The sequence below is a fragment of the Nilaparvata lugens genome, chromosome 6 (genome assembly GCF_014356525.2).
Source record: "Nilaparvata lugens isolate BPH chromosome 6, ASM1435652v1, whole genome shotgun sequence".
Classification (NCBI taxonomy): Eukaryota; Metazoa; Arthropoda; class Insecta; order Hemiptera; family Delphacidae; genus Nilaparvata; species Nilaparvata lugens.
Window position 1 is genome coordinate 65,624,889 of NC_052509.1, and position 144,179 is coordinate 65,769,067.

Genomic DNA, 144,179 nt, shown 5'->3' on the forward strand with positions numbered 1-144,179 from the left:
GCTTCTATTCCATTTCCGAATCCCACGATCACTTTGCCGGCACCAGAAAATCGATTTCAACTCTAATGACTCGTTATTAATTCGTTTGATTAGGAAACTGAATTTCAGTAAGAAATTGACAAATCCTTATACCCCTTCCACACGAGGTCGCTGGATGAAAAAATATATCAAACTAAAAAAAAAAAAATCAAACTAAACTAGGTAGAGATGTTAAATTCAAGCCTGTACCGAGCACTGCATGATAAAGTAGCCTTTGACATAGAGACGATAGCGTAAGTAGATATCCCATGGTATAGGGCGTTTATGTCGCAACTTTTACTGTTATCCCAAGCCGATAGTCCACGTAGTTCTTTCCTATGCATATGTGTGACGCTGGTAGTCTCTCATATTGTGCCGTTCATACACTATAACCCCAACAAAACAGTGAAAATTGACAATAATCGGCTTGAGATAACAGTAAAAGCTGCGACATAAATTCCCTATACCATGGGATATCTACTTACGCTATTGTTTCTCTATGCCTTTTATCTGATTTTGAATAAAATTGAGCACTGTACCTCATAAGTTGAGTATCTTTCAAATATTGTGGCTACATCATAACAATCTTCATCTTATTACTAAATTCGTAACTGTACATAGGAATCCACATATTAAAATTTCAAGTTTAATCATTCATACATTTTATTTTCTCCAGCAATTAAAACAATCAACAATAGTATTGTCAGTTCAAATATGTTCAGGCACTCAATAATAAAACTAATCTCTTAATAGATTATAGGTCTTCTTAACATTTTAAAGAAAAAAAATGCATCAATATAAAAATGAATGATAGGTGTAAAAATGCAGCACTTGATTCTACGCTTCTACGCCTTCACCGCTATTACTATAGGTGTTGTAATAAATTGTTACTTACAGTCTACACATTTGAAGTTACTGTAACTGGAATTCACGTCAATACTGCGGTAAAAAATGGAAAGTTGGGGCTTTCCGAAACAAAACTATTAAAAACATATTCAAATGACATACTGATACATCTGCACTTTTAGTTCTTCAACTTGCCACACCGAAAATATTGCTTATTCGTCATCTTCATAGATCCAAGACGACGAGTTGGGCTTCCATGAGACCAGCTCCTGTTTGGTGAACCAGAGGTCGATCTCCTTGTTGGCAGATTCAACGCTGTCTGATCCGTGGATTATGTTCCTGTCACATAAAACAATAATAATGTGATCAGGTGAAAGGTTCAATAGTAATAAAAACCAATCATATTAAGATGAAAAGTTAAGTTTCAATAAACAATAATACGACAATAAACAAGATGAATAGTTTAATAATATGACGAAACCCCACCAAGGAAATAAGGGAAATAGTGAATAGACCTCACACAGTATTCTCATCCACAAGTACTTGATTGAAATTATAGACCTTATGGAAATACAGCAATAGACTGGCTTCTCCACACATCTGGGTAATCACTTGTCAACTGATTTATGATGAATAATTCTATAGTCTGATTTTTACTCTAATATTGGCGTATGAAGGAGGCTCCTTTTCCTTTTATATTATCCTTGAAATGAAAAATTTCCAAAAACCTTGTATATACGTCGACGCGCAATTAAAAAAGGATCATGCCTGTCAAATTTCAGGAAAATCTATTACCGCGTTTCGTCGTAAATGCGCAACATATAAACATTCAAACATTAAGAGAAATGCCAAACCGTCGACTTGAATCTTAGACCTCACTTCGCTCGGTCAAAAATCGGCTTTCTAAAACGGGGCGTAGTCGCAGTCCACGTTCAAATTAAATTTCGAAAAACTAGAAAATTGAACACAAAATAAAATAAAGAGAGAATAGTGTCAAGTTTCGGCAATTTCGAAATGTTTCATTTCGTCAAGGAAAAACGTTTCCAATTAAAGAAATGGGAAAATAAAGATTATCATAAAAACTGCGACTACGCCTAGTTTCGGAAAGCCAATTTTCTGACTCCAGCTGTTCTAAGTCTAGAACTTGGCTAAATCCCGAGCTCGGAAACCGGCTCTGAATCTTCTTCATACAAAACTGTTTATAGCAAAATTCTTGTGTAAGAATAAACTTTGCTCATAAACTCTTGAATAGCTACTGGAATCAGAAAATTCCAATCAAAGTCAAAATTTCAGGTCTCATGGAATAAATAATGAATAAGTAGGCCTACTCATTTAAATAGGATAGAATCTTATTTCAAAATTCAACTCATAAGCCTAGTTTTCATTAGTAGAGTTGGTGGTAGAGTTCCCTGGACAAGTATCAACTATCTTGTGAACTCTCCCAATGAAAACGTTCATGGTAGAGTACTAGTTTTTAGTAGAGTAGAGTGGGATAGCACACTACCACTTGCCTTCCCCACCACCGCTTCTCACTCTACTCTACCGCTACTATGCTAATGAAAACGTCTCGAACTATTAGAGTCGTGCCATAGGCTATCAAGTCTAATTTTATTTTCTTCTTCTTCAATAGCCGTAGTTATCTCTGCAAGTGGAAGAGGGGGCTCTTATTGCCTCAACTTCACCCACATAACCTTTTGTAATGTTGTAAAGTGAAAATAAAAGACATTTATCTATCTATCAAGCAAAACATTAGCCGCATATATCAATGCTTTTTGTAAAACTTTTGTGGCTGAACGGCGATGATGAATGTTTTGTATTAACATTTCAAGGTTAGTTCTGTGCACTAGACAACACACTTTACCAATTAATTGTAGTGAAAATTGTTACTCGACCAAGTAAGTAGAGTAGAGTTAGCTCAGTAGAGTTAGTATGCCAGTTACTCGACCATTAACTCTACTAGTGAAAACCAGGCTATAGTGAGCTCAACATTTTCAATTTTTGAGGAAAATTAGGATAATTTTAAATAGGGACTAAGTAAGAGCAACTTCCAAATGATTGAAATACCATAAAACTGTAGTCTAAGCTTTCATAAATGTTAGGGTGTGATGCACGTATGTGAAAGTGCAAGTGCTCCAGACCACGCGTGCAGATGAGAAACAAAATCTGTGAAGAATTCTCATCGGCACGCGTGGTCATGCATGGTTTCTTGCATCCAATGTGATCATACCTAAAGTTAGTAGAAATCAGATCATACGCTTAACTTGAATAGCATTTATTCGACCAATGAGCACAATAATTTGAAACTAAACCGAGCTCAAAACAATAAAATCTTGTTGAATTCAAGCTTCAGAAAAGTAGTCCAAATGAAGGTTTTGCAATGTACAACCTAAAGGTGCGTACAGATTTACGCGCCGCGAACATGAGCAATTCACTTTTAATCAGCTGAGCCCAAGCTCTTTATATCTATATCTTACCGTTTCTGTAAAAATACAGATATAGTCAGCTGATTAAAAGTGAATTGCTCATGTTCGCGGCGCGTATATCTGTACGCACCTTAAGATGTCAAAGTATAATTGTTATTCTTTTCAATATTTAGCCTACCTCGGATATCCGGGTGGAAATATTCGAGTTCAAAAGAAAGGTAGACTACTAGACACTACAGTCGTACCTCCATGAAATAAAATCAATACGTTAACGAATTTTATCACATGACAACTAGAGGTAGGCTACGGTACGTACGGACTTATACACCACGAACACGCGCATCTTGGTTTTTATCAGCTGATGCTGTGCTTATTATAACTGTATCTGCACAAATACAGATATAAACTTAGCATCAGCTCATGAAAAGCAAAATACATGTGTTTGTGGCACTCAAGTCTAAGCAGCTTTAGAATTTTGCCTCTATAGGAAGACTCGCCTCTCTAAAGCAAAAATTTTCTCAGGATAATCATTTCATCATCTTTACACAGACGTTCAACTATAATACGATAGAGCAAAGATTGCATAAGAAGATACCCATAGTATATTATACTATATTAGCCTACTTAAATATTATTTCGTTCATGTCCCAAGTATCAAGCTGATTTTTTTCAACTGAAAAAGATTACTGTCGACTACTGTCTTATTACTGGTTTGGACGTTTGTGAGTGTAAGAACGGCACAGTATGATAGACTACTAGCGTCAGCGTCACATAGCTTTACGAAAAAGAACTACTAAGGTCTGTGTAAAATAAGTTAAGACTTGGCCCTCCATCCGAAGAAATTACAGGGTTGCCAATTCGTGTAAAATTGCAACTTTCTCAAATTTCCAATTCAACGTCAGAATTGGATGTAGAATATCATCCCCGATATCCTAGTAGTGCTAAAAAAGTTTAAGGGTTGAAGAATTAGAAGGGAATCAAACTTTTATGATAAAATTGGAAACATCACAAAGATTTGTTTTTCTTTTAAATGTCACTTCTCTCAGAATCATGGGGCGTCGTAATGCGTAATAATTTTTCATCGAATCAACGGGGAGAATGCCTCCTTTCTATTGGTGTCTGGATCATTTTTATCCGACCTTTAGTTATTTTCTAATTAATGATTTATGTTCTTTTTGTTTCGAAAGATAAGTGGGTGATAATTGGAAAATAACTAAAGGTCGAATAAAAATGATCCAGACACCAATAGAAAGGAGACATTCTCCCCGTTAATTCGATAAAAAATTATTATGCATTACGACGCCCCATGATTCTGAGAGAAGTGATATTCAAAAGAAAAACAAATCTTCGTGATGTTTCCAATTTTATCATAAAAGTTTAATTCCCTTCTAATCCTTCAACCCTGAAACTTTTTTAGCACTACTAGGATATCGGGGATGATATTATACATTCAATTCTGACGTTGAATGGGGAAATTTGTAATTTTACACGATTTGGTAACCCTATAATTTCTTGGGATGAAGGGCCAAGTCTCAACTTTTTTTACACAAACTATAGGACAATCGGCTCGAGTTAACAGTGAAATTTGGAGCATAAATTCCCTATACCATGGGATTTCCACTCAAGCTATCTTTACTCTGATAATACTTATATAGGGTCACGCCAAACAGAGAGTGATCATATATTCTAAAGGTATCTATCTATATCTTAGATTGCTGTATAAGATATACATATAAAAACCCACAGGATCGCAGATATCTCTGTATGGAAGGCCCTAGAAGCATCATGATTGCCGTAAATATTTGACATTGACAATTTTTGGAACTCTAGAAGAATAACATTTCCTTATAGATCTCATACCTTCCAACTTGGACGCAAAGATCACCACGAATTGTTCCAGGGCTGGAATCCTTGGGATCTGTGGCGCCAAGCATAACTCTTCCGGTCTTCACAACGTTCAAACCTTCCCAAACCTGAAAATAATTTCATCAAAATTAGACGAATTTCTTCAATAATATCAGAAGGTTATTCTCAATCATTCCGTGTATTCTTGTTCTATTACGCCATCGATACCACAAGTGTAGGTAATTGTGAAAAAAATGTAATTGACCGAGCGAAGTAAGGTTAAAGTTCAAGTTGACGGTTTGGCATTGCTCTTAATGTTTAAATGTTTATATGTTGCGCATTTACGGCGAAACGCGATAATAGATTTTCATGAAATTTGACAGGTATGATCCTTTTTAAATTGCGCGTCGACGTATATACAAGGTTTTTGGAGATTTTGCATTTCAAGGATAATATAAAAGGAAAAATGAGCCTCCTTCATACGCCAATATTAGAGTAAGAATCAGAATATAGAATTATTCATCATAAATCAGCTGACAAGTGATTACACAGATGTGTGGAGAAGCCAGTCTATTGCTGTATTTCCATAAGGTCTACTATAGTTTCAATCAGGTACTTGTGGATGAGAATACTGCGTGAGGTCTACTGTTCACAGAACTACTAGTTAATAAGAAATAATATTGAGAACTATATTTAGATTAATAAGGAAAAACAAATAGGACTTCGAAAAGAAAACTGGAACAAATAATATTGATTTGAAAATCATATAGCTAATTATCACACCAATCAGTATCAGTGTCCGATTTAGTAAAACTATTAGGCATATTCTCATGAGTTTCAGTATGACTATTATTAATAATAATTATTAGTATAAATTTATATAATTATATTTAAATATTTGTTTTTATTATTATTATTGGACGAATAATTCACTAGCCTATTTAGGCTCGTAGGTCAGATCAAATATTTATGGACTCTCAGGAAAACGTTCAATACAAGACTTGAACGCTAGCGTTAGAACATATAGGCCTACCAATGTATAGTCTTCACACAGACCACATACCACAGACGTATAGTCTTCTTATGGGATTCCACTTTTCAATAATGTTACAATTTTAAACAAAATAGTAAAGTAATTTATCTTTATATTTATTGTTTCATTGTAACTTAACTATATATTGTACAAATTTGTAATATCATGTGAAAATAAATTGTATTGAATAAGCATTTTAAAAGATTTAGGATAGGCTAATAGAAAAATAATGGCTAATAAAAATGGAGGTGGTTGCTGTGATGGTGCCCACCTACCATATAATTGTTGTTTCTCTGTACCACTCGCCTAGTGGTAATTTTGACAGCTTCTGTGATCTTTTTGGACAATGTTGCAGTAAGTTTTCAACAGGATGTCTGTGAGACAAAGGTGATTGACCTACATGGTGATGACCACTCTGCACTGGTGTCAAATTTTTCAATGTCTGGCTCTTCCATGGTGAGTGCTGCAACACCTACTTGGCATGCTAATTATGTTTTCAGTTCAAGGCGTGTGCATGAAACTGCTTTGATTCACTTTAAAAATGACTTGGCGAGAACATCTTGGGATGCAGTATTTCAGAACCCAGGTGACTCTGGTTTACTTGGGAACTTCTTCAAATTCTTCCAGGAGAAATTTGATAAATTTTTTCCAGAAATTCTCAAGACATACAGCTCTCGGCGACCACAGAAGAGACAGGGCCGTATGAAGAGTCATCAGGAGTGGTATAATGATGATCTTGCTGCGATCAAGGAAGTTATGTTGGCTCTAAAAAATAGGTGTGAAGGTGGTGATGATGGTGACAGGAGGAGATATAGACGTGCTAAATCCATCTACAAGAAGCAAGTTGAGTTGGCTAGGAAGGTAGCAACAGCAGCCAAAATTGACAATGCTCCAAACCGCTGTAAGGCAGCCTGGGATGTTATAAATTCTCATCGTTCCTTGCCAGTGAGAAAATTGGAGTTTGCGAGTCCGGATGCATTCAATGATTTCTTCATTGAATCAGTGAATAGCATTGTAGGTGAACTGCCCACTGCTGCTGCAGACCCTGCTGAACTACTGGCTGCACGAGTTCCAGCAGTGCATGCACGCCTCTCTTTCTTCCGCCCCATCACTTCATTGGCCCTGAGGAAGATTGTCAAATCATTCAAGCCATCGAAAAGTCCTGATGTGTATGGAATGTCTGCGTTCATGCTTCGTGAGGTGATTGAGGAAATTGTTGATCCACTTGCTGTGGCAGTTAATGATTGCCTGAGGACTGCCATCTTTCCAGACTTCTTGAAAACATCTAGAACCACTCCGGTTTACAAGAAGGGTGACCACCAGAGCCTAAACAGCTACAGGCCTATATCCATCACTCCAATCTTTGGTAAGGTGGTTGAAGCGGTCATCAAGCCCCAACTTGAGGACTTCTTTGAGAGGAATAACCTTTTTTCAGACATGCAATTCGGTTTTCGCAGAGGGAGGTCTACTTTTGATGCGGTAAATCGGGTTGCTGAACGGATTGGTTCAGCATTTGAGGATGGTGAATCCCTGGCACTGACTCTTTGTGACCTAAGCAGAGCATTTGACTGCGTTGACCATGGAATTTTGTCTGATAAGCTCCATTACTATGGGATTGTGGACTCAGCTTTGTCTTTATTGAATTCCTACCTGACTGGGAGGGCACAAGTGGTGTCTCTTGGAGGAGCTTCTTCCAGCCCACTTCCTGTGAATTTTGGAGTGCCACAGGGTTCAATACTGGGACCAATCCTGTTTATCATAATGATAAATGACTTGGACAACAACGGCTCGACTCTGCTATTTGCTGATGATACGTCCTTATTGTCATCTGGAGTGGACCTACAGCATGTGCTAGAACTGTCAGCAGAGCATCTCCAATCTTCAACCTCATGGTTCCAGGCAAATCGCTTTCAGTTGAATGAGAACAAGACACAAAACATAATCTGCAGTTTGTCTCGCAGCCTGCCAGCTGAACAGGCCCTGTAAAGCTGTTAGGGTTTGTCTTGGACTCAAAACTGAACTGGGCTAGCCACATCCAACAAGTGACCAGGAGGCTGTCGCGAATTTGTTTCTTGTTGCTGAAGCTGAGGGGACATGTGACAGAGGCATATCTGGTAATGACTTACCATGCACTTTTCCACTGCCATATCTCCTATGGTCTGCTCATGTGGGGTCATTCAGCAAGGGTGGTGGAAGTACTTAAGCTGCAGAAACGGGCTGCACGGATTATAACTGCTAGCGAACATCGAGCACACTGCAAGCCCCTTTTTGTAAGACTGGGTATTATGACAGTTGTCAGCCACTTCCTTCTTCTCTGCCTGCTGCATGTCAAGAAGAGTCAGCATGGTTTGTTGACTCGGAATGATGTGCACCATCACAACACTAGGCATCGAGAGCTGCTTGACATCCCGAGGGTACGTCTTCAGAGGTCGCAGGTGTGTTATGGAAGTGCAGCTTTACGCTACTTCAATAGACTGCCTGCAGGAGTGAAGCAGTTGGATTTGCGTGATTTTGAGAGAGTGGTGACCGGATTCATGAGAGTCAGAGCCTACTATGAAGTGCGTGAATACATGAGTGATGATCTGACTCAAATTTTAACTACTTAGTCACTTTCTGCCATCTTGATCTTGACTTGAGTATGAAAGTGTTGTTTTTATTGTATAATGACGCCATCGATCCCACAGATGTGGGTAATGGATGAAGAAGGAGGTATAAGGTATAAGGTAAAGCTCACCATGGGTACAACTGGACCAGAGCCCATGTATTTGATAAGACCGGGGAAGAATGGACGGCCCTTCAGGTCTGCATAGTGGTTTTGAAGAAGGGTCTCATCAGCCTGAAAACATAATCAATGAATAGATTAAAAGTTGATTGTTTTGAACAATTAACATTTTTTTCGTGATTACATCTTGATGGCCAGATTGTAAATATGTAGGCTAGCCTAAATAATCATTTCCAGCTTGGAAGGCATATTATAAACCAATCATAAGTCGATTGATGAATAAACAAAGAAAACAGCCATGAATTTAAAACAAATAAAGCAGCCATCATAAATCGATTGATGAATAAACAAAGAAAGCAGCCATAAATTTATTAAGAAAAATGGTAAAGGGTGGAAGCCATATAATATAATCGATTGTAGATAGACTTCACTTACCTAACCAAACTAGCAAATCCATTTTGATTTTCTAACCTTGCGTCTCAAAAATTCAATAGCCTAATTCAGCCAATGACCAGCAGACAGACTGCGTCAACGTTTAAAACTATTAAAACATATAACTTGAAATGGCTGCAGATAGTTAGTTTTATGTGGCTCTGTAAATCGACTGCAATTTTAAATTATGAAACCCTTTAGGGCTGAAGTGTACGTCCAGTGCCAAAATACCTGTCATCAAAGTTTTGGTTGGGATCGATTTTAGTATGTTATTTTGGGCACAAAATCACAAAAATTAAACGGCGGTCACTATTGTTTTTAAAATAAACTAAGTTTAAAGTAGCACAATTTCACATGCATTTAACCTGCATAGGTAGCAGCCATAAGTAGCTAAGGTTAGGAAAAGCTTTATGTTAGGTAAACTTAGATTAGGAATATCATAATTTGATGATTTCGCTAATCAAAATGGCTGCTACTTATAGGTTAAATGTTCTACTCTGAATTTAGTTCATTTTAAAAACAATAGTGACCGCCGTTTAATTTTTGTGATTTTGTACTCAAAATAACATACTAAATCGATCCCAACCAAAAATTTGATGACAGGTATTTTAGCACTGGACGTAAACTTACACCCAATTTAGTAATTTTAAATAGAAACAACCCGCATTACCCTGAATAACCAGAACCTTATGAATATTCAACAAATCACTTTCTGGACATAGGTGGTTAAAAAAATTAACTCACTTATAGAGCCTACAGTAAAATAGTCGTATTACTTATAGGTACTAATAAAAATTCCAAATATTCTATCTTTCTGGAAAACAAAAACAATACAAAAAATATGAGACATATTGAAGAAAATTTTGGTGGTAACCACTATGAAAATTTGAACAATTTAAAGATGATTATGATTAAAATGAATTAAAAAATAGTTAGATACTTACCCACATGAATTTCAAACCGACTAGTTTGAATCCTTTACTCTCGAATCTCTTGATAATTTTTCCAACAAGGCCACGTTGAACGCCATCAGGCTTCACCATCAAAAAAGTACGTTCTTTGTTAGCAGCCATTGCTTTAGAAAAATAAGAAAATAATGCTAATATTGTGCACAAAACCATGCAGTACAGAAGGCTTCTTCCAAGAGAAAGAGATCGAGCAAGAGCCGGGCCGGTGCGAGGAAAGGAAGTTGGACAAGCTGGCAAATTGACAGTGTGGCAAACTCACTTTTTTCAAGTCAAGACACTTGAATATTATGTGAAATTTTGAAAATCGAATTATTCTCAATATCAAACTTTTTAGATAAACATGGAAATGATGAAATTATTTGCTAAAGAAAAACATGTATATTATATTTTTCAGTTGATGTCAGCTGTGAGTCTGATAGCAGACAGTAGAAGAAGAAGAAGAAAGAAGAAGAAGAAGAAGAGGAAGAAGAAGAGGAAGAAGAAGAAGAAGAAGAAGAAGAAAGAAGAAGAAGAGGAAGAAGAATAAGAAGAAGACGATGAAGAAGAAAAAGAGGAGGATAAATAAGAAGAAAAAGAATATTGACTTTCAACACGCTTCTCCCTTCTGTCTGCCTGGTACCTGAGAGAGTTTGATTTTGATCTTCCTCCTTCCTGGATAGAGCTCGGGAAAATGGATGATAGCGATAATGCTCATGCGCAATTTACTTGTCGTCTATCAGTTTTATTTTTTATCGTGAGAAATTTTCAACAAATTAAATTATAATATTAGCATATTGTCATTTGAGAGCAAAATCTTAAACTTTTTCCCCTTTTTATCTTTGAAAAATCAATCAACACTTTATTTTAGGTTATGTTTGCTTATTGATCCACGTCTATAATCACGAAAAAGCAGAAGAAATAAGGTTATGTTCTTATGTTATCCCTGAAAGTACACTATTGTTAATTTAGCAATAATAATTGACATAGTTATTCGTAGAAATTGCAAAGGTCCATTTGTTTGATTTTCTTCATAACATATTGAATTAATTGGTTAAGTTGCAATTGTATTTTGTCTGATGTTCTACTTCTAGATACTCAGGTAAGATTTGGCTTTTATTTTTATTCAAATTATTTTATAAAATCTCATTTCTCATTAGAATAATAAATAATTACTTAATATGATGATTATATTAATGACCTACGTGAATCCGGGGAGTCCGGTCTCACAAGGTGTCAAACTATCAAAAGATAAATTGAAAATCATTATTGATTCTTGGTCCTCTGTTGTTCCTTGTATTAATAAACGACTTCAGTGTGCATGGAAGAGCATTATTGTTTGCTGATGATACCACCCTACTGGCCCAAGATGAGGACCCCCAAACTGCTGTTGCCCAGTCTAATCTTCTTGTAGAAGAGGCTAGCCAGTGGTTTAAATCAAACAAACTGTGTCTAAATAAGGGGAAAACACAGAACCTGTTGTGCATCTTATTATGGCGTGGTCAGGCTCATGGTGAGGCGGAGGTCAAACTCTTGGGTTTTGTGATGGACCCCACTCTATCGTGGGATCGACATATTGGCATGCTGTGCAATCGACTGGCCAGAGTGACGTTTTTGATGCAAAAGCTGAAGCAACATGTGCCTGCCAACTACTTAATTACAGCCTACCATGGGCTGTTTCATAGTCATATAAGCTACGAAATAGTACTGTGGAAAGTTATTCGTGTCACTGCTTCACCTGGAGCCGGCCAATTTTTAAACGTCTGAAAATACTGACAGAGTACAGTCAGTACATGTATAGCTCCCTTCTGCTCCTAAGGAGTGAGGTTCATGCCTACCAGGAGAGGGGCCAGCTGCACCACCACAATACCAGGAGACGGTGAAACATTGACCTGCCTCACTCCAGACTATCAAAAGCACATGAATGCATATGCATTCCTTACGGACGCTAACATTTTTTAACAGACTGCCGATTTGTGTTCGTGAGCTGGAGTATGGGAAGTTTTGTAGGCTGGTACGTGAAAAACTAATCAACTACCCTCTGTACTCTCTGAGAGATGATGAGACCAGTGAACTTGTGGACCAGTTTGAGATTGTTTCATAATTAAACCTACCGGCAGTCGCGCTGTTGTAAAAATTACAACAGTGTCTGTATTTTTGCTGTACAAAACTATTGAATGGGGCGGTGTCAGTGAATGAGTCACCTATGCATTCCAAAGCTCCCCCATCACTCCACTGAGTTGCAGTATCAACCGAGCAATGGTTCAATCTTTAGGTGCCATTTAGTCGTGACAGTGCATAAGATAGGGAAAGAATGTATACGGGGACTGTAAACGAACCAATAACACAGAATTGATGGCTTTGCTTGATGTACTTTATTGGGCTATGAAATGGTAATCATCCAAAAAAAAATCCAAGCGTAAAATAATCCAAGAAGATGGAAAAAGTAATTATACTAGTAGTTCTGTGAACAGTAGACCTGTAAGTTAGTTACATTGACCTGTTATGTTTTCTCAAAAATTAATAAATAATTTATCAATTTAAATGTCTAAAAAAAATCCTAAATAAACATAGAGCTTTTCTGTCCTATCGTACCGTGACATGTCGTCCCGGAATGTGAGTGTGAGCGCTGTTTTTAGGTCTGGCTGCAACTGTCTACAACGTTGATGGAAAGATACATTTTCAAGATGTTCGATGTTTTTGAACAGGTAGTAGGCCTATTATAATCAACTGTCTACTAACGTTGATGGAAAGATACATTTTCAAGATGTTCGATGTTTTTGAACGGGTAGTATTATAGTCCACTAAACAGCTGATTTATGATGAATAATTCTATAGTTGATTTTTACTCTAATATTGGCGTATGAATGAGACTCCTTTTTCCTTTTATATTATCCTTGAAATGCAAAATTTCCAAAAACCTTGTACATACGTCGACGCGCAGTTGAAAAAGGAACATACCTGTCAAATTTCATGAAAATCTATTACCGCGTTTCGCCGTAAATGCGCAACATATAAACATTAAGAGAAATGCCAAATCGTCGACTTGAATCTTAGACCTCTCTTCGCTCGGTCAATTAATATGTTTGCCAGCAAACAGAGTACATAACACTTGAAAAATTGGATGTTGTAAAAAAAATACAACACACAACTGCTCGTGTGATTGAGTAGAGCGCGACTACCGGAAGGTTAATATTGCAGTCCATCTACAGAGCCACATGAAACCAATCTGCAGCCATCTCTAATTATTTGGGTATTAACTGTTTTATGTTTTAACGAAGTCTGCCTGGCGACTGCCGGTCATGGACTGAATATACTGAATTCGATACACTCAACTGCTAATGACAGTCACTGCAAAGCCAAGTTCTTCCTATAAGTTGAGGAGAACTTTCAGTTTATTATTAAGATTACCTAGTGTAGTAGGTAACACAATGCCAGAGATTAATAAATTAATGTTATCCTTAAAGCTATTTAAAATTGCTTGACTAGCTCAGTCTTGAATTTTTAGGCAGTCAGGACTACTGTTGAACCTGTCCATTCAAAACAGGTAGTGGCCCAAGAAAAATATCCTGCCCAAGCCGGGATTTAACTTGTGTCTCTAGAATCATGAATGAATGAATGAATTAATTTATTTGCCAAAAACAAAATACAAAAAAGCTTTACAAAAAAATAAATATAAGTATATGCTACTGCACTTAAACCAAGATACATACATTTATTTAATTAGATATAATAACGAAATGATATCCTTTACATTACAAACAATAGTTTTAAAATGAAGATTCAATTTAGATCACATGCATAAGTACAGTAGGTGAGGCAAAAAGCTTGTGAGTCGTAAATCAGCTTAATCAGGGATGTAATATATAAACTTGAATCTAGCGTATGAAGTGTTCGAAAATATAATTTATAATATGAAGTTGATTATTGTATAAAAGTCAACGATTGGAAATAATTCAAGTTTATCCATGCCTCTATGGCTCTTTTTCTGTGTTTATTATTTCGGAAATTATTAAGTGGAAATTCACTTTCTAGTATATTTTTGAATTTACTGCTAATGTAGTAAAGTTGCCTTCTAAGAAGAGCTGAGTTGGTGTTATATATTTCATATTTTCTTATTGTATTAGGTCTAAGATTATAATTTATGTCATCGGCTAGAGGGAAATTATGATCGTATTTAAAACTGTAATTTGTTATGCAACTAAGATATAACTGTCGTATAGTTTTAACATCAAATTCACTGAACAAAATCTTACTATCATAAGTTCTAGGATTCTTAAAAATTGTCTTTATGATGAATTTTTGTATTAGAAAAAGGTTTTTAATATGGGTATCGAAAGTCCCACCCCAAACTATTAAACCATATCGCATTAGGGATTTTACTAGTGCCGTATATACCTGTTTGCATTCGGAGAAAGATAGCACTGATAAAATTTATAAGATAGGTATTTTATTCTCTTACATAGGAAGTTAACATGGATGTCCCATTTGAGACACTCATCGATCCATATACCAAGATATTTGAGGTTTGATTTCCTATTAATAAAAGGGCAGGAACATCTATTAATGTTTGGTTGATTTATTGAAGAACAGTTTGAATGGATTTTTAACTTATATTGATTGTTAGGTTTACCCTCTCTATAAAGCCAGCATCTAATAATTTACTAGACTACGCCCTTCCATATTAAATAATCATGATTAAAGATGCTAATTATTATTTTATTGTTGTTTTCAGGAGGTGGAAGTAATTTGAGGTGTTTGTATCGCTCAATCTCCACCATGATCGGTTGGAAGCTACTGCGTTGTTGTGCTTGCAATAGAAGTATCAATGTTTTAAAATCTCAAACTCTTTGGAAACTTCCATCCCTAAACAGGCCAATATCCAGAAATTTATATGAGGGTTTCATAGGGAAAAATGCAAGTAACAAGACTGTAGCCAAACTCAAACTGAAGGACGGTGTACGAAACGAAAGTGAACTTATATATCGGGCAGAATATGACAAGTACTTTCAAGGAGCTTACGTTTGCGTTATGATTTCGTCAATCACGTTTCCAGCCTGGGTCATGTTTTTGGGATTTCGAAGCGACTTCAAACTACCCATCCGAGTTCTCCACGATTTCCAGCTGAGTTCGGTCTTTGAAATAGTTTTGTTAGTTTCTATGTTGGGTGTTCTCGGCATTGCATCGTTCATTATTCTGTCAAGATATGCCCTGCGCATCTATCAAAATCCTGGAGACACTTATACAGCAGTTTTTCACAACGTGGCTTTGCGGACAATCCATCAGCACTTCAAGAGAGGCGAAGTTCATGCCATCCCTGAGCAGGATCTTCTTCCAAATCAGATTTCACGGTACAAGATCAAAGGCCGAAAGACCATAATTCATGAAGACAAATTCAGGAGGCCTAGTGATTTCATTTATATGTTGGGGTTCAAAGTCAATAAGGACGATATTGATGTTCACGATGAAAATTGTTGAGCTATCTTCAGAATGTTGTAATTTTGTTACTTCAACTTAGTCGTTAGCTAAATCAGTCTTTTAGGTCAAAGCCACACGAAGCGTTTTTCAGTCGGCAGGGTAAGAAGCTCTCTGATTCCCAAACGCCAACCTTATCAGTCAATCGGAGCGCTTCCTGCCCAGTCGACACACCTGAAAAACGCCTTATATGGACTCGCCTCATTTGTAAACAAAGTAGAATACATTGATTAATACACTGCACTATCAATAAATGACGTGGATTTCATGATTAATTATTGTTCATTTTCAATTATTACATTCCTGCAATAATACAGATTACATTATAGAAGAAATCTATAATTATACATAAAAGCGAATAGCACTCACTCACTCGCAGAACTAAAAATCTACCGGACCAAAAACGTTCAAATTTGGTAGGTATGTTCAGTTGGACCTTTAGAGATGCACTAAGAACGGATTTGGAAAAATTTCCAAAGATACGCACAAAATCTGTGTTTTCCAGCGTTTTCTCAGCTTTATCGATAACAAATTAACAGAAAATGTTCAAATTTAGTACAGAAGCTCAGCTAGGGTGTAATAATGTTGTGTTCGAAGGAATTTGCAATACTGTCAAAGATACGCCAAAAATTAGCGGTTTTTGCTTTTCTCAGATTTATCGAGAACAAATTAACAGAAGTTGTTCAAATTTAGTACAGAAGCTCAGCTAGGGTGTAATAATGTTGTGTTAGAAGGAATTTGAAATAACGCCAAAGACACGCCTAAAATTAGCGGTTTTTGCGTTTTCTCAGATCTTTCATCAAGTAATGGACAAAAAATGTTAAAATTAGGTACAGAGGTTTAGCTAGGGTCTAAACATTTTGAGATGAGGTGACTTCAATATTTCATCAAAGATACACCCAAAATCAGCGTTTTTCTGCGTTTTCTCAGTACTTAGACTTTCTGATGGGATGAAGCATGCTCAAATGAAATATGCAGGCGAGCGAAGCGAGCCCGCTGATCTCATTTTTGGACGATCCAGTCGGGGGTCCAGGGGGCGGAGCCCCCTGGCTAGACGGATATGGCGAGCGAAGCGAGCCTGACGGCTAGTGTGAATATAATCAAGAAGAGAATTATTTGTGATACAAAGCTGTATTCTCAGCATATCGGTATCAGTGAACGTGACCGGCACAGAGAAAATATAATTCACATGAGTTCTAATGAGTGTATTCACACTCAGTCCGGCCGAGCGAGTATGAATAGTCGCATTACAACTTATGGGAATTATATTCTCACTGTACCTGATGCGTTCATTAATACTGATATGAGGGAATCTGCATTTTTACGAGAGTATGAACTCAAGAAAGCTGATTTTATCAATCATAAATTTCACCAATAATATTGTTACCAAATTTTTCTATACATGAATTCTATAAAATAAATATAAGAATGAAAGTCACTTGCAATTTCTAAACAGCTTTCGTAAATAGAATAAACGCAGATAGACTATTTCGAAAACTTTATTGAAAATTATAACTTACTAAAATGCAAAAATGTTCTTTAAATTGACAAGCCTTTTCTACATACAAATTATCTTACTAAAAACATAAATACATAATATTGTTTATCAAACATTCATTTAAGACATTTATAAAATTGACCTATTTTGTACAATGATGAAACGTACATATTTGATTAAGGTATTTTCACTATCCTACAACATATCTTTGGTTTCATAGTTGTGATACTTCGCCAAACTGAAATAATTAATCAGGTAATTAAGATATTGAAGAACAATTAATTTCTGATAAAACTAGAATATGAAGAGATAACATAATTTCACTATGATTTGATAAATGTTCAAGTGCTCTACAATGTTTATTAATCAGTAAGGAAATATAAATAACATCTTATTCGTACGAAACTTGACTTGGAAAAGTGGATAAAAATATCTACAGAAAATGCAGTAAGGAAACATTTCAGCACCATAATTTCTAAACAAATGCATTAATCAATTAGGTAGTATTCAAACCATCCAGTTATACGAATAAATTATCAATGAAAGAAGATTTGGAAGATAACTTATTATAAAATTCATATGTGATCACCACATTCAACGAAAGGAAGCCAGAATTTTAAGTATGCATATTTTAAAATTTAACAAGACTACTTCTCGATCAAGCTTTTAGATATTTTAATTGACAAGATATAGAAAATTATAATTATCAACGCAATGATGAATTACTAATATCTATTATATAATGCTATAGTGTACGAGAATATTCATTATGGAAATTGACGGAAGACATTAATTATTAATTTAGAAGAAAATAGTAATTGAGTGGAAACTATGATTTCACATTTCTACAATTAGGCTATCCTAATCAACAATTTTATTAAAAAAAATATCAATAGTAATAATTAGTCCAGTACAAAGAGACATGAATATTTTCATCAAATTGTTCAAAATTCAAATGAAAGAGCATAATAAATATCAATAATTCGCCATCTCTAATAGCAAATTAAGTAGATCCTCAGTTATCCGTTATTTAGGGCACCAGAGCTTGGTAGGATCACAAAACGATAATCGGACAGAATGTACATCAAACATTTATAGCTTATATGAAATTAATCCAAGAGCTAGGCCGAGCATATAATATATGTTTAATAACTTGAGGACAGATTAAAAAGATGGAATAATGCTCCAGGTGCCTATTGCATGAGAAAATACAAACTAATAATATTAGTAGTAAGCTGGTTATTAGAATAGGAAATTACTAAAATATTAAGTTGAACTTTCTCATGCAACAGGGCCATGCTAGTTAAAAATAGAAATGATTTATAACGCAATAACAAAGGTCTTACTGCAAAATTTATATAAATATTTTGTTCGGTGCATTGCCAGTACAGTAAGAAATATTAATCTTAACTAATCTAGGAAACAATATTTATACATCGCAATGGAAGACTTTGAACTAAGGAAGCACATAATTCTTAGCAATATAGGTACCTTAATATAATAATATAAATAATATAATTTATAAAAGTATAGTATGATCAGAGATAAATCTCTTGCCATCTTCAAACACTTATAATTAATAAAAATCCTAAGAATATATTGACATGATTCTTATCAACAGTATAAAATTTCAGGTATCAATGGTATGATATGTTACAAAAAGTCAATAAAGTAGTTTTTCAATTTTTCTACCTCAAATTTCTAGATACCATATAATGGAAAATGGACCAAACAGACTACCATTACATTTTCAAGTCAATTAATCCTTATGAAATTTGCTCAATATTCTCCTTAAAAATACATCTTGATAAATTTTCTCATTATAAAATACTTTTCAACTTTACGTATAATCGAACTAGGTAGACTCTCAGAATTTTAAAATGCAAATATTAACATACGATAAAATTTTAACATATAAATATATACAACGGATAATCTATTGATAAAATTTATTAGTGTAGAAAGGCTTTTTCTGATAGAACACCAATAAAATTTTGTTTGAATAACAGCATTATTATTATTTATGCTTTACAGTATAGTAGCTTTCAGTTTGTTTCTAAACTGCATTCATGTAACAAGTCACTAGATTCATATAAACAATGAGAATAAAGTAATATAAAATACAACAATCACAAATAAATCAATACAACTTTTCATCTAGTACCAGAATCGTTCTCAAACCTACCAATAAATCAATAACACTTATCTTCTAGTACCAGAATCGTTCTCAAACCAACCAATAAATCAATAAAACTTTTCATCTAGTACCAGAATCGTTCTCAAACCTACAAATAAATCAATAAACTTATCTTCCAGTACCAGAATCGTTCTCAAACCTAGCAATAAATCAAATCTTCTAGAACCAGAATCGTTCTCAAACATACCAATAAATCAATAAAACTTTTCAACTAGTACCAGAATCGTTCTCAAACCTACCAATAAATCAATAACACTTATCTTCTAGTACCAGAATCGTTCCCAAACTTACCAATAAATCAATAAAACTTTTCATCTAGTACCAGATTCGTTCTCAAACCTACAAATAAATCAATAAACTCATCTTCTAGTACCAGAATCGTTCCAAAACCTACCGACAATTTCTTCATTAAAAATCGAATTCTAATTCATAAAAATAAACATACAATGTTATGAGCCGTCACTCAATACTATATCTAAAATGCTTGCAAAATAAATTTCATTTAATACTAAACAATCACCTATTATTTTTGGAAGGGGAATATTGTGCAGTTTTGGTGAACATAGATAGATAGATACAATATCATTCTCAACAACTATGAATGATAATAATAATGACAAAATGCAAATAATGGAGACAGCAACTGAAAACGTTCAGTCTTGTACAACACTTATCAAGTCAAAATCGTTCAATTAGAACTTTGTAATATTTTACTGTAGTTGGAAAACAATATTATTTGGAACTAATGTCAGCACGAACTGTCGGCAAAGGTGAATTCCGAATGATCAGATGAGAGCGATGACAGTGAGACTGTTTGCAGATGTGTTCTGTTGCTGCTACTGTTACTTCCCAACGTTACTGTGCTGCTAGTACTGTTGCTTCTCAACGACTTCTCATTTCTCCTCTCCTAAACAGTAAAAAAAAATGTTAGAAACTTCAATTAATTACTTATAAATATCGGGGGACCGAGCTTTGCTCTGGAGTGTAAAAGCATAGAAAATTTGTAACGAAAGATTAAATTTATAGTTTATATTTATTTATTCATTTTCTCAGTTGTACAATTATTTTTTCGCCCCACTTGGATGTAATGAGCTGTTTACGTGCGTCATATGGAGGCCGAAAATGATTGTTTTCTGACCAGGCCGGTAAAATTTTTACGGCTGTAAAATAACCTCGAAGTCAGCTGATTCTGATTTGATGTGAACGTGTTTACAAAATGGTTTATGAAACGGAATCAGTTTATGCTTCTAGAATTGAATAAGAGTATTCTGCAATAAGATACTATAATTTTATTTGGATGAATAAAATACAGATAAGATATATTATAAACTATTCAAATTCGATTTTCAGAGTAGGATAGAACTTCTAACCTAAACTTCCGAAGTCAACGACAACAAGCATTGTTGACATTGACATTGAGATTGGCCAAATTTCAAGTGTGCTAAGACACAGCTGATCAGAAAACTTTTCATTATTTGTGTTTATTATTCAAGAATCAAAACATTTATAATATCATCTTATTGTCATTTGGAAAAATAAAAAGTATAAACTCAACCTCTTACATAATTGAACATAATCTTTGAGGTTATTTAGACTAATCAGAATAAAAAATAAAAATACTTGGACAATTTCCTGATATTCAGATTACCTCAGATTTGCTAGAGCTATGACCTTCCTGTTTTGCTTTCGGAAGTGTCTAATAAACAATTATTCTCATATATATATTGTTTATTTTTCTGTATGGCGAAAAATAACGTTCTCACCATGGGCAAAAATGTTTTTCCGGCTCTCAATCTTTTCTAGTCCTCGGCCTGCGGCCTCGGACTTGAAAACCGATTTCGAGCCGGAAAAGTCTCATTTTTGGCCCTAGGTGCGAAATATACTATTACAGTTATATGAGGAGGCTCAACAGGCTTATGCCCAAAACTGTCCCTTTTCAAATTTATACTACAGTCAAAATCAAAATCTAGGTTAAGCTACTATCAAATAACAATCTATTCGCACTTAAAAAAACAAACACTTCATCAATTACAAATAGATATACTATGAATTCGATTTAGAATGATATACTATGTTTGCTACAATATTTGTTGATATACTATGTATCACTAACAGCATCTAGTTACTATTTTGGACTTTCTGAAGTGAACATGTTTTCTAAAGAAGAGAAATAAACGAAATTAAGTTTTGCTTAATTTTTCTTCTCGTGAGATCAGCTGGATGATCCCACACATGCACTCGTTCACTCTCTTCAATTACGGTATCGACAGACGACAAAATTTCCAGCTGTTTTTTCAAGGACGTATTTACCCTTTTAATGTCCTTCAGCAAGTTATCCGAGGGTTGAGACCTAGTGCAATCGAATTTTCATATCATAAACCTACTTTGTTCCAAATTTCGTGAGAATCGTTAGAGCCGTTTTCGTGATCCGGTCATATACAGATATATAAACATCTAAACAGAAATTGCTCGTTTAAAGTATAGGATAAATGCACAGATTGAAGACAATGATTCAAAGAGAATCAGGAGGCTGTAGGAGGACTCCCACATATCAGTATAGCCTGGTTTTCACTAGTGGTCGAGTAACTGGCATACTAACACTCCCGAGCTAACTCCACTCTACTTGGTCGAGTAACTGTTTCCACTACTGAAAACACAAAATTGTGGTACAAAGTACCACAACACAACTGTAATGTTTCCACTACAATTGAAAATAGTTTTAGGTAAAGTATGTTGTCTAGTGAACAGAAATAACCTTAAAATGTCAATAATTTTAAAAAAATCAACACTTAGTTTTAACAGTTAAGTTTTAACTGTGATTAACTTTACGAGAACCAATCAGAGAAGGCGTTTTTGAAAAGAAGGCTTCTCTGATTGGTTAATCACGGTTAAAATTTAACCGGCTTTTGTGCAACCGGCACTTGAATACTTATCAACACATTATAAATTAATACTTTTTTAATAAATAACAATAATTCTTAAACTTGATAGCCTACGACTCTACTCTACTAGCTCGAGACTGTTTTCATTAGCTAAGTAGTGGTAGAGTAGAGTGAGAAGCAGTGGTGGGGGAAGGCAAGTGGTAGAGTACTATCCCACGGTGCTATCCCACTCTACTCTACTATAACTAGTACACTATTCTACCATGAACGTTTTCATTGGGAGAGTCCCCGTTTTCAGGGGACCTTGAAACGTATAGAAATTAGGGTACCTTAATTCTTTCGGAAAGCAATACTTTCCTTACCTATGGTAATTGGGCAAGGAAAGTATAGAGTAATAGACTGTATACAGTAATAGATTGTATCTTAATACAGTCGTCATCCGGCTAGAATCTCAATTGTAGGGAAAACAGTTACTCTACTAGTGAAAATCAGGCTTTAGTGGATATTGCTGTAGGTTATAGTCGACATAATATAGATACAATTATTTTCAGTAATATACTACTTTGTTTTTCAAGATACATTTCAACAATAGACCATTAACATGAATACAGAACCGTGAATCCCATGCTAGGTAAAAAAGTACAAAAATGTTTCAACATCAATCCATCAAAAAATACACGAAAAATCTACAATTAGTTTAATAAAGAGATATTCTAAATTCGAAAAATTAGATGCAATCTTCTATGAAATAAGTAGAATTGATGGTGATGTTGTGAAATCTCTCCATAATAAGAAAACAAGGATATTGTCAAATTTCACTAAAAATTTATTAAAAACTTTAAAACAGAACCATGGTTTCACGTAGTTAACCAACACTACCTGTACAGGATACCTGTATCCTCATTCCTCAGTACAGCTGATGATGCGTTGGTTAACTACGTGAAACCATGGTTCTGTTTTTAATAAATTTTTAGTGAAATTTGACAATATCTTTGTTTTCTTATTCTATGAAATATTTTGTAGACATGACAGCCAAAGCTAACAATCTGCTTCTAGTCAGAACAGCTATAATACACATTGGAGCCCGATTCTAGGACACTTAGTGCCGGTTGCACAACAGCCGGTTAAATTTGAACGGTGATTAATTCCACGAGAACCAATCAGAGAAGCCGTCTTTTCAAAAAGCTTTCTCTGACTGGTGCTCGTGAAGTTAATCACGATTAAAATTTAACCGGCTTTTGTGCAGCCGGACCTTATTGAATCTGATGGACCATTAATCCCATAGATTTAATCTCCAATGACCGTTTTCACACTCATCGATTCCTCGACGGCACGACACGACACGACAGTACTAGCTCTCCGATTGGCTAATTGGATTGACGTATGGAGAATCAGCCAATCGGAGAGCTTCCTGTACAGTCGTGTCGTGCAGTGCCGTCGAGGAATCGGTAGGTGGGAAAAAGGCCATTAGATTTAATAAGTATCCTACGAACCGAGCCTGAATCCATTAGATTCTTATCTGCACATGACAGCCACAAATGATAGTTTTAAGCTAACTACTGGAAAACTAAGTTTCAAGGTAAAAGAAACCTGTAGTAGAGACTCTATGACAGATGAATGCATTCACTATTATCACCATTCATTGATTACAAAGCATAGAAAAGATATGACTATAGACATATAGTGAGAGGTCCTCGTTATAATTGCAGTGTAGGATTGACAATACTGTTGCTGTCCTTTTCTATTACACAACAAAACTGATAGCGCTATCTCTCTCTAGCTTTGCAATGTTGCCTGTTTGCCAGAATATTTTATTTTTACTTTTGACAGTAACTGTACAAAAGTAGGCAAACAATTCTCAGCCGCCATTTTTTTTCTTCATTCTATCAAAATACTCTAGTACACAAGTTGTATAATTGATTTAAAATGCATTTTTGAAACAATTAAATATTTTTTAGACATTACCGTATGAGAAACACACATTAAAATACCTGAATTGACATTTTAAAAGTTGATAACTAACCATCCTAGACTTCATCCATGCTTCAGTTAGCCCAAAGACCTTAAAGAGATATAGACTCACAATGCCTATGCCTTCCCAATGATAGGTCTTACTTGAAATTGAAGGCCGCCATTGGGGTATTTTAGCACGAGATGTTATATAATTATTATTTATTTGTAATACTAAAGATCACAAAGGCGTTGGTGGCATTGGTATGTAATAATCTTGGGTTGCCCCCTCAATGGCGGATTTCAATTCCAAGTACGACACTAGCGCTGCATGTGAGTCTATGCATCTTAAAGGTCTTTGAGTTAGCCTACACGTATAGGTTAGACTTACTTGTACCGGTATAAATAATATTGAAAGGTTATTTCAGAATTATTGAAATTACTTATTTTTAATAGGATTTCTATTTTTCTATTATTTTTAAAAGAAATTGGAATAGAATGCCTACCAAATAACTTAATTTTTGCTGTTTTAAAATTCAAATTGGTATAGGCTATCACAGCTTTTCAAATTAGCCGCCATTTCAGGTTTGTATAAAAATAAAATCTAATCTCAGTTATGGAAGCAAATTTTTTAATCAAATTATGAAAAATATAATATATTCTTGATTAATTTGACATGAAATTGATTATTTTATTAAGAAAATGATAATTATTATTAGATTAATGGGATGAATTGAGTAACAGCTGTGTACAGTCAGTGGCAAAATGGAGAGACTTGGCAACGTTTTTCTCCTATCTTTCTTCACTGCCATTATAACGTGGACCTCACTATAGTAGTTATTTTTCATGAAGCTATGTGACACTGGTAGTCTCTCAATCTGTTGGGCTCTTTCAGGAGCTCACTATAGTATCATATTCAGATACTATCTTCAGAGAAGACAAATTCAAGAAAGCATGAAAGAGCTATCTGTTAGCCAATCCATACTACAATCGATAGAAGAGTATCTACAGAGTGCTGACCACGACGCAGCTGCGTTTCCAGTGGGATAACTACAAGTATCAAGTAAGTAAATAGAAAGAAAAAGAAAAATCTCAGTACCCTTTTTCGAGGGTAAAATCAAGTAAGTAATATAGCAGACAGATCGTAAAAAATCACAGAGATGGCTCATAACAGACAAATAAATAAGCCAGGATTTGACATTACCATGCAACAAAATACTTAAGCAACAAAAAAACTGGGATTCAATCGTTGAACAAATCACTTTTGAACAAAACATTCTGTTAGAGGATCAATATTCATAAGTAATTATTATGAGTACCAAAAATACAGTATACAAAATAATAACTACAAAGCTTACACGGATCTGTTTTTTAGAATTATTTATGACCAACAATAAAATTCTATTACCAATAGGAGACAAACATTCAACCCGCAATACCGTAAAACATAAATCATGTAACTCTTGCCAGCCCGTCTACTTCGATCAATCTACACATTTAAATCTACTAACATTTAAAAATTTCATTCCACATCACTTATGATCTAGCTAAATTACCGTAGATGCAAAACCTGACTGCAGCGCTGAATTTCTCTTACAGATGTCCAAAATATGATAGATTTCAACTGATACCTTACGCCTGCAAAATTGAGAGAGCTTTGAATTATCTACCCAACTATAGAACATTGAAACCTTAGTTTGCAGCACGGGCATTTTTCACTAATGTTATTTCACTATTGCAATAGGAGCACACTGTTGCCGTTTCTATGCTGATTCTATCAAAAAGACCTACACTTTCTTTTTCGCTCATTTTCCCGCACAATTTAGCTCACAGACTCTATGGATTTTGTAAAATCTGACAGTATTGTACTCCATAAGAGAAATACTGCAAACTAAGGTTTGCACAGACTATAAGTAGGGAGGTTAAGCCGGTTCTGGGACCACCAGCAATGAGCAGCCTAATTTAACCTAACCTAACCTAACCTAACCCAACCTAACCTAACCTCCTCCTCCCCCTCCTCCTCTTGTATTATCAACGAGGAGGAGGAGGTTAGGTTAGGTTAGGTTGGGTTAGGTTAGGTTAGGTTAGGTTAGGTTAGGCTGCTCATTGCTGGTGGTCCCAGAACAAGCTTAACCTCCCTACTACTATAGATCCAGCTTACCTTCCAACACTAGAGCACTTTTCGTCATTTTGTTATTTTTGAGTCTCACACAAGTCTATGAATTTTACATAAATAAATCTTAGGCACTCCAGACTCTGTCAAAAGAATATTTTTGTAAATTCTTTGAATCCAACGAACATTTTGAAAATAACGACAATACTTCTAACAAAGGTGATGTAAAACCCAATCTATATATTTATATAAAAGCGAAATGGCACTCACTCACTGACTGACTGACTCACTCACTCACTCACTCGCAGAACTAAAAATCTACTAGACCAAAAACGTTCAAATTTTGTAGGTATGTTCAATTGGCCCTTTAGAGGCGCACTAAGAAATCTTTTGGCAATATTTTAACTCTAAGGGTGGTTTTTAAGGGTTTAAAGTTTGTCTTTTAGCATGTATATTATTCTTATTCTCTTAATTATAATTGAGAAATGTTGACCTCACTATAGAAAAGTCCGTTATTCTCAAAGTCCGTTTTCGTCCTGTTGGTTTCGTTTTTAAAGCAGACGACGTGTTCCTAAAATTGTTTTTGCCCTCTTGGATGTAATGAGCTGGTTTACGTGCGTCATATGGAGGCCGAAAGTGATTGTTTTCTGACCAGGCCGGTAAAATTTTTACGGCCCTAGGGCTGTAAAATAACCTTGAAGTCAGCTGATTCTGATTTGAAGTGAACGTGTTTACTAAATAGTTTATGAAACGGAATCAGTTTATGCTTCTAGAATTGAATAAAGTATTTTGCAATAAGATACTATCATTTTATTTGGATGAATGAAATAGAAATAAGATATTATAAAATATTCAAATTCAATTTTCAGATTATAATAGAATCTAACCTCAAACCTCATAGTAATTGGTTTATCACGAAACCTGGTGGATAATTTTGGAACTACTTGGGCAATATCCATGGTGCTGAACGTTTTTACAAATAGTTTATGAAACGGAATAAGTTAATGCTTCTAGAATTGAATAAAGTATTCTGCAACAATATACAATCATTTTATTTGGATGAATGAAATACAGATAAGATATATATTATGAACTATTCAAATTCGATTTTCAGAGTAGGATAGAACTTCTAACCTAAACTTTCTAAGTCGATGACAACAAGCATTGTTGACGTTGACATTCAGATTGGCCAAATTTCAAGTGTGCTAAAACAGCTGATCAAAAAACTTTTTATTATTGGTGTTTATTATTCAATAATTAAAACATTTATAATAATATAATCTTATTGTCATTTGAAAGAATAGAAAAGTATAAACTCAACCTCCCACATAATTGAACATAATCTTTTAGGTTATTTAGACAAATCAGAATAAAAAAATAAATATACTTGGACAATTTTCTGATATTCAGATAACCTCAAATTTGCTAGAGCTATGACCTTCTTGTTCTGCTTTCGGAAGTGCCTAATCAACAATTATTCTCATATATATATATATATATATTGTTTATTTTTCTGTGTGGCGAAAAATAACGTTCTCACCATGGGCAAAACTGTTTTTCCGGCTCTCAATCTTTTCTAGTCCTCGGCCTACGGCCTCGGACTTGAAAACCAATTTCGAACCGGAAAAGTCTCATTTTCGGCCCTAGGTGCGAAATATACTATTACCCACAACAAGATAGTATTCCTACTGGGAACAGGCGCGTGTCGATTTCAATTATTGAAATGTCTGCGAAATAAATGCTGTGATAGAATAACTGAGTCAATATTTTTAAAATAAACTTCATACAATCGCTGGATGTCCACTTGACCACGACATACTGGCTACTGAAATGGCAAGAATTGACCTGTCGATGTACAACATTCCCGCCTTTTTAATGACAGTGGTGCCAACATAACAATTACTACAAAATCGTCAGGTTAACATGCCGGTCCCTGTATGAGGTAATGAGATACTACTTACAGATAGAGTCCTGATTCTAAGGTGCACCAAAAGAGTAGATAGTTCTATATCTTCGGAGAATCCGTTCTTTAGAGGAACACTCCTATATCCGGTTCTTAACGCCACAATCTGAAAAAAATATCAAATTAAAAGTTAAAATTGTGGTTGATATTGGATTCTACTAAAATAAGAACGGACATTTTTCTAACATTGAAATTCTATCAAAAGCTTTGATTAACTAAACAATGAATGCACTCTGGTGGAGAAGGTATCAAACAGCAAAAATTATGGTTTAATTAATTTTTATTATGGTTTTCTCTAAATAAATTTGTGATATTTGTGTGTTTTCATTACAAGATCAATCATTCAGTGGGCACAGCACCATTATAAGAGTTTATAACAAAAAAGGTTGTTTCAAGTTCTATAGTGAGGTCCACGTTATAATGGCAGTGTTTGATTAGCAATGGTATTGCTATCATTCAACAAAGCGGATAGCACTATCTCTCTCTCGCTTTGCTTTGTTGCCAGATCGGCTTTTAACAATGTAGAATTAATAATTAACTAACAAGATATTTCATCTTTATTATGAAATAATTGAAAAATATAATTTCTTGTTTAATGAAATATAACTGATTATTTTAAACTAGAATGAACAGTTTATACTACATCAATAAACCTGTATCAGCTACCGTCTAAATAGAAGGCATTCATTTTTTTATTGATTGACAAGACAGTCGTTGTTCTGCTATCTTTCTCCACTATAGTGCAATTCACGTTATAATGGCAGTGGAAATGATAGGAATACAGAGTTCCCGATTCTCTGTTACCACCGCCTTCTATATTGGATGGCTGAGATTCTGGTAAATATGTACTGATGATTATTGTTAATAATAATCAATAATATCTCAAATTTGTTTCAGGAATCAGTTTTTTTACTTGAATATGTGTAACGCTAATGCGCCTCCATGGTGCACATTGGGTAACGCTAAATGGACTAGCATAAATATAATGGCGTTCAGACAAACTTATGTTCTCCTGACCGAAAACTATAATATTGGATTTATAATTATAAATCTTCTTTATAACCGAAGACCGACAACAGTAGGTCCCATTAGGTGTAAATGTTACTCTGTATGCCGACTGATGTTTAATGATAAGAGCCTCAATGAACTTGAAATAAATGCCAACACTCTTACAAACCTCATTGTTCAATATTACAACGAGTCGTTTTTGTCAGTCAATCCAAATAAGAGTAAATATATGCAATTTGGTTTTAAAAATTATTTCTTTGAACCGGTCATTAATATTGGAGACTCAAAGGTAGAAAATGTCATAGAAGCAAATCTTCTAGGTCTGGTAATTGACAGAAGCCTTTCTTGGGATGCTCATATTGAAAAACTTGCTATAAGTACTAATTTATTTGTCCTGCGAAACATCATACGCTATGTACCCCTAGACACGGGAAGAGTCCTATATTTTGCATTGATTTATTCACACATTTCTTATGGCATTGAACTTTGGGGAGCTACAACTTTGCAGAACATGAATAAAATAATTTATTTTGCAGAAAAGGGCAATAAGATACTTAGCAGGTTTAGGCTTTAACCGCTTTAACCACACTTGCTAAGATGCATTCAGAAATCTTTCAGTTCTCACAGTTCCTTGTATTTTCATTTATAAAGTGATTATGTTAGTGGTAAAAATATAAACAGCTTCACAACAAATTCAGATGTAGACCATCATAATACTAGGCATAGAAATAATATCAGTGTTCAGTATCATAGACTTTCTCTTTATAAGAAAAAGCCCAGTTATATTGGTGTGAAATTATTGAATAGGCTGCCAACTCATTTAAATCCTAGGACGCATTCCTTTAAAACAGACTTATATAGGTTCTTAGTTGATAAGAGTTACTATAGTATTGACGAATTTTTAAATGGAATTTAGTGTGTTTCAATGTTATTTATGTATGCCAATGTAATTTTAATGTATGATTTACATAATAACTTGCCGTGTGAATTATCTTTTATAAAGTTTTTGACTGTAAATCTTCCTGACGTTATTCAACTGTATGGAAATTTTCTGTATTATTGTTGAATAAAATGAATATTCTATTCTATTCTATTCATCTCAAAGAAATTGAAAATATACAGTGTATAGATAGATAGATAGATAAATGACTTTTATTTATACTTTACAATAAAAGTGATGTGGGCGAAATTGAGGCAATAGAAGCCCCCTCTTCCATTTAACCCACGATGATAAGTTACATAAAAATAATAAATAAATATATATGTAGGCATTTGAGGCTCATGAGCTTTATATGATTGTGTTATGTATCTGCCATACGCCAAATAAATAAATATCTCAAATATATTTTATTATTCATGAAAAATATCTTTCCATAATTAATTAATAAATTTTCATAACTGAGATAAAATATTTTGTGGTTCATTAGTTTCTACATAGTCGGGTTGGCAAAAGTGCGGATGAAGGAGAGGGTAGAGCTATCTGCTTTGTCCAATGACAGACAAAGAATTTGATCAGGTGCAGACTTTATTTATTTATTCATACTGATGTAGGTAGGCTAGCCCTACGTGGATATCATGTGAGCACGGTTGTCAAGGTGACTGTTTTAGCAACAAACTGTTTACAAGTAAATAACTAGTTGACGTTTTATGAGAGATGTTAAAAGATGGTGTTGTATTTTTACTTTCCTTGCCCTACAACTATAGGTAAGGAAAGTATTGCTTTCCAAAAAAATTAAGGTACCCTAATTTCAAGTTTTCTATACGTTTCAAGGTCCCCTGAGTCCAAAAACATGATTTTTGGGTGTTGGTCTGTGTGTGTGTGTGTATGTGTGTGTGTGTGTGTGTGTGTGTGTGTGTGTGTGTGTGTATATGTGTGTATGTCTGTGAACACGATAACTCCATTCCTAATCAACCGATTGACTTGAAATTTTAAGGTCCTTATACCATGAGGATCCGACAATAAGAAATTCAATAAAATTCAATTCAAGATGGCGGAAAAAATGGCGGATAATTACTAAAAAACCATGTTTTTCACGTTTTTCTCAAAAACGGCTTCAACGATTTTCTTCAAATTTATACCATGGATAGCTATTCATAAGCCCTATCAACTGGCATGAGTCTCATTTCTGGGAAAATTTCAGAAGCTCAGTAATATTCATGAGAAAAATGGCGGATAATGACTAAAAAACCATGTTTTTCACGGTTTTCTCGAAAACGGCTTTAACGATTTTCTTCAAATTTATACCATGGATAGCTATTCATAAGCCCTATCAACTGGCATGAGTCTCATTTCTGGGAAAAATTTTAGGAGCACCGTAATATTCTTGAGAAAAATGACAGTTACTAAAAAACCATGTTTTTCAGGATTTTCTCAAAAACGGCTCAAACGATTTTTTTTCAACTCATATCCTGTATAGTTATTTATCAGCTCTATCAACTGGCATGAGTCTTTTCCCTGGGAAACTAATGGGGGGTCCACCCCATCCTTGAGAAATTGACTTTGTAACCTCCTTCTCGTTCATGAGGTAGGTAGAGCAGTTTATAAAAAGAACACCGTCATAGTCAAGATATTTCATCTGTAGAACAGCTGTTTTGACGACTTTTAAAAAAATCTTCGAATTTCACAATAATTTACACAAAGGAGAAAGTAGTTTCTGAAAACAATTATAATATACACATATACAGTAGTCTGATTGTAGTTGCAAATATGTTGCCGCAAATCGTCATTATGTTATTCCCCTAAATTATTCTCATTTGAGAATGAGGCTTGCAGTTCAATGAGCAAGGAAAGTTGTGTGTGTGTACCACACCAGATTTTTATTTTTAATCTTGTTCAATGTAAACTTTTAATGAATAAAGTGTTAATTACAAAAGCACATTTATAACAATACTTTGATACACACAATATCATTCTCAACTAAAAGATTGGAAAATGAACAACAGGCTTTAAGCCCAAAACTGATCCTTTCCCAAATTTAGAAAGAAATTATCCAAAAATAAGTTATCCAAAAGTAAGTTGTCTTCATGATTTTTCTCCAATTTTGAGTCCAAAATATATAAACTAAGAATATAACGTGAATATCACTACAGTGAATATCATTCGACAAAGCAGATAGCGCTATCTTTCTCTAACTCTGCAAAGTTGCCAACTCGTTTTTGAACAATGTAGAAACATAATTAACCAATCACTCAGGCCCGGTTGCACAACAGCTGGTTAAATTTTAACCGTGATTAATTTCGTGAGAACCAATCAGAGAAGACGTTTTTGAAAAGACGGCTTCTCTGATTGGTTCTCGTGGAATTAATCACGTTGAATGAAAAAGACTAAGAAATTGTCAAAAAACCACTGATTTATTGATAATTAGAAAGACCGGTTTCGGTTATTACACCATTGTCAATCTCTGATAAACTAAAACTAAATACAAGAGCAGCAGAATTTAGTTTTAGTTATTATCAGAGATTGACAATGGTGTAATAACCGAAACCGGTCTTTCTAATTATCTAATACAAGAGCAGCAGAATTTAGTTTTAGTTTATCAGAGATTGACAATGGTGTAATAACCGAAACCGGTCTTTCTAATTATCAATAAATCAGTGGTTTTTTGACAATTTCTTAGTCTTTTTCATTCATTTTTTTTTTCTAAATACAAGAGCAGCAGAATTTAGTTTTAGTTTATCAGAGATTGACAATGGTGTAATAACCGAAACCGGTCTTTCTAATTATCAATAAATCAGTGGTTTTTTGACAATTTCTTAGTCTTTTTCATTCAATATGAATAATTACCACAATATCAACTTCTCAACTACACAAAAAAAAAAGAATTAATCACGGTTAAAATTTAATCGGCAAACGGCACTCAATCTCAATCATTAAAATTTATGATTGGATCACTGAAAATAATATCTTCTTGACTATAAAAAATAACTGATTATTTTAAACAAGAATGGACGGTAAATATTACATCAGATATACCGGTATCAGCTATCCTCTATAGAACGCAGTGGCAAGGCAGATAATCGGCAACGCTTTTATCTTATTTCACAGTCATTATAACGTGGATGATTTACATTAATTTACATTCATGAACAAGATAAAAATAAAATACTACATCAATTTGGAACGTTCATCACGAAACTCTTGTGATTGAATGTATATACTTTACTTCATGTGGCCCTACAGTCCATGATGAACTTTAGCCTCCTCAAGATGTCGCCTCCACGTCTCTCTATCTTGTGCTCTCTGCCGCCAGTTTGTTACTCCCAGCACACGTGGATCACCCATCACGTCACTAATCCATCTTCTCCTTGGCCTTCCTCTTCTCCTCGTCACAATCACTATTATATCATCCATTATTCTAACCGGTCCTCTTTCTTCAGCCATTCATACTACATGACCCAGCCATTCGATTCTTCTTGCTTTTATGGTGCGTATATTATTTTCTTCCCCGATTTTTTCATCTATCTCACAATTATATCTGCCTCGCCATATACCTTCGTCACACATTGGACCCCAAATTCTTCTGAACATCTTCCTCTCAAAACATCTCAGTGCTCTTTCATCTTTGCTCAATATCGTCCAAGTTTCAGCCCCATATATTACAACCAGGCTTTACCAATGTTCTATATATTTTTTCTTTTGTTTTACGGGCGATAAGTCTGCTCTTGAAAATTTTTTGGTTGGCAAAATAAGCTCGGTTGCCCATCATGATGCGATTGCATATTTCGTGGCTGGTTTTATTATCATTGGTCAGTGTTAGACCTAAGTATTTAAATTCACCGACGCCTTCCACTTCACAATCATATGATATTTTTAGGTTGATTGTTTGTATATAGATGACTGAATGTTAATTGAGGAAATTTCTTACCGGGTAGGTTGCCTGTCCAATGAAATTCTTGTCGCCAAACATATCTTCATCTTGCACCACGAAACGCAGCATCGCCAACTCCGGCTTGTGGACATCGAAGTCACAGAAATCGTTCCAAACCGGATTCAAACCGTTGTCAGCTACAAAACACAAAACTTTTCATTTACTCAACACATTTTGCAAAAATATTCAAGATTGTCAATCACAATTATTGTTTGCAACAGCTTCCTATAGTGTGGTCCATGTTATAAAGGCGGTGGAGGAAAATACAACGTTGCCGATCCTCTGTCTTGGCTATGCCTTCTATAGACGGTAGCTGATACAAGTTTATTGATTAAATATTAACTGTTCATTCTCGTTTAAAATAATCAATTATATTTTATTGAGCAATAAATTATACTTTTCAATAATTTCATAATGAATTTTTATAATAATTAAGATGAAATATTTTGTCAATTAATTATTAATTTGATATTGTTAAAGGACGATCTGGCAACAGAGCAAAGTGAGAGAGAGATAGTGATATCCGCATTGTTGAATGATAGACAAGGATAGCATAACATTTTTAACTAGAATGAACAGTTGATATTACATTAGATAAGTTATCCTCTAAAGAATGCAGTGACAAGGCAGAGAATCGGAAACGGTGTACTCCTGTACCTATCTTTCTTCACTGCACTATAAAGTTGACCTAGTAACGTTTCTTGTGCCGTTCTAAATGGAATTTGCTTGGACTTTTTGTAATTCAATATTAATATACTAGCTATTCCTCTAGTTTTTAGTGTTTTCTTGCATTCTGACTTCATGCTATGCTGACTATTGCCATAGAGGAAAGACAGCATAAGAAGATATCCCATGGTATATAGGTCGTTTATGTTTCAAAATTCAAGCCGATTACTGTTGACTACTGTCTTGGCTGGGTGAGAGTATAACAACGGTACAGTATGAGAGACTGATTACTGTCAACTACTGTCTAATATTACTGTCCTGGCCGGGTGAGAGTATAAGAACGGCACAGTATGAGAGACTATCAGCGTCACATAGCTTCACGAGAAAAAAAACTTATTGGACTATTTGTTTAGCATATAGAAAAGACAGGATAAGAAGATATCCTATGGTATTAGGTCGATTATGTTTCAAATTTCAATCTCAACTCAACTCGATAGTCCTAGTAACGTTTTTCTTGAAGCTATGTAAAGCTAGCAGTCTCTCATACTGTGCCGCTCTTACACTCTCTCTCACCCGGCCAAAACAGTAATAATATACAGTAGACGACAGTAATCGATTTGATCCAACAAAAAATCTGCTTGAAATTTGGAGCATAATCGAACTACCATGGGATATCTTCGAGGGTTAAGTGTAAGAGAGGGCCGACTGCGCCCTCACTTCGCCCTCCTAGGTCAAAAATTAGGCAGTCATTCTATTCTATTCTTAAGCTATCTCTATGCTACCACTCAACCTTGAAACATGATTACCCTGTAAATCGATTATTTCCGGCTGCGTCACACAATAAAATATTGAGATTATAATAATAGATCGTTTCTGTGACCAACAGTTTCTGTGGTTATTTTAAATGTAATTGCAACTTTATTATTCATTTATTTATTTTTAATGCTTCCCAGAGACTCAAATTAGAGTATAGGAATTGTCAAGATTTATAACACACATACGGTAACACAAAAATGAAAGAATTCACACAAAGGAACCATACCTAAACACAAACTCTTCCGTGTAAATCTTTTCAATTCCTTCTCAAAAACATTGATATCTTCACAATTTATCAAATGAGTAGGAAACCTTCTAATAAATTTAAAGTCCATATATGTTGGTTTTTTCTCAAAAATAGCTGTCCTGTGATACAGTGAAGCCCGGTATTCTTTATTTCGTGTATTGTATCCATGCGAATCAGCATTTCTAGTCTTTCTTTTAACATGCATAATCACCTCCAAGATATAAATAGAGGGAACGGTTAGAATGCCTAGTTCATTAAAGAGGTTCCTACAGGACTCTAAAGGCATAATACCTTTGATTGCTTTAATAATAACAACTTTTATTCACTTCATTGTACAATTTTACAAAGCATAAAACATAAAAAATATCAAGTGCACTCCTCATTAGGCTAGGCCTGCGTCGAGGAATGGTTCGTCTTATGAATTACAGAAAATATATAAGAAAAACGATTCAGCTGCTTCAAGTACTATATAGAGCTACATAAATAGTATTATCTTATGCCATTAAGCAATCTAAACAAAAATAATCATCTTCCACAAAAAGAAACAAATTGATTACAATGCTTAGTTTATATAGCCTAGTTTACAGAATAAAGTTAAACATATTTCAATGAAACAAAACGAAACGAAACAATTTATGAAGCCGATAAATACAGTCTTAACCTTCTACAGAAAATCGATAAGGAGGACTCTCTAGAAATATCGAAAGGTAAAACATTAAATAAACGAGGACCCTGAAAGGCTGCATGACCAGCCGCAGATGCAGTTACACATCTCGGCTCATACAGTTTCTCTCTGGCTTGACCACGAGTTGTATATCCATGTTCAGGAGTCACTGGAAAATTTAATGGTCTTTCAAATACATATTTTAATAAGTTCAATTTATATAGATCCTCAGGGCTTAGAACTTTGAATTCTTTATAGATTAGGAACTTTGAACAGCCTTTTTTTGGAGCTTGAACACGCTCTCCAAATTCTGGCAGGACCCACCCGACACAATAATGTGTGACACAGCGAATGTGTGAAATTATGTGTGAGTGGTAGACTGCCATTGTAAGTTTGGTATCATTTAATCTTTCAATTTAATTGCAACTGACCAACAGTCTTGGTAGTAAGTTTGACGCCGTGATCACAATCTGCGCCCAACACTTCGATCTCGACAAACGGACTGGCAGTGCCGCGCCCCGAACGCAGCAGATGGCGCGCGCCGATCACGCGCAGCGCAATCGCGATTGACTCCGTGGCGGCGGCTTGCGGCGCGTCGCAATCGGCGCCAAACATGGCGTCGGGCCGCAGCAGGTAGCCACAGCCTCCGTTCAGCCGGAACTTGCACTGGTTGATCTGCATCGGCTTGTCTACAAATAATAATAATAATATTTCAACACCATAATTAAGGAGTGAACATTTTGTGAAGTGAAGAACTACAAGACTCGACAAGATTAAGACTCAAGAATTCAAGATTCAAGATTCATTTTATTAACCATCAGGCTACAATTATAGCATTAGGCAAGTCATTTATACATTTTGAAAGTACACACAATTGGATAGAAAATCATACATGATAAAGCATATTTATATTACATTCAAGTTAGGTATTTAGATATTCCTCAAGTGAGTAAAAGGCATTATTTTTCAGATAACTGTATATAACTTTCTTAAATTATTAACCATCAGGCTACAATTATAGCATTAGGCAAGTCATTTATACATTTTGAAAGTACACACAATTGGATAGAAAATCATACATGATAAAGCATATTTATATTACATTCAAGTTAGGTATTTAGATATTCCCCAAGTGAGTAAAAGGCATTATTTTTCAGATAACTGTATATAACTTTCTTAATTATTAACCATCAGGCTACAATTATAGCATTAGGCAAGTCATTTATACATTTTGAAAGTACACACAATTGGATAGAAAATCATACATGATAAAGCATATTTATATTACATTCAAGTTAGGTATTTAGATATTCCTCAAGTGAGTAAAATGCATTATTTTTCAGATAACTGTATATAACTTTCTTAAATTTATTTGGAAGCAAATTCCTGGTTGTTTGAGGCAGTTTATCATACAATATATACTGCTGGTAAGTATGGCTTCTCAAAGTTTTAGTAAGTCTTATTTGTGGTGCTACAATGTTTCTACTGTTCCTGGTATTATATGCATGGAAGTCTTCATGAATAAAAAAATTTTCTGACTTTCCTTGACGTAAATCCTTCTTCTTCTTCTTCTTCTTCTTCTTTGGCTGTGCCTTATCCAATTTAAATGGGGTCGGCATTCATTTCTCTTAGTCTGCCTCTCCACGTAAATTTTCTTCGACGTAAATTGAATTGGAATGAATGAAGAGAGATGGGAGAGATGGAAGGATTAGTATACCTAAATTAGGGAAATGTGGCCTCGATTAATCTCTCTGTGTTAGTTCTAGGATAGCTCTAAAAGCCTTTTTTGCCATAGGAACACTGTTTTTGAATGAACAGAATTACCCCATAGACGCATACCATAACTCAAATGTGAGTGGAGGAGCCCAAAATAGGTCAATATGAGTGTATCTAAATACACGCAATTACTCAGTTTTCTCAATAAATAGATTATTTCGGACTATGTGTAACCTTATCTAAATTTAGGAGAGGAATAGCAAAAGGTTACCTTATTTTTTTCTCTCCCTATGATGATGTACTTATTGTATGAGTCAATAAAGAATCATGAATCGAAGTTGAAATATCAATCAATCTTTATTGTTGTCATCGAACGTTACAATAATGTTTTGAACAAAAGTCATGTGAAGCTAACATACATAATGTACCACAATACTTCTTTACCTTAAATATAGAAATTGAAATTTAATTCTTTCATTTTCATGGGAACAAAAGCGAAGCTTGTTTATTAGTTTACAGTTAGACTAAACATTCTGTCAGAAAAAGGAAAAATAAAAATGTACACAGCAATTCTAAGACCAATAGTGACATATGGGGTCGAAATATGGGGCATAATAATGATTATTAATACAATATAATAATATGAATGATATTGTAACCTATGTAGCAATGTATAGATAAATAATAGCATGGACATCAACTAGAAGAGAAGAAGGTCTGCTACAGAGATGGGAAAGAAACATTTTTGGAGCAATAAAGGAAAATGAAATATGGAGGATAAGAACAAACGATGAAATGGAAGATTGTTCGAGGAGACCAGTATTTTATCTGTTGTGAAAAATATGAGGCTGAGATGGGCTGGTCATGTGCACAGAATGCCGGAAGGGAGGGTGCCAAAGATGGTGCTGGGAGGCAAACCCGGAGGAAGAAGACTACAAGGAAGACCAAGAAAGCGGTGGGTTGACTATGTGGTGGAGGATTTGCGAAGACTGGGTGTAAGAAGGGATATACACAACTAGCGCCCTGCGGTCAAATGGGATTGATACACGGCTCCGATACACACGTACACTGTTTAAGTCGTGACGTCATCACTGCCAGTCACATTATTTGTCTGTCTGTCTCTCTCTCTCTCTCGAAAAGAGAGATATCTTTTCAAGATATTGAAAACTAAAACCCCTAAGTATCTGGCAGTAGAGTACCGTTACTTGGGGGTGATTTTGGTCGTGGAGGAACGCGACATGGATCCCATCTGCTGGCTTTCCCAACACATAGGACTGTTATGTACAACAAGTCGTTCCTTGTGCCAGCCTGTAGTTTATGGAATTCTCTGCCTGCTGAGCTAAGGCTTGTTGAGAGACATCGTCGGTTCGGCGCGGCTGTCTTGCGGTGGATCAGAGGTGGTGGACTCGGCTGGAATGTTCACTGAATCTCAACGTGTGTGTTGGTGTGTGTGTGTGTGTGTGTGTGTATGTGTGTCCTTTCTTCCTTCTTTAATTTATTCCTCTCTTTCTTCTTTTCTATTTCTATCGAAATTATCTATGGATTTTTAACTGACGTTTCTTCCGTTTTAATTTTTCATTTTCCCCTTTTTTCTTATTGTATTCTTTTCACTGATTCAAACTAGAAATATATTTTTTCTTTCTTTCATTCGCTATTTGGAAGTTTTTTATTATTTTGTAAAATTAGTTTTTTTTATCTTATAATCTTTGTTGTACAGTGTTTTAGTTTTACTTGGAATTGTATTGGAGGGCTAAGTGTAAGAGAGGGCCGGCTGCGCCCTAACTTCGCCTCCTAGGTTTTTAATAAAGGCAGCTAATCAATCAATAAAATCTCGCTCCCTCTCTCTCTCACTCTCTCTGGAAGTGATAACGGTAAATAAACTTTCTGACAACCATCTGCTTTATAACGACCATTCCTTCCTATTCGACTCGAAAAGTGTTCCATTGATTTATCTCGACTTGTGATGAATTTTGAAATCATGAATACATCGAATTTCCAGCTCTGACAGTATGTTGAAAAGGTTGACGACCGGGAATCCCCCGGTTTGTCAGAACCACACCACCCCATCAACTTTTCGATAATTAGCACGTATTGATTCTTCCAGGCTGTCACCATGAGTGAGAAAATGAACAGTGTTGATATGTTTGCTAAGCTGAGTGACGGAGGTTCAAAGTTATTAGTATTTGAAGGTTTCAAGTATTCAAAAAATATATCTTTATCCATCACCCACTTTGTTTTTGTCATTAAAACAAAATTCATAAATGAAAATTCAAAACATTAGAATGAATCATGTGTTTGAATGTTAGAATGAGACGATGTGTTTGCTAGAACGAATTTGAGAGAGATTATTCATTCAAGATGACTGTATCTTAATGTTCGAACAATCATGGTTATAGCCCAATCTTTCAATATCAATTAGAATGGAATTATAGGATAGAAATATGTATCTCATTAGCTTGTTTAATAAATGTGGTCATAATAGAGTAGTGTTTTGCTTAAAGCTTCCTTAGGATACTGTAGTGAATTTGAATTTCACTCCTTCAAATTTATTTTGTCAATCGAAACAATTAATTACAATTTCAAAGAAAATTCAATTTCAAAGAAATTTCAGACGGGGAACGTAATATCGGCTGCTAGTGAGAGCGAAATGGCATCACTCGTGATGACGTCACGGACGTTCACTTTGTTACGTTCAATCTGCGAGTGCTCAAACACATTCTGACCCCTGGGCGCAAGATGCGGATTCCCGTAAGAAGATGGAGAAGAACAGCAGAATGTCGAGAGGGATGGGAGGATGTGGTTGTGAAGGCTAAGGCCCTAAATGGGCTATAGTGCCAATAATGATGATGATGATGATAATGGGTTAGACTAAACATGCATTAAAAATACTCTAGAAGAATGCATTTCGCTTCAAAACAACAGGAATATTGATTTTCAACTTGAAATAAGATATAATCATTCAAAATTAAAGTTCTAAATTCAAAATTAATTGTTTCAAGTTTTTGTGTTTTGTTTCAATGTCGAAGTTAGTGAAGAATTGAAAAGTCGTACATAACCTTTATTTGGACGATTTATTTTATGAAATTGGGATGAAAAGAAGTTTTGGACTGTAGTCTGTTTCTTTGTCCTTAAGTTGATTGTAAATGATGAATAATTAAATAAATAATTAACAGGAGGTTGAAAGGATGATAGTATAGATTATTAAAAGTAAAAAATGATCATGTTATGAAGTGTATCAACTTTATAGATAAGTATTTGATGAAAAATGAAAATTACCAGCAGTCTGATAGTTGAGAGCGACCATTTGACAGCCTGCATTCCACACTGGAACTGGATTGTAGTTGGATGAGTCTATGCGTTGCCCTTTCGGGTACACTCGGCTCAGCTGGTGCTAGTAACAAATACATTCATACAGTAATCTATCCAATTAATGTAATAGTATATTTTGAACAATTCATTTGTTCATGTAGTACGGAATGATATTATATTCATACAAAAAATGCAATCAATTTAATGGTATCTTGTGAACAATTAATCTATGATAATCGTAAGAATTACATTCATACAATAATATAAGTCGAATTAATGCAATATAATCTATAGTGAGGTACACGTTATAATGGCAGTGTTTGATTAGCGATGGTATTGCTATCCTTGTCTATCATTCAACAACGGATAGCGCTATCTCTTTCTCGCTTTGCTCTGTTGCCAGATCGTCTTTTAACAATCTAAGATTAATAATTAATTAACAAAATATTCCATCTTAATTATGAAAATTCATTATGAAATTATTGAAAAATATAATTTCTTGCTTAATAAAATATGATTGATTATTTCAAACAATAATTCAAGTTAATATTACATAAATAAACCTATGTCATCTACCGTCTATAGAAGGCATTGACAAGACAGAGGATCGGCAACGTTGTTCTCCTATCTTTCTTCACTGCCATTACAACGTGGACCTCACTACAGTGCAGAATTCATTCATGATAATCAGACAACGCAGGGTTTAAAAATCGAGTGATTTAGATACTTTGCAAACCAGAGGCACGGGTTCGAATCCCGGCCCAGGCAAGATATTTTTCTCGGGCCACGGCCGTGTTTCGGATGGACACGATAAGCTGACGGTCTCGGCTGCCTAAAAGCAGTTTAGTAGTGTCAGAGGTGCTGAAATTGATCAGATGCGACCGGAAAATTCTGTCATCATATCTGAGCAAGCCAGGCCACTCGGCATTATTAGGGCCGGTTTCCGAGCTCGGGATTTAGCGAAGTTCTAGACTTTAAACAGCTGGAGTCAGAAAATTGGCTTTCCAAAATGGGGCGTAGTCGTAGTCCACGTTTAAATTAAATTTCGAAAAACCAGAAATTGAATACAAAATAAAATAAAGAGAAAATAGCGTAAAGTTTCAGCTATTTTGAATTATTTAGGAATGTTTTATTACGTCAAGAAAAAAAAGTTTCCAATTATAGAAATGACTAAAAAATAAAGATGCATCATTAACAGCCGTCCGTTAGTCTGCATGCAAACGTTTGTTTCTTTCTCCTTAGGATTGCCTTATTATCTCTCAATGATATTTACATTTAGCATAATGAAATTAGGCTATACCTGGTGATACTTGTAGAAGAACTTGCTCTCTTGCTGGCACATGATTTTCTCAGCCTTGGTCTCAGGAAACGAAGACATTTCATTGTAGATGAAGCCTTTCTTCTTGATCCTCTCCATATTGAAAGCTACCGATCTACAATAGATGATAAGAGACGATATTTCTTTGGCGACTCTCCACGTTTTTTCCATTTCTCTATTCTGGTTCTCCTGCAAAAATATGCGAAAGAGATCGTTGAAATAGAGCTGACAATCAAGTTCACTTCTCAAGAATTTGTTCGCTTTGTAATAATTAATATAATGCCCTTGTGAAAGTGTTCAATCACATGAATATCCCTGGAAAGCATATCTAGTACATAATTACTAGTCGTTCTGTGAACAGTAGACCTCGCGCAGTTTTCTCATCCACAAGTATCTGATGTCACCTGTTTGAAATGTTAACAAACGCAGTTCACGTTTGAATTTGTATTCCATATGATATAATTCATCCAGTTCCGTGATAATTTTTCCTTCTGATGAAAATTAATTTTTTACAATCCAAAATATTATAAATTCTTCAGCATAACTTAGTTCATTTGATTATTTCTAATCACCTATCAACTTGTTTTTTTTTCAAATGTGAGAATATTGATACTGATGGGCACGCATAATAATACCTTTACTGAAAACAAAATATTGAAACCAAAGACCTTAAAAATGCATTTAAGGTCTTTGATTGAAACTATAGATCTTATAGAAAAAATAGACACGGCTTCTCCAGAACATCTGTTTAATCCACTTGTCAGCTGATTGATTATAAATTATTCTATAGGCTGAATAATCTCATCTTCACAGTGGATGATATATATAGTGATATCAGAGTATGGAGAAATTCCTTTTCTTTCCATATTATCCTTAAAATGCAAAATTTCAAAAAAACCTTGTGTATACATCGACGCGCAGTTGAAAAAGGAATATTCCTGCCAAATCTCATCGAATTCTAAAGTTTCAAGTTCTTATTGGGCCAGTTGAACATAGAAGTTACATATAGCCAAGTCGCAATTCACATTGAAGAAACATACAATAGATTGCACAGGTGCAACAAATACAATAAACAATGATAAATAAAACAGATCAGTTAAAGCAAATTTACAATTAGATCAGATAATTTAGTGGGTATTAATAGACAAAACAACTGGTGTGGTACATAGTCTGAGTGTCACCATTTTAAAACACATGTTGCGTGGGGAGTGTTAGATTTTTAAAGTCATAGTACAGTAGTATTTCCAATTTGAGTAGGATCCCCATTCACACCCACCGTCAAATAACCTTTGTGTATGAGATATTAAGCCGTTCTCGGACTTTTCACCCACTCTGTATAGGTGTCGTGTCACCGAGAATCGGTCAACTGGAGAGAAACGAGCAATCGCCGTCAATCACTCACCCGGAAACTAGCCGACTGTGCAGTCCTCTCGATGGCGGCCATCCACTCGAGAGCCTGGTCACGTGACTGGCATGCCACCTCGAAGCTGGTGCAGCGGTTGGGGTTCTGGATGCGCAGCACCCACTCGAGGCCGGTCACCGCACCCCCCGACACCTCCACTATCTCCACGACAGCACCCATCACGTCGAGGCTGCCCTTCTGAAGACTGCCCAGTAGCATCGAGTCACCTGACTACACACATTTACTAATTATTACACTTTTTCCATTATGATTGTAATTGAAACTATAGTGATGTCCAAGTTATAAATACAGTATTTGATTGACAATAGTGTTGCTAACCTAACCTAACAAACACAGTATTTGATTGACAATAGTGTTGCTAACCTAACCTAACCTAACAAATACAGTATTTGATTGACAATAGTGTTGCTAACCTAACCTAACCTAACAAATACAGTATTTGATTGACAATAGTGTTGCTATCCTTTTCTATCATTCTGCAAAGCAGATAGCGCCTTTCTAGCTTTGTCAGTTTGCCTGAAATACATTAGTATAGCTTTTATTTGATATTCAAATTAATTATATTATATAAAACTTCAGTTCATCCATTGATGACACAAATTTCATTTATAAAATACCGGGTGATTACAAATGAAATAGACAACTTCAATAACCTGTACAAAATTAAACTGGTGTATTTCAACATAGTGAGTGATATAGGTTTGTAGGGAATTTCTTAAAGTTTATGTTGGTAGAACTGTTGCTGGCTATTGTTGGCTGCTCCGTGTTACAACAGCCACTTTAGTTTAGCAATATGGCCGCTACTCAAGTGGAGAAAGCTTATTGTGTTCTTGAATTAGCCAAAACAAACTCTGTTACTGTTGTGCAGCGTCATTTCAGAACAAAATACGGTAAACCACCACCAACAAGGCAATCAATTTATGACTGGTATGAACGTTTTGAAAGCAGTGGATGTGTGTGTAAGAAGAAGAGTACCTTCTGTTACAGAAGAAAAAATTGATAGTGTTCGTGATGTTTTTGTACGAAGTCCAGGAAAATCGACTAGATCAGCGAGTTTAGAATTGCAAATTCCTCAACCTACTGTGTGGAAAATTCTGCGGAAACGTTTGAAAATGACACCTTATAAATTGCAGTTAGTACAAAGTTTAAATGACAATGATAAAGTTGTACGTAAAAATTTTTATCAAGAGATGCAACATTGTCTTGAAAATGACGACACATTGTTTAATCGCCTAATTTTCAGTGATGAATGCAATTTTCACATTAGTGGAAAAGTTAACAGACATAATGTACGAGTATGGGGTACAGAAAACCCAAGAGAGACTGTACAGCATATACGCGATTCTCCTAAAGTGAACGTGTTTTGCGCTTTATCTTGTGAAAAGGTTTACGGGCCTTTCTTCTTCCAAGAACCATCAGTAACCGGAAGAATTTATCTGGACATGTTAACCGAATGGTTAATGCCTCAACTCCATGAAGATAGTTGTAACTTCATTTTTGTACAAGATGGAGCTCCGCCTCACTGGTACTCAGACGTCAGAGGGTATCTGGATGAACATCTTCCTAGACGATGGATCGGCCGTGCAAGTGAGGAAAACGTTGTGTTTCAGCCGTGGCCACCTCGTAGTCCGGACCTAACGCCCTGCGACTTTTTCTTGTAGGGCTATGTAAAAGACAGAGTTTTCGTACCACCGCTTCCTGTTGATATCGATGATCTCAAACAACGAATCACAAATGCTCTTGCTACAGTTAACCGTAAGATGCTTAGTCGTGTGTGGTCAGAATTTGACTACCGTGTTGATATCTGTCGTGTTGCAAATGGTGCACACATTGAACATCTGTAAATTTTCAATAAAAACTTCAAGAATTCTTCTATGTAATCATGTAAGTAATGATCTAAACTTTTAAATAATAAATTCTCTACAAGCTATTCAAACTGTCTATTTCATTTGTAATCACCCGGTATATCACATGTTAAGAGCAAAACTCAACTTATGTATGTACTCAACACGAATACGTTCTTATGAGAGCTAGAAGGGCCTGAATTCTGGGGCCCTTCAATGTGCTACGTAATGATTCGTGGCCATCCTTGAACTCGTATGTATTCTATGATAGCCAGTAAGGCCTGGGATGATTTGCATGGTATTTCAACGAGAGTTTTCTCCATTTATATTTCATTTTATGGAATAATTCAATTTCAATTCAATTCAAAAAGTTATTTATTTCACAAGTCTTACAAGCAATCACAGTGGTAGCCTACATCATAAAATAAGAATACACTTTACAATAAAAATAAGACAATGTCAGCACCACAGAAATGACAGCGACATACAAATATATATCAATCAATCAATGAATAGTTTTTTATTTTTCCTTCATACAATGCATACATAAATGTATAATTACATAAATACAATTGACAATTAACAATATAAGTAAAAGTAAAATAGTATTATTATTAAATACGGAAAGTCCCTGAAAAGGTTAAAAACCTGAGCGCAGAGGCCGAGTGTTATTACTAAAACAAAATTATTTCTAAGATAAATAAAATTGGTTGATTCCTATTAACATCTAAATTTGAAAAAATACAAAGAAGGAAAGTAAAAAAAAGTAAGAAAATACGAGATAGTAAAATAAAAAAGCAGACATTCTTGAATGATTGTGAACTTATCCTAGTTACAATATTACAAGAAATCACTTATCCTAGGATGTGAAGAAACAATCCATAAATCTATCTCTCTCAGAAGTCTTCCATTCAAATTATCTGTTATAAAAAAGTAGGTATCACATTTATAAGCTTATGAACAATATAATCAAACTGTCTTCTACAAATGGATAGAACTGCATTGTGTGGTTCAAAGGTAATGGTTGAGGGACGGAGATTGTAAGGCGATATACGGAGGTTGAAAAGTTCTCTATGTTTATTAATGTAAATAATCAAATTCTTTATATACAGCTGCTCAACCGTCAATACATTCAATTCAATAAAAATACTGTCACTTGGAAATCGTTTAGGTTTGCCCAAAATTGCCTTTAATAATGCTTTTTGGATGGTGAATATCTTATTGAAGTGATTCGAATAAGATGCACCCCAAATTTTTATACCATACTGAAGTGAGATTGAATGTAGGCAAAGTAAACTAAGTATATTAAGAAATATTTACTCTCGCAGAGGCATTACTGCCTGTGTGCGAGAATGAGTCTAAGGTAGGAATAGGCATATATAAATATTTCGCAGTACTTGCACAGATCGGTTAGGCTTGTTGACATTTCAATAATAGTGACACTAAACCCCCCCCCCCCCTGAGAATGAAACTATATTTCTCCCCCTATCCCTATGCCACCCCCTAGAAACCCAAGAAACCCCTTCCCACCCCCCATAAGTGACGTTCCCCCTATCCAAACCCAACAAACAGACGAAGAAACAGATCACCCACAAAGGCGTGAAAACTCCAACACCCATACACACACACACACACACACACACACACACACACACACACACACACACACCTCAAAAAGAGAGAATCAGGTGATTCAGAACAATAGCCAGTATAATGATTAAAATTTGTAATAGTAACCGGTGATAGAATGTGTAAAGACTTATGATTTTATTAGTTTTTTAGCTCATTTGAATCCAGCCCTAGAATCTAAACTCTGAAGTAATCAATCTTTCACAACTCTCGCTTCTACCGATACCCCGAATCCACCTTTTAATTGCTATTTTGAATGCAGATGTTTTATAGTTAATGAAGTCTGTTGCAGCTATAGGTAAGTTTTTTAACAGAACATGGGCTATGGGCTATAATAACTATTAACCACATAACCTAAAGCATTTTAAAATGTACTTTACTGTTTCACTTGGGTGGGCCTTTATGGAAGCGCCGCCATTGCTACGGACATTACTTACTCTTTACATATGTAAATATAATTTACTTATCCACAAAATTTACTACATGGTGAGAGAATTGATTAATTTTTAAAATGTCATAGAAATATGAATGAAATGGATTAGAATAGCCTTACTTTTGATTTCAAAGTGCAATAGATGAATTTTCTCTTTTGAATAATAAATTAAATAATACATACTACAGGGGGAATTTGGGCAAACATTAAATAAACTAGTGTACTAGATGGTGGGAAAATGTAATAGAACAAGTGCATTTTTATGTACAACTTAAACTATGTACTATGTTACTTTGACGCTCCGCTTGTAGATGCTGCAAAAAACAAACTAGCTTGTTCCAAAGTTTGACGCCACGCTCCGCTCCGCTCTGCGAGTAGATGCTTCCAGTGTGTTGCAACTCATTACTTAACATGATATTGTTCACGTCGCTCCTCAACGCCACGCTCCGCTCCGCTCCGCGAGTAGACGCTTCCAGTGTGTTGCAACTCATTACTTGACATGATATTGTTCACGTCGCTCCTCAACGCCACGCTCCGCTCCGCTCTGCGAGTAGACACTTCCAGTGTGTTGCAACTCATTACTTAACATGATATTGTTCACGTCGTTCCTCAACGCCACGCTCCGCTCCGCTCGGCGAGTAGACGCTTCCAGTGTGTTGCAACTCATTACTTAACATGATATTGTTCACGACGCTCTTTAACGCCACGCCACGCTCCGCTTTCAGTGTGTTTGTACCCTTACACCTTCGCCCGGCCAAAACAGTAATAATGGACCATAGTAATCGGTTTGAGTTAACAATAAATCGGCTTGAAATTTGGAACATAAACGACCCATACCTTGTTATGCTATCTTTCTCTATGGTCTCCTGTAGGCAATAATAGACTTACACTATCATCTCTCTCTTGCTGGGGTTCCACGTCCTCCACATAGGACGAAGGAAACCAGTGCTGTCTTTTGCCGCCATAGTCACCGCGCCACCAACCGCCATCTTGTTTGTTGACGTTGGTAATGATGGCGTGCTTGCAGAACGACAGCTCATCGTCCTGTTTCGCCTGGTAGTCAAAAATCGCCTTCACTGTGATCTGCAAAGTGATGTATTAAAATGAAATAGGAATAATTTTCTCCTACAATAGTTGGTCAACCAAATGATGCTATGAATTTAAAAATACATACAAATTGTGATTTTGAGAAATGGAAGGATTGTGCATGCCCTCAACTAAAAAATGAAAAATCTATAAAGTATCTGGGCATCATGGTTGATTGTAACCTTAAGTGGGAGCCTCATATAGAATATATTTGTAAACGCTTAAAATTTATTTCCTTTATCTTTTATAAAGTCCGTAAAATATTAGACATTAAATTACTTAGGGTCCTTTACTTTGCCTATGTTCAATCGGTGCTGCAATATGGGTTAGTGGTATGGGGAGGAGCGTATGATGTTTTCATGAATAAAATTTTTACATTTCATAAAATGATAATAAAAGCAATTCTTAATAAGTCAAGGGCTTTTTCTAGTAGTGAAACATTTGCCGAATTTAAAGTGATGACAGTACGTCAAATTTATATAAAGAAATTTCTCTATTATGCATGGATGAGGAAGGAGGAATTTACAGTCAATAATAACGTTTCTATGTATAACCTGAGAGTTACATCTCATAACATTTATAATATTAAATATTCAGATTTGACAATAGTGCGAAGACAATTGGGGTATCTTAGCTCAAAAATAATAAATATCATGCCAAATGCATTGTCAGAATCTCTTTCTAATAGGGGTATACAGAGGATGGAACAGATAAATAAGTGGGTGATACAAAAATTTTTCTTCGACATCAGTCAAATATTATAATTACTAGTAATTTATTGTTAACTTCGATTTTTTGTAGCTTTGATTATTAGTAAATAAATTTTTATATTGTCTAAACAGCTGATACTCTCACTCAGCGGTCAGGGTTTTGCCCTTGCTGGGTGGTGCCATGTAATTTCAATTTATTTGTAAAATAGCATAATATTATAATCTAGAATATTTCTTTTGTAAGTTTTTTATTTTGTATTTGTTTTTATGGGCAATAAAGATGTTAAAAAAAATTATGATTTTTTCACTTGACAATGTATCTAATGAGTTGAATTGAAACTATAGTGAGGCTCACGATTATAATGGCAGTGTTTGATTAGCAATGATATTGCTATCCTTGTCTATCATTCAACAAAGCGGATAGCGCTATCTCTTTCTCGCTTTGCTCTGTTGCCAGATCGTCTTCTAACAATGTGGAATTGATAATTAATCAACAAATTATTTCATCTTAATTATGGAAATTCATTATGAAATTATTGAAAAATATAATTTCTTGCTTAATGAAATACAATTGATTATTTTAAACAAAAATGAACCGTTAATATTAAATCAATAAACCTGTATCAGCTACCGTCTATAGAAGGCATCGACAAGACAGAGGATCGGCAACGTTTTTCTCCTATCTTTCTCCACTGCCATTAGTTATGATTCAATACCGGATGTTTCAAAAAGAATGACCCAATTTTAAACAGCTATATTTATTTTTCAAAAATCGTGCCAGACTGTTCGCAAGATGTCTTCTCGGCCTGTAGCTACTGCATCAGTTATCCTGGTTTCTAGCTCCTCAATATCAAGTGCTAAGGAAGGAACATAAACACGATCTTTAACGTAACCCCCAGAAAAAATCTCACGGTGTTATGTCAGGGGACCGTGGAGGCCAGGAATGCATAGCCAAGTCTTGCATTCCTGTGCGCCATATCCAACGTTGGTGTTGAGGAAATGGCGTAAATCCTTGTGCCATGTGGAGATGCCGTATTTCTGTGGTGATACGTTAGAGATCGTGTTTATGTTCCTCCCTTAGCACTTGATATTGAGGTGCTAAAAACCAGGATAACTGATGCAGTAGCTACAGTCCGAGAAGACATCTTGCGAACAGTCTGGGATGAATTTGGCTACCGTCTAGATGTCGTCCGAGCCTCAAAATGAGGGCACAAAGAACACTTACATTACATCAACATAAACTTGAAACTTCTATGAGTAATTTGAGGTAAAAATGGTTTGATTTGATTAAATTTTCTCCCTGGAGACTCTTTAAAGAGTATAGGAAATCGTCAAGGACTATTTGTCAAAAAAATAAAGGAATACATATAAACATATATTATATACATCACATTCCACAATGTACATTGCAATTTAATCCTCCCAAAAGCCTCATTCTCCATCCATAAATTCTTGAATACTGTAGTAAACCCCGTTTGCTAAATATTTTCTCAATAGCTTTTTGAAAATATCCTTATTCTCATTTTCTCTCAAAGCTGACGGCAGTTTACTTATAAATTTCATACCCATATGAGAAGGCTTATTTTCATACTAAGCTGTCCTGTGGTATTGTGCAGAAAATTTACTCTTATTTCTAGTGTCATAATTATGTATGTCAGTTTCTTATAATTTTTTTATCTCTTATATACATGATCACTTCGAAAATGTACAGTGCAGGCACAGTTAGTAGTCCTAGATCTTTAAAATACTCTCTGCAGGACTCTAATGGCTTAAGACCTTTAATCGCTCTCACAGCTCTCTTTTGCATTCTAAAGATTCTATCTAAATTTTTGAGACTGGAGCCCCCCCATGTTAAGATAGTGTTCCCAGTACTTAATCTTGAAATCTGCCTGAGTGCAAACACTCCAGATGATATTTTACAGCACAAATGATCAATATAGTTATCCCAAGACAAGTTCTGGTCCAGCAAGACACCTAGAAATTTCACAGACAGAGGTTGTTCAACATTCACTCCATTTATTTGAACGTTTATCTCTTCAAGATCTCTATAATTATTTCTATGTTTGAACTGCAAGAACTGCGTTTTAGTTTCGTTTACTTTGAGGTTATGTTAACTGAGGAATTGGGCTATGGCATGTACATTGACAAAAGTATCTAATTCTAATTTTCCTGCATCCTTTGCACTACAAAATATGTAGGATGTGTCGTCAGCATACATCAAAACCTTTGAACATACATCAAAAACGCTTGTGGGCACAATTTTAAAAAATACATATAACTGTTTAAATTAGGACATTCTTTTCGGGAGAAAAACAAAAAGAAAAACTACAGATCCCTAGTACTATTTCTCTCCGAAGATCAGTTAACATTCAAAAGTCTGAGATAGTATCAGTTGAGAAATATGATAAGCACCTCTCTCTTACTAATTCAAAAATTATAACGTTTATTCAAATCAGAAAGAAGTTTTGAACTTTGTTTCGTATTGTGCCAATTTGATTGATAATAATGGAACCTAACCTTTTTGTTTTCATCAGTCAAAATTTAAAAATCTTAGTTTTCGTTGTTTTTGAGTGAAAAAGGACTAAATTTTAGTAAAGTGAAATCATAACCCTATTTTGGACTTTTAAAATGTTATCTAAATTTGGGAGAGAAATAATACAAGGAGTATCCTTAGTTTTTCTCCCCCAATCAGTGCTTCTTTGTGAAAAATATAAATAAATAAAATAAATAACCTCACCTTAGAAGTGAAACTGCTCGGATCAATGTAGCCAGGTGTGGCTGAAGCCAGTCCATCATCCATGCTATCCTGCAAAAAATCATCAAAATTCGTCACATTTTTCACTAATTCTGAATCATATAGGAATCTGCAAATAATCAATAATATGCAACACACATATGAAATTTTCTATTCATGCAACGTTGAAAGTGAATATTTTTTGACATTACGCGGAAAGCTGATAATAAAGTCTCTTGGCTAAGAATAGATCGGAACGCAAAGATATTTACTTTAAACTGTAAATGAAAGTGATTATTAATGTTGTTTTTATGGAACGCTGAAACCCGGTTGCACAAAAACCTTTTGAATTAAAATCATGATTAAACTCCACGAGAACTGATCAGAGAAGGCTTTTTTTGAAAAGATTGACATTAAATCACGTTTAAAATCTACCAGGATTTTGTGCAACTGAGCTTAAGATTCTACTGCACACCCACCTAACAAGCTGAAAAGTAAGCATATTGCTTACACTCATACCTCAAGAATGGATTGAACTATTTCCTTGAAAGTTCGTAGGACTCAACTATATGCTTTTACAGAGAGCATACAGTTTTTCTTATTTTAGCTATTTAAACATGAATTTGCTATTTTGGAAAAGAAGCATCGAGAAACGAATTTGAAAATACAGTGACCTTTAGAATAACAACACAAATCTAAATCCGTTTGAATTTTGTTCAAATTCCTAATAGTTTTGCAATAAACTGAGTCGTTAAATTGCAAATTTGAACCAAAAATGAACCGTTACATTGCCAACCTAGTTCGAGGGTTATTCTCCAGAGAGCTCTACTGTTGAAACGTAACCCCCACCACCTACTACTTACATACTAAGACTGCCCAGCAGTGTATCAATGAATGAATTGAATGAATGACCACAAGAAAGAGTGGGAATGGGAGGGGAATAGATGAGAAGTCTGTTACACTCTCTCTGTCTCTCAATTCCAGCTAGCTTTTGCCATATCCATGCCATGTGTGACTTATTAGTTCGTTGAAACGTGACAGTGACAGTTTATCCAGTCATTTGTGATAAGTTACTATGGGTTTTCATTTATAGAAACGTTTTGCCTTGTTTATTCTAGACAATCCTTGTTAGTGAATAATACTTTTTCTATTCTATTCCTATTGACTTCGAATTACGTGAAATGTTATAAAAATGTTGAAGTGCATGCGACCAAATTATTTATCATAAAAAATGGACGAAACGCCGAAGCCTCATCAAAGTCGCCGACGCTTTAGACACAAAAGTGGACGCAGATTGAAACTTAGCGCGAAACCGCTTAAACGAAGAGGAACAGCGTTAATTCAATACTGGGCTTCCAAAAGGTAAGCTAATATTTGATACACATCCATAATTTCCTTCATCAAGAACCATAACAATCAATATATCTCCATTTGTAATTTGAGTAATAAAGCTTCAATTCTCAATCGAATATACAATTATACATGTCAACGTTTTTAGAAATATTGAACAGTTTCACGATTCTATGCTATGAAAGCTCAGGGAACTTGGAAAACACCCATTCAAAAAATGTCAATTGTCAATTACGAATAGTGTAATCGGCAGACCTATCTTACACTAATTTTACTGCATTTTCCATAATATATTTTCACTATTTTTTGAATGGGAAATTCGTCATTGCCACCTATGAATAGTCCTATTGATCTTGTTTTTTTTGTAATTCCAGGGGCAGAGGCAGAAGTGAAGCTCAGACCGAAGAGTATAATGACTCCGAAAATTCTACGATAAATACGTAAGTTACCAAATTATTTTTCTGATGTAGATATTCTGTTTCACGTATTTGTTATCAATGTCCAACTATCATAGATTGAAGAAAGCTCGGGTGTATTCAGGATTTACAAATAATATTAAATGTTTTAAAAATAGATTCTTTTTTGCAAATCATAACTGTTATGTTCAATGGACTTTGGTGGTACAGTTTTCTTAGATCCACTATTATTGAATAATTATATGTTTTCATTTCCATTCCGGAACACAGTACTTTCAAGTATGGAATACTGTAATAAGCATTTATTACCGTGAATAACAGTGTCTTTATCTTCTTATTTCCAGGGCCTCTGACGCAGATTTCGTCGCTGAAGAAAGCAATGTCTGTGACACTTGTCCAGAAAACAAAGACGTTTACGACACTCATACAGAAATAATGTAAGTAGAAATCACTGTATTTTTTATTTGAGATTTGTTAGAAAAATATAATTTCTATTTTCCAGTAAAACTGTAAAAGTTTCAGGGATTTCTTTCTAAATATTTTTTGAAATGAAAAATAAGAAGATTTCCTTTAATAAAAATAATCAAGTTCGCAAAAATACGCATAAGAGAAAGTGATAGGTCATCAGAAATAAATCATTGGATAGGTCATCATTGGAAAATAAATCCTCACAATGATAAATTGATAGAAAGCAACTACTTCCAATCTGGTGTGGCATAAACGTTATTTTTTATTGAATGAAGGGTGAATTCCTGCAATAGATATTCCATTCTAGAGCTTGTTAGACGACCTATATGTTCTATTCACCAATAATTTATTGACAATTTGTTTTTTCTTGTTTTTCAGTGCAGAAGAAAGAAAAAGAACAGAAAGCAGCATCACCAAATTAGAAGGTAGACGAATAGTGGACATCAATTCGTTTATTGTGCAAATTCAACAAATCGATGACCACTTACCATTTCATTGCGGTTTTAAAGATATGGTAGTAGTGAAAGAACGAAGAATAGGATTAAATTCGTGTATAACATTGAAGTGTAAAATGTGCAATGAAAAGAAATCACTGTGGACAAATTTTTCAAACGAAAACACCATGGATGTGAATACATCAGCAGTTTCCGGTACAATCAGCACAGGAGGAGGACATGCACAGCTGGAAGAGGTTATGTCATCCCTAGACATTCCCTGCATGACCTACCACACCTTTAGGAAGTATCATGACCGAGTAGCTGAAGCCTGGAAGGAAACCGCCGCAAAATCAATGGAGATGGCAGCAGAAGAAGAAAAGCGGGAAGCGATCAAAAGGGGAGACGTTGATAGTGATGGAGTACCTTTATTGACTGTTGTTGCGGATTTTTAGTGTATATGAAACTCGATGTGGTCCTATACATTTTTGCGATAAACCGCATAGTTTTTCCGTAAAAAAATAAAATATCTCGAAAAATGTATTTTTTTATTATGGACTTTTTGTTATTTCTCGAATATTCAAGTAATTAACCGACTTAGAGGAAAAGGCTCTCAATAAACGTTGTAGGCCGTTTCTTGCTGAATCCAATGATATATATAGTTTGGGGGTTACGATCATGGATGCGGCAGTGGGAGGGGGATAAATAGCACTGTTATGCTGTGGCGCGGTACTCCCCCATGATTAATGCGCGTAATGGCCTGTCTATCGCATCGCTCCTACTAGTCTATGCATTCAAATTATGTATTTCAGGAACGCTATCTTATGTATTTTCGGTCGCTGAACACGATTTTTCAACTCTCAAGCCTTAATAATTGATAATTCTCATCATAATATACTAATTATGGTCAAAATTACAAACTTCATCTCATTCTGCAAGGAAACTAAAAAATGACTGTTTGAAATAAACGAAACTTGGGTTTCAAGAAATATATTAGGATAGAATAAAGATAATATTTATATATGTTTATGTTCCATTGTTTTTATCTCAAATTAATTTATTGTGATGCGCTGCAGGCTAAATTATATTATAATTTAAATAATTGCACACTGGCCACGCTTACTTGATATAGTGGTCAGTTAATTTCCAAGAAATATTTGTGGAATTTCTTAGTCCTTCATGGTGGAAATGGAATTCATTTTTCATTCATTATCATAATGATTATGTTTAGTATGAAAATGTTAATCTTTCGTGAATCTTCAGTTTGTCGTGAACTTTTGAGAAATTATATCCAATATAATAATAGATATGTGTCAAATCAAAATGAAATGAAAATTTAAATATCCATTCATATTATTTCTAACAGTATTATTATAATGATATTTCACTAACTTTTGATTGATTCATCCATTATGGTATTCCCGTTCAGACTGTTTTGAAATGGTAATAAGTTATTCAGTATCAAAATTTGGGATTCGAATAGTTTTGGGCCATGCCTGTTATTCTTCCCCAAACATATTTATATGATTTGTAATTTTATCCACAAATGAATGAATGAATGAATGTATGTATTCCTGCATGTAGCTAACGTAGGCCTATGGATTATTCCTTTATAGATTTTTGCATGTCACATTAATAGATCTCTGCCACAGATTTAGAAATCAAGTCTCGATGGTTTGGAGAGCATATTATTGGAGTGATTTTTTTACTCTGTTGCTTCTAATATGTTCACTACCTTTGTTTGATTTTAGATCATAGCATTGAAAAGCTATGTCCACCTGTATCACTCCATCTTTATTGAGAATTTTCATAACTCTTCCCATCACAAAGTTTCCATAATCTTGCAGCGTATTGAAGTTTTGAAAAGTGAAGTAGGAGTTGAATTCAGGAGAACCATGTCATCATTATGCGAATTTGTCAACGATATTTAGGGATTTAGTCAAATCCACAACTAGTTTCACTTACAATTTCATGGGCCAAGTGAGATTAAGAGTTTTTTTCAAATATCCATCAGATGTTGACAGAGATTGCGGTTATTGTAGAAATGCATGCTGCACTAAAACTTCAATGCTGAATTATCTTTAAACAGCTACCTAGTAAAAATACAGAGATCAGATTTTTTTGTTCTAGAATTAACTAAGACTAGGATTCTTGTTTGATTGCATCGCGTGGAATGAAAGAACTCTGTTTCATTTTATAAGTGAGAATACACTTTTACAATTTGCCACAACTATGTTCAGATAAAAATCGTTGGAGACCGAATAACTATTTCTTTCTATACGTTCAAAAGAGAATCACACACTTCTTCACTTGCTTCCAGACCATTGATAACATTATGCAGATTCTGTTGTCCATCAGAGTCTTGAAGAAAAATGTTATGTTCTCTTGAGAAGATTATGCTTCTGGAAATCATTCTCATCTCTCATTATTCTTGTTTTACTTCATTAGATGACTTTCTTCACAATCTCCAGTGATATCCATAATGATGTCAACATACTTGAACAGAATATCTTTGATGGAAGATTTATTTATATAGTAGCAGCCATTTTAGGAAAGCCTTTGAAGAACTAGCTATTCCAATCATGGTTTGTTCCAAAGCATGATCGGTTGTCACATTTATTAAATTTTCAAGGTTTCATTTGACAGAGAGTCAATGTATTGACTGTATAGAGTTAATGTTTCCTTATTGGAAATTATTTTCTACTTCTATGGGTATTTTTTTATATTTTCTAGATATAACACAGACTTTATAACATAGTTTGTGTGATTGAATGAAAAAAGTATGGGATCTTTTCTCTTACAGTTTCTATGTGCAATACCAGAGTCCTTCCTTATGAGCATGAATAGGCTACAATTTAAGATAATTTAAACTATGTTACAATAATCAGTCATAAATTTCATGTAGTCATTGATTTTTATTCTAAAAAAAAACTCCACAAATAGCTCCTGACTTCTTTCAAATATACTTTGACAATCTCTCATATTTGAAACGTTCATGAGTCCTTGTAGTTGTTTCATTGAATTGATTGCTTGCTCTCACACCTTAATTATACTGATCTCCCCTCAATAGATTTCCAACAGAATTCTCTCCAAATATTTCAAATTCAACAAAGATATCTCTCATTCCACTTTCATTCAAGTACCACCCCAAGACAATCAGTCAAACTCAGCCAGATGAAAAGTATCTATTCGTAGATATAAGTTACAGAAATCAGTCGATAAAGCTGCGTTTACACCAAAGTTATTAACAAAATGTTAATAACTTAATCTTTATAGATTCTATTAGATTGAACGGAACTTGGCAAACACATATGTCCATCATATGTATGATAAGTTATGTCAAATCTAATAGAATCTATAAAGATTAAGTTATATTAACATCTCCTTAATAACTTTGGTGTAAACGCAGCTTTAGAGTTGTATTTCCTTTGTAATCAAATATTTAGTCATATCACATGGGAGTAATTGGCATTATTTGTGCTTCAACTGTAAATTTATATTAAGAAAATATTTTACTCCTGTTACACGGTGCTCTATAAATGGGGTAGCCTATATTATTTGTTTAACTTACTCCACTACTTGACTTTCGCAATTCAAAAGTGATCATTGAACTAAATCGAATAATTATTCTCTCCTTATGGAATATCAGTTTTTTATCGACTGAGAAACACATATAGGATTCCTAACAGGATGGTTTATCATTACAATGTAAACATAAATAATGATAATGAGATGAAGTTTGTAATTTTGACCATAATTAGTATATTATGATGAGAATTATCAATTATTAAGGCTTGAGAGTTGAAAAATCGTGTTCAGCGACCGAAAATACATAAGATAGCGTTCCTGAAATACATAATTTGAATGCATAGACTAGTAGGAGCGATGTGATAGACAGGCCATTACGCGCATTAATCATGGGGGAGTACCGCGCCGCAGCATAACAGTGCTATTTATCCCCCTCCCACTGCCGCATCCATGATCGTAACCCCCAAACTATATATATCATTGGATTCAGCAAGAAACGGCCTACAACGTTTATTGAGAGCCTTTTCCTCTAAGTCGGTTAATTACTTGAATATTCGAGAAATAACAAAAAGTCCATAATAAAAAAATACATTTTTCGAGATATTTTATTTTTTTACGGAAAAACTATGCGGTTTATCGCAAAAATGTATAGGACCACATTGAAAGCCAGTTATAAGTACATGATATTGAGAAAAAATTAAAAGCTGTACTATGAATAGTAACTGCAGGACAGGCGATTTTATAAACGCGCGTTTTTTACAACTTACCCCCCTCCCCCCCAAGCTGTCGACCACCCTGGGACGTGACGACATCGAGTTTCATATACACTAAAGACCCCCTAACAATAATCCGAAGTCAAATTCTCTGCCTCTCTCATGTATGCTCAATGTAAGCCAGCGCCTGGACTATGTCACTTTTCTAGCATTCAATAACGTAGTAGCCAAATATACTTTGTCGTGTCTTGGTTGGAACGTGACTCATTGTTCCAGAACCAGAAATCATGAATGGAGACAGAGGTTTTTGTCATTTCTTTCTCCCTCCTTTTTGTTGCTCACTTGTAGCAATGGTCAATTGGTGGGGGAGACACTTCTAGACTTCCAATATGTCTTTACTCCTCCAAACGAACTCTCTCCAGCGCTGAATCTGTCATAGTGGGAAGTGGCGGAACTAAAATACGAAATTTCAGAGGTGTACAGTAGAATCTTAAGAGTTTGAAGTAAAAGATGATAATAAAGTCTCTTGGCTAGGAATAGGTCGGAGCGCAAAGATATTTACTTAAGCTGTAAATGGAAGTAATTATTAATGTTATTTTTATGAAACGCTGAAACCCGGTTGCACAAAAACCTTTTGAATTAAAATCATGATTAAACTCCACGAGAACTGATCAGAGAAGGCTTTTTTGAAAAGATTGACATTCAATCACGTTTAAAATCTACCAGGATTTTGTGCAACTGAGCGAAAGAGTTTGAAGTAAAAGCTGATAATAAAGTCTCTTGGCTAAGAATAGATCGGAACGCAAAGATATTTACTTTAAACTGTAAATGAAAGTGATTATTAATGTTGTTTTTATGGAACGCTGAAACCCGGTTGCACAAAAACCTGTTAAATTTAAATCATGATTAAACTCCACGAGAACTGATCAGAGAAGGATTTTTTTGGAAAGATTGACATTCAATCACGTTTAAAATTTACCAGGCTTTTGTGCAACTGAGCGAAGAGTTTGAAGTAAATATCATTATGACATGACTTTAGTGTATTTCACACTAATAATACTATACAGCATAACCACATGAGCAAATGTAAGAATACAATCATAGAGATAAATAGCACAAGACGATATCCCATAGTACAGGAAGTTTATGTTCCAATTTTCAATTTCAATTCAAGCCGATAGTTCTAGTAGTTATTTTTCATGAAGCTATGTGACACTGGTAGTCTCTCATTCTGTTGGGCTCTTTCAGGGGAATCATGAAGAGGGTTCGCGACTAGGTGTCACCCCGACTACTTGTCCCCTTTTAAAACCAGTTTTTAGGGGACAAGTAGACGTGAGCCATCCCCGTCTACTTGTCTCCTTTCTGAGGAGGTGACAACTAGTCGAGGGGACACCCTGTCGCTAGGGTGCGAGGTGTCAAGTTGTCGTTTACGGTCATGACTAGTTGGCAACTTTGGTCCAGTAGGTGTCAAGTAGTCGGGAGGATAACTTGATCGCAATGGAATATTTTTACGAGGGTACAAGTAGTCACCTATGGCCAAAATTACCAGGTGTCAAGTAGTCGGGGTGACAACTAGACGGCTACCCCATGAAGAGAGCCCTGCATATGTGATTTTTGAGTTCCCTTTATTTGTTTATGCTTCATGCCCCTTGTGGCAAACTTTCATGGGTCTTCTCACTTTGATATAATATCTAATGTTAACTGTGTTTAATTATGTACTTTTGTTTATATTATACACATGGATGATTTTATAATATTATAATAAATTATTGATATATATATATATATATTTTGCTTGTATCTGTTTTTCTATGTTATTTTTATGTAAAATTGGTATTGTACCGTTGGAAGTTGAATAAATAAATAAATATTATTCTGTGCCCTTCTTATACTCTCACCCAGCTAAAACAGTAATAATCGGCTTGAGTCGACAAAAAAACTGCTTGAAATTTAGAACATAAATTACCTATACCATGGTATATGTTCTTATGCTATATTTTCTCTATGGTGACCAATAGAAAATAGGTATATTTAAGACAGAGTCTTCTCAACGAGTTGGAGATTTGCGGCTGACCGAAACAAGAGACAAGGGAAGATGGGCAAAAATTATTGACAGACTCTGAATTGGAAAGTGAAAAAATGTATAATGTAAACTAATGTGAAATTTTATTTTTTGCCAACCACATATACCTCATAAGAGAGGCTTTTGTTCTTATAAGAATGTAAATAAAGCTATATTATTATATTTGAGAGTCGACTGATATAAATTTTGATGATAGGGACAATGATCCTACTTATTTAGAGGCATAAGGGAACAAAACGCTGATTATCAAGTAAAAAGATTTAGTTTGTACTTTATATTTGTTGATATCGAAAAGTTAATCTAACCTACACCCAACACAACTAACCCAATTAACCTGCCGTCACCCTCAAAGTCGAAATTTGTTTTCAATTAAAATTTATTTTCGCCCCACTTGGATGTAATGAGCTGGTTTTCGTGCGTCATATGGAGGCCGAAAATGATTGTTTTCTGACCAGGCCGGTAAAAGTTTTACGGCCCTCGGGCTGTAAAATAACCTTGAAGTCAGCTGATTCTGATTTGATGTAAATAGTATATTTCGCACCTAGGGCCGAAAATGAGACTTTTCCGGCTCGAAATCGGTTTTCAAGTCCGAGGACTAGAAAAGATTGAGAGCCGGAAAAACATTTTTGCCCATGGTGAGAACGTTATTTTTCGCCACACAGAAAAATAAACAATATAAATATGAGAATAATTATTGTTTATTAGGCACTTCCGAAAGCAAAACAGGAAGGTTATAGCTCTAGCAAATCTGAGGTAATCTGAATATCAGGAAATTGTCCAAGTATTTTTATTTTTTATTCTGATTTGTCTAAATAACCTAAAAGATTATGTTCAATTATGTAAGAGGTTGAGTTTATACTTTTTATTCTTCCAAATCACAATAAGATGATATTATTATAAATATTTTGATTCTTGAATAATAAACAGTTTTTTGATCAGCTGTTTTAGCACACTTGAAATTTGGCCAATCTTAATGTCAACGTCAACAATGCTTGTTGTCGTTGACTTCGGAAGTTTAGGTTAGAAGTTCTATCCTACTCTGAAAATCGAATTTGAATAGTTTATAATAAATATCTTATCTGTATTCTATTGATCCAAATAAAATGTTAGTATCTTATTGCAGAATACTTATTCAATTCTAGAAGCATAAACTGATTCCGTTTCATAAACCATTTTGTAAACACGTTCACATCAAATCAGAATCAGCTGACTTCAAGGTTATTTTACAGCCCTAGGGCCGTAAAACGTTTACCGGCCTGGTCAGAAAACAATCATTTTTGGCCTCCATATGACGCATGAAAACCAGCTCATTACATCCAAGTGGGGCGAAAACGTGTTTACAAAATGGTTTATGAAACGGAATCAGTTTATGCTTATAGAATTGAATAAGTATTCTGCAATAAGATCATTTTATTTGGATGAATAGAATACAGATAAGATATATATTATAAACTATTCAAATTCGATTTTCAGAGTAGGATACAACTTCTAACCTAAACTTCCGAAGTCAACGACAACAAGCATTGTTGACATTGACATTCAGATTGGCCAAATTTCAAGTGTGCTAAGACACAGCTGATCAAAAAACTTATCATTATTTGTGTTTATTATTCAAGAATCAAAACAATTATAATAATATCATCTTTGTCTTTCAAATTGTCATTTGGAAGAATAAAAAGTATAAACTCAACCTCTTACATAATTGAACATAATCTTTTAGGTTAGCCTATTTAGGTTATTTATCAGAATAAAAAAAAAAAATACTTGGACAATTTCCTGATATTCAGATTACCTTAGATTTCGGACTTGAAAACCGATTTCGAGCCGGAAAAGTCTCATTTCCGGCCCTAGGTGCGAAATATACTATTACAACCCTATACAGTCATAAAAGGAGATTGGGCGGGCGAAGCCCGCCTCCCAGCCGGAGCGCGAAGCGCGGAGGCTGCTAACCCACCCTACGGGGGGTGCAGGGGGCGAAGCCCCCTGCCGAGCACGAAGCGCGAGTATAATGAAGAAGATAGAAAGATATACGAATTAGTTTGATGATGTGAAGAAACATACCATAGGAGTACTGTTTAGGAGTTCCTCAGTGATAGGAATGCGTAGCTTGACTTTTCTGTACAAGTAGTGGCGTTCATAGTAGTTGATCAACTCGACTAGACTTTCGAATTGCATTGTGCCAATCGTGTACAACCGTCCTTCCCGTTTTATGCAACAGTGCTTTATCATTCTTCGTTCAGCCCTGCAACAAACAAAACAAAATAACTATTAGTTCTGTGAACAGTAGACCTCACGCAGTATTCTCATCCACAAGTACCTGATTGAAACTATAGACCTTATGGAAATACAGCAATAGACTATCTTCTACACACATCTGTTTAATCACTTGTCAGCTGATTTATGATGAATAATTCTATAGTCTGATTTTTACTCTAATATTGGCGTATGAAGGAGGCTCTTTTTCCTTTTATATTATCCTTGAAATGCAAAATTTCCAAAACCTTGTATATAAGTCGACGCGCAATTAAAAAAGGAACATACCTGTCAAATTTCATGAAAATCTATTACCGCGCTTTGCCGTAAATGCGCAACATATAAACATTCAAACATTAAGAGAAATGCCAAACCGTCGACTTGAATCTTAGACCTCACTTCGCTTGGTCAATTAGCGTTAAAAAGACAAAGGAAACGGTGTGTGATGTGATCTATGAATGCCTAAGGCCTAAAGTGAGGTCCACGTTCAGTGGAGAAAGATAGGAGAACAGCGCAACCCATTCTATGCCTTGACGCTGCCTTCTATAGTTGATAGCTGATACCTGTATATCTGATGTTATATAAACTGTTCATTTTTGTTTAAAATAATCAATTATTTTTTATTCATCAAGAAAATATATTTTTCAATTATTGAATAATTCACATCAAAATCAATCTATTTGCCATAAAATACATTACAATTATATGAATTGTCCTCTAAATACAATTTGACTTTGAAAATAATATTTCTGTAATAAAACACAAATGTCAATCAAATTAGTAAATAGAGAAAGCAAAACATCAAGCTTTTTTATCAATTCGTGGCTCGACTAGCAAAAGTTACGAACTTGTGCGCTAGCCGATATAAATTATGCAGATATTTGTAAGACAATAATATAATTACCAAACAAAATACATTATTATTAAATTTATTCGGGTATAATAAATTATAATAATATTGAACAATAATTGATTTTCGTTGTAGAAAACTCATATCAATTAATTTTTATAATTGAAATTTGGGGTTATAGAAATGAGACGGGGCCGCCGAAAACAATGGATGGACAGGTAGAAGTTCTAGAGACCCTTCAGCGGTCACCTATTGTTATTGAATTTCGACATTTTCATAGTCTATTGTTAGAGTTTCCACTCCGAGCAATATATTGGTGGACCAGTGTGGTTACTTGAAGGCACTTTCAGCTGTGAACCAGTGGTAGCATACAGTGATTGGCTAAACACACACATTACTATCCATGACAAGTACAAATTTAGTGAAACGTACGTGGTGTGTAAAGCCCACATCGATTTTTGGACGTACATTTGTTAGCCTTCCTTATAAATTCTATGAGATTGAATGGGACTTGACAAACACATGATACGCATCATCATATATTTGCCAAGTTGTGTTCAATCTAATAAAATTTGAAAGGACGCCAACAAATCGTACGTTCAATAAGTATCGAATTGTATGTAACTCAATTTAGTCTGTATACAGCTTGTGAGCAAGTTGAGTTTCATCAAATGAACCATTGGGAATAATACAATAATTACAAGTACTTGATCACTGATTTACATTCAATAATTGCAGAGAATACAAGTAAGAGATGTAAGGTGCAAAGTAATAGATAAGTTGGTGCTACCAGCTAGAATTGCTTTCAAGGAAGCACACGGGGCCACTAATGAGGGTAATGAAGCGGAATCAGAGGACAATAAAGTATGCTAGTCGATAGTTAGAGGATGCACCTTTCTGGAACAATAGCCCAGTGCAAAGGTAGCGCGGCCCCGTCTCCTTTCTTTTACCCGAATTTTGTTTATTCAGCCATTCTCGTCAGTGCGCGACTAGTTGGATGGCGGGGTCACCTTGTTTCAAAGGGTGAACACTCGCTGTTCCAATGGTCGCGCACTACATCCTTTCTCATTCCTATCCGACCACTCTGGTTATTCTTTTCTCAAATTATCATTTCTCTCACTTCTTTGAGAAGCGTCTGTACCCAGATTGGGCGGCTTCAAACAGCGTCTGTACCCATATTGGGCGGCTGATACTCCAGGGAATAAACCCAAAATTCTGGTCCTCCTAGTCAGGGGGTTGTGCGATAGGCCAGTATCCATGTGAAAAGCCAACCACTTGCAGTACCCAGAACAGCCTCGGAATGGACAGGACTATCAGAAATATAAACAGGATTGCTATTCAAAATAGACGCAACTGGTGCAGTCATTTGGATAGAATGCCACCTGGAAGAATTCCCGTTGTAGTCCAAAACTATAGACCTACAGGAAAAAGAGATGTAGGGAGACCAAGAAAGAGATGGGTACCGGAACAGGTTCATTAATAAACCTAATCCCTGAAGTGAAGATGATGATGATGAGACGCGCATCCAACCCGCACCGAGCACGCTCCTCCCTCGTACCGCCCTCGTTCCTCCATCGTACCGCAGTAGCTCCGCCTCCGCTCGGCAGTCGCACCCATCATGAACGTTACGGAAGATGTTAGATCTTCTCGCGTTCCCCGGTCGAACCACTGTTGTTCCCCGGTCGATCATCAAACGCTCTGCTAGAGTGACGTTCGGTTGCGGAGCAGAGCGAAAGTCTGTACGCACCTTAATATATTCTAAGAGTAAACAGAGCTTGACAAACATCACCTGTTTAATCTAATAGAATTTAGAATAGAATAGAATAGAATAGAATAATGATTTATTGACATAAACAAAACAATACACACTTTTCAAATATAAATTAAATTATAAGCTTGGCTTCTAAGCCGTCAGCTGAAGATGGAGTTTCATAATTATTTAGTTATGCATATATTTCAATCATACATTAGTGACTATAGTAGTATTTAAAGTTATACAGTTTAAACAAAATTTCATCAGAATTTAATAAAAGAAACATATTATGAGACTAAAACTATGATTAATATTAAATTTAGAGAAAAGCTCAAAACAAAGCACAATGCGAATGATCAATTATTGAAATTATCTACTAAAAACCATCGGTATTTCTTTTTTGTGTAGTTGAAAAGTTGATATTGTGGTAATTATTCATATTGAATGAAAAAGACTAAGAAATTGTCAAAAAACCACTGATTTATTGATAATTAGAAAGACCGGTTTCGGTTATTACACCATTGTCAATCTCTGATAAACTAGTTTATCAGAGCTTATCAGAGATTGACAATGGTGTAATAACCGAAACCGGTCTTTCTAATTATCAATAAATCAGTGGTTTTTTGACAATTTCTTAGTCTTTTTCATTCAACATCGGTATTTCCATGCGTCCCTACAATATAATGCTAAGTTCTTCCAATTTTCGCCATTCATAAAGTCCTTGAACTCATCCATTTGCAAAAGTGCCTCTCCCAACCACTTCCTTCTCCATTCTCCTAACACTGGACATCTTGCTATAAAATGATAGATATCCTCCTGCTCTTTTTTATTGCATAGCGAACAGCACCAATTTCTTTCCAGCATCCAAGGTCTGTAGTTCAAGTCAATTAATTCTCCTCTCGCCTTCATAATCCATCGAACCTCCGTAAATTTCAGGTCGCTTTCAAGATAGCTATCCTTTCCCAGGCTATGGTTCAGACTTTTATATATTTATTTATTTATTTATTAGAACAGTCACAAACACGATATTTGGAAAGAGAAACAGGCAATTGCCCAAAACTTCTTCAATTCCTTGATTTTGGCACATAAATAGTCCAAAGTGAGGTTAAGTTTAAAATTTCTGTTTTCACCAAAGATTAACTCTCAGAGAATACGTATTCGAGATATGACTGATGAATTTTGAATTTCAAAGGGTTGATAAGAGCCGGAAATAACACTAAACAATCCGAAAGTTTCAATAATATTGAAATAAACTTGAAAATTTTGAGCAGAAAAATTTAAACTACTATCACTGCAACTATCAGCTGATATTCTGCATCTCTCGCCTTAGCCTGCAAGTTTTCCAAATTCTTTAATCTCACTCCCTCTGTCAACTTTTTCAAATCTCTTTTCCAGTTAGGAACACTTTGAACACCCAAATTAATCTCAATTCCCAAATCTCCGGCTATCTCATTCCAACATTTATACCAAGACAATCGTTGATTAATTATCTGGAAAGCCAACTTTTTCGGATATCTCCCATCTCTATATGATAGTACTTTAAGAATGTAAGCTACCTGCAAGTTGAGGGTAAATTCATATAAAGGCGACTCCCTAGTTTCCGAGAGAAGAAGATAGTTAGGTGTATTCGAGGGCAATCCAAACAATCGCTTTATAAAGAATCGCTTAAGCTTCTCCACTTCATCAAACCTTCTATATCCCCATACTTGCGCTCCATAGCACATAACTGCCCTAGCAACCGCTCTAAACAATATCCACTTTGACGACTAAGGCACACTCGCCTCACTGACCATATGCTTCCATGCTGCATTCTATCCCATCTTTGCATACTTCAATTTTTCACTCATATGATTTGTAAAACTCAAATTTGGAGTAAGTATCATACCTAAATACTTATATCTAAAAGAATTATTCTAATAGAATTTATAAGGACGGCAAAAAATCATACGTCCAAAAATCTATTTGTATGTAACTATAGTGAGGTCTACGTTATAATGGCAGTGGAGAAAGAAAGGAGAACAATGTTGCCGATCCTCTGTCTCGTCAATGCAATAGTCAGTCTTGGAATGGAATAGTTTTGGGCCAGCCTGTTTTTTTTAATGAAATTGCTTTATTGTCTCTTCAAGATAGATACATAATTTACATACACTACAGGGTGTCTATAAAAGAACTCCGGGGTTTTAAGACAAAATATTTTAATAAACTAAAAAACATACATACATGTTTTATACATGATTAGAAAGCCTATATTTTCAAGATTTTTTAACAACTTAGTAAAGTTCAATGTGAGCTCCGTGAGTGGCACGGCACACGTCGAAACGGTATTCTACCTCTTCCCATGTCCTGGCGAGCATGTCTGGGGGAACGGACGCCACGCAATTCACTATTCGTTCCCTGAGATGGCGAACATTTCGAATTTTCTCCGCATATACAAGATTCTTGATATGCCCCCAGAAGAAAAAGTCCAACGGAGTCATATCAGGGCTCCTTGGTGGCCATGGAATAGGTCCTTCCCTTCCAATCCACCTGTTGCCGAAACGAGCGTCCAGTGACTCACGGACACGCAAACTGAAGTGTGGCGGCGCCCCATCTTGTTGGAAATAAACTAAACCTTTCTCCGCCTCAATGTCATCCAACTGAGGATAAACATACTCCTCTAACATGTCACAATAGACATCACCATTGATATTCCTTTCGTCAAAAATGAAGGGTCCTATGACTCTGTCATGCATAAGAGCACACCAAACATTCACTTTGGGCGTGTCACGTTCGTACTCAATAAACTCATGGAGCGGCTCTGAACCCAAAACTCTGCAATTATGCCTGTTTACAGTTCCGTTCACATGAAAAGTAGCTTCATCACTGAAAACCACACTTTTTAAAAAATCATCATCTTCATCAATTTTATCCAGCATGGAAACAGAAAAGTTGAATCTCTTAACCTTGTCTGCCGGTTTGATATGGTGTAAAAGTTGAATCTTGTAGGCAGTTAAACGAAGTCTTTTATGAATTACCTTATGGACTGTTGATCTTGGTAACCCCAACTCCAGACTGCGTCTTGTTAACGATTTCTTAGGGCTTCGAGTGCATGAAGCTCGGATTCTGTCCACATTCTCTTGAGACACACGCGGCCTACCCGGCGACTTTTGCTTCAAAACACTTCCTGTTTCCTTGAAGGCACTTAACCACTGACGAATTGTTTTGTCTGTAGGCGGGTCAACACCATAGCTACGTCGAAAGTTTCTTTGTACAGTAACAACAGAATCAGTTTCTATGAGCCAAATAACACATTGAGCCTTTTGTTGAGGCGTCGCCATAGCCTGCCGCAGTCGCTACGTCATTTCAAGGTCAACGCTCCGCAGCGCTGCCAACTGTTGAGTGAAACATTCGCAATTGGTATGAGTAAAACTCTTTGAGCTGCTTGTTTCAAAGGAATTATTCAAATTTTGCTATCTTTTATAGTTGAAAAAATATTAATTTTTTAAACCCCGGAGTTCTTTTATAGACACTCTGTATATTATTTCCTTCCTTCCTAATAATATTTATATGATTTGTGATTGTATCTACGAATAAATAAATGCCTTCAATAGACTGTAGCTGATACAGGTTTATTGATGTAATATTAACTGTTCATTGTGTCACCTGGTCATATGGGACATATATATGAATCATATATTTATCTCATATTGATCAGGATTTTAGAGTTTTAAAATTAAAAAAGTTCAATGAACAGTGTTTTTGTCTTTGAACAATCTTTGTCATCGACAGGAAGATTGTTTATTTTATTTGTTGTCAATATTAACGTAGCTTCTCTTTAATTCTAATAACAAACGTGCTACATGTGCGACAGATAAAAATATGTACTTGAAATGGCTTTCATGTTTGGCATTGACTGAGTTTATATTAATACCCAAAATTTAGCTTTTGTGGCAGAGCTCGTTCTTTAGGACTGTGAGTAAAGTCCGGCTGATCCAGTGAAGAAGGCTAGTTATCGTTTTGTTTTATAATACAGTTATTCTGTCACAGATCGCGCAGTTTTAAAATAATTGTATTATTAAGGGAGACGGGTTCTGAGCCTATTCATTGGTTCAGTTAATTTTTGTTCTTTTAAAATACTAACTGTAAAGTCGCGATTAAATCAGTGGATGCTAAAGGGCGAAGCCATATTCAAAAGGTAGGTGACTACCGGTACTGGATAAGATCATTGTTTTTAATTTTCATAACAACAAAGATTGAATCATCTTAAGCAGCAGCGATTTGTTTTCCCCATTAAATTCAATTTTAATATTGTGTTTGTATATATATTTATTTATATTTTACCTTTTTGGAATAAAGAAAAATTAATATTTATCATTTTCAACCATGTAAACCGAAAGATACCAATTAAATCATCATTCCTGGACCGAAAATCAAGTGACGAAGCAGTGTGAAATTACATAACCTTATCTTTTGGACAACATTAACATTTTATCAAAATTTTTGGAGAGAAATAGTACAGGCTCAGCCTAGTTTTTCCTCCAATGTCATAATTGTATTATGATTATAGTATTTTATACAATAAATGAATGAAATGAAATGAAATAAAGTTCTAGTATTTCTGTTTTCTTTTGTTATCATAGTTTTTTCCCTGCTTACATAATTGGTGAAGGCACATCGTGCTTACAATTATCGTTTAAAATAATTAATTATATTCTTCAATAATTTAATAATGAATTTTCATAATAAATTAAGATAAAATATTTTGTTACAGTAGTTAATTATTAATTCTACATTGTTGAAAGACGATCTGGCAACAGAGCAAAGCGAGAAAGAGATAGCGCTATCAGCTTTGTTGAATGATAGACAAGGACCATTGCTAATCAAACACTGCCATTATAACGTGGACCTCACTATAGCTTTCCAATACCAGTGTTTCAAGTCTACTACAAGGTGAATAGTAATTTGTTTGATAGAAATGTGACCGAAAATGTACCTGAACGATATGGCGAAAGTATTGTTGTCCTTGAGACTTGGACGCACGAGGAAAGCTCCATCGAGTGGCACCCTCTTGAGTAGTTCTTCAGCGTAGCTGCGCGAGGCCTGAGGGTAGTACCACGGCTGACCTTCGTGCTTGTTCGGTTGGGGAACCGGCTCTTGCAGTGTTATCAGGAACTCCTGAAATTAATATTCTTTTAGAACATTGATTACAATTTTTACACAATAAATCAACATACAAAGAAAGCTTGCATCAAATAGTTATTTGTATATCTAGAGTGAAAAGTACGACTTTTTCTCCCTGTGGGAAAAAGTTTGAAGCCCGAGGCGAAGCCGAGGGCAGCAATTTTCCTGAGGGAGAAAAAGTATTTTTCGCTCGTGATGTACACAACATTTTTCCTCCATACACATTTTTTTATAGAAACTGCAAATAAAATCATTCTAATAACTTACGTATTGGTGACAATGATTCCTAACAACATAACCTAAATCTAAAACCTAAAATCCGGTCGTCTGATTGCCACTGCCGATTGCGCTATCTATCGGCAAAAGTTGTAACAATTATATCAGCTGAGCAGCTACCAAAAATGGCTGATTCCAGATCACGCGGTTCAGATTTGAATTGCAGATCAAAAATATTTGTTGGCTGGTATTTTGAATAGAATAAAATATTTTAAAAATTGTATAAAATTTTACCGTCTACTATGTTATTTAAATGGAGTCACTTTTACTCCCTAGGGAGTTTTTCTGTTTTTTACTACCGAGAGCGAAAAAGTGACACTTTAGTATTAGGTTTCAGGGAGTAAAGTAAGTACTTTAGACAGTAGGTGGAGGAAAAATGAATTAGGATTATGTAAATTAAATACAATCAGCTTCATTGAATAATTATTATTCATACCAAAATCCAAAGTTAAAAGCTGTTAGAGGCACGGGATATTTTATACAATAAAAATCTCATGCAATTATTAAGAAGAAAGCGCTCTGACAAGCAGTGTACTGAGGAATAATCCTATAGGAGAAGGAGACCAGCTGGAAGGCCAAAAACTAGATGGTGGGACCAGGTCCGGAAAGATATGAGGAGGATGGCCCTAAAAGAGGAGGACGCGGGTGACCGAAACTTCTGGAGAGGCTTAGTTGATGAGGCCAAGTACCGACTGGGGTACGAGTGGCCACCGCAGTAAGTAAGTAAGTAATTATTAGGTGTAAACCCATCGATAACCACACCAAAGAATTCTGCTATTGCAAATATTTAACACACGCTATTTTAACACTAGGGCCCGGTTGCACGAAAGCAGGTTAAATTTTAACCGTGAATTATTTCACGAGAACCAATCAGAGAAGGCCTTTTTGATAAGACAATTAAAATTTAACCTTTAGTTCAACCGGAACTAGATATTTTTCTCGGGCCACTCCCGTGTTTCAGATGGACACGTTGAGTCGTCGGTACCGGCTGCGTAATAGCAGTCATTAAGTCATAGCCCTGAAATTAATCAGGTGCGACCTGAAAACTGTGACACCAGACCTGAGCCAGCCAGGTCATTCGATTTTATTATTAAAACACAAGGTGAATAGCTAGAAGGAAACTCGATAAAGTCTACAATCCAAGCCCAGGAATCGAACCCGGTACCTCTATATTGCTATAGTGAGGTCCACGTTATAATGGCAATGTTTGATTAGCAATGGTATTGCTATCCAATGTCTATCATTCAACAAAGCTGATATCTCTTTCTCGCTTTACTCTGTTGTCAGATCGTCTTTCAACAATGTAAAATTAATAATTAACTATCAAAATGTTTCATCTTAATTATGAAAATTCATTATAAAATTATTGAAATATATAATTTCTTGCTTAATAAAATATGATTGATTATTTTAAACGAGAATGAACAGTTAATATTTCATCAATAAACTGATATCAGTTACCCTCCATAAAAGGCATTGACAAGACAGAGGATCAACAGAGGCAACGTTGTTCTCCTATCTTTCTCCACTGCCATTATAAAGTGGACCTAACTATAGATAGTCCTTATCGACTCGAGTCAGCAGTGAAATTCGAAACATGAACGCCCTACACCTTGGTATATCTTCTTAAGCTATCTTTTTCTCTATGCTTTTTCCCAGAGCTGTCCTTTTTCTAATTTTGTACTGGGTGCGGCAGGAAGGGTGGATGTTTTTAGAACAGATAGTATTCTGATTTGGGTAGTCGGATTGGGCCAGCTGAAGTGAACATGTGTTCGGTAGATCATACCATTTTTTCTAGTCATTGTTTAATCGGCATCATGGATTCGTGGAATGTGCAACATCGTGTGTTTACTTACGACAGTTTTGTGCGTAATAATGAGAGTATCTTACAGTTCAGCGCGAGTTTCGTCGTCATTTCAATCTTGCGAGAAATGAAAATGTACCCACTCGTAACACCATTTTACGTTGGGTAAAATCATTTCGTTCAGTAGGAACAGTAATGAATAAACGACCACCAGGGGCTCATCGCACTGTACGCACTCCACAAAATGTGGAAAGAGTTCGGCAAGCCATACTCCGTAGTCCTAATCGATCTGCTAGGAGACATTCTTCTGAACTGAACATCAGTGATCGGTCAGTAAGGCGTATTTTACATGAAGATCTAGGATTCCATCCCTACAAAATGGCCATGGTTCAACAATTGAATCCTGGCAATTATGTAAAGCGGCTGAATTTTGCTCGAGAAATGAAGGCCATATTTGACCAAAATGTAAACATCATTTTGTTTACGACAGGTGAAGCACATTTTCATTTGAATGGTACCGTTAATCAGCAGAACTATCGTTATTGGTCAGATGAAAATCCAAAATTAATGCATGAGAGACCATTACACAGTCCCAAGGCGACAGTTTGGTGTGCTGTGAGCAGTATATTTGTTATTGGTCCATACTTTTTTGAAGACGACAACGGGACCACTGTAACTGTAACCTCAGAACGTTATAGACAGACGTTCACTGAATTCTTCCTTCCTGAATTAAGAAGGAAACGTATTCCTATTCGGCAAGTATGGTTTCAGCAGGACGGGGCGACAGCTCACACAGCAAGAAATTCAATGGAAGCAATTCGGGCTGTTTTTCGTGGTCGCATCATTTCTCGGTTTGGTAACATTGATTGGCCTCCTCGTTCTCCAGACCTGTCCATGTGCGATTACTTCTTGTGGGGTTTCCTGAAGTCACGTGTTTACCAGCATAACCACGTACACTTCAAGAACTAAAGGGAGCAATTCGTGAGGAAGTCGAACAAATTGGCAGGGCAATGTTAGAAAGAGTACAATCCAACTTCCGAGAGCTGCTTGTAAAGTGCATTGCTGAAAACGGCCGTCACCTGTCAGATATTGTTTTCAAACATTAATTTTCTAAAATTGTAAAATAATGTGAATATTATTCTGTAAATAAATGTTTTTTTATGCATAGGTAACGACATATTACTTTTTTGAAAACCGTTCATCCTTTCTGCCGCACCTTGTACTATTATTTTATTGTTCCTCTTGTCTTTTATGTAAACTAGTTTAATGTGTTTGATTGTTACAGGTAAAGAAATGGACCTGCGAAACACTCACTATAGTCAGGCATGCTTCAACCAATTACACAAAACAAAAATTGCATTTTCTAAAGTTTAATTCCTAAGAACAATAAATTCTGGGTGTAATGTAGGTAGATTTTCATCTGAAAATATCTTAGGCTGAGCACACACTGGTTAGTCAAGACGCAACACACACTGACCAGTCATTGCAATTAGACATGTCTTCATAAGCAACTATGTGAAGTATTGTGACTGATCATGTCTTGTCTTGTCTTGACTAACTGGTGTGTGTCTAGCCTAATATTTCAAATTTTCTTTCACCGATAAGAGAATAAATACTTAGGGCCCATTTCCGAGCTCGGGATCTATAAGTTCTGGACTAAAATAAGTGCTCGGGTCTAAATCGACTTTCTGAGTCACGGTTTCATCTTCTAAACTCCGGGGTCCATTGAGTTCTCGACTTATTTGAGTCCAGGACTTTAACGCAGTAAACATGAGGGAAAATCACAATATTTTGCTGTTGTATTGTTGGTATGTTAGACCAGTTACAGAACTGGTCTTCTATAACTGGTCTAAGGTTGACATTATAGAAAAACGAAAACAGCTTAATGCAGCGGGATAATTCAAATGAGCATGTTCTCCAACCAATTTTGTAAAATTATTCTGTGATGATTCGTTTCGACTTCTTTGTATGGTGTAGGTCTATAACCTAACCTTTTGAAACACGAATTTAAAAAAAACATTTCATTTTACATTATGCTATTATTCATCATTGATTTTGGAATAAAAATTTTAGTATGCTACCTGTTGAGTTGGAGAACGTATTTGTTTTGAAAAAAAACTGGAATAATTTATTTTTCTACAACTGCGCATCAAGAAAGAATTTACATACTCAATATTCTCCTTGTAAAACAGCTTATTTCTGAGGAGAATCTACTTTTTCGCTCGCTAACCATCTGCGCATGCGCAGATTTTCTTTACGCTCACAAATCATTCGCGCATGCGCAGAAGTTTCTTTACGCTCGCTAATCAGCTGATGACAAGCAGCTCGCCAAAAGACAAACCACTCTCGGTCAGATCTTGACCTAAAAAGTCGGTAATTTTACCGGTTCTACAGCCATGATGGATATCAGTGTAGACGAATTATTATAAACTCCGCCGGATATAAGTGATTTAACAGGTTTGTGCAGTTGTAGAAAAATTTTTGTATGTAAGTCGCGCATTACGCTCTTAATACATAAAAAGCTATTTTGTAATATTATTAATATGTTGAATATGGCATTGATTAATAATACTCACATTGGGAGATAAAATTCCAAGGCAATCCTTGTATTATTTTTCTTGAACATTTTTAGGTTATGTCACAGTCGTAAAATGAGGTTAGTTTTTACGCATAATATTATGAAGAACTTTATTCCAAAATAAACTTGCAAACTATAAATTATGAATTTAGACGGACTAATCAATATTAATAGTCGCAACGAAGCGACTGGCAGAGAATAGAAGAGAGTGGAGGGCTGCTGCCATATAGAAGGACCTGCTTACGAGCAGAAAACTACAGATAGATAGAATCAATATTATGAAGAACTTTATTCCAAAATAAACTTGCAAACTATAAATTATGAATTTAGATGGACTAATCAAATAAATTAGATATTCCATGACATTTATTTTACTATTCATCTACTCCAAAACAATAACTGAATTGTGTTAGCTTGGTTAGGTCTAGAACTTAAATTTAAACCCTACCCCAGTCGAGGGTTTGAAATCACGCTGTTTCAAGTCCTGGACTTAACGATTTTTGATAAATCCTTGACTCGGAAAGAGACGAGAATCTAATTCAAGTCCTGAACTTATAAGCCCTTCACTCAGAAAGCAAAATTATAAACTCCAGGGTCTAAAGTGATCTCTAAACTCCAGGGTCTATTTGAGTCCTCGACTACGTTAATGCTCTGACTCGGAAAGCCAATTTTCTGACTCCAGAGTTTAAAGCCAGTTTAAGTCTAGAACTTAGCTAAATCCCGAGCTCGGAAACTGGCCCTTAGTTAATCCCACCATTTGAATAATAATGAGAAATATATCATTAGCGACACTCCCTAAAACAGAGAATCATCTAAACTAGTAGTTCTGTGAACAGTAGACCTCGCGCAGTTATAACGACGTCCCAAACCACAAACACATCCTCAATCATACACTAAAACTATTTATTTGATCAGATAATGCTTACACAAGATTTAATTATCATATATAACGCTTTCCGGAATTTAGCGCGAGAAAACCAGAAGACATCTAGGCGCCCAGACGAGCTGTTATAAGTTCTTTGCATCCTATTATTTAATAGTGCATAAAAATTGCATTCGATGAGGCATGCAATTTATAGTCTACACAGCTGCCAATTTTTTACCAAGTTACATTGAGATATTGAATTGCATGTAATTTATAGTCAACTCGACAGCTGATCTATGATGAATAATTCTATAGTCTGATTTTCACTCTAATATTGACGTATGAAGGAGGCTCCTTTTTGCTTTCATATTATCCTTGAAATGCAAAATTTCCAAAAACCTTGTATATACGTCGACGCGTAATTTAATAAGGAACATAGCCTACCTGTCAAATTTCATGACAATCTATTACCGCGTTTCGCCGTAAATGCGCAACATATAAACATATAAACATTCAAACATTTAAACATTAAGAGAAATGCCAAACCGTCGACTTAAATCTTAGACCTCACTTCGCTCGGTCAATTAAATATTTCTGGCGAATCTGACAGATTCGATGATAGGTAAGTTTATCTAACATAGTAATAGTGTGGAGAACAGTAATCAATTACCTGACTTCTGAGGGAATGATTTCTGTAATGTGTGATCAGACTGTATAAGCTATCGAAGCAGTTCTTATCAATGAGGAAAAACTTGATTTGGCCTTTATCCTGTTTCGACCTGATCCGACAGTGGTTCACTTTTCCTTGTCTCCTGTCAACAAAATTATTAAATTAATAATTGAAATTTATTGATTCTTTTCACAAAAAAAATTAAAATTTAAAAAAGTAGGAACTAAGTTGACCACTCTAACAGTATTCGTGGTCAACTTACAGAAAAATTACATTGGTAATTACCAATTTTGATTGATTAATTTAATATTTGAATAGAAAAAACATTCAAAATTAATTCTCATTTGAATGCTTGAATACAGAAATTTCTAAACGCCAGCTTCACTTCACCCCTACAGTGTGATTCACGACATAATAAATAATTAAATGTTATTGTAGTAGACCAATGTAATTGACAGTCATAGTAATACAATTAGAAAGTAATAAAGTATTTGATTATTTATTGATTCATACAATAAGTACATCATCAAAATGATAGGGAGAGAAAAAAGGTAACCTTGTGCTATTGCTCTCCAAAATTTAAATAACACATAGTCAACGTGATAGTTTATTCACAAAGTAGAATATTACATCAAGTAGAATCGAAAAACTCTGTCAAACAATAGAAAGGTCTCAAATCCAATCACTCAAAAATTAATTTTTTAAAAAATAACAATATTTTCACAACATTTGATATCCAATGGCAATTTATTGTACAATCTCAAGCCGATGAGGTCATAGTGTTTCATGTTTATGACAAGACCTTGATATGGAAGCACCATGATATCAAGTCAATATAGGCATAAAAAAGGGGGTGTGCTTGCAATTTATATTGTAGTTCTGATTTTTTAATATATTATTTGGGTACATAAGAGAAGTCCAGAACCAATTTCTTCATGCAAAATTTCCTTGTGCTAGATACAGGGTGGCCCAGAAACCTCGTATTTTCGGCTCATTCTTCAGTTTTCAGCTATTTCTGCCAAATCTCCTAATCGGACAGAAAAATTTGCTCCCGCCTTTTTTCTAGATTATGAAATTCTGAATAAAATAAGATCATTCGGAACTCTCTATCTCCAATGAGTACTGAGTTATGATTTTTCAAAAATGAGTGAAATTTGAAGAAAAAATAAATTTTGATGAATTTTAGTTTTTGATCAACAATATTTTCCGATTATTACCATTTAGATGAATAATTCAAAATCCGTCTGGGCGTATTTTTGTGCTCTACAATCTGAGATCAGGTAGAGCGCTCTATCTCATATAGATTTCCAGGTACACCTGACAACAATGCTCCTTGTATTGTAAAAAACACCTAATTTTCACCTTCCACCATCATCACCAACTACATAGTCTTCACATTGATATTTCGCACAATGACATAAGTTCATAAGATTATGTTCTATGAAAATCACCGGTTAGATGCACTTCATTTCAGTATTTCCTAGTGTAGAGGCGCGCTTAAGGACACCTCAAGGATCAAAATTTCAAACATTTATAACTTCTGACACAATGCACAGATTTCATCGTACTACACTTCATTCTTCTCGGCTCGTTAAGGCGGTCCAAAATCATGCATCATAAGTCAAATTCGGTCGAAAAATGGAAAATTTATTGTTGAGTGTACTAAAGCCCATATTCCAATACACAAAAAATGGCCAATTTCTATATTCACTATATTCTATATGAAGAAATATAATAAACTACCAAAATTTTCATTTAAATTATGAAACTTTTTTATCGAATAATTGAATTATATATTTTACTGATGAATAGACTTTATTTGAGATGGAATTGATCATTATTAACAAGATTCAACGGTCAATATTACATCAGATATGGCGGAATAACTTGAATCAAAGCTATCTACTATAGAAGGCTGTGGTAACAGAACAATGGCAACTCTGCCAATTCCACTGAATTCATAACATGAATCTAGTTTCACACAGCCCCAGAGAAAGAAGTCACATGGCGTGAGGTCTGGTGATCTCGGTGGCCACAGTAAAAGTTGCTGGTCTTCCTCAGACGCTTGTCCTATCCAGCGTCGTGGCAATGTTGTGTACCGTCGTGTACCGGGTACCGTCGAACCTCATTATGAAAATGGGCAGGAAAACCGTCATGCTGGAAAATCAAGTCGTTTAAGGCTGTTTGGTACACTTTTTCAATATTTAAATTGGTTAATCTTTTTCAATATCATTGGCTAAGATCATTATAAGAGTGAGAAAAAGTGGCAACTGAAATGTTTAAGTGGTCTAATAAGCGAGCTATGGGTTGTTGAAGTGCTAACTTTCCAGATTCCGTTTTCTTTCCAGATCATAAACGGTTTCGACTATATTATTAGAACTTTTCTTAATCGACCGAGCGAAGTGAGGTCTAAAGCTGCGTACACATATTCGTGCTTCCAACCCGCACCGAGCACGCTCCTCCCTCGTACCGCCCTCGTACCACCATCGAACCACAGTCGCACCGCCCACGCACCCATCATGAACGTTACGGAAGATGTTAGATCTTCTCGCGTTCCCCGGTCGAACCACTGTTGCTCGCCGGTCGATCATCAATCGCTCTGCTGGAGTGACGTTCGGTTGCGGAGCAGAGCGACAGTCTGTACGCACCTTAAGATTCAAGTCGACGGTTTGGCATTTCTCTTAATGTTTAAATGTTTATATCTTGCGCATTTACGGCGAAACGCGGTAATAGATTTTCATGAAATTTGACAGGTATGTTCCTTTTTTAATTGCGCGTCGACGTATATACAAGGTTTTTGGAAATTTTGCATTTCAAGGATAATATAAAAGGAAAAAGGAGCCTCCTCATACGCCAATATTAGAGTAAAAATCAGACTATAGAGTTATTCATCATAAATCAGCTGACAAGTGATTACACAGATGTGTGGAGAAGCCAGTCTATTGCTGTATTTCCATAAGGTCTATAGTTTCAATCAGGTACTTGTGGATGAGAACACTGGGTGAGGTCTACTGTTCACAGAACTACTAGTAATTCAAAAAATGTATCTTTCCAAACTAAAACATTATATTTCCCATATCGTTCATAAATAAAAAAGTAACATTTTTTGTGAAATCGATAACTTGTTTATTTTGGCATTAATCGCGAAAAAACTCATATTAGAACAAAGCCTATGATGTACTGATTGTATTAAAAAAAACTCCAATGCTTAAATTGGCAACAGAACAATGGCAACTTATTTGAGACTGATTAACAGAGTTTTCGAAACCGTTTATGATCTGAAAAGAAAACGGAGTTCAGCACTTCAACAAACCATAACTCGCTTATTAGAGCACTTAAAAAATTCAGTTGCCACTTTTTCTCACTCTTATAATGATCTTAACAATTGTATTGAAAAAGATTATCCAATTAAAATAAAAATAAAAAGGTGTACCGAACAGCTATAATAGCTGAGGCATAGCTAAGCCATAATTGCAACATTTTCAGAACATTTGCAGCAATTCATTGATACTCTAAGATTTCACATTAGTGTATGCTGTCCGATAAAAAAAGTCAAAGTAAAAAGTAAATTAAACAAAGTAGATGAATGGATAACTGAAGATATTCTTACTCAAAGAAATATTGTTAGGGAAGCTTATGCGGAATTTAAATTAGTGAAGGATGTTCCGAGTGAAGTCAAATACAAATGTCTAAAGAAAAACTATGCAAAAGAAGTGAGGAAAGCTAAGTGTAAGAAAACAGCTGAAATATTAACAACTAGTACCAATTTTAACTCTGCTGTTTGGGAGGTAATTAATAGAAATAGGAGAGCAGCTCAAAAAGATACAGTTACTAATGTCCCTAGGATAATCGATGAACATGGAAATTATATGGATGATAGTATAGACATTTGTAACTTTTTCAATAAATATTATCAACAGGTTGCATATAATCTCCAAAAGTCACTGAACACTAATACTTATAATACAACTACATTAAATGCTGAGCCAATTGGAAAGGTATTTAAATTTCATCCATTATCAAGAGATGAGTTGTCAAAAATAATAAAAAATTTGAATAACAAAAAAACAGTAGGATTGGATGGGGTCTCAAGCAAAATTTTAAAAGAATGTGAAAATGAATTACTGGACCCTTTATTGCATCTCCTTAATACTTCACTAGAGCAGGGTATTTTCCCTGATGATCTGAAACAAGGAAAAATTTTGCCAATTTTCAAGAGCGGTAATTCTGAAAGAGTTGAAAATTATAGACCCATTAGTATTCTAAATGTAATAAGTAAAATTTTTGAAAGAGTAGTTTTAAATAGGTTATTGATGCACCTGGAAGAAATTAATTTCATGTGATGAACAGCATGGGTTCCAGAAAGGGAAATCTACTAAGACTGCAATAGTATCCCTTGTTGAAAGACTAATAGATATAATAGATTCAGGTGAGAAGGCAGCCGCAATATTTCTTGATTTATCCAAAGCTTTTGATTGTGTGACCCATAGAATATTATTGGAAATACTGAAAACTGTAGGTGTGAATGGTGTAGAACTAAAATGGTTTGAATCATATCTCATAGGTAGAAACCAGTGTGTTGAGCTTACCAAGGTGGATGGGAATGAAATAGTAAAAATTAAATCTCAAAAACTGGAGGTCCAGGCTGGAGTACGTCAAGGCTCAATTCTGGGTCCCTTACTGTTTCTGTTGTATGTGAACCAATTACCAAAAGAGTTAAAAGATCACAGAGCTCTGTTGTTTGCTGATGACACATCGCTTATCTTTAACAATTATTTATTAGATAGTCTAGAAATAAATGCTTTTACTGGAGTACAGTCAATTGTCCAATTCTTGAAGTAAAGGCAATTAACAATAAATAGTAAGAAATGTCAATTCCTACAATTCAAAAGTAAATATAATTCAGTAGAGGATAGAGAAATAAATGTGTTTGTAGAGGAAAATGAATTAGACCAAGAAGAGAAAGTAGCATTCTTGGGAATTTTATTGGACAGGAAATTAACATGGCATCCTTACATTGAGAGGATATGTAATAAGATATCATCTGGGGTATTTGTCCTGCGGCAGCTTGCTAGGCTGAATGATAAAAAACTACTGTTAACTGCTTACCATGGACTTATACTATCTCATATTAGGTATGCTATTTTAGTATGGGGTAATTCATCTCAACAAAATATGGACAGTGTTTAAGATTCAAAAGAAGGCACTCAGATGTATAGAGAAAGTGAATAGGTTAGATTCTTGTAGGCCTTTATTTAAAAAGCTTGGTCTATTAACTGTGCCATCTTTGAATGTATATGAAGTTGTAATGCATGTGAAAACGAGTGGTGTGATCCAGAATTCAGATGTTCATGAGTATAATACGCGAAACAGAGCAGATTATCATATAATGGGTCACAATAGTAGGTTATTTGAACAAAAACCAGATTATATTGGTAGGAAATTTTATAACAAGCTACCTCAAATCTTGAAAAGTAATGATGATTTGAAGATTTTCAAAAAACAAATGAAAAAATATTTAGTTGATAGAGCTTTTTATAGTGTACAAGAATTCCTTTCAAACCTAAACTAGGTTGAACTACTTAGTGTTAGAATTATTATGTAATAACATGACTTGTCTTATACTCCATGACTGGAGTCTTTAGGACGTAATCTGAAAAAAAAGGTAAGCCATGCCGTTCACTGTCGTTTCTGCAAAAAATAACGGCCCATACACTGCCATTTGGTGGCAACCATTTTCTCTACTGTCTACAACTAAAGTGAGGTCCACGTTATAATGGCAGTGAAGGATTGACAATACTGTTGCTGTCCTTTTCTATCATTCAACAAAACAGATAGCGCTATCTCTCTCTAGCTTTGCAATGGTGTCTGTTTGCCAGAATATTTCATTTTTACTTTTGACAGTCACTGTACAAAACTGAACAAACCATTCTCAGCCGCCATTTTTTTTCTTCATTCTATCAAAATACTTTAGTTCACAAGTGGTTGATTTAAAATGTATTTTTGAAACAATGAAATAATTTTTAGGCATTACCGTATGAGAAACACAGATTAAAATACCTGAAATGACACTTTGAAAGTTGATAACTAACCATCCTAGACTTCATCCATGCTTCAGTTAGCCTACACTTATAGGTTAGACCTAATCGTACCGGTATAAAAAATATTGAAAGGTTATTTCAGAATTATTTCCATTGAAATTACTTATTTTAAATAGGATTTCTATTTTTCTATTATTTTTAAAATACATTGGAATAGAATACCTACCACATAACTTAATTTCTGTTGTTTTGAAATTCAGATTGGTGTATCACAGCTTTTTAAATCAGCCGCCATTTCAGGTTTATATAAAAATAAAAATCTGATCTCAGTTATGAAAGCAAATTTTTGAATCAAATTATGAAGAAATATATTCTTGATTAATTTGACATTAAATTGATTATTTTATCAAGGAAATGATAATTATTATCAAATCAAATTTAATGGGATGAATTGAGTAACAGCTGTGTACACTCAGTGGCAAAATGGAGAGACTTGGCAACGTTTTTCTCCTATCTTTCTTCACTGCCATTATAACGTGGACCTCACTATAGCAGGCAAACGGTCAACTCGTGGAAAAAAACTGTTTGAACCGCTCTTCCATACAGTACTTGTTTCATTATTGTGAGTGGAATAGTTTTTTTTTTTTGTAATAAATTTTCGTATTCCTGAAGAACATTTTGAAACGCTCAGTATAAGTGCAAATAACTATTTTTGAATATGGTTACAAACCAGAACGAGAGCGAGTAGTCACCGACAAACGTCTCACTCTCTCTGACAAGGAAAGTGCCATCACCGAGGTGCGAGTATCTTCTCAGTAAATCCTCGGCTTCGGCGCGACCGCCCAACAGCTTCCCGTGGAACCATTTCTCGCCAAAGTGCAGCTCATCGTTCGGAACACCCTGATAACACACAACATCAATAAAACAATAAAATAAAAAAACTTATTAGTTTGTCAACTATAAATTTTAAATACTATTGGCATGTATATTATTTTTGAAGGTTGGGGATTTGCTAGCAATGTTTATCTTAGGAGAGTATTGAATGAAAAAGACTAAGAAATTGTCAAAAAACCACAGATTTATTGATACTTGGAAGTTATTGATACTCTGTTTCTCAGAGATTGACAATGGTGTAATAACCGAAACCGGTCTTTCTAAGTATCAATAAATCTGTGGTTTTTTGACAATTACTTAGTCTTTTTCATTCAATATGAATAATTACCACATTATCAACTTCTCAACTACACAAAAAGTTAGGAGAGTATCTTCGGTACAGAGGAAGATTTTACGTTTGGTCAGCAATTATCAGGGAGATATTTCATATGAAAACCTTTTGAATAGATGCAAGGTTTTGAATATAAAACGAATATTTCTGTTTACTTTGATTTTATAAAATTACTTCAGTAAAAAATATTTAGTTATGAAAGTTAATTGATATTATTTAAGGAATTAGTTTAGATTGGATTTCTTTATTTATTTATGTTACAATATTTACTGACTTATACACTAATTTACATTAAATGATGATAATGCTAGTTATTCAACGAATTTTACAAAGTATAAATGATTAATAAATGATAATAAAGATTGAATGCAATTGAATAACGATAATATAATGTTATGTAATTTCATAAATCGGCGGTGTTTCAACAAATAATTGTCGATTCTCTAAGACGGATATAAAATATCCTTCCCATTAACACACGACCGCGGTCTGTGAATGGGAGGTATGTTGAAACATTTGCTTCGAATAATTTAGCCAGAAACACCTGACTATAATTATATACATTATAACACTTGTGATTATTTCTCGATAACCAATCAGAGAAGGTTATTTTTCAAAATAAGCTTTTCTGATTGTTTTTCGTGAAATTAATCACGATTAAAATTTAACCGGCTTTTGTGCAACTGGGCCTAAGACGTTGATGTTGATTGATCATTCATCCAACAATTCCCACTAATATTTTTCTTCTCTTTTACAACCCCAGCACATAACCTCAATTTCCTGTTCCTTCTTCTTCTTCTTCTTCTTTTGGATCCTTCTCCTATCGGAGGTTGGATATTATCATCAATGGAATATTTCTGTTTACTTTGATTTTAGAAAATTACTTCAATAAGAAATAAGAAAATACGATCTTGATTCTGACTTTACTTTACTTTAATTGCAGCCCGGAAAAGCTCTTTTGAATTGCAGCCATACCAATATCTAAAAATCTGGTGTGGCGCACTCACACAACTTTCCTTGCCGTTATGCAAATTTATCACCTGACGCTAGTGTTCTCGCGCATCTCAAATCTACTATTCAAAGATATAAGACAGCTGGTGGTAGGACAATAACGCTAGAGACACACGAGGTCTGCTATCTCTTCGTAGTGAATGATTTAATAGAACCAAAAGTTGCCAAACAGTTTGCAATATTTAATAATCACATTTTCTCGAATTTCAAGCTTATTTTCAATTTTAGGTGAAAATGTTACTGGACATCTATTGCAGAGATATTCATGTACAATCTTTTCCTCTTGAAATTTTTTGTTAAAATTGTATATGAAGGCAGATAATTGAGAATCTAAAATCAAACTTTGCATAGATGGGGCGGAGCTCCTGAAATTTTTACAGATATAGGACTTGTTGCAGTTGATAAAGCTTATCAATGACTATTTCAGGTATGAATTTGATCAAAATCGTTGGAGCCATTTTTGAGAAAATCGCAAAAAACCCTGTTTTTGACAACATTTTCGCCATTTTAGCCGCCATCTTGAATAACATTTAATCGAAATTGTTCGTGTCGGATCCTTATACTGTAAGGATCTTAAGTTCCAAATTTCAAGTCATTCCGTTAACTGGGAGATGAGATATCGTGTACACAGACGCACATACACTCATACACACACACACACACACACCACACACACACACACACACACACACACACACCACACACACACCACACACACACACAACACACACACACACACAGACCAACACCCAAAAATCATGTTTATGGACTCAGGGGACCTTGAAACGTATAGAAAACTTGAAATTAGGGTACCTTAATTTTTTTTGGAAAGCAATACTTTCCTTACCTATGGTAATAGGACAAGGAAAGTAAAAATAACATAGCCAGGACAATTTTGCTACATTTCTCTTTCCCCTGATCTTGACCTGCATGATAAGCCTCAACAGGTAATACTTCTCACCCCTCATCACATGTCCCAAATATACCAATTTCCTTCTTTCTATTCTTCCTGTTCCTTGAACAATAACAATCAACACCAGTTTAGCTGAAGATGTGACACGTGTTGCCATGAAGCCTCGTTCTGTGATTGTCAACAAATATAGTGGTGTTGACAACATCAACTCGTATTCTTTCAATCTATATAATAAGAGAGAGTAGGGTTGTGTTTGTTCGCATCAAAACATGTCGACTTGTGGATTGCATACCGGAAAAACTGGAATGATTTGAATCTCCAAATTTTGCATGTAGATTCTAAAAATGTCAATCTCGTGCACCTCGAAGCCCAAATTTCAATTTTCCTTCTAGATTTTTCAGAATTAATGTTCAAATTTCTTTCATGGGACATGAATATAATTATAATTGTAATTTACATAAGTCGATATAAAACTATAATCTAGAGAGACTACCTCTTCGAAACAGATGGTTAAAATTGGTAACTAAATTAATAACTAGTTCAATTTTGTCAGGTTAGCATTAAGTTGAGGAAGGTTTCTAAACAAGATTTGAGTTCTGTCACTTTATTATGTTAGTACCAAGTTTAGGAACTCATCTATACTATAATAAAGGGAAGATCTGGCTTATACACGTGCGGGAGAGGAAAATTATGTTTTCCTACAGTTACGTTGAAAAGTGGCCATTGCTGCACTGATTACAGAACGCAAAGAATCACTTTTCCGCTCTAGTGCGGGAAAAATTTTTCTGCACTCCAGATTTGCAACATGGCAACGCAAAATACTTAGTAGGTTATATGGAGCAACAGTGCAGCAAAATCAAAATGAAGTTGGTAACAGTGACTGCTGTGGCTGCTATAGTGAGCAGAGGTGCAACCAAGCACAACGCGCTAATTATTATTCATTATATATTAAAACCAAGGACAACGAGGACTTTACGATTTTAGGATTAAGGTTTTTATCAATAATAAAATTACACAGAAAAACATTTGATGCATTTCAGGCAATTTTACCCATAATTACCCACTTTTCATATTCAATGGTAACTGTAGGAAAAACTTAATGTGAAATACGTGCGCAAAGTTCCTCTGCTGCACTCAAGAAACCAATCCGCCCTCGCCTACGGCTCGTGCGTAAACGTTTCTTTCGGTGCAGCAAACTGTCACTTTGCGCACTAGTTGCACAAATAACTATTGGCGCATCATCACGTCTAAAATACTGGACTAAAATTAACCTGAAATGTTGTATATAGATTCTTAAACGAGAATTTAAACCGAGGATGGTTCTAGGCCTACTTCAAACTCTTCAAAATTCCACTCGGTCAAGTTTTCAGTTACTCAAGTTTTAAAATAGACCCTTGCGGAGCACGGGTTACCTGCTAGTTCTAAAATACGCGTTAAAAATGATTCGTTGAAATACCTCTTTGAGTTTGAGGAAAGTTTGAGGTTCAGCCTCATCATCCTCGCCTTCATCAGCGTCAGGTCCACCTTCGAAACTATCCGTGTAGAATAGTTTGTGGTGAGTCAAGAAAAAGAAGTGAGGATTCCATTTTTTATCGACTGGATCTTCCAGGTACAATATGCCATTCTTCACCGTATTTCGCAGGTCCATTTCTTTACCTGTAACAATCAATCAAACACATTAAACCAGTTAACAAAAAAGACAAGAGGAACAATAAAATAATAGTACAAAATTAGGAACAGGACAGTTCTGGGAAAAAGCATAGAGAAAAAGATAGCTTAAGAAGTAGAAATAAAAATAAAAATCTCAGTAGCCTTTTTGAATTATTCAATCACAACATCACACTTAATCACACTTGAAAAAATGTTGGGAGAAGGCAGTATGTATGTACAGATGCTGAATTACCGGTCACACTGTTTTGTGAATACTTCTGGGGTTCCTCAAGGATCGAACTTGGGACCATTGCTTTTTCTGTTATTCATTAATGATTTGCCTAATGACATAAATCACTCTAATGTTCTATTATATGCCGATGATGTGAAGCTTTTCAGAAGAATAAGTGATATTGTTGATTGTGAGCTCTTGCAGAGTGATGTAGATGGTGTGTGTGGTTAGTGTGTGGATAATGGATTGGATGTGAATGTGGGAAAATGCAGTGTCATGAGGATTACCCGTCAGGGGAACATTACATTGAACAACGCTCCTTATCATATTAATGGCATAATTATTAAAGAAGTAGAAAATTTCAAAGACTTGGGAGTTGTTTTCGATCACAAGCTCAATTTCTCTCTGCATGTTGAAAGGATTGTGAATAAGGCATATCAGCAGCTTGGTTTCATAATCAGAACATGCTCACATTTCAACAGCATACGAACTCTGTGCTATCTCTTCAAGACACTTATTCGTAGCGTTCTGGAGTATGGTTGTGTGGTTTGGAACCCATACCACAATTCACTGATACATCCTTTGGAGTGTGTTCAAAACAGATATCCTTAGATATTTATATTTTAAAAAGTTCAACAATACATGCCCCTTCGACTTTCCCACATCACAACTCAGAATGATGTTCGGTGTGGAATCATTAAAATTGAGACGTGATTTTAGTAGGTATGCTTTTGTTCGTTTTTAATGTATTCAATGGCAGAATCGGCTCAATGTTTTTGCTTTCCCAGTTAAATGTGTACATTTCTGCAGTGCCTCGCCGTTCCAGTTTTAGATTATTTATACCTTATTGCAACACTTTAAAACATCAGAACTCTCCCATGTATAGATCATTCATCATTCATTTTCAATTGCTTCTCGGATCATCTTGACCTGTCATTCGGTTACAGTCGCTTCCGTAGGGATTGTAGGCGACTTCTGCGAGTGTTTTAATGTGTCTCTTGTCTGTTGAGTTGATGGTTTTTTTTTATCTACTTTTGTACTAGTCCTCAAGGGTATGATTAATGCTGATTCTGTTTCTTTTTTTGTTCATTTTTTTTTCTATTATTTTTCCTCTTCTTTCATTGTAATTTTTTCAATATTCTTCTTTTCTGTACTCTTACTATGTATAATGAACTATTGTAATTGTGTTGTTATGGAAGCAATTTTTGGGAGAAATCCTGTATGCTTCCATGTTTTTCATAAATAAATAAATAATTTAAAATGGCATCAATGTTGAAACATGTTGTGATTAAATAATTCAAAAAGGGAACTGAGATTTCTACTTTTAGCTTAAGAAGATATTAGGGCGTTAATGTTTATAATTTCACTGTTGACTCGAGCCGAAAAGGACTATCTATAGTGAGGTCCACGTTGTAATGGCAGTAGAGAAAGATAGGAAAACAAAGTTGTCGATCCTCTGTCTTGTCAATGCCTATTGAGGGTAACTAATACCGGTTTATTGATGTAATATTAACGGTTCATTCTCGTTTAAAATGATCAATCCTATTATATTAATCTCTATATTTTTATATCTGGTTATTTATGTTCAACGGATCTCGAAAACGGCTCTAACAATTTTCACGAAATTTGAAACATAGTAGGTTTATGATATAAAAATTCGATTGCACTAGGTCTCATCCTTGGGAAAACTCGCTGAACGACATTAGAAGAATAATTCATCCTTTGCTGAAACAGCTGAGACTTTCGTCGTCTGTGGACAGTAAAAATGTAAGTATGTGAAAAATCAAAATATCGCATCCCCGAAATTCATGAGCTGACGTATAGCCAGCTGTGAAATATAAACACGATCATTTTAGTGAATTGTGTTCTGTTTATCAATAAATAAAAATAACGAGCGAAGCTCGGTGCCCCAATATTTATATATTATGAAGATTACATATTTTGATAACTAATCATATTTCTTCATTGTTAAAAATCGATCTGGCAACAGAGGTAAGCGAGAAAGGGATAGCGCTATCCGCTTTGTTGAATGATAGACAAGGATAGCAATACCATTGCTAACCAAACACTGCCATTATAACGTGGACCTCTCTATAGTAGTTGTTTTTGTGAAGCTATGTTACGCTGGTTGTCTCTCATACTGTGCCGTTCTTATACTCTCACCCTGCCTAAACAGTAATAATAGACAGTTATCGGCTTATTAAATGAAAAAGACTAAGAAATTGTCAAAAAACCACAGATTTATTGATACTTAGAAAGACCGGTTTCGGTTATTACACCATTGTCAATCTCTGATAAACTCGTTTGTGTGATTGACAATGGTGTAATAACCAAAACTGGTCTTTCTAAGGGCCGGTTTCCGAGCTCGGGATTTGATTGAGTTCTAGACTTTTTAAACAGCTGGAGTCAGAAAATTGGCTTTCCGAAACGGGGCGTAGTCGTAGTCATTGTCACAGTCACGTTTGAATTAAATTTCAAGAAACTAGAAAATTAAACACAAAATAAAATAAAGAGAATAGTGTAAATTTTCAGCTATTTTGAATGATTTAGAAAGATTTAATTTCGTCAAGGAAAAACGTTTCCAATTATAGAAATGAGAAAATAAAAACTGCGACTACTGTTATAAAAACTGCGACTACTGTTATAAAAACTGCGACTACGCCCCGTTTTGGAAAGCTAATTTTCTGACTCCAGCTGTTTTAAGTCTAGAACTTAGCTGAATCCCGAGCTCGGAAACCGGCCCTTAGAAAGACCAGTTTTGGTTATTACACCATTGTCAATCACACAAACGAGTTTATCAGAGATTGACAATGGTGTAATAACCGAAACCGGTCTTTCTAAGTATCAATAAATCTGTGTTTTTTTGACAATTTCTTAGTCTTTTTCATTTAATATAAATAATTACCACAATATCAACTTCTCAACTATACAAAAAGTTATCGGCTTATTTATTTCCACATATTTGCAAAATATAGGGACAGGGAACGCTGAGAAAGTCCACTTGAATAGAAGGTTAGGTTAGGTTTAGGTTAGGTTAGGTTAGGATGCATGGTAGGATGCGTGGAAGGATGCACATTCTCTTCACAGACCTTGTTCGGGCTTCATCATGACCGAAGCCTCGTCTCCACCCTCTGGCAACTTCTTGTGCTTGAGAATGATCTTGTGGCGCAGACTGTAGGGCGACGGCAGCCGCGTCTCGTGCTTGGCAACGGGCTGCACCAGCAGCATGTCACCAAACACCTCCTGCATTGTCACCGCCATGTTGCGCTGTTGCGGCAGCGAACAGTTGTCCTCGATCGACAGGATCACTGGAAAACTAACACACAACAATTAATTACTATTCAACGAATAAAGTCTTAACTAGTAGTTCTGTTAACAGTAGACCTCACGCAGTTTTCTCATCCACAAGTATCTGATGTCACCTGTTTGAAATGTTAGCAAACTCAGTTCACGTGTGAATTTGTATACCATATAATAATTCTTCCAGTTCCGTGATAATCTTTTCATCTGATAAAAATATTTCTCAATTATTTGAAAAGTAAATTGTTCTAATCATAAATATTAGACCATAATTTCATCAGCATTATTTAGTTCATTTAATTATTTTAATCACCTATTAAATTTGATTTTTCAAGTGTGGCACCATGCAAAACTGATACCATGACTGCAAAACGAAATATTGAAATCTTAAGGTGCGTACAGACTTTCGCTCTGCTCCGCAACCGAACGTCACTCCAGCAGAGCGATTGATGATCGACCGGGGAGCAACAGTGGTTCGACCGGGGAACGCGAGAAGATCTAACATCTTCCGTAACGTTCATGATGGGTGCGTGGGCGGAGCGACTGTGGTTCGATGGTGGTACGAGGGCGGTACGAGGGAGGAGCGTGCTCGGTGTGGGTTGGAAGCGCGAATATGTGTACGTAGCTATAGACCTTATAGAAATAGACACGGCTTCTTCAGACATCTATGCATGCAATGAATAATCCATTTGTCAGCTGATTGATTATGAATAATTCTATAGTCTGATTAATCCTATCTTCAGAGTAGATGATATTTTATATAGTGATATCAGAGTATGGAGGAATTCCTTTTCTTTTCATATTACCCTTAAAGTGCGAAAATTCAAAAAAAAAAAATCGAGTATACATTGACGCGCAGTTGAAAAAGGAATGTTCCTGCCAAATCTTATCGAATTCTATCAACGCGTTTGGCCGTAAATGCGTTACAAACATACATACAAAAGATCATACATACAAACAGAAAATCCCAGTTAAAACATAGACATCACTGCATTCGGTCAATACTGTCTCTTGAACAAGTGAATGCTGCAACTTTTTTGGGCTTATGCTTGGATGATGATGATGAAGTGGAAAACACACTCTTCTAAACGTTTAAAGAAAGTGAGTAGAGCTACATTTGCTATCGGTATGATTTCCAGGGTGGTTGATGACACCACTTACTTACTCCTTGGCGCTACAGCTCATTCAAAGCCTTGACCTCCTTCAAAAAGCCTCTCCATTCGTCTCTATCGGCAGCCTTACGTCTCCATCCCCTGAAACCCAGCTTCCTAATGTCGTCCTCCACATCCTCCTGGTTGACACCAGGACAACTTTAATTCTTTATAATTCATATTTTGTAAACCGGCTCCGTTTTGGTGTCATTTTTTGGGGCAAGACAACTGAGTTTGGGGCTGTTTTCAGTTTGGCCTTTCTTGTAGACCCTTATTTAAGGAACACAGCCTTCTTACTGCACCGACTTTTTATATATTGGAACTAGCACTTTTTGTTTTTAAGAATAGGAAACTTTTTGGTCAGGGACGGGAGACGCATGCATTTAGTACACGTTCTAGAGGCCTCACAGCCACAGCCTCCTCTTATACTGTCCATCAAAGTAAATTCTGTCCTGACCTGTCATGTCGGCGAGATATCGGTGTGAAAACGGATAATGGCTGTTGGGGCTGGTGTATCGAAAAAGCTAATCTCCTTCAAGACATACTGGTAACAGGTCAGCCCGAGTTGAAAGCAGAGAGAGGTCGAGAGAAATATGTTATTTTAGTTAATTGCTTGCGCGTTGCATAAAAATAGAATGCAATGACGCATGTAATTAATAGTCCACAAACAGCTGATTTTTTACCAAGTTACCATGCTTCATTGCATGCAATTAATAATTCACTCGACGGCTGATTTATGATGAATAATTGACCGAACACAGTGAGGTCTATGTTTCAACTCGGATTTTCTTTTGCCTGTATGTATGTAACGCATTCACGGCCAAAACACTTTAATAGAATTCTATGAGATTTGACAGGAATATTTCCTTTTTCAACTGGCTGTCGATGTACACACAAGTATTCATTTTAAATTTTGCATTTCAAGGATAATATGTAAGGAAAAGGAATTTCCTCCATACTCAGATATCACTATATATCATCTACTTTGAAGATAGGATTAATCAGACTAGAATTATCCATAATCAATCATCTGACAAGTGGATTATTGATTGCATGCAATACACAGTTGTCTGGAGAAGCCGGTGAACAGGTGACACCAGATACTTGTGGAGGAGAAAACTGCGTGAGGTCTACTGTTCACAGAACTACTATACTCTGTCCAGACTGCGATGAGCGCTGAAAGATTAGCCGACCCTCTCTCCCCCACGCGCAGGCACACACGCCCGGCCTACCTGCGCCATCGATATTGCCAATTAGAATATTCAAAACATATTACAAAATCTTTATAATATGACATATCATTAAAAATATAAATAAATAAACATAATTACTCATACATATACTTGAATAAAATTAAAATAAAATATAAAATCTAGGCATCACCAGAAAAAAGAAAATCTTTGCCCGCTGGTGAGAGTTGCAAAACAGTAAAAGAAAAACATAATATTTCGAAATAATGCTGAAAGTTAAAGTTAAATTTAACTAATAATTACAAAATTTTATAACAGCAGAATCGTAAAAAAATCAAACAAATATTGTGCAGAGAAAAGACTATAGAATGAAAATAGAATAATCTAAATTAAATTGCTATATTAAATTTAAGGTAAAGAAATATTCCCTCTTAATCCACTTATTGACGCTCTTTTTACTAATTTTGAAATCCAAGTCAAAAGGTATTGCATTGATCAGTTTACTGCTTGTTACTTTCCTTGCCCTATTACCATAGGTAAGGAAAGTATTGCTTTCCAAAAAAATTAAGGTACCCCAATTTCTATACGTTTCAAGGCCCCCTGAGTCCAAAAAACTGGTTTTTGGGTATTGGTCTGTATGTGTATGTGTATGTGTATGTGTGTGTGTGTGTGTGTGTGTGTGTGTGTGTGTGTGTGTGTGTGTGTGTGTGTGTGTGTGTGTGTGTGTATGTGTGTGTGTGAGTGTATGTGCGTCTGTGTACAACATATCTCATCTCCCAATTAACGGAATGACTTGAAATTTGGAACTTAAGGTCCTTTCACTATAAGGATCCGACACGAACAATTTCGATCAAATGCAATTCAAGATGGCGAAAATGTTGTCAAAAACAGGGTTTTTCGTGATTTTCTCGGAAACGGCTCCAACGATTTTGATCAAATTCATACCTAAAATAGTCATCGATAAGCTCTATCAACTGCCACAAGTCCCATAACTGTAAAAATTTCAGGAGCTCCGCCCCAGCAATGCAGATAGATTCCCAATTATCAGGCTTCAGATACAATTGAAACAAAAAAAATCAAGTGGAGTAGATTGAGCATGAAAATCTCTACAATTAATGTTCAGTAACATTTTCACCTAAAATTGAAAATAAGCTTTATTCGAGAAAATGTGATTATTCAATTGCAAATTATTGTTGATTCTATTAAATCATTCACTATGAAGAGATAGCAGACCTCATGTGTGTCTCCAGCGTTATTGCCCTGTCACCAGCTGGCTCAAATCTTTGAATAGTAGACTTGTGATGCGCGGGAACACTAGCGTCAGGTGATCAATTTTCATAACGGCAAGGGAAGTTGTGTGAGTGCGCCACACCAGATTTTGTAAATTAGCTATCTTCTGATCAATAAAAGTTTAGTAGGATAAACTTGATATACTATGTATACTACGTGGTATACAGGTAGACAGGCCGTCCCTTTACTCATTCACACAAAAGGAGACTGCGCTTGTGTGTGTTAGTAGGAGGGTCGGCTTAATCTTTCAGTGCTCATCGCTTAGGACAGAGAATAGTCCTACAGTCTGATTTTACACGGTTATATTGTTATAGTTTTATATTAGCGTTAGAAGGAAACTCCTTTTTCTTTTGTACTATCCTTGAAATGCAAAATTTCAAAAAACCTTGAATTGACCGAGCGAAGTGAGGTCTAAGATTCAAGTCGACGGTTTGGCATTTCTCTTGTTTAAATGTTTGGATTGTTTAAATGTTTGTATGTTTAAATGTTTATATGTTGCGCATTTACGACGAAACGCGGTAATGGATTTTCAATAAATCTGACAGGTATGTTCCTTTTTTAATTGCGCGTCGCCGTATATACAAGGTTTTTGGAAATTTTGCATTTCAAGGGTAGTATAAAAGGAAAAAGGAGCCTCCTTCGTACGGCAATATTAGAGTCAAAATCAGACTATAGAATTATTCATCATAAATCAGCTGACAAGTGATTACACAGATGTGTGGAGAAGCCAGTCTATTGCTGTATTTCCATAAGGTCTATAGTTTCAATCAGGTACTTGTGGATGAGAATACTGCGTGAGGTCTACTGTTCACAGAACTACTAGTTAATGAGAAACAATATCGAGAATTATATTTAGATTACTAAGGGAAAACAAATAAGACTTCGAAAAGAAAACTGGAACAAATAATATTGATTTGAAAATCATATAGCTAAATATCACACCATGAGGGAGGCTCCTTTTTCCTTTTAAAGTTGTCTATCAAACTAAATTCAATTTATATAATGCTATCCTGCACTTAAGGAATGATCCATATAATTTGCGTCCCTCCAATCCATTACAGTTTGATATTGACTTTACCAGCTCAAGTGTATGTGGACGTCAGTTTGAATATCAGTGTTACTTGTTTATAAATAAAGTCCCAACTGAATTCATTATTAATAGAATTAAAAAACCCATAATGAATCTTATACTGGATTGGATTAGGATAAATGCTTATTTTAAATAGTCTATATCCATTATGTAGTGTTTCATTCTTGTGTTATAAATTTAAAAAAAATATTTGTCATGGCTTCCTTGAATTCGTATTTTTGAGCTTGTCATTTGCTTATGATTTTGTTACTTTTTCTTATCGTTTGTGGGTGTTGAGATGTGACCTGGTTTCCATGGTTTTATTTATTCTAGTGGTTTGAATTAGCTCTTTTTTTTCTATTGACATGTTTGCTGTACCTAGTTGTTCAAACTCACTGCCGGCGCAAAAGTTTTCTTTGCCGGTAGTGCCATTTTGTAAATTAAAATATTTATTTTATCAATCTGTATTATTTTATGGCAAATAAATGAATTTGAATTTGAATTTTATTTGATTTATATTATACTTGAAATTAATGAAAAATTTCCAAAAACCTTGTATATACGTCGACGCGAAATTCAAGAAGGAACATACATGTCAAATTGTATACAACTCCACCTTGAATTATTTAAGTGATCGGACACAATTAATATCTTATAACAACAGTTACAAATCAAATACTACAAAACTCAACGACTTTGGATTACCACAAGGTACCGTCTTGTCCCCGATTTTATTTTTACTCTATATCAACGACATCTTTAAACTAAATATTGATAGTTCGAAAATAATTTCCTTTGCTGACGATACGGCTGTAATAGTTAAGGACCGCTCAAGGTTAGAGACGTACTCAAGAGCAGAAAGAGTAATATCCATTGTTAAGCAATGGCTTGATATTAATACATTGAGTATAAATACATCAAAAACTAAATATATTACATTTTCTCCTACAATAGTTGGTCAACCAAATGCTGCTATGAATTTAAAAATACATACAAATTGTGATTTTGAGAAATGGAAGGATTGTGCATGCCCTCAACTAAAAAATGAAAAATCTATAAAGTATCTGGGCATCATGGTCGATTGTAACCTTAAGTGGGAGCCTCATATAGAGTATATTTGTAAACGCTTAAAATTTATTTCCTTTATCTTTTATAAAGTCCGTAAAATATTAGACATTAAATTACTTAGGGTCCTTTACTTTGCCTATGTTCAATCGGTGCTGCAATATGGGTTAGTGGTATGGGGAGGAGCGTATGATGTTTTCATGAATAAAATTTTTACATTTCAAAAAATGATAATAAAAGCAATTCTTAATAAGCCAAGGGCTTTTTCTAGTAGTGAAACATTTGCCGAATTTAAAGTGATGACAGTACGTCAAATTTATATAAAGAAACTTCTCTATTATGCATGGATGAGGAAGGATGAATTTACAGTGAATAATAATGTTTCTATGTATAACCTGAGAGTTACATCTCATAACATTTATAATATCAACTATTCAGATTTGACAATAGTGCGAAGACAATTGGGGTATCTTAGCTCAAAAATAATAAATATCATGCCAAATGCATTGTCAGAATATCTTTCTAATAGGGGCAGACAGAGGATGGAACAGATAAATAAGTGGGTGATACAAAAATTTTTCTTCGACATCAGTCAAATATTATAGTTACTAGTAATTTATTGTTAACTTCGATTTTTGTAGCTTTGATTATTAGTAAATAAATTGTTATATTGTCTAATCAGCTGATACTCTCACTCAGCGGTCAGGGTTTTGCCCTTGCTGGGTGGTGCCATGTAATTTCAATTTATTTGTAAAATAGCATAATATTATAAAAAAATTCATGAAAATCTATAGCCGCGTTTCGCCGTAAATGCGAAACCGTCGACTTGAATTTCAGACCTCACTTCGCTCGGTCAATGATGGACAGTGTTGCCGCACTTACTCGGAAACGACAAACGCGTGCTCCTTGATAATCTTGACCACGTCGAGGAACTTGATGCGTGTGGTGAGTGTGTGCCCGTGATAGATGATCGGCTTGCCGTCGGGCCCATCCCAGCAGTCCAGCTCTATGCAGCGACAGCCCATGCGCAGGCAGCGCACATACGCCTCCACTGACGACTCAGACGAGAACTGGTCGCCCGTCAGGTACCTACAACCAATCAATCATTCACAATTACACAAAATCTGGTGTGGTACACTCACACAACTTTCCTTGCTCATATTTGAAACTACGATCAGACTTCTGTATATGTGAAAGAAAGAAAGAAATATTTATTGCCAAAATCATTAAACAAACTTTACAAATGTGAAAAATATAAAAATTTTCATATACAATACATTACAAAAACTTAAAATTAAAATATTTTCCATTTAAAAATCGATTATAATATTATCATTGGCGTTACCAGCAAAACTAAGTAGTTTGAGCGATGGCAACGAGTAATCAGTCGGCTATAATTAGTGGCTTGAGATTCAGTCGAAAATAGAAAAAATATAATAAAGAAAAAAGAAACATATGGAATGTATGAAAAACTAGAAAAAAAAAAATTTCAATCCGAAAAGAAGAAGTACTAAGAGTGAAATACTAAGAGAGCAGAAAAACTAGAAAGAATTCATAATAATTTAAAAACTCAAAAGAAAAAGAGATGATTCATGTAATTATTAATCTACAATTCACTGTACATATGTAATCCATTTAGTAACATAATGTAATTCATTTGTAGCATATATGCAATTCCTTTTGTAAGCAAAGAGAGAATTAGAAAAACAATACAATACAGTACACATGACACAAAAAATAAAATGTATATGTGTATATATAATTGTTTTCAGAGAACTTTTTCTTTGTGTGAATTGTGAAATTCGATGATTTTTTTAATCGTCATTTTTTTAAAGTCGTCAAAACAGCTGTTCTACAGATGAAATATCTCGACTATGTTTTATTTTTATGAACTGCGCTACCTACCTACCTCATGCACGAGAAGGAGGTTACTAAGTCCATTTCTCAAGGATGGGGTGGACCCCCCATTGGTTTCCCGGAAAGGAGACTCATGCCAGTTGATAGAGCTGATGAATAACTATACAGGGTATGAATTTGAAGAAAAACGGTCAAATTATTTTTGAGAAAATCGTGAAATACATGGTTTTTTAGTAATTATCCGCCATTTTTCTTAGGAATATTACGGAACTCCTACAATTTTCCCAGAAATGAGACTCATGTCAGTCGATAGGGCTCATAAATAGCTATTCATGGTATAAATTTGAAGAGAATCGTTTGAGCCGTTTTCGAGAAAACCGTGAAAAATATGGTTTTTTAGTGATTATCCGCCATTTTTCTTAAGAATATTACGGAACTTCTGCAATTTTCCCAGAAATGAGACTCATGTCAGTTGATAGGGCTTATAAATAGCTATCCATGGTATGAATTTGAAGAAAATCGTTAGAGCCGTTTTCGAGAAAATCGTGAAAAACGTGGTTTTTTAGTAATTATCAGCCATTTTTTCCGCCATCTTGAATTGGATTTTATTGAATTTCTTACTGTCGGATCCTCATGGTATAAGGACCTTAAGTTTAAAATTTCAAGTCAATCGGTTAATTAGGAATGGAGATTTCGTGTACACAGACGCACATACACTCATACACATACACACACACACACACAGACAAACACCCAAAAATCATGTTTTTGGACTCAGACCAAAACGTATAGAAACTTGAAATTAGGGTACCTTAATTTTTTTTGGAAAGCAATACTTTCCTTACCTATGGTAATAGGGCAAGGAAAGTAATACCTATGGTAATAGGCAAGGAAAATAACAAGAAGAGTATCACACCAGCTCTCATCAAAATAGAATAGAACAATTTTTCTTGTAGCCTCTTAGGGTACAAACACACTGAAAGCGGAGCGGAGCGTGGCGTTGAGGAGCTTCGTGAACAATATCATGTTAAGTAATGAGCTGCAACACACTGGAAGCGTCTACTCGCCGAGCGGAGCGGAGCGTGGCGTTGAGGAGCGTCGTGAACAATATAATGTCAAGTAATGAGCTAAAATACACTGGAAGCGTCTACTCGCCGAGCAGAGCGGAGCGTTGCGTTGAGGAGCGACGTGAACAATATCATGTTAAGTAATGAGCTGCAACACACTGGAAGCGTCTACTCGCCGAGCAGAGCGGAGCGTTGCGTTGAGGAGCGACGTGAACAATATCATGTTAAGTAATGAGCTGCAACACACTGGAAGCGTCTACTCGCCGAGCGGAGCGGAGCGTGGCGTCAAACTTTGCAACAAACTGGTTTGTTGTGGCTCTTAATTTTGTAAAATTACGCAAAAATGTTCCAATTAATGGTGATTTGAGTGTGATATTTTTGGTTTTTATTATGTTTTCAACCGTCAAAATTTAAAATTCTTAGTTTTCGTTGTTTTTTAGTGAAAATGGACTAAATTTTAGGAAAGTGAAACCATAACCCTATTTCGGACATTTAAAATGTTATCTAAATTTAGGAGAGAAATAGTACAAGGAGTTTCCTTAGTTTTTCTCTCCCAATCAGTGCTACTTTGTAGAAATTATAAATAAATAAATAAATAAAATAAATGACCGTAACAGTGCGAGTGCAAGTCTGGTCTACTCTTGTACATAAAAATGCACTTGTTCTACTGCATTTTCCCACCATCTATAGCTGCGTACACATATACGCGCTTCCAACTCGCACCGAGCACGCTCCGCCCTCGTTCCTCCATCAAACCACAGTCGCTCCGCCCACGCACCCATCATGAACGTTACGGAAGATGTTAGATCTTCTCGCGTTCCCCGGTCGAACCACTCTTGCTCTCCGGTCGATCATCAATTGCTCTGCTGGAGTGACGTTCGGTTGCGGAGCAGAGCGTAAGTCTGTACGCACCTTAGTACACTTGTGTATTTAATTTTTGCTCAAATTCCTCCTGTAACGTGTATTATTTGATAAATCAAAAGAGAAAATTCATCATTCTATTGCACTTCAAATCAAAAGTAAGGCGTGATGCACACCGGAGAAACGCGTTTCATGAAACATTATCAGGAAACGTGAAACGAAAGTTGCTTGCAATCGACTGATAAGATTACACAGGATTGTGCACACTACGTTTCATGAAACTCCAGTTTCTCTGATTGCATGAAACCAGATTTCGTGAAACTCGAATAATCGGTTTCCTCTAGCTGTAGTTTCACATCGAGAAATTGTGTGATTTGTAGAAATTTGTGGGATAGCTATGTGTCATAGACTATAGCTTAATTTGAAATTTGATTTAATTGAATTAAATTAAATTGAATTAAACTAATAAAAAAATAACTAATCAACGATAAGTAATTTAATTAGCTTAATTTGTAATTGTAAAATCACGTAGTTCTACAGAAAATTATGGCAGGAATTTCATTCCAAGTAAAGTTGGCCGAAGCTGTAGAAAAACGCCCGTGCCTTTATGACTTCAAACTGAAGGAGTACAGCAAAAGGGACAAAGTACAGATTGCATGGGAAGTATTTGCAAAATAAGTGAACAATTCAGGTATTTATTTTTATTTATTATCTGGAATAGTTAATCGGAACTAGTAAATCAACAACACACAACACTCCAGTTGGTCTCCTCTTCGTTATTTGTGCACCAACCAATGCCACTAAACGATCAAAAAGTGGCTTAGAATAGAATAAGAATAAGAATAAGATTCTTTATTTCGCATCCAATTTACAACAACAGAACAGCACACAAAACTAAAAAAAAGATAGCAAATAAGAATAATAAAACAATACTTAAGACAACTTTTTAACTGAATAAATATGAAATTTGCTGATAATAGACTTTCGGAAAAAATCCTTAAATTTGATAGGATCACTTATGAGCAAGTTCTCAACAACGAGGGAACTATGGTCTCGATCCCTGATCAGTGGATGTACGCAGTATTTTCGTCTTTTCTTATTATTCCTTAGCCACCATGACAAAACGACCACATCGTCATCGGAATCCATCGTGGAACTGACAGGAAAAAAGTTTCTTTTGTATGCATGCGCGAGTGAAACGGATTGCATGAAACATGTTACCTGAAACTTGTTTCACGAAACGCGTTTCTCCGGTGTGCATCCCACCTAAGGCTATTCTAATCAGTTTCATTCATATTTCTATGGAATTTTAAAAATTCATTAATTCTCTCACCATCTAGTAAATTTTGTGAGTAAGTAATCTCCTTAGTTATTGAGTTAGTAAAGTCCGTGCAAACTTAGACAACGCCATTTTCTAGGCCCTTGACGCTTGACGCTCAGAAGCTTCCTGTGTGTATCATGAACGCTCTGACCACGCCACGCCACGCCAAGCCACGCTCTGCCTTCAGTATGTTTGTACCCTTATATAAAAGCCTTAAAAGCCTGTTTAATCATAATCCTGATTAATTTCACGTGAACCAAATTAGAGAAAACCATTTTAAAAAGACGGCTTAAGACTATACTGTCGATTACTACTGTTTTGTTCGGGTGATTGATTGATTGATTGATTAGCTGCCTTTATTAAAAACCTAGGAGGGCGAAGTTAGGGCGCAGCCGGCCCTCTCTTACACTTAACCCTCAAAGTTAAGAGTGAGAACGGCAAAGTATGAGATACTACCATAGTCACATAGCTTAACAATAAGTATCTACTATTAGCTTGAGTTAATAGTGAAAATTGGAACATAAACACCCTAATATCATGAGATATCTTCTTGTGCTATTTTTTCTATATGATGCTTTCAACCATAGAGAAACAATAGCATAAGTAGATATCCCATGGTATAGGGCGTTCATGTCGCAACTTTTACTGTTATCTCAAGCCCATAGTTCATGTAATTCTTTCCAGTGAAGCTGTGTGACACTGGTAGTCTCTCATATTGTGTCGTTCATACACTCTCACCCCAACAAAACAGTAAAATTCGACAATAATCAACAGTAATCGGCTTGAGATAGCAGTAAAAATTGCGACATTAACGCCCTATACCATGGGATATCTACTTACGCTATTGTATTTCTGTTTCAACTCAACTGTGTTCAATAGAATATTGTAAAGCATTGTAAAGCACACAGGGACAAAAATAGTAGCCTAAACTGGACCTGGACATCATTAGCGGATACTAGAATCCCATCTATTGTTACCTACCTATATATTATTTAATCAGATTAATGTTATCTATATATATAAAAGCGAAATGGCACTCACTCACTGACTGACTAGTCACTGACTCACTCACTCACTCGCAGAACTAAAAATCTACCGAACCAAAAACGTTCAAATTTGGTAGGTATGTTCAGTTGGCCCTTTAGAGGCGCACTAAGAAATCTTTTGGCAATATTTCAACTCTAAGGGTTGTTTTTAAGGGTTTAAAGTTCGTCTCTTAGCATGTATATTCTTCTTCTCCCAATCTCTTAATTTATAATTGAAATTTCCATATCATATGTTACTATAGAACTATAATCTAGATAGAGTACCTCTTCGAAACAGTTGTTAACTGGCAACTAAATTAATAATTTTGTCAGGTTGGCATTAAGTTGAGTTGACTTTGTTAGGTTGGCACCAAGTTGAAGATTTAAATGCATTTATCGTGGAAAAATTGATTGGGCACTGCTACTTCAATCCTGGGAATATTAAATTACTAGCCGTCAGGCTCGCTTCGCTCGCCATATCTGTTTAGCCAGACGTTTAGTCTGGACCCCCGACTGGATTGTCCTAACATATGATAAAAATGCTCAAATGAAAAATGCAGGCGAGCGAAGCGAGCCTGCTGATCTCATTCTCTGACGATCCAGTCGGGCTAGAAGGATATGGCGAGCGAAGCGAGCCTGACGGCTAGTCTATAATATAATAAAGGAAAGAATTGGCTTATACATGTACGGGATAGAAAATTAACGAATGACGCATCATCACATCTGAACTACTGCACTGATTACCTTGATTTTTTTAATAAAGTTTCTCAATTTACCGAGGATGGTTGCAGGCATATTCTTTGGGATTTCAGTTTTTCAAGGTTTTAATAAGACCCTTGCGTAGCACGGGTTACCTGCTAGTTTTTAATAAACGTATATAATTTTCTTTAAAAAGAGATTTACTCACGTATTGTGGGATGAAGCGATCCAATAATGAGATAGAGGTCGAGACATATCTTGATAAATATTATCGAAAGCCTTGTCCCATAATTCATTTTGTTTTGAGAATAGAAAATCCATGAACTGAAACCAATTAGACAATACTGATCAGTGCTACCATTTACTGGCCAAAAGAGTAGAATTTCAGTTGAACAAATTGTAACACACAAAAACGCACTTTTTATTATTAATTTAAATAATAAATTTAATTAAATGGAAAGGGTGCACGATAAAGTGTTCCAATAATTTCAGTAGCCCTATAGAGAAAAGTGAAACAAAGCAACAAATTAATAGTTATTTGTATATCTAGAGTGAAAAGTACGACTTTTTCTCCCTGTGGGAAAAAGTTTGAAGCCCGAGGCGAAGCCGAGGGCAACAATTTTCCTGAGGGAGAAAAAGTATTTTTCGCTCGTGATGTACACAACATTTTTCCTCCATCTACATTTTTTTATAGAAACTGCAAATTAAATCATTCTAATAACTTACGTATTGGTGACAATGTTTCCTAACAACATAACCTAAAATCTAAAACCTAAAAACCGGTCGTCTGATAGGCACTGCCGATTGCGCTATCTTTCAGCCAAAGTTGTAACAATTATATCAGCCGGGCAGGCTACCATAAATGGCTGACTCCAGATCACGCGGTTCAGATTTGAATTGCAGAATTCTGATCAAAAATATTTGTTGGCTGGTATTTTGAATAGAATAAAATATTTTAAAAATTGTATAAATTTTTATTGCCTACTAATATTAAGAATATAATAATTATCATACAAACATATATTTCATGAGTTAATCAAATTTCTGGTTGTGGTATTGAATTCAGTTGACTCAATGACAGACACCTCTATTATGCTTTCTCATCTGAGCTTGGACCTTCTAACCTATTACAATGTAAGTTTAAAAATAGAGATGCTCCCCATGTTATTTAAATGGAGTCACTTTTACTCCCTAGGGAGTTTTTCTGTTTTTTACTACCGAGAGCGAAAAAGTGACACTTTAGTATTAGGTTTCAGGGAGTAAAGTAAGTACTTTAGACAGTAGGTGGAGGAAAAAAAGTTTTGGACTGTAGTCTGTTTCTTTGTCCTTAAGTTGAAAATTATTTCAGCTTAAATTATTTCAGCTATTTTTACATAATTGTAAATTATGAATAAATAAATAATATCAATACTTCTCGAAAACTAAAAGGTCGATAGGCTGTAAGAAAATTTTACTGAATATTTTTGTTGTAAATTTCATTTACAATCTATGGTATTCGTCTGTTACATCTTTTGTTGGACACCCTGTATATTATTATTTATTATTATAAAAAAGTCAAGACGAGGCCTGATCCCTAAAGAGTTGAACGGCGAACCCCCTTAGGGGCCAAAAAAAGTCTGAGTTTCTTTTAGGGCCGGTTTCCGAGCTCGGGATTTGGCCAAGTTCTAGACTTTAAACAGCTGGAGTAAGCAAATTGGCTTTCCGAAACGGGGCGTAGTCGTAGTCATTGTCAAAGTTAAGTTTGAATTAAATTTCAAAAAACTAGAAAATTAAACACAAAATAAAATAAAGAGAAAATAAGGTAAAGTTTCAGCTATTTTGAACTATTTAGAAATGTTTAATTTCGTCAAGGCAAAACGTTTCCAATATTATAGAAATGAGAAAATAAAAACTGCGACTACGCCCCGTTTTGGAAGCTAATTTTCTGACTCCAGCTGTTCAAAGTCTAGAACTTGGCTAAATCCCGAGCTCGGAAACCAGCCCTGAAAGTTTTAAAATTTTCAATAATTTATAGAGTATTTTTCAGTTATCAGTGATGGGTAGGCTAGTGAAACCGTATATTGTTATTTAATTTGTTTTTCAACTTATATAAATTCTAAATTCCTAGTTTATATATATTGGACTCAAAATTGTACAAAACTTATAAAGTGATTAACATAACCTATTTTTGGACAATTTCTATCCAAATTTGGGAAAGGAACAGTTTTGGGCTTTAAGCCTGTTGTTCCTTCCCCAATCATTCATAGTTGAGAATGATATTGGCCCATATAAATAAAACCAGAGCAAATGCTCATGAGCAAGAGCATGGAGCATAAGGTTTTGCTCATGAGCAAAAGGTAGATGCAAAAGCATTTGCTCATTTTCATATGAATAAGCTTTACCTTATACTCTTACCTTATGCTTCTGAACTCTGGAGCAAACGCTCACGTATTTTAAAGATTTTTGATCAGCTGATTCGCTTTTGTAGCCTTACTTTGTTTTTATAGCTCACGGAAGCGCTAAATATGCAAGTAGGGGGCACCGCTTGTGTTTGCGTCGTCTGCTCTGTTTTCTATTTATGAATAGAGTTTTAGGTTAGTTGAGTTTAGAATTTTCAAATAATAGCGTGAGAAAATGTCATCTCTATAATAATCTTCAGCATATTCTTATAATGTCAATAGCCTTCTTATAAGCCAAGAGGGCTATTATGGGAAGTATTTCTTCCTGGTGCCCTCATATTGTAATGTAAATGAATAAATAATCGTTTACACTCTCATCTTTTGGTAGAAAGTTAGTGGGGAGGATATTTTTAATATTCTTTCCGAAGAATGGACATTGATATGTCCAAAGCTCCGCCAATTTATGTAGATGCATAACAATATGATTATTATCTATAGTTATTATATTACAAATTGCTTTTTCATATCATATACAGTTCAATAATTATTTTCTTAGTCTATATTATGTAAATTTATCTATAATTTTGCTGTATTGTAAGCTATTGTATATAAGTGTATAAGCCAGTATATATTGTAATCTACATAAATAAAGTACTCAATCAATCAATCAATCAATCAATCTTCTTAAATGCCTATTTCCTATTTTGTGATGGCTATCTTTATATCAGGTAGCTGCTATCTTTTGTATTTATTCTTTTGTAGGAATAATGGTGATATATATATATATATATATATATATATATATATATATATATAATATATATATATATATATATCACAGTTGAATCTAAAAAGAGTTTTATAGTTCTCAACTATTGGTTGTGATCGTATCTGGTATAGTTTCCTCTTCCTCATACAAATTAGTTGAGCCATTTTACTATGAGCAAAAGGTGATAAGCTGCTCTAGACTAGACTCACCTTTTTTGAAGCATTTGCTTCAAAAGTTGAGCAAATGCTCCAGTTTATTCATACAATTTTGAGTGTAAGCTTTTACTTTTGAGCAAATGCTCAAACTATTTTTTCCTCCACCTACTGTCTAAAGTATTTACTTTACTCCCTGAAACCTAATACTAAAGTGTCACTTTTTCGATCTCGGTAGTAAAAAACAGAAAGAACTCCCTAGGGAGTAAAAGTGACTCAATTTAAATAACATGGGGAGCATCTCTATTTTAAAGTTACATTGTAATAGGTTAGAAGGTCTAAGCTCAGATGAGAAAGCATAATAGAGGTGTCTGTCATTGAGTCAATTGAATTCAATACCACAACCAGAAATTTGATTAACTCATGAAATATATGTTTGTATGATAATTATTATATTCTTAATATTAGTAGGCAATAAAAATTTATACAATTTTTAAAATTGTATATTCTTAATATTAGTAGGCAATAAAAATTTATACAATTTTTAAAATATTTTATTCTTTTCAAAATACCAGCCAACAAATATTTTTGATCTGCAATTCAAATCTGAACCGCGTGATCTGGAGTCAGCCATTTTTGGTAGCTGCTCAGCTGATATAATTGTTACAACTTTTGCCGATAGATAGCGCAATCGGCAGTGCCAATCAGACGACCGGTTTTTAGGTTTTAGATTTAGGTTATGTTGTTAGGAATCATTGTCACCAATACGTAAGTTATTAGAATGATTTTATTTGCAGTTTCTATAAAAAAATGTAGATGGAGGAAAAATGTTGTGTACATCACGAGCGAAAAATACTTTTTCTCCCTCAGGAAAATTGCTGCCCTCGGCTTCGCCTCGGGCTTCAAACTTTTTCCCAAAGGGAGAAAAAGTCGTACTTTTCACTCTAGATATACAAATAACTATTTATGAGCATGAGCAAAAGGTTTTGCTCACATTTATTCATAGTAAATGCAGCAAATACTCCATATTTTAGAAGCATAAGCAAATGCTCAACTTTATTCATATGGCCCATTGTATCTATCAATGTATAAAAAATAAACAATTTTAAAAGTTGAATAGAAGTTTGAATTTGCATTAAACAAGATAAAGCTTCAGTTCACCTCTCTGGCAGTGAAGAATGGTTCCTCAACATTGCGCTGAGGATCTTGAAGATAATCCCTCATATGACTGGACACTTGCTTTTCTTCAACTCTCTTTTCACCCTGCTCTTTGATCAGAAAGTTGGTCAGCTGTTGAACGCTAACAATGCCATTCTGCCCATTCTCACAGTAGTCCTCCACACTTTCTCTGAATGTCTGAAACATCAAACAAAATATTATCATTTACATTTAATTTTAGTTGAATACAACTAGTAAAAATCTGGTGTGGTAGGTACTCATACACGAGAAGGAAGTTACAAAGTCCATTTCTCAAGGATAGGGTGGACCCCCGTTAGTTTCACAGAAAGGAGACTCATGCCAGTTGATAGAGCTGAGCTGATAAATAACTATACAGAGTATGGATTTGAAAAAAATCGGTCAAGTCATTTTTGAGAAAATCGTGAAAAACATGGTTTTTTAGTAATTATTCGCCATTTTTCTCAAGAATATTACGGAGCTCCTGCAATTTTCCCAGAAATGAGAATCATGTCAGTTGATAGGGCTTATGGATAGCTAGCTATCCATGGTATAAATTTGAAGAAAATCGTTTGAGCCGTTTTCGAGAAAACCGTGAAAAACATGGATTTTTAGTGATTATCCGCAATTTTTCTCAATAACATTACGGAGCTCTTGCAATTTTCCCAGAAATGAGACTCATGTCAGTTGATAGGGCTTATAAATAGCTATCCATGGTATAAATTTGAAGAGAATCGTCAGAGCCGTTTTCGAGAAAACCGTGAAAAACATGGCTTTTTAGTCATTATCCGACATTTTTCCCGCCATCTTGATTTGAATTTTATTGAATTTCTTACTGTCGGATCCTCATGGTATAAGAACCTTAAGTTTGAAATTTCGAGTCAATCGATTGATTAGGAATGGAGTTATCGTGTTCACAGACATACACACAAACACACACACACAGACCAACACCCAAAAATCATGTTTTTGGACTCAGGGGACCTTGAAACGTTTAGAAAACTTGAAATTAGGGTACCTTAATTTTTTGGAAAGCGATATTTTCCTTACCTATGTAAAAATGAGTTTCGATGAAATTTAATCTGATAGTTAAATGGTTGATAATATTTAAAAAAATACAAGAGTAGGTACTTGTTATTTTCTATAACTGATAAACTTCAGTTATTGATATTAATCTAAATTTGGGAGAGGAATATTAGAGGGTTCGCCTGTTTTCCTTAGTATCATTTTTATAATTTTGATATGTTGTATGGCGCGGAAACCTGGCCTGTTTCAAAGAGGCAAGAGAAGAAAATGGAAGTGGCTGAGATGAGGATGCTAAGATGGATGTGTGGGGTCACTAGAAGGGATAGGATTCGTAATAAGGTGATTAGAGGTACAGTTGGGGTGGGACCACATTGGGTAGGAAGATGCAGGAGGCTAGGATGAGGTGGTTTGGAAAGGGTGAGGAGGATTATGTGGGACGGAGGGTGCAGGATTTGGATCTGGGTGGCAGGAGGTGGCGGGGAAGGCCAAGGATGAAGTGGAGAGACAGAGTAGAGGCTGATCTGCGAGAGAGGGGTTGGAGATGGACAGGGTTTTATGAAGGAGAGAAATGCCGACCCCATATTATTGGGATAAAGCGTAGCCAAAGAAGAAGAAGAAGAAGAAGAAGAATGAATAATTATTGAATTTTATAAAATCCAACTCGTAAGATGATTATTAATATGTTAATATTTCACTCACCCCTTCGTCAAACATAAGCCTATGGTACAGTTCCGCAAAATCATCAAATCCTAATTCATTCCGTTTTCTGGTATCCACTTCTTGGAATAATTCTCTCAGTTTATTTGTTGACAATTTACAGTTGATTCGAGGCAGAAATCCTTTGAGATCTTTCAATGTTACGCTAGAAGCAAACATCAATTAGGGTTTAGTAATTTACTTCTATCAAATTTTATTAGGATTTGCTCCCAATTCATGAAACGATCCAAGTTTTGATTTGTAATAATTGAAAATCTTATTAATTTATTGTATTTATAATAAAATTCAAATCGATAAGTTCAAATATATTATTCCAAGTAATAGAAAATTGATGCCATACAAAAAATTGACATTGAAAACAGTGTAATTGAATTACTATAAAATCACTTTACTATAGTGAGGAAACGTTATAATGGAAGTGTTTGATTAGCAATGGTATTCCTATCCTTGTCCATCATTCAACAAACCGGACAGCGCTATCTCTTTCTCGCTTTGCTCTCTTGCCAGACCGTCTTTTAACAATGTAGAATTAATAATTAATTACCAAAAAATCTCATTTTCATTATGAAAATTCATTATAAAATTATTGAAAAATATAATTTCTTGTTTAATGAAAAATAATTTATTATTTTAAACGAGAATTAAGAGTTAATGATACATGAAAAACTGGTATCAGCTACCATCTATAGAAGACATTTAGGGCCGGTTTCCGAGCTCGGGATTTAGCCAAGTCCTAGACTTCAAACAGATGGAGTCAGAAAATTGGCTTTCCAAAACGGGGCGTAGTCGCAGCTTTTATAACAGTAGTCGTAGTTTTCATTTTCTCATTTCTATAATTGGTAACGTTTTTGCTTGACGAAATTAGACATTCCTAAATCATTCAAAATAGCTAAAACTTTACACTATGTACTCTTTATTTTATTTTGTGTTCAATTTTCTAGTTTTTCAAAATTTAATTCAAACGTGACTATGACAATCACTGCGACTACGCCCCGTTTTGGAAAGCCAATTTTCTGACTCCAGCTGTTTAAAGTCTAGGACTTAGCTAAATCCCGAGCTCGGAAACCGGCCCTTAGAGGATCGACCACGTTGTTATCCTATCTTTCTCCACTGCCATTATAACGTGGACCTCACTATAGCACGGGCTACCTTTAAAACTTATTGAAAAAAACAACAATATAAGAACTTGAAAATGGCCAAAGGCCGAAACTAATTGTTCTTTTGAAATATTTTAAATAAAGGATACTTTATGTTCTTATATGGCGTTTTTTAATCATGTTTTTATATCCGTTATAATTTAGACTACTCTCAGCTCAATTCAGTAATCATTAAGTTTGCATGGTATACATTTATCTTGGAACAAAACCTTATTACTTACACTTCACTTTCTGAGTAGCTGTGAGCTTCTGAGGGTGATATTGTGGTAGTTAATCATACTGACAGGGTGGCCACCCATTTTGAAATAGAAAATTCATTAATAATTCCCGGTTTTCCAGAGTAAAATTTCATATTTTCCAGGTAGAGTTCCGATATTTGAGGAACAAGATACATTCGTTAAGAATTTATTACGGAAATCTTCAGTGTGATCTTCCATGACGAATTGCAAATAGCATATTTAAATTTCCAAAACACTTATTGACATGGGCTGCTTTTAAATTGATAAAACAAAATAAATCTTATAGCACCCTTTATTCTTTAAAAAACTTAAAAATATTTGAACAACTAGTTTCGGTTAACACCATTTTCAGGTTCTAAAGAGGTTTTATAACCTGAAGATGGTGTAAACCGAAACTAGTTGTTCAACTATTTTAAAGTTTTTTAAAGAATAAAGGGTGCTATAATATTTATTTTGTTTTATTGAATTTCCAAATATATTGACAATTTTTGACACTAGAATTCTATTTTTGTGAGGAATTAGTACGTTCTTTCAACTATTCATGTGTGTCGAGTGAAAATCTATTGCCGCGTTTCGCCGAAAATGCAGAGCATATAAACATAAATACATAAAGAGAAATGCGAAACCGTCATATTGAATCTTAGAAATCTTAGACCTCACTTCGCTCGGTCAATAAGTCTGTGATTGGAGAATTGCTAGGCTTTTTATTCATTACTTACATTTCTTTGGAGTTTTCCATGGCATAGAATTCCTTTCTCAGCCATCTTTCTACTTGAAGAGGATAGGATGCGTTAATTGTATCAGGTACCAGATGTCTTAAGCCTCTAACCCACAGTTCGCATTCCTTCTCAGAAAAGGCTGAAATTGAAAAAAAAAACGGTTCTTGAGAAATATTCTTGACAATTGAATGCTTCATGAAACGTAGTATAAAGGAGCGTTCGACCGGGGAACGCGAGGAGATCTAACATCTTTCGTAACGTTCATGATGGGTGCGTGGGCGGTGCGACTGTGGTTCGATGGAGGAACGAGGGCGGTACGAGGGCGGTACGAGGGAGGAGCGTGCTCGGTGCGGGTTGGAAGAGCGTATATGTGTACGCAGCTTAAGACCACACATCGAAAACTACCAAGATAGCAAGCGAAAGCAGATATATAGCCAAACAAATATGATAGAAATAATTTATACGTACCCACTATAGACAACGACTTGAGTTTGAATTCTGATCCATAAAACACTATAAAACAACGCATTTGTTCAATTCTTTTAATTTCTTCAGGCCATTTTTCAAAGTCTTTTGAGCATTTTCCCAGTCTTATTTCTTTTACTTCTCGCATTTCCACTGAAAACAAACAATGGTATAAATTTATCCATTTCAATCAAGTTACAAATTCAATCAAGTTATTTTCAATCAAATTACACATTCACAAAATCGGGAGAGAAAACAACAAAATTTATTGAAAACTGTTTCGAGAGAGAATAGATAACAGATCATATTTTCAAGTTGGGGGGGGGGGAGCAGGATAGCAAAAACTGATTGATTCAACATCAATCGAGATTCACTCAATGAGCCGAAAGTTAAGACCCGATTTCAACAAAACGAAAACTAGGTTCGAGCGACAGTTAGTTCTAAACCAACAAAACATCAAATTACAAAACCAATTTAGAATCTTTTGACTAGATCCAACTGCCCCTCAAACCTAGTTTGTTTTGGGTGAAATTGAGCCTAAATGATAATAGATTAGCATTGATGAAGATGTGGCATCAAATGTGTTAACCTAAGTGAGGTATAAAAAAATAACACACAATATTCTAAATTCTCATTTCTCTACTCTCAATAATCTTCATATTCTCATTAGAAATGAGAAAACAAAGATTTAATTTTCTGCGACTACGCCCCGTTTTGGAAAGCCAATTTTCTGACTCCAGCTGTTCTAAGTCTAGAACTTACCTAAATTCCGAGCTCAGAAACCGGCCCTTAGACTAAATTTAATTTATAATTACAAAAAAAAACAAGTTTTGTAGAAAGTAAGTTTACCTGCTCCTTCAAAAGTTTTAGTGTTTGGAGTTCGAGCCCATAATATCTGTCGCGTTTCCCGACGAATCATGAGCGTTTTTTTCTCCGGCCGTTTCCTTGGATAGTACCTAGTGACAAGAGTGCCTCTCTCCAATTGGCTGATAATTTGTTCAACCTCCGGCATTATGTTCATCAGCATAGTTGAATTGTTCAGCATGTTCATATTCATCTATGAAAAAGGAATGAATTAAAACGCAATAAGTCACTCATTTTCACTCAATAATAGGCTAATAATAATATCGAGTGACGTGGCTGGCTCAGGTCTGGTGTCAGAGTTTTCAGGTTGCAACTGATCAATTTCAGGGCCTCTGACATGACCTATCGACTGCTTTTTAGGCAGCCGTAGAACTAATTTCAACTCAAATTGGGGTCTAATGAAAATATCGAATGTAGCACCATTTTACAGATTGTAAACTGTACACCGTATTTCGAATTATATCAAAATAATTATCTATTTATTTATACACTAACTTGCCCGGCGAACTTCGTACCGCCATAAAGTCAATGTATCTCATGTCACACGTAAATTTATTTTGTAAATCATGAAATTTATCTGACAATTAATATTTTTTTAATTTAAATCTCAATACGGTCTTCCTATGTGCTTAGTCATGCAGCATTTATTGGTATTCCGAAAACATATTTTTCACAATCAATTCGTAGTAATTTATCAGTTGTGTTGAATTAAAAAAATAAAAATAGATGGGTTAAATAAGAGTTTCAAAGATGGATTTTATGCGTTCATAGTTGTTGATTGTCAATAGAGGTCCAGGAAATATGCGATACCGTATACGATGAATCACACAGAATTCCATATTCTTTCTATCTTCCATTTTAGGATGAATATAAGCTAAGCTAAATTTAAAAAAATGTAAATTAATCGGTCATTCTTTAGAAATTAATGAATGCAGCATGAACAACTCTCTATGTAGATAATTTTTCCCAACATTTTCCAGTTTCTCAATGATAGGGGAGTGATAATTATTTGTATAGGTCTTCTAAGGAATCATTATCTACATCTGGTACCAATCAACTAAACTTCAACTCCAAACTACCTAGTCCAGGCAATGAATGCTCAAAAAGGGGCATAGAGGGAAGAGTTGGGAAGACAATTTTTGTCCCCGCAGTTCTGTTTAGGGTAGTAAGGAGGTGAACATATCAAAAGTCCCCACCCCTACCCTCTGTGCTAAGGGTGTGGGGGTGGTTTAAAGGTACCATTTTCTGGTTTCTCGCAAATAACTCAGAAACTATGTATTTTAAGGACTTGACTGTCATATAACAAATTAAAGCTTACAAAATTTCCTACAATATTCATTTCTCAGATTTTTTCATATCTTTTCCAGTTTTCGAGATATCCGCCCTTTTAGGTGTGACATTTTTGAAAAAAACACGTTTGTAACCAATTTTTTTTCTATTTTTGCTCTTATAACTTTTTAAAAATCGATGGGAAAATCCATGCTGATTATGAGCTTATAGAGCATTAAATTCTCGTCAATTTGATGTATAATTTCACATTTTTACAAATTTCCCTACACCTTTTGTAGCAGCTTTAGTGTTCAGTATGAAATACTGACAATAGACCAATAGACCATATATGAATATAATGACAATAGACCAATTGACAAATGAATTTAGAGGGAATGTTTTAAACAAATTTTTTTGACTTTGCAGTTCTGTTGAGACTAGTTAGGAGGAGAAAATATCAAAAGTCCCCATTCCTAACTCATGTGCTAAGGGGATGAGGGTGGTTTAAAAGTTGCATTTTTCAGCGTTTTGCTTCCACGCTCATATCTTGAGTACAATGCGTTCAACCGACTGACTAACTATTCAAAAATGAAGCTTGTTAAATTCTCTACACTTTTTGTTCAGTAAAATTTTGTGATATTCCCAACAGTTCCCGAGATATTCGCTCTTGAAGTTGTGTAATTGTCAAAATAACAGGTTTTTATCCAATGTTTTGCTCTTTCAGGGCTAATAACTCCTCAAAAATGCATCATAAAAACTTATGCTTATCGTAGTTTCTTAGAGCACTCAATTCTCTTTGAAAAGATGTATCTTTTCACTATTCCAAGTTTTCCTTTCATTGTTATATCAGCTTCAATGTAGGGGTTGAAATTTTCATTGCTACAACAAGTGTCAACTCAGCGGTTCCACACCTTCAACAAGAGGCGATAAGGATATGCACTATTGCTATGTTCACCTAGTAGCTAGTCCAAATTAAGCTGCAAAGTCGAAAATTGTGCCACAAACTCCCCCTTCAAATGTCTTTGTCAAACGATCAATATTGTTGAAGCAATGAAAATTTCACCCGAAAGGAGAACCTGGAATAGTGAAAAAATACATCATTTTAAAGAGAATTGAATGCTCTAAGAAACTACGATAAGCATAAGTTTTTATGATGCATTGTTGAGGAGTTATTAGCCCTGAAAGAGCAGAACATTGGATAAAAACCTGTTATTTTAACAATTACACAACTTCAGGAGCGAATATCTCGGGAACTGTTGGGAATATCACAAAATTTTACTGAGCAAAAAGTGTAGAGAATTTATCAAGCTTAATTTTTGAATAGTTAGTCAGTCGGTTGAACGCATTGTTCTCAAGATATGAGCGTGGAAGCAACAGGGAACTGTTGGGAATATCACAAAATTTTACTGAGCAAAAAGTGTAGAGAATTTATCAAGCTTCATTTTTGAATAGTTAGTTAAGTCGGTTGAACGCTTTTTATATATATATATAGATAGACAATAGATACAATCCAGGTGTAAACAAGGACAGACAATCACCCAAAACAGATAGGCTACCAATTCGTACAGCTTGGATACAAAAACAAAAGCAAAACCATGACCGCCAGATCTCTAGCTCAACCTATGAAAAACGGAGTACCGCAGGGATCTGTTCTGGGACCGTTACCATTTCTCATTTACATAAACGGTTTATCCAAACAACTTCCAAAGTTTTCTAAATGTATTCTATTCGCCGACGACACAACTTTAATCATAAATGGGAAAGACCAGGAAGAACTACAATCAAATTATAATACTACCATAACTTTAACAAAGACAGCCCTGAAAAAACCTGAAACCTTGTATGAATATCTCAAAAAGTACAGTAATAAACGTCTATACAAGATCAAAACATGCAACTAAATAAAGATGAAGAGGTGACAGGTACGGCTCGATTTTTGGGAATCACACTTGATGCAACACCTACCACATTGAAAAATTGGTGAGTAAACTATCCTCACCCCTATATGCCATCAAACGTATAAAGGCAAAAGCTGACAATAAAATGCTCTGATATTTTATTACTGGCTATTTGTATTACATGTAGGCTATGGAATAATAGTATGGGGAGCAGCCCCGCAGACCAAAATTGAGGAAATTTTAACTCTCCTGAAGAAAATAACAAGAATAATAAATAATTTACCATACGATACAAACTGCAAAACATACTACATATGAAGAAAATAATAAGAATAATAAATAATTTACCATACTATACAAACTGCAAACCATACTACATATATATTACCTCAACGTAATATCCCTATACATACTCAAAACGATGCACATAAAAAATTCAAACCAGATAGGCCTAAACAACGCAAAAGAAATATCCATGAGCACAACACAAGAAGAAAGAATGATCTTGAAATTCCCTACAACAGACTACAAAATCACAAATTCTGGTGTGGCGCACTCACACAACTTTCCTTGCCGTTATGAGAATTGATCACCTGACGCTAGTGTTCACACGCATCTCAAGTCTACTTATAAGCAGAGATCTGAGCCAGCTGGTGACAAGACAATAACGCTGGAGACATACGAGGTCTGCTATCTCCTCATAGTTATTATTATTATATTTTTGTTGTGTGAAGCCACAACAAAGTGAATCATTTAATAGAATAAACAGTTGCCAACAGTTTGCAATTGGATAATCACATTTTCTCGAATTTCGAGCTTATTTTCAATTTTAGGTGAAAATGTTACTGAAAATCAATTGTAGAGATTTTCATGCTCAATCTTTTCAACTTTTTTTGTTTAAATTGTATCTGAAGCCTGATAATTGGAAATCTGATATCAAACTTTGCATAGATGGGGCGGAGCTCCTGAAATTTTTACAGATATGGGACTTGTGGCAGTTGATAGATCAATGACCATTTTAGGTATGAATTTAATCAAAACCAGTTTTAAAAAAATCGCGGAATCCCTGTTTTTCACAACATTTTCGCCATTTTGAATTGCATTTGATCGAAATTATTCGTGTCGGATCCTTTTATTGTAAAGACCTTAAGTTCCAAATTTCAAGTCATTCCGTTAATTGGGAGATGAGATATCGTGTACACAGACGCACATACACTCATACATACACACACACACACACACACACACACACACATACTGACCAATAACCAAAAACCACTTTTTTGGACTTAGGGGACCTTGAAACGTATAGGCTAGTACAAATTTAGAAATTTCGGTACCTTATTATTTTTTTTCTTTGATAGCAATACTTTCCTTACCTATGGTAATAGGGCAAGGAAAGTAAAAACAACCGAAGCCTTCAGAGTGTGTAAATTTTTCAACTACCTACAGGATTACCTAAAACAGATTAATCTCAAAGCCAATTCAAAAATTCTCTCAAAAAAATCCGACGGAGAACCTCCTGTATTCAATACAAGTTAGACAGAATTTGGCTACTTAAAATCTATTGACAATTTGGCTTTAAAATTATTCATTATCATCTCCTAGAAGACATAAATATCGTTATCTTCATTGTAACAGCAGCAATCAAAGCATTTGATAGGGTACCGATAAGATAACCAAGTGGGTAGGCAATATCAAATTTTTTCACTGAGAATTACGTTGTCTCTTATTAACAAAAGGATTTAGAATTGATTATGACATTTGAGTTAGCAATAAAAAATCTAAGATTAGTTTTGTATTCAACATAAATTATTTCAATTTATTATTACTATCACCAATAGTTAAGGTTAACTTTGAAGGAAACATTGTCTTACCTTGATTCACGTTACCTTTTGAAGTATAGTAAAGTTATCTATCCGAATTAAAACTAATTAAAAAATACATATATTTTCTTTATAAATTATTTAAATATTTGCATTTCATAAAATAATGCACAATGTACAAGATTCAATTTCTTTACTTTTCATAAACATTTTTGACACTCAAGTGACTCAGGCTCAAGACTCAACTTAACTACTCATCAGTGTTGCCAATGGCAATATTGGCAATGGACAAAATTTTCCCCGGATCAGTCCCAAAAACCCGGAATCCCAAAACTGAAATCCCCGGAAAAAAGATGATGATTTTTCTCAATATGAAATAGTCATTGAATGGAAAAGAAGTTGAGATTGAAGCATGTATAAACGTTTCTCTACTCAATTTTTTTTCAACAATATGAAGGCCTCCTATGAACACTAGAAAGAGACCGTTTCTGAGCCTGCTGCTGCAACACTTTTGTTAAAGTGAAAATTTCTCGTAAAGAGAGCAGCCATTTTGCCAATTTGTTGAAGAGCATACTAGTATAGAGAGGTCCACGTTATAATGACAGTATTTGATCAACTTTAGTTTTGCTATCCTTGTCTATCATTCGACAAAGCCGGTGATACTATCCTTTTCTAGGTTCACAACGATGACAATTATGTTTTTGACAGTGTAGAAATATTATTAATTAATGCAGAGAATCGGCAGCGCTATTCTTCTATCTTTATTCACTGCCATTATAACGTGGACCACACTATAGTGTGAGTTATTTTTGTTTGATCTCTGGTTGATGCAGCTTAAATTCTCTTCGAGACTGAATATTAATAATAGTTCAATGATTAACTGCTTGTTAATGATCACTCTCAAATACTTGAATAAACGATAAAACAGTCTGATTTTATTATTGAAAGCTATTAGCTAATAGCCTTTTAGTCATAAAAATCAGACTGCTTTATTGCTTATTCAAGTATTTGAAAGTGAAATATTTAATCTCAATTATGAAAATATATTATAAAATCATTGAAAAATATATTTTCTAGGCGAATAAAATATGATTGATCATTTTAAACAAGGATGAACAGTTGATAATACATCACATATGCCGGTGTATCAGTTATCCTCTATAGAAGGCAGATAATCAGCAAAGCTGTTTTTTCAATCATTCTCACAGCCATTATAATGTGGACCTCACTTTAATAGATTATTTTCAACGCAAACCTATTCATCCCTATTCAACAACTGAAATTTAAACATTGAATGATGTCAAACAATGTCAAAATCACATCAACCATTACAAAATTCTGATAAGAATAACAAGAATAGCAATACAGTATTAGTATATAACTGAGTCGAGTAACTCATCAAATTTATTCAAGAAATCGTTTATACAGTTTACATGGCAGTCAAAGACTCCATCAAAACAGATCGCATCGTGAATTTAAACTTAAAATAACAAATTATAACATTTCATATAGCCAATTAGGTAAAAGTTGTATTGTTAGAATAGAATAGAATAGAAAATATATTTTTCCTACAGTTACGTTGAAAAGTGGCCATTGCTGCACTGATTACAGAACGCAAAGAATCACTTTTCCGCTCTAGTGCAGGAAAAATTTTTCTGCACTCCAGATTTGCAACATGGCAATGCAAAATACTTAGTAGGTTATATGGAGCACCAGTGCAGCAAAATCAAAATGAAGTTGGTAACAGTGACTGCTGTGGCTGCTATAGTGAGCAGAGGTGCAACGAAGCACAATGTGCTAATTATTATTCATTATATATTATAACCAACGACAACGAGGACTTTAGGATTTTAGGATTAAGGTTTTTATCAATAATAAAATTACACAGAAAAACATTTGATGCATTTCAGGCAACTTTACCCATAATTACCCACTTTTCATATTCAATGGTAACTGTGGGAAAAACTTAATGTGAAATACGTGCGCAAAGTTCCTCTGCTGCACTCAAGAAACCATTCCGCCCTCGCCTACGGCTCGGGCGTAAACATTTCTTTCGGTGCAGCAAACTGTCACTTTGCGCACTAGTTGCACAAATAACTATATTGATACAAGAAAAAACATAACATGACACTCAATCAATAATAATTTGATGATTACACAAATATATATATATATATTATGACATGACCTGTTGGTCGTCTGCCAAGTTGAGCTATTTTATTGATTTAAAATTTACATGCAAGTATTTGAAATTGAATTTTATCCAATTTGAAAAATTCCAAATTTTAAACAATTTTGGAATCAATCAACCAAAGAGATCATGACAACAGAAGTATTACATATGAAATTACATTATACTACATATGCAGGAGTAAAAAAAGAAAAGCAGTGAAACCATCAAGTATTATATTCCTGTATTAGCATTTTTCTGTAAGCCCAAGCATTCCTCACAAAACCTATCAGCGCCCTCCAATCACTACCATTCAAAAACCCTACCACCTGATCCTCTGATAGCTCTCTATCGCCTAAATGCACTCCTCTTATCGCTGCTAGTACTGGACACCTTCCGATAAAATGCATTGTATCCTCCCTTTCCCTCCTATTGCATAACGTACATAATATGGTCTGAATTCCCTCTCTTCCCACACTACTATTCAAGTAGTAGACCTCCCCTTCAGTAGCAGCTCGTGATCTTCTAGCTTGGGGGTTCAACCTCATGATCTATTGGAGAGAAAGGTCAATAGGATATAGAGTATTGCACATAATCAAGTATAAACGTGATCAATAATAATTACACCCCAAAGGTTGAGCTTATTTTCTACAAATATAGATTTTTTGTCCTGTTCATATTTTTCTTGTTTGATTTTTACTTCGAGAGTTGGTCACCATTATGTTTTATTTTACACCTACCCTCAATATTAATATTGTTTGTATTTAACAAATACTGAACCTTATTCATATTTCTTCATCAAAATGCTGTTACGGTAACACAATAAATTATATTCACACTCTCACTAAAAGAAAATGAACACACTAGAAATACTCACGAATACACAAAACACACTAGAAATTACTATATTCTTCTACACGCAAAACAAATTTATATAACGAAAAATGCAGTGAGATCTATCACAACTGTAAACAGTGTATACCCGTAACCATACCGTATAACCTAAAAACTGTCACACTTAGGCTACTTCTTGTTTACCGCTTTTTTACTGTTTACTGCCACCAAATTTGAATTTATTGGTTATAAGCAAGTTCAAGATGGCACTGTATCCGTATCACGAATACTCACGATTCATTCCGAGGTTTACCGAATGCTTCACTTGCCTCGGCTAGGTTCGGCTACTCTCGGATGAACTCGTGCAAACTTGGTTCACACAGGATTGTGAACCAAATCCGTGCTAGCAAACCGATTCCCCTCCTCCGTTCCACTACCATACCCAGCCCTGTTTCTGGGTTCACATCGGGAAATGAACACTGCTTTCCATCTCCACCATTCCATCGTCATTCCATTCGGTGCTGTTTCAAGCAAGCCACTCCGGGCTCTCAGGCACCGGCCGCAAAACATCGACATTAAGTTTACATAGATGAAAAATGTTGTGATGTAATTTAATGAGTATAAAATAGAAATATAATTATTTGAGTTGCAAATTCATCATTGTATAGGAAGTTGATTCAATTCTGGGGGTTCAATGAACCATTGAACACATAGGACGAGCCGCCACTGTATGAAAGCCTCATTCGTTTCCGGTAACAAACCGAACCGAATGAAACCGAATGCGTGTGAAGCTAGCCTTAAGGTGGATTCCCGTACAGTACATATCTGTATCAGTGGAAGTCGCAGACACCGTGAAAATATAATTTACATGAGTTCTAATTAGACTATTCACACTAAGCACGGCCTAGCGAGCTTGAATAGTGTCATTAGAACTTATAGGAATAATATTTTCACTTTCACTGATATGATTGTGAGAATCCTGCTTTATCTGGTTGAATGGATAACACTATAACGCCTCCATTCAACCAATTTAGTGCCGGTCGCACAAAAGCACGTTAAGGTGCGTACAGACTTTTGCTCTGCTCCGCAACTGAACGTCTCTCCAGCAGAGCGATTGATGATCGACCGGCGAGCAAGAGTGGTTCGACCGGGGAACGCGAGAAGATCTAACATCTTCCGCAACGTTCATGATGGGTGCATGGGCGGAGTGACTGTGGTTCGATGGTGGTACGAGGGCGGTACGAGGGAGGAGCGTGCTCGGTGCGGGTTGGAAGCGCGAATATGTGTACGCAGCTTTAGATTTTAATCGTGATTAATTCCACGAGATCCAATCAGTGAAGCCGACTTATCAAAAAGGTTTATCTTATTATTTACCTTATCTGATTGGTTCTCGTGAAATTAATCATGGTTAAAATTTAACCGGCTTTTTTGCAACCAGTCCGTATACATTTAAAAGTTAATCTTACCAATTGACTAACCAAATGATGAATAATATTGTAAACAAGTGAATCCTCCATTTTGCGTTCCATTCACAAAAGCTGAACGGACATCTGAGAGGTATGATTGGCTAAAGGTGCGTACATATATACGCGCCGCGAACATGAGCAATTCACTTTTAAACAGCTGACTATATCTGTATTTTTACAGAAACGGTAAGATACAGATATAAAAAGCTTGGCATCAGCTGATTAAAAGTGAATTGCTCATGTTTGCGGCGTGTAAATCTGTACACACCTTAACAGCAATTTGAGACAACAAGTGGGAGGAGCTTATTCGGCCAATCGTAGCGCTCCATTACGATTAGACTTTTGAGCTTGTATTACAATTAAAGTCTGTATAAAATAGGTCGAGATTGAATGATTATATGCCTTTATTAGGGTGGAGCTAGGACTCTAGGTCCGCTCTGCTGCATAACCCTAACTTGAGACTAGGGAAAAGTATTCCTGTTGCCGAATTGTGCGAAATTCTAATCTTTCCATGCAAACCCATATGACAGAATGTATTCAATTCGACAACATAGTCATTAGATGCAGAGTAGTCAATCCAGTCATATGGGTTATAGCAAGAAAATATTGAAATTTCACATACTTTGTCAAGACAGATATTTTCTCCAAGTCTCAACGTTTTCACTTTCCTTGCCCTATTATCATAGGTAATGAAAGTATTGCTTTCCGAAAAAAATTAAGGTACCCCTATTTCTAAATTTCTACACGTTTCAAGGTCCCCTGAGTCCAAAAAAGTGGTTTTTGGGTATTGGTCTGTATGTGTGTGTGTTTGTGTATATGAGTGTATGTGTGTACATGATATCGCATCTCCCAATTAACGGAATGACTTGAAATTTGAAATTTGCCCTACTACCATAGGTAAGGAAAGTATTGCTTTCCAAAAAAAATTAAGGTACCCCAATTTCAAGTTTTCTATACGTTTCAAGGTCCCCTGAGTCCAAAAACATGATTTTTGGGTATTGGTCCGTGTGTGTGTGTGTATGTGTGTGTGTGTGTGTGTATGTGTGTGTGTGTGTGTGTGTGTGTGTGTGTGTGTGTGTGTGTGTGTGTGTGTGTGTGTGTGTGTGTATGTGTGTATGTCTGTGAACACGATAACTCCATTCCTAATCAACCGATCGACTTGAAATTTTAAACTTAAGGTCCTTATACCATGAGGACCCGACAATAAGAAATTCAATAAAATTCAATTCAAGATGGCGGAAAAAATGGCTGATAATTACTAAAAAACCATGTTTTTCACGTTTTTCTCGAAAACGGCTCTAACGATTTTCTTCAAATTTATATCATGGATAGCTATTCATAAGCCCTATCAAATTGCATAAGTCTCATTTCAGGGAAAATTTCAGGAGCTCCGTAATATTCTTGAGAAAAATGGCGGAAAATGACTAAAAAACCATGTTTTTCACGTTTTTCTCGAAAACGGCTCCAACGATTTTCTTCAAATTTATACCATGGATAGCTATTCATAAGCCCTATCAACTGGCATGAGTCTCATTTCTGGGAAAATTCCAGGAGCTCCGTAATATTCTTGAGAAAAATGGCGGATAATGACTAAAAAGCCATGTTTTTCACGGTTTTCTCGAAAACAGCTTCAACGATTTTCTTCAAATTTTTACAATGGATAGCTATTCATAAGCCCTATCAACTTGCATAAGTCTCATTTCAGGGAAAATTTCAGGAGCTCCGTAATATTCTTGAGAAAAATGGCGGAAAATGACTAAAAAACCATGTTTTTCACGTTTTTCTCGAAAACGGCTCCAAAGATTTTCTTCAAATTTATACCATGGATAGCTATTCATAAGCCCTATCAACTGGCATGACTCTCATTTCTGGGAAAATTCCAGGAGCTCCGTAATATTCTTGAGAAAAATGGCGGATAATGACTAAAAAGCCATGTTTTTCACGGTTTTCTCGAAAACGGCTTTAACGATTTTCTTCAAATTTTTATCATGGATAGCTATTTATAAGCCCTATCAACTGACGTGAGTCTCATTTCTGAGAAAATTGCAGGAGCTCCGTAATATTCTTGAGAAAAATGACAGTTACTAAAAAACCATGTTTTTCACGATTTTCTCAAAAACGGCTCTAACGTTTTTTTTTCAAATCCATACCCTGTATAGTTATTATTAGCTCTATCAACTGACATGAGTCTTTTTCCTGGGGTACTAATGGGGGGTCCACCCAATCCTTGAGAAATGGACTTTGTAACCTCCTTCTCGTGCATGAGATAGGTAGGTACACGGTTTTTACTTTTTCTTCTTCCATATACCGTGGCTACGGTAGGTAGAGCAGTTTATAAAAAGAACACAGTCATAGTCAAGATATTTCATCTGTAGAACAGCTATTTTGACGAATTTAAAAAAAATCATCGAATTTCACAATTTACATAAAGGAAAAAGTACTCTGAAAACAATTGTATATACACATATACAGTAGTCTGATCGTAGTTGCAAATATGTTGCCGTCAATCGTCATTATGTTATTCCCCTAAATTATTCTCGTTTGATAATGAGGCTTATAGTTCAATGAGCAAGGAGAGTTGTGTGAGTGTACCACACCAGATTTTTTTCTTATGCTCTTTCAATATTATTCTTATATCCTGAAAAAGGACGAAGGAGTGAGTCAATTTTGTTGTCCAATGAACTTGACCTGTGGAAAGGTTCGAAGAATATGCGTTCAAAATTTGAAGCTGATTGATCAATTCTTGCGAAAGTTAATTGTAGAACATACACACATACGGAAGATTTTGACCTTTAGTAAGTCAAGTGAGAACTCACTAACGCTCGTTCAATAAAAATGTAATTAAACTTCCAAGTAGACCTATTGAAATAAATGTAAAATGAATAAATTTCTTCTGAAAGGTCCATATACTATTCAAAAATATTAACTAAACTATATTGATGTTGAATCTGTATACCGTATTTAACATTGCAAAAAATATTGGTATAGAACAATATCATAATATCACTTAAGCCCTGCACACACACATCGATTTTTGTGCGTACGATATTTTGCCGTCCTTATGAATTCTATCAGATTAAACGGAACTTGACAAACATCATCTGTTTGAAATCATCTGTTTAATCTAATAGAATTTACAAGGATGGCAAAATATCGTATGGACAAAAATCTATGTGTGTGTAGCTAGCCTTTCAGTACTATAATACAAATTTACAGTACATAATGTAGCATTCAAGTACTGTAGTGAGGTCCACGATAAAATGACAGTGGAAAAAGATAGGAGAACAATGTTGCCGATTCACCGCCTCACCATTGCCTTCTATAGATAAAATAAGATTGAGTATTTCGAACAGGAATAAACAGCTAATATTACATATGATTTAGATGTGACATATGATTTAAATTACATATTAATTTCCGATGTTATTATATTATAATTTTGCAAATTACAACGTTGGGTCCAGACAAGGTAAACTGGAAAAAGCTTCAATTATTCAGTTTTGGAGTGAATTTTACCTTTGTTGTGAACGAAATTTAAGCATGCATTATTCCCTGTAATATTGATCTCACAACTTTTTTTTATATCTGATCTTGAAGGTGTGACATAATTGGTAAAACACCGTTCGCCTCTAATTTTTTGCTTTTCTTGTTCTTATAATTAGAAAACATTGAAAAAACATTCTGATTATAAGCTTATAGAGCATTAAATTCTTTACAGGTTGATGTTTAATTTAACAATCATCGCTTGGACTATAAGTTATAGGGGCTCAACCAACTGACCCAACTCCCATTTGACCCAACCTACCACTAGACCCAATTTTTTAAAATAGAGAAACCGCGAAACCATTTGACCCAATAGACATCTGACCCAATATACCATTTGTCCCAACTCTATGAATATCAAAAAACCAACTGACCCAATTGACATCTGACCCAACCTACCACTTGACCCAACTACTGTGCTGCACTCTGGCAAAATGTCTGCAATGTTCCAGGCTTGGTTACTCTCTACCTACGGTCTACTCTTCAGGTAAAAGTCTAGAAGGCCTTGAAACCAAGCACAACTGTTTTGACAGTTCTTGCTATCTTTGAGGTTAGATTTGTGTTATTTTGTGATTTTGAGGTTAGATCTGTATTATTAAATTTGGATGAGGTTATTAGATTTGGTAAAACCACCATAAAAGCATCTTATCAATCAGTAAATGATTGATGATTATTCAATTTGATATAGGTAACTTTTCACAACTAGATTTTACCTTACTCCAAGTATTGTAGTCTATTGTTGCTATCATAGTTTTTATTAAGTCAGAAAAAAGCTGTTGACAGGTATCCTACAGCCTACGATATAAGTTCTGTAAGACAATGGAATTGAGTTACTGTATTAGAAATAGAAATTGGAAATGAATATTTATGGACATTCCTTATAACCTAGGTTAAAACCTACAACATGAATAATTGTAGAGAATGACTTTGATGGAATCTGCCTTAAAAAATTTCCTCACAAGTTTCTTCCCTCAGTAAATTTGGATAAGTGTTTCTAGAATACATCGATTTAGAGTAGCCTACCTACATAGTTTTATGAATATTTCAGAAGCTATGTTTCTGGTTGTACTATTTATTAACTGAGAAATAAACAATTTGCACAACGAAATTTGTAAAAAAATCAAATAATCTCCATGATATAGTACCCTAGAATTCTCGGTTACCAGTACTTATGAGACTGCATTTCTCAGTTGAGTTATTTATTGAAATTGTCGAAGGAGTACCACTCATCAAGAAGGCATTGATGTTTTGCACACCATAAACTATGCCACGAGAGCGCAGCACAGTAGTTGGGTCTAGTGGTAGGTTGGGTCAGATGTCAATTGGGTCAGATGGTTTTGTGATGTTTATAATATTGGGGCAAATGGTATATTGGGTCAGATGTCTATTGGGTCAAGCGGTTTCGCGGCTTTTCTCGATTTAAAAAAATTGGGTCAAGAGGTAGGTTGGGTCAAATGGGAATTGGGTCAGTTGGTATGCGATAAACAAGCGATAAACAATTTTATCTGTTGAATAAATTTTTCAAATTACCTGGAAAATCATCAAATAATTATATTATCAACTTATTTTCTTTCATATGAAATATTCAATTTAATTCTTCTGAGAGCGCTATCATTAAAAGCAATGTTTTGAAAATTGGAAATTGCTCAAACAGAGAGTAGCCGTTATTGATTTCTGCGAAGAGTGTATGATATAACTTATAGTCCAAGCGATGATTGTTAAATTAAACATCAACCTGTAAAGAATTTAATGCTCTATAAGCTTATAATCAGAATGTTTTTTCAACGTTTTCTAATTATAAGAACAAGAAAAGCAAAAAATTAGAGGCGAACGGTGTTTTACCAATTATGTCACACCTTCAAGATCAGATATAAAAAAAAGTTGTGAGATCAATATTATTATACAATATTAGATACAATAAGATTGAGTATTTCGAACAGGAATAAACAGCTAATATTACATATGATTTAGATGTGACATATGATTTGAATTACATATTAATTTCCGATGTTATTATATTATAATTTTGCAAATTACAACGTTGGGTACAGACAAGGTAAACTGGAAAAAGCTTCAATTATTCAGTTTTGGAGTGAATTTTACCTTTGTTGTGAACGAAATTTAAGCATGCATTATTCCCTGTAATATTGATCTCACAACTTTTTTTTATATCTGATCTTGAAGGTGTGACATAATTGGTAAAACACCGTTCGCCTCTAATTTTTTGCTTTTCTTGTTCTTATAATTAGAAAACGTTGAAAAAACATTCTGATTATAAGCTTATAGAGCATTAAATTCTTTACAGGTTGATGTTTAATTTAACAATCATCGCTTGGACTATAAGTTATATTATACACTCTTCGCAGAAATCAATAACGGCTACTCTCTGTTTGAGCAATTTCCAATTTTCAAAACATTGCTTTTAATGATAGCGCTCTCAGAAGAATTAAATTGAATATTTCATATGAAAGAAAATAAGTTGATAATATAATTATTTGATGATTTTCCAGGTAATTTGAAAAATTTATTCAACAGATAAAATTGTTTATCGCTTGGTAATCTTGAAAAATATTTATATTTTTACATCACTGATTGGACAGCTGAGCACGTACCAGGCCCGATCATCTGGAGAAAGCAGACGACAATATCAGATGTGCCCAGTAGCTACTTGAGTGAGGATGTCAAAGTTAGTTGATCATTCACTTTTCGTAAAATTATTTGCTAGTGCATTAATTCTCATTTGTAAAGTTTTTAATTACATCAATTGTTAATTTAGTTTTCAGTAATGAGATTATACTACAGAGTAAACTTTTTCCTACGCTAATTCATGGTTTGAAGGTTAATTGAAGTCACTTTTTCTTTCAAGTGTAAATATTCAACTCTTAAACTTAACTTTAATTCTTTTGAAGCATTCATTTTAGCCGGTTGTTATTTGTTTTTCATCCAAGTCTAGATATATTCAGTTTTTTAAACTGCCTCATAATAATATATAATGATTTTTCATTTCAATACCGTACTTGTTAGCTTTTTAATTAACTATTTTGAGCCCAGCTTTCTCAAATAGTTTAAAATTTAGATATCTTTTAAAATACTTAAATAATCATTTTGATCATTCTATATTTTTCTTATCGATTCTATACGGACAATTCTTATTACTCTTTCTTTTCCTATCACATACTTTTCTTAATTATTTAAAAGAAATTCTATCAATCTCGAGTAAGTTCTATAAATTCTATTTCAATAATGTAGTTCATTCCATTAAAAATGCTCCATCACAAAATCTTTGAAATGTTTTTATAGCCTAGTAATTTTTTTGATTGAAATGCTTTAGCCTACAAGTAGTTTGGATTCAAAACTAAAATAAAGGCAAGGCTAAGTTACATCATGAAATAAAATTATTATAGGCCTATTACATTTTTCTTTTTAGGTCAAATTACGTTTTTCAAGGTTGGCCAATAGTTGAAACAATCCAATTTGTCAGATTTATTAATTGAATTTTATTAAAAAAAATTAGTTTCAAGACCAATTGAATGCACAACCCCCAATAAAAAATTCATTTTTTAGGTTTGTAGAGTGAACATTGATGTTGTGGAAGCTTTCCATAATTGAAGAGACTTGTGAGCACTCACGAAAGCATGCTCCTGTCAAAAAATAATCTTAGTTGATTTTTTTGAAAATATCTTCAATTAATTTCTAAAACATAAGGTAGGCTTAACTTTAATATATTTATTACAGTTGATACTATTTGTAAATCATGATTATTAACCTAGGTTTTGTTTATTCCAACAGGACTATATGAACGTAAAGAAACGTTTATGGAAAGACATACATCAGTTATCAATGGAGAGCAGCGCCACTACCGTAATGAAGATATGGACCGGTGAATTTGGTATGAGGTATCTGGTATTTATATTATTTTAAGACAGGCTAGAACTTCTTAACACTTTCCCATAACACAGACATTTAGGGATGGGATGTTTGTGGCGGTTAGTATTATAACATAGTTCATCCCAACCCTCTCGGCAGTGCCAAGTTCTATCCGGTTGGTTCTGAGTCCAATGGATGCTTTCAAGTTAGAGTCAACTGACCTGCAGATCGCATTTCCGCGTGCCAACAACTGGACGAACATGTGCTACTGTTTGATTGTGGTTTGTGGATGGCTGTGGTGTAAGACAATCACTATAAATAGGGGTTGAGTTGTTAGGATCCCCGTAGGATATTTGCAGTTGTCAGTCGAGTATTTCATTTCTGATCAGTGCCCTTTGTGGTGGTCTCACAGCTTTTTCATGATGGTTGCGGGCTCAGTACAGCACTAATTTGATGGGCAGGTGGGGTACTGTTACACTGTGGCCTGGTCTGACTTGTTCTATGACACTGGCGATGTAAATATTAGATTAATGCTGGATTAAGATTAGATTAAGGCTGAAGTAAAAGTGAAGTATAGCCTCTAGCCTGTGCTAGTTGGCGGGGGAAAGCCTCTAGCCTTTGCTAGTTGGCGGGGGATAGCCTCTAGCCTTTGCTAGTTGGCGGGGGATAGCCTCTAGCCTTTGCTAGTTGGCGGGGGACAGCCTCTAGCCTTTGCTAGTTGGCGGGGGACGAGAAAGTATAGCCTCTAGCCTTTGCTAGTTGGCGGGGGGATCATCCACTCCTGGTGGTCAGGTAGTGCATTAGTTTAGTTTAGTGATAAGTCATTAGAATTAAGAAATTAGAAATCTAAGTTTAGTTTTAAGATTGGAGTGATATTAGTAAAGTAAAGCCTCTAGCCTTTACTAGTTGGCGGGGGATAGCCTCTAGCCTTTGCTAGTTGGCGGGGAAGAAAGTGTATAGCCTCTAGCCTTTGCTAGTTGGCGGGGAAGAAAATGTATAGCCTCTAGCCTTTGCTAGTTGGCGGGGGATAGCCTCTAGCCTTTGCTAGTTGGCGGGGAAGAAAGTGTATAGCCTCTAGCCTTTGCTAGTTGGCGGGGAAGAAAATGTATAGCCTCTAGCCTTTGCTAGTTGGCGGGGGATAGCCTCTAGCCTTTGCTAGTTGGCGCGGAACTGAAGATCAATGCAATCCTGTAAAACCTTGGGTTTAAACTGATTTCTAACCTAATTTAAGTCTTAACTTGCATGAAATTTAGTTTATAAGTGACTATATACCATTGATAATTCTGAAGTTATATCATTAAAGTATAGCCTCTAGACTTTGCTAGTTGGCCGTGGATAGCCTATAGCCTTTGCTAGTTGGCGGAGAGATAGCCTCTAGCCTTTGCTAGTTGGCGGGGGATAGCCTCTAGCCTTTTGCTAGTTGGCGGGGGATAGCCTCTAGCCTTTTGCTAGTTGGCGGGTGATAGCCTCTAGCCTTGCTAGTTGGCGGGGGACGAGAAAGCGTTGCCTCTAGCCTTTGCTAGTTGGCGGGGGGAACATGTACTCCTGTTGGTTCAGGAAGTGCCTTAGTTTAGTTTAATGATAAGTTAAAGTTGTAATTTATAATTTATCAACATTGTATTAATGGTCTGTTTCTTGAGTAAGTTTCAGGTTCATCTGAGAGCTGAGAGCTGCCTACGTCATGGATTAGCTATATATAGTTTGTTTACAATGTCGACAGAGTTGTAAATGGTTTGTTTGCAAAGTCGTCCGAGCGTTCCGTCGTACGAGTGGCTGTCTCCCCCCAGTACCTACTTGAGTGAGGATGTCAAAGTTAGTTGATCATTCACTTTTCGTAAAATTATTTGCTAGTGCATTAATTCTCATTTTTAATTCAATTTGTAAAGTTTTTAATTACATCAATTGTTAATTTAGTTTTCAGTAATGAGATTATACTACAGAGTAAACTTTTTCCTACGCTAATTCATGGTTTGAAGGTTAGTTGAATTCACTTTTTCTTTCAAGTGTAAATATTCAACTCTTAAACTTAACTTTAATTCTTTTGAAGCATTCATTTTAGCTGGTTGTTATTTGTTCTTCATCCAAGTCTAGATATATTCAGTTTTTTAAACTGCCTCATAATAATATATAATGATTTTTCATTTCAATACCGTACTTGTTAGCTTTTTAATTAACTATTTTGAGCCCAGCTTTCTCAAATAGTTTAAAATTTAGATATCTTTTAAAATACTTAAATAATCATTTTGATCATTCTATATTTTTCTTATCGATTCTATACGGACAATTCTTATTACTCTTTCTTTTCCTATCACATACTTTTCTTAATTATTTAAAAGAAATTCTATCAATCTCGAGTAAGTTCTATACATTCTATTTCAATAATGTAGTTCATTCCATTAAAAATGCTCCATCACAAAATCTTTGAAATGTTTTTATAGCCTAGTAATTTTTTTTATTGAAATGCTTTAGCCTACAAGTAGTTTGGATTCAAAACTAAAATAAAGGCAAGGCTAAGTTACATCATGAAATAAAATTATTATAGGCCTATTACATTTTTATTTTTAGGTCAAATTACGTTTTTCAAGGTTGGCCAATAGTTGAAACAATCCAATTTGTCAGATTTATTAATTGAATTTTATTAAAAATAATTAGTTTCAAGACCAATTGAATGCACAACCCCCAATAAAAAAGTTCATTTTTTAAGTTTGTAGAGTGAACATTGATGTGTGGAAGCTTTCCATAATTAAAGAGACTTGTGAGCACACACGAAAGCATGCTCCTGTCAAAAAATAATCTTAGTTGATTTTTTTGAAAATATCTTCAATTAATTTCTAAAACTTAAGGTAGGCTTAACTTTAATATATTTATTACAGTTGATACTATTTTTAAATCATGATTATTAACCTAGGTTTTGTTTATTCCAACAGGACTATATGAACGTAAAGAAACGTTTATGGAAAGACATACATCAGTTATCAATGGAGAGCAGCGCCACTACCGTAATGAAGATATGGACCGGTGAATTTGGTATGAGGTATCTGGTATTTATATTATTTTAAGACAGGCTAGAACTTCTTAACACTTTCCCATAACACAGACATTTAGGGATGGGATGTTTGTGGCGGTTAGTATTATAACATAGTTCATCCCAACCCTCTCGGCAGTGCCAAGTTCTATCCGGTTGGTTCTGAGTCCAATGGATGCTTTCAAGTTAGAGTCAACTGACCTGCAGATCGCATTTCCGCGTGCCAACAACTGGACGAACATGTGCTACTGTTTGATTGTGGTTTGTGGATGGCTGTGGTGTAAGACAATCACTATAAATAGGGGTTGAGTTGTTAGGATCCCCGTAGGATATTTGCAGTTGTCAGTCGAGTATTTCATTTCTGATCAGTGCCCTTTGTGGTGGTCTCACAGCTTTTTCATGATGGTTGCGGGCTCAGTACAGCACTAATTTGATGGGCAGGTGAGGTACTGTTACACTGTGGCCTGGTCTGACTTGTTCTATGACACTGGCGATGTAAATATTAGATTAATGCTGGATTAAGATTAGATTAAGGCTGAAGTAAAAGTGAAGTATAGCCTCTAGCCTGTGCTAGTTGGCGGGGGAAAGCCTCTAGCCTTTGCTAGCTGGCGGGGAAGAAAATGTATAGCCTCTAGCCTTCGCTAGTTGGCGGGGGACAGCCTCTAGCCTTTGCTAGTTGGCGGGGGACGAGAAAGTATAGCCTCTAGCCTTTGCTAGTTGGCGGGGGGATCATCCACTCCTGGTGGTCAGGTAGTGCATTAGTTTAGTTTAGTGATAAGTCATTAGAATTAAGAAATTAGAAATCTAAGTTTAGTTTTAAGATTGGAGTGATATTAGTAAAGTAGAGCCTCTAGCCTTTGCTAGTTGGCGGGGAAGAAAAATTATAGCCTCTAGCCTTTGCTAGTTGGCGGGGGATAGCCTCTAGCCTTTGCTAGTTGGCGGGGAAGAAAATGTATAGCCTCTAGCCTTTGCTAGTTGGCGGGGAAGAAAATGTATAGCCTCTAGCCTTTGCTAGTTGGCGGGGGATAGCCTCTAGCCTCTGCTAGTTGGCGTGGAACTGAAGATTAATGCAATCCTGTAAAACCTTGGGTTTAAACTGATTTCTAACCTAATTTAAGTCTTAACTTGCATGAAATTTAGTTTATAAGTGACTATATACCATTGATAATTCTGAAGTTATATCATTAAAGTATAGCCTCTAGCCTTTGCTAGTTGGCCGTGGATAGCCTATAGCCTTTGCTAGTTGGCGGAGAGATAGCCTCTAGCCTTTGCTAGTTGGCGGGGGATAGCCTCTAGCCTTTGCTAGTTGGCGGGGGACAGCCTCTAGCCTTTGCTAGTTGGCGGGGGACAGCCTCTAGCCTTTGCTAGTTGGCGGGGGACAGCCTCTAGCCTTTGCTAGTTGGCGGGGGATAGCCTCTAGCCTTTGCTAGTTGGCGCGGAACTGAAGATCAATGCAATCCTGTAAAACCTTGGGTTTAAACTGATTTCTAACCTAATTTAAGTCTTAACTTGCATGAAATTTAGTTTATAAGTGACTATATACCATTGATAATTCTGAAGTTATATCATTAAAGTATAGCCTCTAGACTTTGCTAGTTGGCCGTGGATAGCCTATAGCCTTTGCTAGTTGGCGGAGAGATAGCCTCTAGCCTTTGCTAGTTGGCGGGTGATAGCCTCTAGCCTTTGCTAGTTGGCGGGGGATAGCCTCTAGCCTTTGCTAGTTGGCGGGTGATAGCCTCTAGCCTTTGCTAGTTGGCGGGGACGAGAAAGCGTTGCCTCTAGCCTTTGCTAGTTGGCGGGGGGAACATGTACTCCTGTTGGTTCAGGAAGTGCCTTAGTTTAGTTTAATGATAAGTTAAAGTTGTAATTTATAATTTATCAACATTGTATTAATGGTCTGTTTCTTGAGTAAGTTTCAGGTTCATCTGAGAGCTGAGAGCTGCCTACGTCATGGATTAGCTATATATAGTTTGTTTACAATGTCGACAGAGTTGTAAATGGTTTGTTTGCAAAGTCGTCCGAGCGTTCCGTCGTCCGAGTGGCTGTCTCCCCCCAGTACCTACTTGAGTGAGGATGTCAAAGTTAGTTGATCATTCACTTTTCGTAAAATTATTTGCTAGTGCATTAATTCTCATTTTTAATTCAATTTGTAAAGTTTTTAATTACATCAATTGTTAATTTAGTTTTCAGTAATGAGATTATACTACAGAGTAAACTTTTTCCTACGCTAATTCATGGTTTGAAGGTTAGTTGAATTCACTTTTTCTTTCAAGTGTAAATATTCAACTCTTAAACTTAACTTTAATTCTTTTGAAGCATTCATTTTAGCTGGTTGTTATTTGTTCTTCATCCAAGTCTAGATATATTCAGTTTTTTAAACTGCCTCATAATAATATATAATGATTTTTCATTTCAATACCGTACTTGTTAGCTTTTTAATTAACTATTTTGAGCCCAGCTTTCTCAAATAGTTTAAAATTTAGATATCTTTTAAAATACTTAAATAATCATTTTGATCATTCTATATTTTTCTTATCGATTCTATACGGACAATTCTTATTACTCTTTCTTTTCCTATCACATACTTTTCTTAATTATTTAAAAGAAATTCTATCAATCTCGAGTAAGTTCTATAAATTCTATTTCAATAATGTAGTTCATTCCATTAAAAATGCTCCATCACAAAATCTTTGAAATGTTTTTATAGCCTAGTAATTTTTTTTATTGAAATGCTTTAGCCTACAAGTAGTTTGGATTCAAAACTAAAATAAAGGCAAGGCTAAGTTACATCATGAAATAAAATTATTATAGGCCTATTACATTTTTATTTTTAGGTCAAATTACGTTTTTCAAGGTTGGCCAATAGTTGAAACAATCCAATTTGTCAGATTTATTAATTGAATTTTATTAAAAATAATTAGTTTCAAGACCAATTGAATGCACAACCCCCAATAAAAAAGTTCATTTTTTAAGTTTGTAGAGTGAACATTGATGTGGTGGAAGCTTTCCATAATTAAAGAGACTTGTGAGCACACACGAAAGCATGCTCCTGTCAAAAAATAATCTTAGTTGATTTTTTTGAAAATATCTTCAATTAATTTCTAAAACTTAAGGTAGGCTTAACTTTAATATATTTATTACAGTTGATACTATTTTTAAATCATGATTATTAACCTAGGTTTTGTTTATTCCAACAGGACTATATGAACGTAAAGAAACGTTTATGGAAAGACATACATCAGTTATCAATGGAGAGCAGCGCCACTACCGTAATGAAGATATGGACCGGTGAATTTGGTATGAGGTATCTGGTATTTATATTATTTTAAGACAGGCTAGAACTTCTTAACACTTTCCCATAACACAGACATTTAGGGATGGGATGTTTGTGGCGGTTAGTATTATAACATAGTTCATCCCAACCCTCTCGGCAGTGCCAAGTTCTATCCGGTTGGTTCTGAGTCCAATGGATGCTTTCAAGTTAGAGTCAACTGACCTGCAGATCGCATTTCCGCGTGCCAACAACTGGACGAACATGTGCTACTGTTTGATTGTGGTTTGTGGATGGCTGTGGTGTAAGACAATCACTATAAATAGGGGTTGAGTTGTTAGGATCCCCGTAGGATATTTGCAGTTGTCAGTCGAGTATTTCATTTCTGATCAGTGCCCTTTGTGGTGGTCTCACAGCTTTTTCATGATGGTTGCGGGCTCAGTACAGCACTAATTTGATGGGCAGGTGGGGTACTGTTACACTGTGGCCTGGTCTGACTTGTTCTATGACACTGGCGATGTAAATATTAGATTAATGCTGGATTAAGATTAGATTAAGGCTGAAGTAAAAGTGAAGTATAGCCTCTAGCCTGTGCTAGTTGGCGGGGGAAAGCCTCTAGCCTTTGCTAGCTGGCGGGGGATAGACTCTAGCCTTTGCTAGTTGGCGGCGGACGAGAAAGTATAGCCTCTAGCCTTTGCTAGTTGGCGGGGGGATCATCCACTCCTGGTGGTCAGGTAGTGCATTAGTTTAGTTTAGTGATAAGTCATTAGAATTAAGAAATTAGAAATCTAAGTTTAGTTTTAAGATTGGAGTGATATTAGTAAAGTAAAGCCTCTAGCCTTTGCTAGTTGGCGGGGAAGAAAAATTATAGCCTCTAGCCTTTGCTAGTTGGCGGGGAAGAAAATGTATAGCCTCTAGCCTTTGCTAGTTGGCGGGGAAGAAAATGTATAGCCTCTAGCCTTTGCTAGTTGGCGGGGGATAGCCTCTAGCCTTTGCTAGTTGGCGCGGAACTGAAGATCAATGCAATCCTGTAAAACCTTGGGTTTAAACTGATTTCTAACCTAATTTAAGTCTTAACTTGCATGAAATTTAGTTTATAAGTGACTATATACCATTGATAATTCTGAAGTTATATCATTAAAGTATAGCCTCTAGCCTTTGCTAGTTGGCCGTGGATAGCCTATAGCCTTTGCTAGTTGGCGGAGAGATAGCCTCTAGCCTTTGCTAGTTGGCGGGGGATAGCCTCTAGCCTTTGCTAGTTGGCGGTGGACAGCCTCTAGCCTTTGCTAGTTGGCGGTGGACAGCCTCTAGCCTTTGCTAGTTGGCGGGGGACAGCCTCTAGCCTTTGCTAGTTGGCGGGGGATAGCCTCTAGCCTTTGCTAGTTGGCGGGTGATAGCCTCTAGCCTTTGCTAGTTGGCGGGGGATAGCCTCTAGCCTTTGCTAGTTGGCGGGGGATAGCCTCTAGCCTTTGCTAGTTGGCGGGGGATAGCCTCTAGCCTTTGCTAGTTGGCGGGTGATAGCCTCTAGCCTTTGCTAGTTGGCGGGGACGAGAAAGCGTTGCCTCTAGCCTTTGCTAGTTGGCGGGGGGAACATGTACTCCTGTTGGTTCAGGAAGTGCCTTGTTTAGTTTAATGATAAGTTAAAGTTGTAATTTATAATTTATCAACATTGTATTAATGGTCTGTTTCTTGAGTAAGTTTCAGGTTCATCTGAGAGCTGAGAGCTGCCTACGTCATGGATTAGCTATATATAGTTTGTTTACAATGTCGACAGAGTTGTAAATGGTTTGTTTGCAAAGTCGTCCGAGCGTTCCGTCGTCCGAGTGGCTGTCTCCCCCCAGTACCTACTTGAGTGAGGATGTCAAAGTTAGTTGATCATTCACTTTTCGTAAAATTATTTGCTAGTGCATTAATTCTCATTTTTAATTCAATTTGTAAAGTTTTTAATTACATCAATTGTTAATTTAGTTTTCAGTAATGAGATTATACTAAAGAGTAAACTTTTTCCTACGCTAATTCATGGTTTGAAGGTTAGTTGAAGTCACTTTTTCTTTCAAGTGTAAATATTCAACTCTTAAACTTAACTTTAATTCTTTTGAAGCATTCATTTTAGCCGGTTGTTATTTGTTTTTCATCCAAGTCTAGATATATTCAGTTTTTTAAACTGCCTCATAATAATATATAATGATTTTTCATTTCAATACCGTACTTGTTAGCTTTTTAATTAACTATTTTGAGCCCAGCTTTCTCAAATAGTTTAAAATTTAGATATCTTTTAAAATACTTAAATAATCATTTTGATCATTCTATATTTTTCTTATCGATTCTATACGGACAATTCTTATTACTCTTTCTTTTCCTATCACATACTTTTCTTAATTATTTAAAAGAAATTCCATCAATCTCGAGTAAGTTCTATAAATTCTATTTCAATAATGTAGTTCATTCCATTAAAAATGCTCCATCACAAAATCTTTGAAATGTTTTTATAGCCTAGTAATTTTTTTTATTGAAATGCTTTAGCCTACAAGTAGTTTGGATTCAAAACTAAAATAAAGGCAAGGCTAAGTTACATCATGAAATAAAATTATTATAGGCCTATTACATTTTTCTTTTTAGGTCAAATTACGTTTTTCAAGGTTGGCCAATAGTTGAAACAATCCAATTTGTCAGATTTATTAATTGAATTTTATTAAAAATAATTAGTTTCAAGACCAATTGAATGCACAACCCCCAATAAAAAAGTTCATTTTTTAGGTTTGTAGAGTGAACATTGATGTTGTGGAAGCTTTCCATAATTGAAGAGACTTGTGAGCACTCACGAAAGCATGCTCCTGTCAAAAAATAATCTTAGTTGATTTTTTTGAAAATATCTTCAATTAATTTCTAAAACATAAGGTAGGCTTAACTTTAATATATTTATTACAGTTGATACTATTTGTAAATCATGATTATTAACCTAGGTTTTGTTTATTCCAACAGGACTATATGAACGTAAAGAAACGTTTATGGAAAGACATACATCAGTTATCAATGGAGAGCAGCGCCACTACCGTAATGAAGATATGGACCGGTGAATTTGGTATGAGGTATCTGGTATTTATATTATTTTAAGACAGGCTAGAACTTCTTAACACTTTCCCATAACACAGACATTTAGGGATGGGATGTTTGTGGCGGTTAGTATTATAACATAGTTCATCCCAACCCTCTCGGCAGTGCCAAGTTCTATCCGGTTGGTTCTGAGTCCAATGGATGCTTTCAAGTTAGAGTCAACTGACCTGCAGATCGCATTTCCGCGTGCCAACAACTGGACGAACATGTGCTACTGTTTGATTGTGGTTTGTGGATGGCTGTGGTGTAAGACAATCACTATAAATAGGGGTTGAGTTGTTAGGATCCCCGTAGGATATTTGCAGTTGTCAGTCGAGTATTTCATTTCTGATCAGTGCCCTTTGTGGTGGTCTCACAGCTTTTTCATGATGGTTGCGGGCTCAGTACAGCACTAATTTGATGGGCAGGTGGGGTACTGTTACACTGTGGCCTGGTCTGACTTGTTCTATGACACTGGCGATGTAAATATTAGATTAATGCTGGATTAAGATTAGATTAAGGCTGAAGTAAAAGTGAAGTATAGCCTCTAGCCTGTGCTAGTTGGCGGGGGAAAGCCTCTAGCCTTTGCTAGCTGGCGGGGGATAGACTCTAGCCTTTGCTAGTTGGCGGCGGACGAGAAAGTATAGGCTCTAGCCTTTGCTAGTTGGCGGGGGATAGCCTCTAGCCTTTGCTAGTTGGCGGGGGACAGCCTCTAGCCTTTGCTAGTTGGCGGGGGGATCATCCACTCCTGGTGGTCAGGTAGTGCATTAGTTTAGTTTAGTGATAAGTCATTAGAATTAAGAAATTAGAAATCTAAGTTTAGTTTTAAGATTGGAGTGATATTAGTAAAGTAAAGCCTCTAGCCTTTGCTAGTTGGCGGTGAAGAAAAATTATAGCCTCTAGCCTTTGCTAGTTGGCGGGGGATAGCCTCTAGCCTTTGCTAGTTGGCGGGGAAGAAAATGTATAGCCTCTAGCCTTTGCTAGTTGGCGGGGGATAGCCTCTAGCCTTTGCTAGTTGGCGGGGGATAGCCTCTAGCCTTTGCCAGTTGGCGCGGAACTGAAGATCAATGCAATCTTGAAAATATTCAATGAAAACCTTGGGTTTAAACTGATTTCTAACCTAATTTAAGTCTTAACTTGCATGAAATTTAGTTTATAAGTGACTATATTCCATTGATAATTCTGAAGTTATATCATTAAAGTATAGCCTCTAGCCTTTGCTAGTTGGCGGGTGATAGCCTCTAGCCTTTGCTAGTTGGCGGGGGATAGCCTCTAGCCTTCGCTAATTGGCGGGTGATAGCCTCTAGCCTTTGCTAGTTGGCGGGGGATAGCCTCTAGCCTTTGCTAGTTGGCGGGTGATAGCCTCTAGCCTTTGCTAGTTGGCGGGGGATAGCCTCTAGCCTTTGCTAGTTGGCGGGGGACAGCCTCTAGCCTTTGCTAGTTGGCGGGGGTAGCCTCTAGCCTTTGCTAGTTGGCGGGTGATAGCCTCTAGCCTTTGCTAGTTGGCGGGGACGAGAAAGCGTTGCCTCTAGCCTTTGCTAGTTGGCGGGGGGAACATGTACTCCTGTTGGTTCAGGAAGTGCCTTAGTTTAGTTTAATGATAAGTTAAAGTTGTAATTTATAATTTATCAACATTGTATCAATGGTCTGTTTCTTGAGTAAGTTTCAGGTTCATCATGGCTTCCCTTACACATGTTTACAAATATTTTCTGTGTGCTTGAAAATAATTACAATATTAATATTATTATATTTTTAACAATATTATATTATTGTATTCAATATAATTGTTCTGCTTCTTGAGTAGGCTATGTTCCAGGTTCATCACATGGCTTCTCTTTCACATGTTTACAACTATATACTGTGTGCATGTGATCAGTTTCTAATATTAATATTGTATTTAATTAATCAGTTTTTAATTAATTTGATTTAGTTTTTTTTTTTATTATTATTTTTTTATTTAGTTTTTTTTTTTAGTTTTTTTAGTTTAGTTTTAGTTTAGTTTTTTTTAGTTTTTAATTGTATTTAATTTAATCAGTTTCTAATATTAATATTGTATTTAATTTGTTACAATTTTTATTATTGTATCTAATGTTATTCATTGTATTAAATTGCCCTGTTCCTTAATTTGTTTACAGGTTCATCACAGCATCACTTCTCTAATAATTATAAACACAATCGTCGCAGCTATTCATTCATTTTTACTCTGTGAGTAAAATGGTGTCTTTGAATTTACATTTTACTCTGTGAGTGAAATGGTGTTTTTGATTTACATCCAATAACAATGGATTCTTTGAGTAATTATCTTATATCTTGAATTTGTATTTTTTATCTACATTGTATTCAATCCTTTTGTTTCAGTTTCATAGTGTTTCAGGTACATCTTTTTAAACGCTCATATTTTTCATCTTAGCTCATCTTTTTAATCGCTCACATCTTTTCCTCCTCCATGCTTACTGTGTACATGCTTTGAGTGACCCATGTTGCATTTAGAACAACTCAAGTTCTTTGTCAACATAAATTTTCTCAATTTTTATGTTTCTCAAGTACGTTTCAGATTCATTGCGGCTTCTCTACTTAAAGTGCGCACATGCTCACAACTTTTATTTTTCATTTGAGTGTGATGCCCGCATGAGATCTAGGCTTGTGCATGGTTGATGAGGCGGATGATAAGATATGAATGCACCTACAGTTTGAGTTTTACAGTTTCATTTCTTCATGTTTTCTGAGTGCATGCTTCGAGTGATCTAGGCTTGTGCATGGTTGATGAGGCGGATGATAATTAATAAGAGATGAATGCACCTACAGTTTTAGTTTTATCTCGTCATTTTTATTGAGTGCATGCTTCGAGTGATCTAGGCTTGTGCATGGTTGATGAGGCGGATGATAATAAGAGATGAATGCACCTACAGTTTTAGTTTTATCTCTTCATTTTTATTGAGTGCATGCTTCGAGTGATCTAGGCTTGTGCATGGTTGATGAGGCGGATGATAATTAATAAGAGATGAATGCACCTACAGTTTTAGTTTTATCTCTTCATTTTTTTGAGTGCATGCTTCCAGTGATCTAGGCTTGTGCATGGGTAACTCAGGTCGAGAAGAGACTCGACTCTAGTCGAGAGCATGTGTTTTCAAATGGTGACGTCGCGGAGACTAAAGTCGAATGGTCTGAGTGTCACCATTTGGAAACACATGCTCTCGACTGGAGTCTAGTCTCTTCTCGACCTGAGTCGCGTAAGTGTGAGTTGAGCCTTAGATTTCTCATTATTTTAGTGCTGT

General features: G+C 35.3%; 3 protein-coding genes and 1 long non-coding RNA gene across 9 annotated transcripts; 2 read left to right on the forward strand and 2 right to left on the reverse strand.

Moving 5' to 3' along the window:
• Positions 1–663: 663 nt before the first annotated feature.
• LOC111048246 (nucleoside diphosphate kinase) lies at positions 664–10,741 on the reverse strand. The gene is made up of 4 exons (XM_022334121.2): positions 10,264–10,741; positions 8,900–9,001; positions 5,148–5,260; positions 664–1,203 (listed from the first exon to the last, which is right to left on the reverse strand). The coding sequence occupies exons 1-4, from the start codon at positions 10,438–10,440 to the stop codon at positions 1,077–1,079; spliced, it is 519 nt and encodes a 172-aa protein (XP_022189813.1). The 5' UTR covers positions 10,441–10,741; the 3' UTR covers positions 664–1,076.
• A 130-nt stretch (positions 10,742–10,871) lies between these two features.
• Positions 10,872–16,013, forward strand: LOC111051103. Its single transcript, XM_022337533.2, has 2 exons — positions 10,872–11,365; positions 14,999–16,013. Exon 2 carries the CDS (start codon positions 15,043–15,045, stop codon positions 15,739–15,741), a length of 699 nt encoding a protein of 232 aa, XP_022193225.2. The 5' UTR covers positions 10,872–11,365; positions 14,999–15,042; the 3' UTR covers positions 15,742–16,013.
• A 1,208-nt stretch (positions 16,014–17,221) lies between these two features.
• LOC111051096 (1-phosphatidylinositol 4,5-bisphosphate phosphodiesterase gamma-1-like) lies at positions 17,222–119,919 on the reverse strand. Of its 6 annotated transcripts, none has more exons than XR_005571696.1 (24): positions 119,687–119,885; positions 114,628–114,835; positions 113,782–113,931; positions 113,314–113,452; positions 111,181–111,343; positions 109,441–109,635; positions 105,189–105,304; positions 99,033–99,239; positions 92,175–92,401; positions 88,660–88,859; positions 84,785–84,954; positions 78,014–78,155; positions 71,633–71,814; positions 63,866–64,046; positions 52,816–52,884; positions 49,171–49,365; positions 44,356–44,586; positions 42,936–43,142; positions 41,603–41,717; positions 37,042–37,299; positions 34,215–34,354; positions 28,340–28,447; positions 19,773–20,340; positions 17,222–19,572 (listed from the first exon to the last, which is right to left on the reverse strand). XR_005571696.1 is itself a non-coding variant. In XM_039431757.1 (23 exons), the coding sequence occupies exons 2-23, from the start codon at positions 114,833–114,835 to the stop codon at positions 20,182–20,184; spliced, it is 3,762 nt and encodes a 1,253-aa protein (XP_039287691.1). In that variant the 5' UTR covers positions 119,687–119,919; the 3' UTR covers positions 17,222–20,181. The 6 variants fall into 6 exon arrangements, 2 of the variants coding, with proteins under 2 accessions (XP_039287691.1, XP_039287689.1); XR_005571695.1 differs by having other exon boundaries at positions 19,721–20,340; XR_005571694.1 differs by having other exon boundaries at positions 19,617–20,340.
• Positions 119,920–130,386: 10,467 nt separating this feature from the next.
• LOC120352091 lies at positions 130,387–132,430 on the forward strand. Its single transcript, XR_005571698.1, has 2 exons — positions 130,387–130,486; positions 131,438–132,430. It is a non-coding gene; the product is annotated as an uncharacterized LOC120352091 (long non-coding RNA).
• The last annotated feature ends 11,749 nt before the right edge of the window (positions 132,431–144,179 follow it).

Excerpts from the sequence above, each read along its gene's own strand:
- LOC111048246 (XM_022334121.2), bottom strand. The coding sequence starts at position 10,440 with ATGGTTTTGTGCACAATATTAGCATTATTTTCTTATTTTTCTAAAGCA. Across the intron at positions 9,002-10,263 it reads TCGGTTTGAAATTCATGTGG|GCTGATGAGACCCTTCTTCA; the intron begins GTAAGTATCTAA and ends TTATGTTTTCAG. Across the intron at positions 1,204-5,147 it reads CTTTGCGTCCAAGTTGGAAG|GAACATAATCCACGGATCAG; the intron begins GTATGAGATCTA and ends TTTATGTGACAG.
- LOC111051103 (XM_022337533.2), top strand. The coding sequence starts at position 15,043 with ATGATCGGTTGGAAGCTACTGCGTTGTTGTGCTTGCAATAGAAGTATC.
- LOC111051096 (XM_039431757.1), bottom strand. The coding sequence starts at position 114,835 with ATGAATATGAACATGCTGAACAATTCAACTATGCTGATGAACATAATG. Across the intron at positions 113,453-113,781 it reads CAAGTCGTTGTCTATAGTGG|CCTTTTCTGAGAAGGAATGC; the intron begins GTACGTATAAAT and ends TTTCAATTTCAG. Across the intron at positions 34,355-37,041 it reads ACTTACTACCAAGACTGTTG|CTGACAACGGTTTGAATCCG; the intron begins GTCAGTTGCAAT and ends TGTGTTTTGTAG.